General features: G+C 41.5%; 1 protein-coding gene across 1 annotated transcript; it reads right to left on the bottom strand.

Moving 5' to 3' along the window:
• Positions 1-9,544: 9,544 nt before the first annotated feature.
• On the bottom strand, positions 9,545-98,468 carry MGAM (maltase-glucoamylase). The gene is made up of 48 exons (XM_082632820.1): positions 98,416-98,468; positions 98,155-98,281; positions 95,943-96,085; positions 88,194-88,314; positions 87,025-87,134; positions 86,081-86,232; positions 85,300-85,471; positions 83,179-83,278; positions 80,900-81,012; positions 80,480-80,605; positions 79,548-79,679; positions 79,282-79,398; positions 77,955-78,068; positions 76,810-76,894; positions 75,346-75,463; positions 68,625-68,796; positions 67,249-67,365; positions 66,528-66,682; positions 64,218-64,302; positions 62,895-62,951; positions 62,235-62,359; positions 59,288-59,376; positions 58,582-58,631; positions 57,983-58,150; positions 55,093-55,245; positions 53,835-54,032; positions 51,662-51,816; positions 50,175-50,343; positions 49,802-49,898; positions 48,606-48,718; positions 47,294-47,419; positions 45,783-45,911; positions 45,429-45,539; positions 45,068-45,130; positions 40,376-40,510; positions 39,820-39,907; positions 38,854-38,992; positions 37,873-38,006; positions 37,720-37,754; positions 37,510-37,626; positions 34,346-34,494; positions 33,651-33,735; positions 32,696-32,752; positions 23,482-23,606; positions 22,036-22,124; positions 20,676-20,725; positions 19,910-20,080; positions 9,545-10,008 (listed from the first exon to the last, which is right to left on the bottom strand). Exons 2-48 carry the CDS (start codon positions 98,279-98,281, stop codon positions 9,853-9,855), a joined length of 5,592 nt encoding a protein of 1,863 aa, XP_082488946.1. The 5' UTR covers positions 98,416-98,468; the 3' UTR covers positions 9,545-9,852.
• Positions 98,469-108,426: the final 9,958 nt, after the last annotated feature.

Raw genomic sequence — 108,426 nt, 5'->3', positions numbered from 1 at the left:
AGTGACTGAGACAAAGGAGAACAAGTAGACAGCTGTCGTTGGTGACTGTATTCACGTGCCAGTCCTTCAATTCCACAATCTTCAGGCTAATCCAAACCGTGAAGGTAACTATGGGGCAGAAGCTGGTTTACACAATCAGGAAATACACTGCTTTTCCCTCCAAGTGATTAGATTTAATCAGTACAATTCTGTCTATTCCCGTCTGATTCTGCATCCAGTGTGACTAGCTTGGCCCTTTCCTCACTCTTCCTCTCGGGCCACTCACCTGACCTACTCCATGTGGCATGTAGACTTCCCTGCGTTCTCTGACCATGTTCGCCAAACGGCCTCTCCTGATGGCATCACCAGCAATGTTTTTTTATTTCCCCCAACCAGGGTTTGAACCCTGGGCCCCAGCAGTGACAGCACCGAGTCCTAACCACTGGACCACCAGGGAATTCCCACATCACTAGCAATGTTATGTGCGTCGGTTTTCTGGAGGGGGGCAAAGGTGCCGGCCAGGTAACACCTCCCCCATCCCAGTAGTAATGTATTCACTATGCAGAGAGGGGTGTTGAGAGTCCTAGACGTAGAATCAGAATTCCTGTTTGTTGAGACCTGGTTCTACTACTATTAGCTATGTGACATCAGGTAAGTCATCCAAACTCTTGAGCATCCATTTCTCTATTTTTAAAAAAATGGTGGTATATACTTGCCTAATAGAGCATTTGAAAGTATTGAAGGAGAAAATGAAATTAAATATACTTTGCAAAGACACGGACAAATCACTCTTATCAACCTGAAGACGGGAGACTCACAGGACATTGATCAATATTTCCTATCTGGGTAACCAGGGAATAACATTATCCATTCAGTCAAAAAGCATCGTTTGAACCCCTACCATCTGCCATTCTGCGAGGGCTAGTTTCATCACCATGGAATCAAGGATACAGGCAATAGTATTAAGGCATAGTTCAGGGTCTGAGAGAGCAGAATTGCATCCAGGAAGTCGCCAGAGAGCTCTCAGGATTGAGACGTTGAAGGGAACCCATCAGAGCAATGGTCCTTTCCATCACTCCAGCCAGATGCTTGGTTGTAGTTGTTTTAAGAACTGCCAGCAGAGGGCCCCAGCTTTCCTTTAAGAGTCAGTGGCCCAGGGCCTCCCTGCCCTACCATCTCCTCTGTATTAAACCGCCTCTCGATGGCCTCTGACTGCGGACCTCCCAGTGATATTCTCAAACAGAGGTACCCTTCCTCGAGAAATGAGAGAACACAGGTCTCCAAATGCCCCCAGGGCTCTGGGCCAGGCTCTCGACCTCCTCTTCATCCCTGTCCTTGTCCTCTAGAGCCAGGCAGGTGTTCACCACCACACCTGAAAGGGGCTGAGAGAAGACCAACACCTATGGCTGCTGTCATGCCCTTGGTGCAGGTCGTGGAGATCCGTGGGCAGATGGCGCTCCCTGATGGAAAAAACTTCTCACCGCCCACAAGCACTGAGGAAAGAGCAAGTGCCTGCAGCTCTGCGCCGCAAACCACATGCCCACCCACCCGGCCATCAGAGACGGAGCTGCCTTTGAAATGCCTCCTTATTCACTCACTCCCACCCTGCACCCCAGTTACCTGCTCACGTGGTCCACACCGTCTGGGATGGAGAAGCTCCGAGCTGGAAGCAGTGGATTAGCGGCGGTCCGGTCTCCCATCTCTGCAGGGGTCTCAGGATGGGGGTCTCTCTCATAGCGCCTCTCCCGCTGGCTCCCGGCCATTTGTCTGGGGCTGAGTCTCCTTGTTCTGCCCTCACTCCATGTGTGCCCTTCCTCAGGCTGCAGACCCAGTTCTGAGCCACGGCTTTTAGGTCAATATTTGGTACCTCCTCCACCACGGAACTCAGACGCTGGTCCTTTCTAGGTCAGGCCCTCTCTGTGGATCTTAATTTTAGAAAGATCAACTTGAGATTGAGGTGTGAGAAATTTAGGCAGTGCTGAGTGCCGAGAATGTGGATCTAATTGGAAAAAACGTGTGCTTATTTATTCCAGGGGTGTGAGTGGGGGGTCATACGTTGAGATATTCACTCTACCCCTTTTCTGAGCTCCCAGAATTTCTCTGGGTTTCTTTTCAGCACCCCTCTGGGCACTGATACTGGTGTTGAAATGCAATATGCTTTTTATACACGATACTGTGGAGAAAATAGCTAACAGTGGTTAAGTGCTTCCTACGTGCCTCTGTATTTTCCTAAAGGCTTCACCTGAATTGTGTTGTTTAATCCTAGCAGCAACCTTCTGAGTTGGGTAGAGTTACTGTCTGTACTTTGCAGACACAGAAACTAAGTTTCAGTGAGATGAGGTCTTCCCCAAAGTCCCAAGTGGCAGAGCCAAGGCTGCCCCCAGCCCTGCAGAGCCCACGGGTCGACTGCTGTGCTCATTTGGCTGAGTGTCTCTGAAGCGCAGTGGGGAAGTGGCAGGGGAGGTCTGCTTGTAGTAAAGAGGCCAGAAGGGCGTCTCTGGGTGGGGAGGAAGCAGGCTGCGGAGGGCCATCAGGGCAGAGGAGGAGGACATTGGGTCTGTGGTCGGGAACCAGAGGTGGTTTTTATTCATTTGCCCAAGAAGGATGTCTCACTGTGTCTTTACTGCAGGTGCAGAATAGGGTTCTGCCCTGGGTCACATTGGCCACGTGTAGGCTCAGCTCTCTGTCACTGACCCGCGTGGCCCGGTAATCTGCTCCAGGAAGGGATATGACCTCTTCATCCCCGGAACTCCGCAGACTGGCCAGCACCTGTAGCTGCCCCTGGAGATCCTGTTGGTACCAGCTCATCCAGGGGTACTGGGAATCCCTCAGGATGCAGCGTAGGGTTTCAGCCTGTCCGCGAGGTACCAGGACCCACCTGGGGCTTTGCTCCACCAAGCTTGTGTCGGCATCTGAAACACACAAGCAGGCCAGGCTAAAGGTCCTGGAGGTAGTGGTCACTGCCAGAAATAACTAGTTACAGCCGAATCCTGAAGAGAGGGTCCTATGAGTAAGGCCGAGAGGAGGCTGCTGGGAACAGGACGGGCACTCTCACAGGGCGAGGAGATACGTAGAGCTGGGATCAGGGAGCAAAACCTTCTGTACCTACAGGGGTCCCAGTGACCCAGTCCCTTTTTCCCTCCCTCAAGCCACCGAGTGGCTGTCTCTGCCTGGCCTCTGACCTGTACTCACTGCAGCCATGAGAACCCAGCCCCACAGGATGGGAAACGGGGCCATTCCCGGGCCTCTCCAGCAGGGCAGTGGGACGGGGGACCGTGGGACAGGGACAGCCTAGGCAGGAGAGCTGATCTTGGCCTGTAAGGTGGCGATTAGTGTCTGAGACTCTCTGGGCCCGACACTCAAAAGGGAGCGGCTTTTCCAGGAAACTCAATATCTTATCTTCTCACTGAGGCTCAAACCTCAAACTGGAGTTTCCTGTTTTGGCACGCCAACGCGCACTCACACTCGTACACACTCCCCAGGCTCACTGGGGGCCTTAGTGAAGGTACCTGGCCCTGCACCCTCTCAACTGCTTCGCAGAGATTCCATGCTGAATCCGTGCCTCAAATTTTTGCAAGGAATGAAAATAACTCATTGCAACGAAGCCACACTTGCAGATTGAACAAAGACATCTTCTCACAGGCATAGAGGCTGCTGCAGGTCAGTGTTGGGCGGTCGGCAATGGACACTCGTCTCCAATGACCTGTGTTTTCCTCTGTAAAAGCAAATACAAACCAAATGGAAGAGGCTCAATTCTCTTGTTGAAAATAAGGGGAGAGACTTCCTTCCCCTTCCATTTTCTTAGAGCATTTACTGTAGAAAACGTGTAGTTCTTTCTCTGTCTCTTTGAAATGCATACACTCTTAAAAGCTAAATCACCTCTTACCAGCATTAAGACCCAGGAATGTCTTTCTCAAGGACCTGCAACCATCTCTTCGGAATATAAACATCAAGGAAGATGAGCTTAACTTGGTCTAGAGCAGATGGCTGGCACCGAGTTGCAAAATGATTCCATCATAAAGATATAACATGTTTATTTCTCCTTTGGTAAAGCCAATTTGCAAACACAGATAGACAGCCCAATTACCAAGTGACTTCAGCATGAACTGTGGGTTAACAAAAGGTCCTGTCGAGTCCTCTCATTTGGGGACTAGTTATTGCTTATCTTGAGAACACGTGTGTAGTGGGTTTGATTTGCTGGCCTGTATGATAGGCCGCAATTTCTTTTTGTCTCTGCAATCTCTTAACAAAATGCTTGTGATGTGTATCACATTCTGACTTAACGATTATTCAATAATAAAACTGTTTTCTTTCTCTTCTACCTTTGTGGAGAGATTCTCTGAGTTGGGAGGGGGTTTTGTTTTTAATTGTATTTTCCCAGCAACTCACAGTGCTGCCACTTTACTGGCAGTGTGAACTTGGACTTCAGTTTCTTCCTCTGTAAGATGAAGATAAGAATGAAAGCCATTTCATAGGAGTAAGTGGATTCAGACATGAACATTTCTGAGAATAAAACTTGGCAGAGACTAATCCCTTAACGAGTTGACCACTATTATTGCAATTGTAAATTTTGGATAAAAACATAATTATAGTGGCTTTTATTGGTCTTTAATCTCCTCTCACTTAGTAATCAACTGAGATTCAAATCACAAGTTCTCATAACTTTGTAACATTGATAAGAGGCCTCGTGTTTTGGTAACCAATGATCTGGGAAATGAGATTTAAAAGACCCACACCTACCGTGGCTACAACCTCAGCATTTTATAGACAGAACTATGGAGACACAGAGGGGTCTAGCAGCAGAACTTTACCCTTTCAGGACCTGGGGCTGCACAATATTCACGTTGGTGTCAGGACACTCCATAAATGGAGAAGGGAATTAGAGCAGGGTGAGACTGCAGACCCATCTTCCGAGAGAGTCTGTGTGTCGCGGCCCAGCAGCGGCCTGGCGTCCTGGGGGTCTGTGCCTCCCAGAGTCCCTATTTTTTCTAATCTGCTGGAGTTTTAATACATGCAACAATACGGTTCACATGAGTCTGGCAAAAGATAACAGTCACTGATGGCATTGGGTGATGGCATAATACAGTTTACAATTCACTTGGCTTGAGAGTTTTGAAACCGTGTGGTTCCTGATTTTTTAAAAATACAGATTTTCATTATGTACAATTCCATGTGTAACTTCATTAATATTTTCTATATCACACTTTCAAATTTGCATAATCTAAATGTGCACAAAATGTCAATTGCACTACATTCTAAGTAACATGTGCTGATTCCCTTTTTTGGGGGGGAGGCGGGAATCTGATTTTTTTGTACGTAAGTTTCAGGTGTACAGCATTATAATTCAACACCTGTACACACTGCAAAGTGATCTCCACCACAAGTATGGTTACCATCCATCACCATGCAGTTGACCGCATGTCCCCTTCCCCTTGGGTAACCTCTGCTCTGATCTCATGTGCTGAGTCACTCTTGTCTTTGGCCCCCTTACCTATTCCCAGCCACATCCGTCACTCCAGAGAGGGAGAGAGATGAGCTCTGTGAAGCATTGCCCAAATCACACCTCCTGAATACCAGACCAAAGGACACGCCGAGATGGTGTGTCCTCACAAGCCTCGTGCACTTAATCCTGAGGTTTGCTGCCGAGAGAGTCAACTCTGGGATTTGGATGATGAAAGGAAAGGGGGCTGGGAGAGGGGAGAAAACCATACCTGGGGAAGAAAAGGAGAAGACGTCGAGAAAAGCCCCATGGAAAGCCAGACAGACAGGACCCAGGAGAAGAGATTCCCTGCGTTGTGGTGGTCAGCACTCTGGCCGGTGAGCAGATTGCAGGATAACGGATCCTGGACCCATCTTGGTTTACAGGGCTGGCAGTCCTATCTCCCGGCCCCCTTCTCCATTTGTCTTAATCCCCAAGTGCGATTGGGATCAGAGTGTCTCTGACACCCCTGTTATCTCCTCCCTGGGCTCCGGTTCCTCAAGGTCGGTGCCTCCCCAGGCTCCATCCTCTGGCCTTGGCCAGGCTCCCGTCCTGGGCCAAAGTAAGCCTCTTTCTTCCAGGTGGCTGCTTAGCTCCCCACCTTCTCTGCCTGCTCAGAGGTGGGCGGTATGCTTGTCCTCTTGGGAATGGTGTTTTCTCCCCACTGCGCCCCAGTTACTACTCAGGTGCTCACAGCAGCTGCAAACAACCTCAGCTGGATCCTTACCAGCTTCGATGGGCTCCATAGGTAATGAGAAGAATATGCGTGGCCTGAATGGAGGCATAAACAGAGGTGCCAGCTTCTTCCCACCCTCACTTCAGCTGGATCCCTGTGTGGAGATGTGTGGCCCGGATTCTGTGATGGACGAGGCCCTCGAGGCATGTATCCTTGTTAAGTTTTCAGATCCTCTCCTTGTCTGATGGAGGAAGAACACTGAGGGTCAAATGATTATCAGCTCTGTCACTCACACTGGAAGAAAGAACTCTAGGATTAGAGACTTTGGTCCCCTCCCTAAGGAGCAGCCAGCAAATGACACCAGCTCCCTCCACCAGGACAAGCCATGGCAGAGATGCCTCCAGGGGGCTGCGTGTCTTATGGGTGTCTGTGACCTAAGGAAATAATGGGAAGAGCACCATGCTGGGGGCAGGTCCCTGTGGTCTCGCAGTTAGCTCTGCACCGACGGGAAGGGGGTTCAGGCAGTATGCATGTTGCTCCCTGACGTTTCCACTTCCTCATCACAAAATTAAGTGGACTGGAATTTTTGGAAAATCAAGTGGATCTAAAGTTCCTTTTCACTCTGGTGTTCTGATATTTTAATATTCCTCTGCATTTCTACTGTTTGCCTCGTACCAAAGAGCTTGCCAGCGGGGAAGCTGGCCAAGACTCCAGTGGAGGGTCCCCGAATGTGACTTCTCCAAATGGCCATTTGTGGGAGGAAGGGCAACGTGCAGAGCATCCCAAAGGCAAATTCACATTTATTCCCCATTTTCTCCCTCCTTCCCCTCCTCCTCCTCCTCTTAGCTCCTCCCCAGCGATGTGCAGAAACTTGAAGCTGCCCCAGACGTGCCCATCTGGAAAGCTGATTATGGCTCCTTCACCTCTACATGTCCTTCCAGGGATTAGTAGTACAGACTCCTCCAGGAGATGGAGACCATAGCCTTCGCCTCCCCATCTCCCAACACCTCCTCTCCTCCTGCACCGTAGGGAGGCTGGAAGGCGGGGCCACTTGGAGTGCCACCCCCACTCCCTGTCTGTGCATCACTTCTATATAGAGACAAAACAGAAAATGCCCATAAGAAGTTGGGGTGAGGGACATGTGCCAGAGGCCAGAGCGCTCAGTAAGAACATCCAAGGATACAGGGATGGTGGGGGCAGAAAGGGAGAGACTGGAAGGAGGAAGAGAGAGAAATAGAGGGAGAGGCAGGGAGAAACAAAACCTCCTTGATTCTGCAGGGTCCCCATGGGTAGGACACTGGTATTGGGTCAGGATGGAGGAGACTGAGTGATTCATTCCCAAGAATTTCATGCCAGGTCTCTACTCCAGGGCAAGGGCAACCTTCTCTGGCACCTTACACCTCCAAGTTATGTAAGTGGCACCACTCTGAACCCAGAGATAATCAGATCAGAAGAGCCCCAGTCTGTCCCTCCCCCGTGGCACAGTGCTTGGCACAGGCAGAGGTGCATATAAGTCCGTACTTCTTGAGTGTCCATCTAAGGAGAGATGCTTCAGACCCCAGGAGCCATGGCCTGTGCCCTTCTCTTTTTGGCTTCTCCTACTTACGGCCCTGCTGACCTCCTCTCAAGACAACCACCTGGGCCTCACATCACGTCTGCGTTATTCCACGTTCCTAGATCCTTCTAATGTCATTTTCCTGCACTGGGACTTTGACCTTGAGGCTGAGATCATCACTGTTGAGCTCCGGGTCCAGACAGCTGGCTGGGTGGGCTTGGGTATCACAAGTCGCTACACCAGAGTGGGAAGCAATCTGGTTGTTGGAGGAGTCTCGCCGGACGGCAATGTCTATTTCTCAGTGAGTGTGAGGGTGACTCCCTCCCAAGCGTGAGGGTCTCTTGCTGGGTGGAGGGTGGCTCTGAGTCCAGGAAGGATCCGCATTTTCCAAACAAATCCAGGCACAGGCCCAGAGCACCAACTGATGGCTGACCTCTCCCTACAGAAATGGTCCGTTGGAGAGTTTGAATCTAGGTCTTCCAGACTGCATGTCTCTAAGTTGCCAAGGGAATGGAGCCATTGGACTGAAAGAGAGAGAGTCCTGGACCACAGTCTCGGTGCAGGTCACTGCGGGGAGAGTCAAAGCTGTTTGGTACACAGTCCTCACCTTCAGTTACCTTTGGGATCAGTCAAATAGACCACAACATAAAATGATCTAACAACAACATCGGCACCTGCAACAATTATAGCTTAAAATTGTTACTCATTTTTGGTTAAGCAGGCATTGGTCCAAATTCCTTGCACATTAAACCTCACAGCATCACCATGAGGTTTCGTACCCCATTTTACAGATGAAGACACAGCTCACCCATCTCCCAGTCTCACTCAATCTGAACTTCATTTATATGGTGAAGTGCCCATGTTAAGAGCCCCGTGAGAAGAGGAATAGCATAGACAGTTCAGAGACTAAGTGAGCTTTTAAGACTTAGGGATATAGGAATATTAGGATTTATGGAGATGAGATTTGAAATGGGAGAAGTAAAGCAAGGTCAAGTGGTTAAACTCCATCAGACACCGTCCATCCCTCTTCCCCACGAATCCCCCCTCGATGCCATACTCTGTCCTAGGAGCAAATTATAATACATAATACAGACCTGGGTTCTGCTAATTTGGTACTTTAGTGGGGCTAAATGGACTCAGACTACTCTGAATCCGTGACCACTTAGGGCTCCTGGTTCTTACGCCTTCACCTTTCCTGGACCCCAGAATCAGCACTTGGTGGATGAAGACGCTCTGGAGGAGGATGGGAGCCAGGACGCAGAGCTGCAGGCACTGACAGAAGACGTCGTCTATACCACCATGCGCTTCTCCAGGCCCTTACGCTCCTGTGACCCTCAAGACCAAGACGTCACTGTAAAAGAGGGAGGAGAGAGGAGCACTTGCTCACAAGCAGCCTTCCTTCTAGGAGGTGAAGTCACCCCCAACCTGGAATGGCCGTGCCTGTCAGGCAGCCAGTCTTGGTTCCAGGGCCCTCGTCTCTCTCAGCCTTCCCAGGCACGGCCCCAATCCTGCTGCCTCTGATTCCACCAGCCCTCTACAGGTGGCCTCCCACTGACTCAGCCCCATGCCACCCTCCCTAGTGTCCCCTCCTGAAGAACCTTGTCTGATCTCCTTGAACTTCAGTGTCATGAACCAGATGTGGACACAGGCTCAGAGAAGGGACATGAGCGGGGGTGTGACTTACTCAACATCTCCAGCAAGTCAGCCTCTAAACAGAACTGGGACCTGACTAGTTCTGACCCCCAGTCTGAAGCGTTCTCCTTTCTGATACTGCTAGGTGGCGTTTGGTGGGGCTCCAAGGAACTCTGGTTCTTTATGTCTCAGTGCAGAAAGAATTCAAGGAGAGGCAAAGTGATAGATAAGAAGTGATTTATTAGAAAAGGAAACTTGGGGCTTCCCTGGTGGCACAGTGGTTGGGAGTCTGCCTGCCGACGCAGGGGACACGGGTTCGTGCCCCGGTCCAGGAAGATCCCACATGCCGTGGAGCAGCTGGGCCCGTGAGCCATGGCCGCTGAGCCTGCGCGTCCGGAGCCTGCGCTCCACAACGGGAGAGGCCACAACAGTGAGAGGCCCACGTACCGCAAAAAAAAAAAAAAAGAAAAGGAAACTTGTGAGGCTTATATCAGGTGAGTGAGAGGGTGCCGCCCCAGAGAACTTAGTGGTCTACAGTTTTACAATCAAAGGAAAAGTGGGGAGGGGGAGAAGACCAACTTCTTCCTCATTCTTGAGTAGACACAAGCTTCCATCATCAGCTCCGCCTCCAGGTTGGGCAGGGGAGTTTTCTTGTCCCAACATGATCAAGCCAGGACTGTCGTGGCACTATGGAAAAATTATTTCAGGTCTCAGTACAGTGAGGGTCTTTCACTTTGACATGTCACCTTTTCCATAAATTATTGTTTCTTATGGGTGCAGAGAGCATGTCCTAGGGGTCATTAACTTACTGAGCTCACTGGGCAGGATGTGGGTCTCATGTCACCATTGTTTGATTGTTTGGGGGCATGTCTCATGCTTCTGTTGCATGGTTTTGTTGCTAAGCAAGCCTGCTTAGTTTTGTGGTTAAGTAAACCTGCTTTCTTGAGTAAGAATTAGCTTACAGGGGTCCGCCATACTTTTTTCTCTACTTACAATCCCCTTGTGGGATTAACTATTTAATCACCTACTTTGTCCCTTTACTCTGTCCCTATAAGTTCCACTGTGTCGATGTGAGCAAGTGGCTTGTGTTGGTGGTTGGGTGTGGGTGTGTGCAAAGTGCTGCTCATGGGCTGCAGCACCTCGATGCCCTTGACACCCCCAGAGTGACACTGTGAGGGTGCTTGCCGCCTACGGCCCAGATGACACTCTGAAGCTGGATTGGGAGTGTACTTTTGTGAAGTCCATCTTCCTGCTCCAAATTGTCCACCCCGATGTCCCCGAGGACACCATCATCCATGACTTGGAGATCACTGATGTAAGACCCCTCCTCCCCACCCAGCCGCCTCCAGCCACTGCCCACCTTCCTCTCAATCCAGGCCTTCCTCTTGCACCCAATATTCAGTACGTTCCTGGAACTGAGGTTCCTCTGACTCCCCTCGGTCCCCCGAGGATGGTCAAACTGGCCCTCAAGTGGCCGCCCTTCCCCGACCTGTCCCTTCCCCTGCTTCTCCAGGAGCCTCCCTACCACCTGCTCAGCATCTGTGTGTCCTGCTCCAGTTCCTCATCCCAGAGGATGACACCACGTATGCCTGCACCTTCTTCCCTCTCTCCATCGTTAGCAAGAAGCACCATATCTACAAGGTACCATGAAACAGACTTCAGGACATTGTCAAGGTGGTTGAGATAGGCAGTGGGCATGGTTGACTCTGAAGAGATGGTGTTCAGAAAACTGCTGGGAGGATGCAGGAGGGAGGTGGTCAGGAGAACATGGGGGCCAGGCCAGGTTTGGTGGAGGTGGCAGTTTCATGATTTCCTGAGCCCAGAACTATAGCTCCCAGCACTGTTTTATTCATGCCCCACAGTGCAGCAGCAATTTTGATGATGGTCATTGGTTAATAAGTGTTTGCAAAGAACAAAGTATAAGTCCTGCCCTGGGCCCAGAATTGTGTTCTCTTAGCCCAGGAGGAGGTGCAGGCTGGGGAAACACGACCAAAGGCTGTCAAGTTGGGAAAGTCTGGCTAGAGGAAACTCAAATCGGTCATCTGACTTCACATTTGAGTGATTTCAATATTGATCAAATAAATAAAAGTATGACCTTACAATGAGTGGCAAATGTGTGGGAGCCATTGTTTCCTTTAGAGAGTGAATCCAACAAGGCATGATCACATGCTCAAATATAGAGAACTGACAAGATTCTTAAGGGAAAGTAGAAAGTCTTGGGATGTTCCTGGCTGGATCAAGTGCGTTGTGCTTTCAGGAAGGGACTTTAAAAGGGTGAGGGCTGAGAGAGGAGTCAGACTGAGTGCAGGGGAAATGATAGGTTGGGGAAGGAAAAAAAACAGAGGAAACGGAAGAGAAAGAGAAAGAGAGAGAAGTGGGGACTGGGCATAGTTTTATTTGGGGAAAAGGAATAGGGGGGATAAGGACATGGCCCAGAAGATCTTGACCACACTCTGTCCTGCGTCCCCCGCCCCGTTTGAGCCCAAGTTGATCCATCACAAGGAGACGATGGTGCACCACATCCTGGTGTACGCCTGCGGCAATGCCAGTGCTCTCCCCAAGGGCATCAGCGACTGCTACGGGGCTGACCCCGCCTCCTCCCTCTGCTCGCAGATCATCGTGGGCTGGGCTGTCGGGGGCACAGTGAGTCGTGTGATGAGTGAAATCAGCCACTAAGGGGACACGTGTGGTTGGGCAACTGGGATTGTTGGATTGATGGAAGGTGGGGAAATGGGAGGTCTGGGACGAGGGCCAAAAGACAAGGGCAGGCCCGGGTCCCTGCACCTACTTCCCAGCCATTCTTGCCGGCAAATCACCCTCCATCCAACAGAGTTACCAGTTTCCAGGTGACGGGGGTATCTCTACTGGGATGCCTTTGGACCCCCAGTGGGTCCGACTGGAGATTCACTACAGCAATTTGCACAGTCTTCCTGGTGAGCACCTAGAGCATTTACGGGAGAGCGGCGGTGAGGCTGGCTGAGCCCTCTAGGTGTTGGGAAGGGATGCAGGATGCACACCTACTTCTTCTGCTGGCAGCGCCCCCGCCCCTGCCCCCCCACCCACCCCCACTCCACTAAGAGTTAGCAGATGAAGGAGCAAGGTAAAAACCCACCAGACCTAACAAATGAAGAGGAAATAGGCAGTCTACCTGAAAAAGAATTCAGAATAATGATAGTAAAGAGGATCCAAAATCTTGGAAATAGAATAGAGAAAATGCAAGAAACATTTAACAAGGACCTAGAAGAACTAAAGATGAAACAAGCAATGATGAACAACACCATAAATGAAATTAAAAATACTCTAGAAGGGATCAATAGCAGAATAACTGAGGCAGAAGAATGGATAAGTGACCTGGAAGATAAAATAGTGGAAATAACTACTGCAGAGCAGAATAAAGAAAAAAGAATGAAAAGAACTGAGGGCAATCTCAGAGACCTCTGGGACATTAAATGCACCCACATTCAAATTATAGGGGTTCCAGAAGAAGAAGAGAAAAAGAAAGGGACTGAGAAAATATTTGAAGAGATTATAGTTGAAAACTTCCCTAATATGGGAAAGGAAATAGTTAATCAAGTCAAGGAAGCACAGAGAGTCCCATACAGGATAAATCCAAGGAGAAACACGCCAAGACACATATTAATCAAACTGTCAAAAATTAAATACAAAGAAAACATATTAAAAGCAGCAAGGGAAAAACAACAAATAACAGACAAGGGAATCCCCATAAGGTTAACAGCTGATCTTTCAGCAGAAACTCTGCAAGCCAGAAGGGACTGGCAGGACATATTTAAAGTGATGAAGGAGAAAAACCTACAACCAAGATTACTCTACCCAGCAAGGATCTCATTCAGATTTGATGGAGAAATTAAAACCTTTACAGACAAGCAAAAGCTGAGAGAGTTCAGCACCACCAAACCAGCTTTAAAACAAATGCTAAAGGATCCTCTCTAGGCAAGAAACACAAGAGAAGGAAAAGACCTACAATAACAAACCCAAAACAATTAAGAAAATGGTAATAGGAACATACATATCGATAATTACCTACATGTAAATGGATTAAATGCTCCCAGCAAAGACACACACTGGCTGAATGGTTACAAAAACAAGACCCATATATATGCTGTCTACAAGAGACCCACTTCAGACCTAGAGACACATACAGACTGAAAGTGAGGGGATGGAAAAAGATATTCCATGCAAATGGAAATCAAAAGAAAGCTGGAGTAGCAATTCTCATATCAGACAAAAGAGACTTTAAAATAAAGACTATTACAAGAGACAAAGAAGGACACTACATAATGGTCAAGGGATCAATCCAATAAGAAGATATAACAATTGTAAATATTTATGCACCCAACATAGGAGCACCTCAATACATAAGGTAAATGCTAATAGCCATAAGAGGGGAAATCGACAATAATAGTAGGGGACTTAAACACCCCACTTTCACCAATGGACAGATCATCCAAAATGAAAATAAATAAGGAAACACAAGCTTTAAATGATACATTAAACAAGATGGACTTAATTGATATTTATAGACATTCCATCCAAAAACAACAGAATACACATTTTTCACAAGTGCTCATGGAACATTCTCCAGGATAGACCATATCTTGGGTCACAAATCAAGCCTTGGTAAATTTAAGAAAGTTGAAATCCTATCAAGTATCTTTTCCGACCACAACGCTATGAGACTACGTATCAATTACAGGAAAAGATCTGTAAAAAATACAAACACATGGAGGCTAAACAATACACTACTTAATAATGAAGTGATCACTGAAGAAATCAAAGAGGAAATCAAAAAATTCCTAGAAACAAATGAAAATGGAGACACGACAACCCAAAACCTATGGGATGCAGCAAAAGCAGTTCTAAGAGGGGAGTTTATAACAATACAATCCCACCTTAAGAAACAGTAAACATCTCAAATAAACAACCTAACCTTACACCTAAAGCAATTAGAGAAAGAACAAAAAAACCCAAAGTTAGCAGAAGGAAAGAAATCATAAAGATCAGATCAGAAATAAATGAAAAAGAAATGAAGGAAACAATAGCAAAGATCAATAAAACTAAAAGCTGGTTCTTTGAGAAGATAAACGAAATTGATAAACCATTAGCCAGACTCATCAAGAAAAAAAGGGAGAAGGCTCACATCAATAGAATTAGAAATGAAAAAGGAGAAGTAACAACTGACACTGCAGAAATACAAAAGATCATGAGAGATTACTACAATCAACTCCATGCCAATAAAATGGACAACCTGGAAGAAATGGACAAATTCTTAGAAATGCGCAACCTGCCAAGACTGAATCAGGAAGAAATAGAAAATATGAACAGACAAATCACAAGCACTGAAATTGAAACTGTGATAAAAAATCTTCCAACAAACAAAAGCCCAGGACCAGATGGCTTCACAGGCAAATTCTATCAAACATTTAGAGAAGAGCTAACACCTATCCTTCTCAAACTCTTCCAAAATATAGCAGAGGGAGGAACACTCCCAAACTCATTCTATGAGGCCACCATCACCCTGATACCAAAACCAGACAAACATCTCACAAAGAAAGAAAACTACAGGCCAATATCACTGATGAACACAGATGCAAAAATCCTCAACAAAATACTAGCAAACAGAATCCAACAACACATTAAAAGGATCATACACCATGATCAAATGGGGTTTATCCCAGGAATGCAAGGATTCTTCAATATACGCAAATCAATCAATGTGATACACCATAGTGTATCTAACCACCTAGTGTTTTAAACAACAGTGTTGCAAATTCTGTTTTTGCCAGTTATGTTACCAAGTATAGTAACTTCTATGATGATTAAAAAAACAACAAACATCCAAGCACACCCTCCCACAAACCTAAATCTAAGGAAAACGCATGCCAGAGGTATAAGGAAAAGGGTGAATAACCATAAATCTGATCATTTCTTTGGTGGATTAGCCTACAGGAACTCTGATGCCGAAGAGAACAAGACAAATTCAAAAGGGTTTGCTGAATAAAAAGAAGTTTTAATGCCGAAGTGAGATTACCCACGGTCAAATTACCACAAAATTCAAAATCTTTCGTAAATCTGCTTGCCTATTTTTAGTTGGCACATGAGTTGCATGCATTTGTGTGAACTGTGGTTATATACATTACGCACAGAGTAGAGAAATAAGGTTTACATATTTCAAAGCACACCACAGCAAAAATAAGTTATTTTTTACATTCAAATTCCTTCCTTCAACTTTGCCTGCTTAAATCTCACCCAGCCCTATTCCCATAGGCTAAGGATTTCCCCTAGCCCCTCCTCTTGTTTTCAAATGAGCTAGCTCTTCCTTTCTCCTTCCCATGAGGCTACTATTCCTAATATTTGTATGTTATCTTCTTACTTGTCATGGTCACTTTTATCCTCATCATCTGTTCTCTCTCATCTTTCCTGCTTACCTTCCCTGCGTTTGCCTTTTCTTCCCCTTATATCATGCTCTCAGCAAATTATCCCATCTCCCTGTAACTACCTGGCAGATGTTATTTCTGGATACTTTTTTGAGGAGTTAGTTAGCTCTAGGATCCGGACTATCCTGGAAAGCTGTAGCTTGTATATTTAGCAAGAGTGGGCCCATCCCCTAATCACACACACACATATACATGCACACATGCTTCATCATGGACCCAGTGCGTCTTCAGTATATGTATGCTTAGCCATCAGTACAATACTAATCACAGAGAGACATCAAGGTAACCCCCAATTTTCCACACCTCCCTACTGCCTATAGCACAGGGCTAAAACACAGACAGAACATAAAACAAAACCAAGAAAATATTTTAGCTGTACTGGGCATGAACTGATTGGCAGCACACAATAATTTTATGAGCATGACGTATAAGTAGTATCAAAGCCATTCGTAGTTAGGATCTTGCTCTAAAAATTCAGAGTGCTCTCCATGTCAATGAAGTGAAATTATGTAAGCTGAGGTTTCTGCTGGTCACATCAATGTTTAACACCTGTTGGGAACCAAAGAAAAAGCATTGGGCACCTGGTGATTGAAGTTTCCTGCAGTCAAACAAATCAGATACAAGCCAGTGGTCCATATACACTTCCACAAGTCGTTGCCTAGCTTCCAGACTGCCCTAAGATTTTCAGGTGAGAAGGGTATTTCTTAATCCCTTAGAGTACAAAAACCATTCGGTATGTAGGGAAAAGACGACAAGACCCTACATAATGAAATAAACAACCACTGCAGAGAAACAACTGGGTAAGTTGGAGAAAATGTCCTCGGAACCCTCCTTTTATTTCCTGCTTCTCCTCTTCCCTTATGGCGCCTTGATGATTGCCCAGTAAGAGTCCGGTATTTCAGTGTTTTTTTCTAGGCAAATACTTCCCATAAAGTTTCACCGCATGTGCAGCAGTTAGCTTGTTTGTCAGCAACAAAATTGGGCAAAGTCCTTTATAAGCTCTTGGTCGAGTTGGGGAAGTTGGTTGACAAGAAAACCACAAAAATGAGGAAACAAATAAAAAATACTAACTGGGGCTTCCCTGGTGGCGCAGTGGTTGAGAGTCCGCCTGCCGATGCAGGGGACACGGGTTCGTGCCCCGGTCTAGGAGGATCCCACATGCCGCGGAGTGGCTGGGCCCGTGAGCCATGGCTGCTAAGCCTGTGCGTCCGGAGCCTGTGCTCCACAACGGGAGAGGCCACAACAGTGAGAGGCCCGCGTACAGCAAAAAAAAAAAAAAAAAAAAAAAAAACTGAAGGAAAACTTTCATTTCAGGCTTTGTAAACAGGAAGGATTATGAAAAAAGAAAGTTCTGAAAAAAGCAAGAAGTAAGCACACAAGGAAAGAGCCCATTTACCATGAGGCTAGGGGTTGGAACCACAATACTGCATTAAATCCAAGGTGCACATTTTTCACATATTTAACGTTCATGAAATCAGAATGTGTCTTACAATCAACAGGCTTGGAAATACTGTGAACAAGTAGCCCTCCTGACAACTGTTTGTACACGTGTGAGCTTCATTGCTACCACTGGTGTTACAAATGGATGGACTGTAAACCACTGAAGAATTATTTTAGAAAGGAATATGAATCGTGGCTGACAGTAAAATTAAAAAAATGCTACGATGAAAACTTGTATAAAGGATCTTAGTGGCTTTGGAGTAAATTGCATAGACAGCAGGGAAAGAATTTTTATGAAATGATGTATCACCAACACCTTTGATAGTTCAGAGGAAATATCTTAACCAATTTGGGCCGCATATTTTTCTTCTAAATAATAATAAATCAAATAAAATAATTTAAAATATTTACCTATTGTAAATAGAGCTGCAGTGAACATTGTGGTACATGACTCTTTGAATTCTGGTTTTCTCAGGGCCTATGCCCAGTAGTGGGATTGCTGGGTCATATGGCAGTTCTATTTGTAGTTTTTTAAGGAACCTCCATACTGTTCTCCATAGTGGCTGTACCAATTCACATTCCCACCAGCAGTGCAAGAGGGCTCCCTTTTCTCCATACCCTCTCCAGCATTTATTGTTTGTAGATTTTTTGATGATGGCCATTCTGACTGGTGTGAGGTGATAACTCACTGCAGTTTTGATTCGCATTTCTCTAATGATTAGTGGTGTTGAGCATCCTTTCATGTGTTTTTTGGCAATCTGTATATCTTCTTTGGAGAAATGTCTACTTAGGTCTTCTGCCCATTTTTGGACTGAGATGTTTCTTTTTTGATATTGAGCTCCATGAGCTGCTTGTATACTTTGGAGATTAATCCTTTGTCTGTTGCTTCATTTGCAAATATTTTCTCCCATTCTGAGGGCTGTCTTTTGGTCTTGTTTATGGTTTCCTTTGCTGTGCAAAAGCTTTTAAGTTTAATTAGGTCCCATTTGTTTATTTTTGTTTTAATTTCCATTTCTCTAGGAGGTGGGTCAAAAAGGATCTTGCTGTGATTTATGTCATAGAGTGTTCTGCCTATGTTTTCCTCAAAGAGTTTGATAGTTTCTGGCCTTACATTTAGGTTTCAAATCCATTTTGAGCTTATTTTTGTGTATGGTGTTAGGGAGTGATCTAATCTCACACTTTTACATGTACCTGTCCAGTTTTCCCAGCACCACTTATTGAAGAGGCTGTCCTTTCTCCACTGTACATTCCTGCCTCCTTTATCAAAGATAAGGTGACCATATGTGCGTGGGGTTATCTCTGGGCTTTCTATCCTGTTCCATTGATCTATCTTTCTGTTTTTGTGCCAGTACCATACTGTCTTGATGACTGTAGCTTTGTAGTATAGTCTGAAGTCAGGGAGCCTGATTCATCCAGCTCCGTTTTTCGTTCTCAAGATTGCTTTGGCTGTTCGAGGTCTTTTATGTTTCCATACAAATTGTGAAATTTTTTGTTCTAGGTATCCATCATTGGATGAATGGATAAAGAAGATGTGGCACATATATACAATGGAATATTACTCAGCCATAAAAAGAAATGAAATTGAGCTATTTGTAATGAGGTGGATAGACCTAGAGTCTGTCATACAGAGTAAAGTAAGTCAGAAAGAGAAAGACAAATACCGTATGCTAACACATATATATGGAATATAAGAAAAAAAAATGTCATGAAGAACCTAGGGGTAAGACAGGAATAAAGACACAGACCTACTAGAGAATGGAATTGAGGATATGGGGAGTGGGAAGGGTAAGCTGTGACAAAGCGAGAGAGAGGCATGGACATATATACGCTACCAAACGTAAGGTAGATAGCTAGTGGGAAGCAGCCGCATAGCACAGGGAGATCAGCTCGGTGCTTTGTGACGGCCTGGAGGGGTGGGATAGGGAGGGTGGGAGGGAGGGAGACGCAAGAGCGAAGAGATATGGGAACATATGTATATGTTTAACTGATTCACTTTGTTACAAAGCAGAAATTAACACACCATTGTAATGCAATTATACTCCAATAATGATGTAAAAAAAACAATAAAATATTTACCTAGAAATTTAAATAATAAAACTTAAATGATATAAAACGGTTAAGATATTTCTAATATTTCTTCACATTTAGATTTTCCCTCTCCTAAATTACCTTGATGCAGATTTATCAATGTCTATGTATCTCCACCCAACATTTTCCTCTGTAGTATCATAGTAAAATGATAAAAATCTTTGGTTAAAGAAATTTTGTAAAGCTTTCTGTATTTTTAAAATAGAAGTTTTAAGTGATAGAATCATACTTTTGTAAAACTTTTTCTTTCTTTGTGGCACGGGAAATAAAGGAGCAAATTTTAACTGATGGTGTCTTATAATTGATGAAATATGGTAGTTCAAGCTGTTTGAGAAGTAGATCTCTGAGGCAAAGACAAAGTTTTACATAGGTTTGCAGACAAGAAGACACACATGACAAGTAAGGATCCAGACCATCAATTCCAAATGATGTAAACCCTGAATTTTCCCTTCATCTCTGTGCTGTCCTCTCTGACACATGGAACACAGAGGGATTCGGGAAGGGCTTTGCAGGAGAGGGTATCATCTGGAAGGGAAGCAGGAAGGAACTGCCCTAGGTAGCTCAGGGTTGGGAAATACCATTTGGACTTTTCACTGGTCACAAACCTGTGTTGTAGAGTTGTAGGAGAAGGTGGGTGTTATAACCACGCCGCTCACAGAGATGCTGACACTGGAAACGGAGACACTGCCCACTCCCCAGATCTCAATGTAGCCCAGTTTCAAAGGGTTTGTATCGCTGATGTATTTGTTGAAAATTACATGACTGTGCATTGTATTCTGTCAATTGGAGATAAAAGAAACCAGAGGGGGGAAAAATAGCAAAATTTGTTCAAATTGTTCACAACCTCTTTTTAGGCACAAATGTAGACCATGAAGTAAGATAACTTAAGAGCCCCCCCCCCTTTGTGACCTTGGATAGTGAGACCATGATTTTAGCATTCTATCTCCTATTGTCAACTACCATCCAAATTTGCATTGGTTAAGCACTGGCAGGGTCTCTAGAATCATCCCAACTCTAAGAAGACAAAGAATCTCAGCTATCAGGAACCTTATATTCCACATGTGGGGAAGTCACAAAATATGCTGACCATTCCAAGGTGACATAGGAACAAGGGCTAGAAAACATCGAAACAGCCTGTCCATCCGTGCTTGGTGAATTGGAATAAGCTACTGATGAAATATGAATGGGCTTAATCACAGAAAACTTCTGGGGAGCATATTATATCCCTATCTGAAGTCTAGAGGATGGGGAAGTTGCAAATTCGTAAGATGAACAGTGAAGGAATTCTAGGTGGATTTATGTCATGATTCCCAGCATCTTATAAGCTAGTAGAACTCTACATTCTCCCTTCACAGTCCCAGTCACACTCACCTGGCTGACAGAAAAGTGGGCCAGGTAGTAGAGTCCTTTCCCATAGGTATCTGCAAACAAAGAACAATGTAAGCATGATCTGGAACATGCTCTAGAATTCTAATTGCTTACCTGGTTACCTTGGTTGAGAAAGTAGGGATGATTTTTGTTTGGGTTTTTTATCTTATTTTTCTTCTTTACAGAGTTCCGTTTTGGGAGATTTAGTCAGACTCTGGCTCCAACCTCAGTTTACACAAAATGTTTGAAATGAGTGTATATAGATGCCTCTGTCCGCCTCATATAGTATAGTTTTCTAACACCACACTTAGTCCACTTCTCTTTCTTGTGGTCTGTGATTCCCAATGTCTTGGTAGTCACCTCAGAATCTCCAGACTGCTGCTAGAGATGCACATATCTGTACACACGTGCATGCACACCACATCACAAACACCAAGACTGGTGTGTAATTGGTCAGTTTACCTTGAGAGGTCTCAGGCAATTTTTTAAATGCCATCTCCAGAGAATAGACTTCTTTGTCCTTTATCCTTAATTTATGCCGCAGGTCCAGGGAGAATATCCTTAAAGGTGGACTAGCCAGAGCTTTGTTACAGGTACTCCCGCCCCACACCCTACCTCGGTGGCTTTCTCACTCTTCCCCATACACTTGCCTCTTTCTAAGTTGCCGGTCACTCGGTCAGAAGGCATTGGCTATCCTCTAGAGCTGTGCTGTCTGAGATAGTAGCCACTAGCCAAATGTAGCTATTTAAATTTAAATTAATTATAATTAAATACAATTTAAACTCCAGTTGCTCAGATGCACTTGTCATGTTTCAAGTGCTCAATAGCCACATATGCCTGCTTGCTAGCATACTGGACAACACGGATATAGAACATTTCCATAACTACAGAAAGTTCTTTTGGATATCACTGGGACTAGAAATTACTAATGGTACTTGAGACATCCTCCTGAGAGGTTACTAATTCCTGTAAACTCCTAATGGAAAATTCCCCCCAATAAATAGCACAGCTGATAGAGGCATTGCCTCTCTTACTGGGACATGTAATTAGGGAATGTGCCCTTGAACATAAACCAGATATGGGAGCATAGCTCAGTTGGCTACAAAGAAACTCCCCCTATGGCTCCTATACTGCTGTTTTCCACAGTGGATTAGGACAGCTGGATAACGGTGAGAGATTCAGAGTTAAGCTTCATATGCATGAGGCACAAGGATCATGTATTATAAACTTAAAAGTAACAAATGGCTATATTTAAAAGTGCACGATTGTCTTAACACAGAAAAGGAAATAGCAGCCCTATAAGATATCCAGGAACCTAGCCAATGGTATTGACATGAATGAATCCGAGGTGGCCCTTACTCACCAATGCTTTGCCCATCATCCCAGAAGAGCCAACCTTCAGCAGTCCCCTCATCATCCAAGGCAACCTTGAAGCCTGTGAATTTCTGACGGCTGCAGTGACGGAGGAAAGAGACATTGGATAAAAACAAAGCCACAGCCACAAACCAAGCGTTTTCATAAAAACATAAAGGAAGTGCTTCATGATATAAAGACTGGGTACTGGGATTCTGGAGACTTGGGATCTAGTTCTAGTTCTGTCTCCATAATCTCTATGACTTCATGTCAGGAATGAATGAATGAATGAATCAAAGGGAATTTTCTTTTAAGGCTGTATAAGCTCATAGGAGCTCTACAATCTCTACAAAAAGCTACAAGCAAACTCACTGGCTTCCTTCCTTTCTCCACTGTGAGGAAAAGCCTAGTGCTTCAATCTTTCTTCTTTCATGACCTAATGTCCACATGTACAGTGAGTTCTGTTTACAGATGTCCTAAGTTCTTCAGTTTTCAACTGAATTTTTGCAATAAAATGAGTAGGGTTTCAAGAATTTTAGTCTGGGGCCTCCCTGGTGGCGCAGTGGTTGGGAGTCCGCCTGCCGATGCAGGGGATACGGGTTCGTGCCCCGGTCTGGGAGGATCCCATGTGCCGCGGAGCGGCTGGGCCCGTGAGCCATGGCCGCTGGGCCTGCGCATCCGGAGCCTGTGCTCCGCAGCGGGAGAGGCCACAATAGTGAGAGGCCCGCATACCGCAAAAAGAAAGAAAAAAAAAAAAAAAAGAATTTTAGTCTGACATCAGACGTACATGGATTTTAGTCCCTGCTCAGCTCCTTACTAACTGTGTGACTCTGAGTTAATCACTTAGCCTCCTGAAGCCTCTCTTTGCTAATCTGAAAAATGGGGATGATAACAGTACTTACACCATAGGGCTTATCTTTCCTTTTGTTAGGAAAAATAGATAATCTCCAAATGGAAATCTCCATATTAGTACAGTTCTAGGCACAGAGCAAGCATTCACCTGCTGTCAGCTATTATCAATTATTATATAGGTCTAGAATACATAGGCTATATATTAGGTCTAGAATTTTTAAATCTTGCATGTAAGGGATCTCAGCCTCAGTTGCCATATGGCTTACACAATTTTTCAGCAGTAATTTTCTTAGCAAAGAGTCAATTATGATCCAGTCTTTTAAAACTAGCATGAACCACGGTTGCTCCGGTTTGACTTCCACCTCAAATGTCACTAATGAGACCTAATATCACACCCACTTAGGTCTAAAATAGCTGTTAATTAAGAATTGTTCAGAGTACAGAATCCAAAAAAGGCTAAAATACAAACAAGTAAGCAAGCAAGCAAACAAAACTGTTTAGTAAAAGTGCTCTGGGGCCTGAGGGTGCAGTTTACAGATTGGTGGGCTTCACCAGGATCTGAGCTGCCTGGCGTGGAAGGGAGAAATGTGGTGCCCTCACTCACCTTAAGTGGGTGTTCTGTGCAGGCTCTTGCCAGGGCAGGATGTAGCCCCCACGGACATGAAGATTAATGTGGTCAAGAGGCGCTGGCAAGGACTTCCACTCTCCCTGGGCTTGAATGTCCACACCCTGTGGGCCAGAAGAAGGTGATGGAGAGAACACATCAGCCCGAATGATGCATTTACCAGACATCTTGTCCACGCTCGGAAACTGCTGCCTGTTCAGGACCTGTTATCACACTTTTCCACGCTCGCCCAGCTGCTCTACGGGATCGTGAGTTGCTGCCAGGGCATCATGTCAGGATCTCTTGTCTCTGGGGGCTTCTGCTGTACACACCCCATGAAATCACAGCTGCCTCTCACCCTACCCTTACCCCACATCCTGTTTCTGTGTAGGAAGTACTGCTAGAGGAGGCTGAGCGAGCCTTCTTTCTTTCTGTTTGGCTCCTGATTCACTCCCCCAAAGACACGTCCAGACCTTCCCTTTGTTTGTCCCCACTCCACCTCCGTCTCCCTCCGCTGCCCCCCACCCCACCCTCACCAACTTCACTAACACCTTTGACTCCTACTTGGCAGAAATAATTAAAGTGAACTGCCTTACTTCACAAATCCTTATCTTTAACTCATTATATCCTCCTTTACGTTTCACATCTTGATCTTGCCTGTGACAGGGAGAAGCATCTCTCACCCCAGGCCATAAATCTCGATTCCTAAGAAACCGTCCTCCCACACGTTCTCAGCCTAGAGCAAGGCTTCTCGAATTCAGCACTGTGGACGTTCTGGGCCAGAACACCCTGTGCTGTGGGCACTGTTCTGTGCTTTCTAGATGTTGACCAGTGTCCATCCACTAGATGCATCTCCCCCACTTCCCACCACATTGTGACAACGAAAAATGTCTCCAGACATGGCCAATGTCCCCTGATAGGCAGGTCCCTCCTTTTGAGAATCACCACTTTAGAGGTAAGGAGCACAGCTACCATCACATTTCTTCACTTTTGGTCCCCGATGCTCATTTTATGCAGATTCGATCTATATCACATTCGCCGGGGTGGACTCTGCTTCGTGGGCCTGCCTCAGGACCCCAGAGTCCATAGGACTTAATACAAATTCCAGCCCACATCTCTGGGCTTCTTCGGTTTTCTTACTGATATCATGAGAAAACTGAATTATATGCTTTCTAATGACACTTTATTCTAGTATCTTATGAATGCTGGACTTTTCCTCCATTGATTGTCCTACCTTCAAGTAAAATCTGATACATGTAAAACCGTCAACTATATTTCTACCAAATTCTTTATTTCTCTCAATGTTTCTTTTTCATTCTACTACACATTGTGGCTAAATATGATATGCTACCTTCTCATGATTTCCTTTCCAGTACCTAATGAGTCACAGGCTTGTTTCCTTTCCTTTAAATAGTTTCTGACCAGGCTAGCCTAAAAAATTCCTGTTAAAATATTGATAAAGACATGACTATAAGATCAAATCTAAAAGCAGCATTATTAAAATAAGAAATGACAACCTAATGTGACTTTGTAAAGGGGAATTTTCATCAACTGCATAGTCACTGAATATGATTGAGAAGCACTGTTTTAAAAATCCAATATATATTCTACCCTGTAAACAAATAAACAAAATGGCCGTGAGTGAAGTAGATAAAAACTTTAATTCACACACACTGTCTGCTCTTAATCTTCACTAAAATAGGTATCAATAAGACAAGTCAGAGTAATTCAATGCCTCTCCCTCTCCCAAACAATCTACAAGCTATAGTGCCCGATATGACAGAAAGGAGAGAGGGATGGATAGAAAACAACTTCATGGCGTGTTCAGTTGCATAGGCATGACAGAGACAGACGAAAGCTCGTCAAAGAGCTATCAACTGCTGATTTTGCAGCTTGAGAGCCTGAGCAGATGAAGATCCAGCCTTGCCAGAAGCACATCAGCCTGTCCTGCCTCAAGGCACCTGCCCCTTCATCAAACAAGCGCAGTCTAAAAGCCAAGCAGTTAGGACGGCTTGTTGCTTCTGCAGTCGGATGAGCACAGGAGGGACAGGGTGGGATGGGAGTCCACAGCTACTAAGGTGGCAATGGTAGGAGAAGTCATGATCCCTGGGAAGTGGGAACCACAGAGACAGGGGGATAGGAGTCTTACCTTCTTCACCCCACCCTTCACTCAGGCATTTGCTCATTTCCAGCTCCACTGGACAAGCAGCAGAGAAACTGGGCAAAAGTGGTAGCTCTCAAGACAAGTAGGACTTTCTTATTTTTCCCTCTCCTGCTTTCTATCTCTTTGCCTTTCTGTTCTGCTTTCTGGGTAATTTCCTAGATTGCACCTTACAATTTCTTTTTAAACAAAATTTTTTAATTCTTGCATCATGCGTTTAATTTTCAAGATTGCTTTGTGAGGATGCTTTGTTTAAAGCATGTTTTCTTATTCTAAGCACATCTTCTTATCTTCCTGAGGAGATAAAAATTTTCTAGTTAACTTCTTAATAACATATGTGCAGAAAATTATACAAATAAAAAATGCAGGGCCTCCCTGGTGGCGCAGTGGTTGAGAGTCCGCCTGCCGATGCAGGGGATACGGGTTCGTGCCCCGGTCTGGGAGGATCCCATGTGCCGCGGAGCGGCTGGGCCCGTGAGCCATGGCCGCTGGGCCCGCGCGTCCGGAGCCTGTGCTCCGCAACGGGAGAGGCCACAACAGTGAGAGGCCCGCATACCGCAAAAAAAAAAAAAAAAAAAAAAAAAAAAAATGCACAGTTCAATAAAGTTTTACCAAGTGATCACACCCATGAAACCACCACCTAAATCAAGAAGTGACTATCACCAGCATCCCAGAAGGCTCTCTCATCCCCTCTCATAATAATCACCACACCAGAGGCGGCAACTATTCTGATTTCTATCACTTTTGCCTGTTTTCGAATTTGTATTTCATAAATGGAATCCTACATTTTTTACTGTCTTGAATCTGGCTATTTGTGCTCGAGATTACATTTGTGATGTTCATTATCTTTGTTTGTGTAGCAACAGTTCATTATTCTCATTGCCCTATAGTATTCAGTTTTAAAAACAGAACATGATCTATTTATCGAGTTCACCATTTATGGACATTTGTCTTATTTCCAGGTTTTTTTTGCTATTTTACAAATAGTGCTGCTATGAAACATTCTTGGACTTTTTTGGTGAAAATATATACACTTTAGGAATAAATCTATAACACTATCATTTCTTCCCAGATGTACATTGACATAATATATATATAATATATAGTGATAAAATATGATATACAATATATATTAAACACAATGAAAATTCTAGTACAAGCTTGTTTTTATTTTCTGGATTGACAATATTTTTTAATGTAATCTGGGAGAATATATAAAAATAACAATCATATTTCTGAAAAAAGATGATGACACATTGGTCTATCATACATTAAACTGTATTATAAATAAGTAATCACTAAAATGTTCAGAACTGACAGAATACATAATTCATAGATTAACAAATCAAAAACAGAAAGGAAAAAAGAGACCTTTCTGACAAATTCTACCATGTGTAAAAAACAGTACATAATAACAGAAGTTTAGCAAAGCAAAAATATTGGGAAATTTGACCAAAAGAAGGCTGTATCCTGACATTTCGCTATTCACCAAATGCATTCCAGTGACTGAAAAAACATTAATTTGACTACATAAAAGTTAAAATATCTATCTAAAATTATAAAAAATTTAAAAGCAAATGACAACGTGGAAAAATACTTCCAGTAAACATGGCAAAGTGTTACCAACTTAAGTGTGTAAATATCCTTTAAAAATCAGTACAATTAATTTATCTTAATAGGAAACTGGCAAAAGAATAGAAAGGTCACAGAAGTATAAATGGGCTGTCAAAGATGATCACAAATCAAATCAATGATGAGCATTAGGAACCATAATGCCTTTAAGAGTGATACAAAGATGAATATAAATATTTTTTAAAACGAAGATTCAAAGCTGACAATGACTAGGGAAATGAACACTCTTATCAAGTGCTGATGGGAATGTAAGTTGTTTCTGAAATTTTGCCAACTTTTATTAAGGATTCTTGTGTTAAGCATCTTCTCTGGCTAGAAATTCAGAAAACCACTGGGTGATGGGTGCGAGTGGAGCACATGAAAGACATGCTCTCTTGAACAGACAAGATGGAAATTTAGGTTAACAATGTTCTGTTGAATGGAAGAGGTGAAAATTTAGGTACTGTAGAAACAGGAATTATATGAACTATACATAAATTCCTACCTCACTTAAGCATATAATAACCTGTGTGACAACAAAGAAACCCAGTTCAGAAACAGGATCTGACTGAATCATCTGCTCCAAGTGGAGAGCCTAAGTTTCCATTCTATTTACCAGGTGCAAATTTTTCCATGCTTTTGCTAACATCTGAAATACATCCTTCCTCTTCATCTTTTAAAGTATTGAGTATATTTTACTGACACTTCTATAAACTGTCAGTGGGACTGGGTGCTGATAAAACCTTTTGGAAAGCAATCTGCCAGCATCTGTCAAAATGTCAAATACTTTACCCCAGCAAATTCACTGACCAAAACTTACACCAAGATATATGTACCGTGATATTTCCTACAGAACTGCACCATTACTTATAAAAAGAAAACAAACTAAAACCCTAACTGTCCATCCACAGAGGTGCTTTGCTAAATGATTCCATACAATGGAACATAACACAGCTCCTAAAAAGAATGGGGAAGAGCTTCCAGTGCTGACATACAAAGATCTTCAAGATATGTTATTAGGTGAATTAATCAAGGGGTCTAAGAGTATGCACAGTAAGATACTATTTGTGTCAATAAAAAAGGATACACATATGCTAATCTATGCACAAATTTTTATCAGCAAAGATATATAACAGATTGTTAATGGGGGTTAGCTTTAGAAGGGGGACCAAAGATTGGGAGACAGGGAGAATGGTGAATTTTACTTTCCGTTTTCCCTTTTCCAATGTTTGAATTTTTACCAGTGGAGGGATTTTTACTTTCCTAATTTTTTGGCACCCCATCTGTCTTCCAGGGTACCTTTCCAGTCCATATTCCTCTGATATCTTCCATCCTTTAGCCAGTATACTTGCATTTCTTCTTCCTCTAAATTTCTACACTATATTTTAATATTCCACAGTGTTCCTTATATCGAATGATTTTTTAATTTTTATTTTATATTGGAGTATAGTTAATTAACAATGTTTTGTTAGTTTCAGGTATACAGCAAAGAGACTCAGTTATACATATACATGTATCTATTCCTTTTCCAATTCTTTTCCCATTTAGGTTATTACAGAGTATTAAGCAGAGTTCCCTGTGCTATACAGTAGGTTCCTTAACGTGTTCCTTTTCACATGACCAGATGGTGAAATAGGTCTCATACACTTTGTGTATCCTCTAGAATAGGGATTAACAAATTTCACCTTTAAAGGGTCAGATAGGATATATTTTACACTTTGTGGGCCAGATAGCCTCTGATGAAACTACTCAAAACTACTTGATTCTAACTAAACATCAAAATTTTATTTTTTTCTAAATGGCTTGTTCCATCAACATTTGGCTTCCTATGTTTTGTTTTGTCTCAAAAAGAAACAAAAAAAGTTGAAAGACTAAATCAAAGCTATTTTCTATTTAAAGGGAACACTCTTGCACTGTTGGTGGGAATTTAAATTGACACAGCCACTATGGAGAACAGTATGGAGGTTCTTTAAAAAACTAAAAATAGAACTACCATATGACCCAGCAATCCCACTACTGGGCATATACCCTGTGAAAACCATAATTCAAAAAGAGTCATGTACCACAATGTTCATTGCAGCTCTATTTACAATAGCCAGGACATGGAAGCAACCTAAGTGTCCATCGACAGATGAATGGATAAAGAAGATGTGGCACATATATACAATGGAATATTACTCAGCCATAAAAAGAAACGAAATTGAGTTATTTGTAGTTAGGTGGATGGACCCAGAGTCTGTCATACAGAGTGAAGTAAGTCAGAAAGAGAAAAACAAATACCGTATGCTAACACATATATATGGAATCTAAAAAACAAACAAACAAAAATGGTCATGAAGAACCTAGGGGCAAGATGGGAATAAAGACGCAGACCTACTAGAGAATGGACTTGAGGATATGGGGAGGGGGAAGGGTAAGCTGGGACAAAGTGAGAGAGAGGCATGGACATATATACACTACCAAATGTAAGGTAGATAGCTAGTGGGAAGCAGCCACATAGCACAGGGAGATCAGCTCAGTGCTTTGTGACCACCTAGAGGGGTGGGATAGGGAGGGTGGGACGGAGGGAGACACAAGAGGGAAGTGATATGGGGATATATGTATATGTATAACTGATTCACTTTGTTATAAAGCAGAAACTAACACACCACTGTAAAGCAATTATACTCCAATACAGATGTTAAAAAAAAAAAAAGCTATTTTCTATTTAAAAGCCATGTATAAAACCAGCAATTCCAGGAAAGTTTTCTCTTCTTTGATAGCCCTCACACTTCACTTTCTTTCATATGGTATATATAATTATGTACATATGTATTAGTGTTTATAACATGCAAATATTAACTCCAGATTAGATGGTGAACTCTATAGGGAAACTTTTCCAGTATATACCACACCCAGAGTTCAGTAAGGTGGTTTGCACCTGGGAAAGGTTGGGACTAGAGTGAGATGTGTAAGGTGCCCAGGATGAACCATTTAAGAAGGCACTTACTCTCAGGGTCCTGCAAACACAGGGGCTGCCTTAAAAAGGAGTGCCTCCTTAAACCGTGTGCCCTAGGCACCTTACTTGCTTCACCCTGGCACTGGCCCCGCACCCAGGAGCCTCAGTGTACTCAGAATGACTGCCTGTTAGTGAATAAGCCAGTCAACATGTAAACTCAGGACAAAGGCTACACTCACATAAAGGAAGTTGGCTGCTCCCTCCCAGAAAGCCCTCGCTGGGAAGCACAGCGCAGTCTTAACCTACTGCCAACCAGAGGACAGATCTAGCTCAGGAAAAAAGAGCGTGTCAGTGAGGACTCAGGGCTCCATAAGACAGAGAAGAAAAGGAACAAAATCCATTGTCCTTGCAGGGTTTTCACCCAGTCCCACTACAAATGGCTTGGCTGAAAGGGCCCAGAGCACGCTCTGCCTCTTGTCCTCCTCCTGTTATCCTTTTGCTGTATTTCTAGTTTGCTGCTTTGCTCTGCTCAGAAAAGTCAGGAGAAGAGGACACTATCTTTGATTCTTCCTCAAGAATCAAACTCTGGACTTCCCTGGTGGTGCAGTGGTTAAGAATCCACCTGCCAATGCAGGGGACACAGGTTCAATCCCTGGCCTGGGAAGATCCCACATGCCATGGAGCAACTAAGCCTGTAAGCCACAACTACTGAGCCTGTGCTCTAGAGCCCACGAGCCACAACTACTGAGCCTGCGTGCCACAACTACTGAAGCCCGTGTGCCTAGAGCCTGTGCTCCACAACAAGAGAAGCCACCGCAATACAACGAAGAGTAGCCCCCGCTCGCCACAACTAGAGAAAGCCTGTGCGCAGCAATGAAGACCCAACGCAATCAAAAATGAATTAAATAAACTTATTTAAAAAAATCAAACTCTGACTTGTCTGTGTCCCTGCAGAAGAACACTGCTTGTACCAATTTACATTCCCACCAACAGTGTAGGAGGGTTCCCTTTTCTCCACATCCTCTCCAGCATTTATTGTTTGTAGATTTTTTGATGATGGCCATTCTGACCGGTGTGAGGTGATACCTCATTGTAGTTTTGATTTGCATTTCTCTAGTAATTGGTACAGCCACTACAGAAAACAGTATGGGGGGTTCTTAAAAAACTAAAAATAGAACTATCATATGACCAGGAATCCCACTCCTAGGCATACACCAGAGAAAACCATAATTCGGAAGGATAGATGAACCCCAATGTTCACTGCAGCACTATTCACAATAGCCAGGACATAGAAGCAACCTAAATGTCCATCAACAGAGGAATGGATAAAGAAGATGTGGTACATATATATAATGGAATATTACTCAATCATAAAAAAGAACAAAATAATGCCATTTGCAGCAACATGGATGGACCTAGAGACTGTCATACTGAGTGAAGTAAGTCAGACAGAGAAAGACAAATATATGATATCGCTTATATGTGGAGTCTAAAAAAAGGTTACAAATTAACTTATCTACAAAACAGAAATAGAGTTACAGATGTAGAAAATAAACTTTTGGTTATCAGGGGTTAAGGGAGGGGAGCGATAAATTGGAAGATTGGAATTGACATAAATACACTACTATATATACAATAGATAACTAATAAGGACCTACTGTATAGCACAGGGAACTCTACTCAATACTCTGTAATGGCCTATATGGGAAAAGAATCTAAAAAAGAGTGGATGTATGTATATGTATAACTGACTCACTTTGCTGTACACATGAAACTAACACAACATTATAAATCAACTGTACTCCAATAAAAATTAAAAAAAAAAAAGAACACTGCTTGAAGCTTCTGTGAAACAGTGTTTTCCCAACTGAGTCTCTGGGGTTCAGACTAGCCCAGAAAAGTCATATGACAGAGAAGGCTGTGTTCCTTCCCCATTTCTAAATGCATTTGCATTACACCAGCTCACAAAAGTCGGGCCTTATACCTCTGTGTACATTTTACATACTGCCTAGGACCTTGCTTACCTTAGGAAAGTATATTTAACACTCCTCTTTGGGCATCTATGCTATAAAAGAAGGTATTATGTAAAAAGACAGAGCGGAAAAGCCTCCTAACACTTATGAACCTCCAGTCTAGCAGGGAGAATATAAACAAAAACCATAGTTTCCAGCACGACTTCAAGCATTTACCAGTGTCTGCCATTTTACACCACTGTGAATAGTGGTGGTATAAGGAAAGATAAAAACTAACACATAAAGAACACCTACAAAAAGCCAGGCACTACAGGAGATGCTTTTACACATTTCAGAACAAGTCTGTGAGGGAAGCCGTCTTTCCCCATGTGGAGGTGAGAAAAATGAGGCTACAAGGTTAAAAGTGACATGTCCAAGAACACACAACAAGTGGGTTACGGAGACAGAATTTGACCTGAGGTCTGTCAGATTCTAAAGCCTGTGCATGCTATCATTTCCCCAGGTTGTATAGAAACAATCAGAAAAACTTACCGTGTAGTAATCATACCAACGGGCTCTAGGGAAATATGCAGTGACATTTCTGGCGTTCTAAAATTAAACAAAAAAAAAAAAAACAAGGCATGAGAAGTAGGCTCAGCTCTCTAGGGCAGAGTAACCATTTGCACAGTAAAGGGGTCAAAACAATGTAATGGCCTTGGACCCACAGGGCTCTTCTCTCTAGAGGTCACCAGTGTTGGGAAAGGCTCCCTTCTCTGATCCCTTCTCAAACTGGGGAGATCTGCGTAACCAAAAATGGTGGCTTCTGTAAAACCCTTTGGGATCCGGGACTTAAGGGGGAAAAAAAAATCATCATTTACTTATAGACTTATCCCATACCCTCTCTAAAGAGACAAACTGAGGTTGGGAGCGTCTAGAGCAGAAAAAAAATTTGTAGGTTTACGGCACCAATACTTCAGAAATTATGATTAGTGCAGTAAGTTTTGGAGAAGATCCGGTTAACTGTTATTTTAATTAGAAGCCTAATCATTGATAAATGAAGTAAAGAAATGGCTGCCTGAGGACCTCTTTTGGAGGAAGGGAAGAGCTAGCCAGCAACAAAATTATACACGTTGCTACAAACAATCTTTCTGAAAAGTTTTGTTTTAATGGTGATAGAGGATAGCAAGGATTTTCTTATAGTTCTGCCCCACCTGACTCATACTCCTTCTTTCAGTTAAAGAAGAAATGATTATATCTTCAAATATATCAAAGGGTTTTTTCCTTCTTGATTATCCAATGAATCAGAATTCGTTATACTGATTTTAAAGACGAGGGAGCTGAGGACCAGAACATCTAAGTGACGAACTTCAGCTCAGAGGGAGAGGAAGAGACAGAGGTAGAATAAGAAACCACATCTCAGGACCCCATCAGATGAGGCCTCTTCTTTTCGACTAGTCACCGGCCTCATAGCTGCGATCCTCTATTCATCAGAGGCCTCCATACTCACAGGTTCCAGGACGGGGCTGACCAGGAAGGCTGGGCCCAGAAGGAACTGACTGTCTACATCCCAGGTCACCTGGTCTGACACAAACCTGGAGAGGGAAACCAAGGTATCACAATTAGGACCCCTACAGGACTCCAGATTGAGGCCTTGAAGAAACTCTTCAAGTTCAGACCCAAGTTGGAAATCCAGCCGCATCCTATACCATCTTTTATTCTTTCCCTAGGTCGACCTTAATTAGATACATGCTCACTTTCTACATGTCATGTTCTTCAAACCCCAGAAATGGCTGGATTTAGACACATTCTCACCTATCAATATCTCCACACATTTCTTAACCACAACACATTTTAACACAAGAATGGCCTCCATTCCTCAGATATCCCCCTGGAATGCCTTCTTTCGTGACCTGAGCTACTATAAAGGATAGGTAGGTCTTTACAGGTCCAAATTAGAAAGAAATTATTCTGTGTTGTATTGTATATCATTCTGAAATTTTTCAAAAAAAATCAATAGTCTTTTACCAAAGAGCTAAGGTGTGACTGACACCATGCTAAAAGGAGTCATAACGTACGGTCTGTGCCTAGAGAGCTTTTGGCAAAGGCAGTCATGCCTTTAGTTTGGAAGAATTGTTTTCTTCAACCGCCACCATATAGAATAAAATTATCACTTAGTCTTTGGTATCCTCGCTAGACACTCACTCATGGAGAAGAGGCCGCACGACAGTGCTGCCCTCCGTGTTGGCCCTGTGCATCAGGGTGTACAGATATGGCAACAGGGCGTATCTGGTCTGCAGGACACTTCTGGCGATAGTCACAAAGGTAGAATCCCAGGACACAGGGTCTTGCCTCTAAGGAGAAAAAAAAGTGTTCAGGGCTCAACTTAGGGGACCTGGGGGACGTAAGGAGATCACTGAACATTATTCCAAATGAAGATCAAACAAAGCTAAACCAACGATGACTATAGATGAGACTCAAAGAATATTTTTAATAGACCAAGAGAGGTCACTGAAGCTTTCCCAGGACAGTTGAAAAAATTCCCCATAAGAAATGGGGGGTGGGGTATATATTTGGTACAATGCCCAAACTGAAAGAATACTGATTCATTGAAACATGAGGATTTTTTCATGTACTTGTTGGCTATTTGTGTATCTTCTTTGAAAAAATGTCTATTCAGTTCCTCTGCCCATTTTTAAATCATATTTTTTTAATTTTTTTTTTTGCTATTGAGTTGTATGAGTGCCTTATATATTTTGGATATTAACCCTTTATCAGATACATAGTTTGCAAGTATTTTCTCCCATTCTGTGGGTTGTCTTTTCATTTTGTTGATTCCATGCAGAAGCTTTTTGGTGTGATGTAGTCCCAGTTCTTTAATTTTGCTTCTGTTCTTTGTGCTTTTGGTGTCATATCAAAAAAAAAAAAGTGCCAATAACAATGTCAAGTAGATTTTTCCCTATGTTTTCTTCTAGGAGTTTTATGGTTTCAGGTCTTAATCCATTTTGAGTTAATTTTTTGTGAGTGTGCCTGTGATTATCTAGTTTTACCAACATCATGCATTAAAGAGACTATGCTTTCTCCACAGAGTATTTTTGGCTCTCTTGTCAAATATTAGTTGACAGTACATGCAAAGGTTTATTTCTGGGCTCCGATTCTGTTCCATTGGTCTATTATTTTTTATGCCAATACCATACTGTTTTGATTACTAGACCATGTAGTTTTGATTATTATAGCTTTGTAATATAGTTTGAAATCAGGAGGCCTGATGCCTTTAGTTTTGTTCTTTCTCAGGACTGCTTTAGCTGTCTGTGGTCTTTTGTAATTCCATACAACTTTTAGGATATTTTTTTCTATTTCCGTGAAAAATCCCATTAGAATTTTGATTGGAATTACATTGACTTCATAGATGGTTTTAGTATGGACATTTAAAAAATGTTAATTCTTCTGATCCATGAACACAGAATATTTTTCTACTTGTCTCTTTCATCAGTGTCTTACAGTTTTCAGTGTACAGATCTTTCACCTTGGTTAAGTTTATTGCTAAGTACTTTATTGTGTTCTGATGTTATTGTGAATGGGATTGTTTTCTTTATTCCTTTTTCAGATATTTCACTGTTAGTGTATAGAAAGGCAATCGATTTCTGTATGTTGATTTGATATTGTGCAACTTCACTGAATTCATTGATTAGTTTCTAATAGTTTTTTGGTGACATCTTTAGGATTTTCTGTATATAAGATCATATAAACTGTAAACAGAGACCATTTTACTTCTTCCCTTCTGATTTGAATGCTTTTTTTTTTCTCATCTGATGGCTCTGACTAGGACTTCCAGTACTATGTTGACTAGGAGTAGTGAGAGTGGGAACCCTTGTCTTTGTCCTGATCTTAGAGAAAAAGCTTTCAACTTTTCACTGTTGAGTATAATATTAGCTGTGAGCTTGTCATATACAGCCTTTATTATGTTGAGGCACATTCCTTCTATAATCAATTTGTTGAGAGTTTTTAATCATGAAAGGATGTTGTATTTGTCAAGTCTTTTTTTTCCTGCACCTATTAAGATGATCATATGATTTTTACCTTTTATTCTATTAATGTGGTATATCACATGACTTGCATATATTGAACCATCCTTGCATCCCAAGGTTAAATCCCACTTGATCATGATGCATCATTCTTTCAGTGTGCTGTCAAATTCATTGTACTAATATTTTGTTAAAACTTTTTAGAACTATATTCATCAGGGATATTGGCCTGTTTTTCTTTTCTTGTAGTATATTGGCCTCTTCTTCTTTTCTTGTAGTGTCCTTACCTGCTTAAGTATCAGGGTAATGCTGTTCTTGTAAAATTAGTTTGGCAGTGTTCCCAAACCTTTAATATTTTGGAGGTGAGAAGTACTGGCATTAATTCTTTTTTAAATGTTTTACAGACTTCACCAGGGAAGCCATCTGGTCCTGGGATATTCTTTGTTGGGAGATTTTTGATTACTGATCTCCTTACTCATTACTGGTCTGTTCAGATTTTCTATCTCTTCATGATTCAGTCTTGGTAGGTTCATGTTTCTAGAAATTTATCCATTTCAACCAGGTTGTCCAATTTGTCAGTATATAATTGTTCATAGTAGTCTCTTATGATCTTTTATATTTCTGTGGTATCAGTTATAATGTCTCCATTTTCATTTACAATTTTATTTATATTTGAGCTTCCTCTGTTTTTGTCTTAAGAAATCTAGCTAAAGGGTTGCCAATTTTGTTTATCTTTTCAAAGAACCAGCTCTTAGTTTCATTGATCTGTTCTATTTTCTGGTCTCTATTTTATTTCTGCTCTGACCTTTGTTATTTCCATTCTTCTGCTAACTTTGGGCTTAGTTTGTTCTTCTTTTGCTAGCTCCTTGAGGTGTAAAGTTAGGTTGCTTATTTGATATCTTTCCTTTTTCTATAAACTTCCCTCTTAGGACTTGGAATGGTAGTTATCAGGGGCTGGGAGGTGAGAGAAATGGGGAGATGTTGGTCAAAGAGTAAAAACTTCTTGTTATAAATTAAATATTTCTGGTGATATAATGTACAGCATGGTGTCCATAGTTAACAATACTGTATTATATACTTGAAAGTTGCTAAGAGCGTAGATATTAAATGTTCTCACAACAAAAAAGAAATGGTAATTATGTGACATGATAGAGGTGTTAACTGACCCTACTGTGATAATCATTTCACAATATATAAGTATATCAAATTTTAAAAAAGAAACATGAGGGTTTAATGGTTTTGAAGATGTCCTTGGGGAATATAGACTACATTCCTTGTAGTTCAAAAAGGGAGTCTGTGTTCCTGGTGACACAGAACTTTTGAGCTCTGAGCTCAATGTCCTACCCTGGCCCCAATGGTGTTGTGGTTCCTCGAGAAGGGGTAAAAGGCCCCCAGCTGCATCCAGCGAGCACACATTTCATATTCAGCATCTTGAAAGAATCCACAAATATCTGCTCCTGTCTGAAACAGGGTAGAATAAAATGTGGCCGTTAATGATTTCCGAAAGATATCACCATCTGCTTGATGATTAGGAGTAATCCAAAGGACACTTACAAAGGATATGCCGAAGAGGCTAAACTCCATCATGCCTGCAACGAGAACCACAGCTGTGTCAGACAAGGCACTCATGACCTGCCTCCTCTTCCCTCCTTGGAGAAGCCTTGATCGAAGACCCCAACTCCTCTCCTCTCCCAACAGCCCACACACCAATGATAGATTTCCTCAGCTGGTCCCAGGCGGCCGTGTTGTCACCTAGCCAGTGTCCTCCCCAGCGGCCAGAAGAGGGAAAAGTGGAGCGAGTGATGACGATCCCTCGCTGTCCCGTCACCTCCTGCACAGCTCTGCTCGGAGGGGAACAAGGGGGTGATTTAAGGCACAGCAGGTGAGGAAAGGCCACAAACCTTCTCCTCCCAGAGCTCCTGAGCCTAGGGCATGGTGACAAAATATCTCCTGTGTCACAGAAGGGAATATGGAAATCTAAGCCATGAGGTTCCTTACTGACTGACTCCATATGATGGTGATATTAAAAGTTGTGTCTTTACATTGTGTTTTATAGTGTTTCATATAAAAAAAAGCTTCACAACGTAATAAACTCACAGGATCACCTAAAAATAATAGGTAATCATTAAATTTTGCTATTTATTTACTCAATACTTAGTTTTATATATTTGGGAAAGAAGAAGATGAATTCCTTTATAAGGCTTTCCTTAGGATACTTCTTCTTAAGCATGGAATGAGCACACAAAATGGTACAGTGATAATTAAGTAGAACACCAGTTGGCTACCCAAGAAGAGTGACAAAATATAAATTCTAATAGAGATGAGTCACTTTTGAAGAAAAGGAAAGAGGTAGCCAGTCCTCTGTGTTCCCTTACAATAACTAAAGTTATTATAGCATCATCCACGCTGCGTGATAAACTTATGTCTCCACGTGTATTTCCTCCACTAGGACTATTCGTCTCTTACTTAAATAAGGACCACGCCTTATTTAAATCGGTCCTGCTAACTAGGATCACAGGGTCTGGCTCCGTGCTCATGAATATTTAATAAATGAGAATTGCAACAGAGCTATAATTAAAGTCTTCTTAACTCTTGGAAGAGGGAATGAAAGGACAAGCAGTGTAGCTTCATCAGTCCCTGGCTGTCCCTGCAGGCTGTCCCGACTGGAGAAGGCAGTTGATGACTCACTTGTACGTGGGTCTGGTCTGGGACCACCCGTACAGGCTGTGCACGTCGTAGTGCCGCAGCGGGGAGCCGTCAGGCAGGAGATGCTGGCTCTCCATGCACAGGGTCTTGCTGCTCAGGCCCCTGTCCCTGGACTCCAAATCTGAGGAGAAAGATCTAGTGATGTGAAATCCACCCCTGCCTGATCCTGTTTGTCCTTGACCTCTCCTCATGGGATTGGACTCTGGATCATAAGACTAACTTGACCCCTGCATGGGTCCCTCTCCTCCCCAGGGGCATGGAAACATGCCCGGCTCTGAGCTACAATGGAACTCACAGGTGTTTTCAACATCCAGGGCCCCGGAGGGTTCCCCAGGAGAAAGCAGGGGCATGGGGAAGAACGCAGTTGTCAAACACTTACTGAGTGACAGGCTCCAACCTAGGCTTTTAACATGTACATTATTTTATGTAATTCTTATCATAGTTCTATGGAGAAGATATCATTAGCTTCCTTTTACAGTTTAAAAAACTGAGATTAGAAAATAGCAAGTAATCTGCTAAAGGTCACACAACTCACAGAGAGTATAATTTCCGGAGCCAAGATATGAACACAAGTACAACACCAAAGTCATTGACTCCATGATAAGGTGAGGCCATTACTTTCCACCCACTGGTGACACAATAAATTCCTGTGGAGGGATTAACATGAGCCTGAAGAAGTAAGACACTATAGCTGTGGGATCCTTTGGAGACATCACCACAGTTAAGTGTTTTTTGAAAAAAATTTGAGAAACTTACCCAAAGGGGCCAATAACTTGCCCACACCCAACTGGGTAAAGTTCTTGGAGTGTGTTTGTCTTTGGTCCCCCCAAAACCAGAGTGTCAGTCAGGATGTCCCTGAACATCAGGATAAATGTCTGGCTGCTGGACTCTTGCAGCTCACTCCCTGAAGCCATGGCACTGCCAGTAGAGGAGGCCAAGGGTCCTTACATGGCATGTAGGGAGGGTGGTTCAGACAGGCATCCTTGCAGCCTGGAGGGACTGCCCCACTCACGAAGCTTGCCGGTTCATTCATATCCTAGAAATGTCAAACACAGGAATACTTTACTTTTAAAAAGAATTATATACTGTCAACTCAGAGACAAGGAAGTAGAGAATAATTGTTCACCATCCAGTAATTCCATAGATACCAGCCCAGGGAGATTTATCAAATCCAGCTTGAAAAAGATCAATTAAGCCCTACAGAATGACTGGCTGGGGGATTTGAAAAATAATTCTCACTCAGGGTGTGAGGCAGGCTCAGTTCCAAGGAATTCCTGGTAATCAGCTTGGAATTCTACAGCAAGAACTTCAGACAAGGTACAAGGTATGAGGAGTATCAGAATGGTCCACTCCAGATTGGAGGAACTGCAGTCTGATACATCCAAAGTCTTTCTTGGATGATTATTACCCCTTTTGATTAAAGGTCAGTAATACATATGCTTAGGCACACAGAGATAGAAACACACCTATCCCCATGTACACAGACACAAACACACACACTTACAATCCACATGCCATCAAACTTCAAGCTCTTCTCTGGATCCCGTGGATTGGTGTACATTTCTCTCAACTCCCTTTTCCACCATGTGATGGTTGAATTACGGAAAAAGTCTGGGAAGGCCACATAAGCTCGGTATTGCTGTAAAAAGTAAATACAATTTATTTGTCCCAAACAAATATATCAGACAGAAAACAGGCATTTCCTAAAAGCTTAACTCATGCAAAGCCTATACTGTGTGGTGATAGTTAATCCAGAGTTATGAGCTTTAGTAATGTTCTTGGCTTATTTGAAATACAATGAGCTCAAAGAACAGAAATGAGCACAAATGAGACACCGTCTTATCATTTGGAAAGCATCCATGGACTGTTTTCCTCTTTGTATCAACATGAATGGTAGCCATCAACACCCTGAACTCACTTTTTCCGTCGTTAGATACCCACCCCTCAACTTCTGTCCTGCGATGTCCTAAGCACTCCTCAAAGACAAAGCATGAGCCAGGGAGACTGCAGCTTGAAAGGGGCAGACAGCAGATGCATTGTCAACAGGTTGAAAAGAAACATCCAGCTGATCCTCTCCTATCTCATTCCCAGTAGGAAAAAAGGGTGAGAAGTAAGACTGCATTTTATTACATAAGACTATCTAACTGATATGTATCTGGGTTTTCTATGGTTTCAGAATCACTTGAAAAGTGCAGTTGTGTGTCAACTAAATTGGGAGGACTTAAAGAGGAAGCTTCAACTTCCCTTTCTCTTATCTTCTTCAAATAATAAAAAACTGTCTTTATTTTAACCTGGAAAATGGACCCAAGGTATAACTCCTGAACTATAGCCCTTTTGAGAGCAAGGCCCTTGTTGACCTTTGTATTCCCCAACCATGCTTAGCTTAGTAGCTGACATAAGATAAATGTTCAGAGCATAATTGTAAATTCACACCACTTAGCAATATCAAATATTCTTAAATTTCTATATAGCTATGATGCTTGTTATGGAGCTTTATGGTCTTTTGTATGTCTCAGTAAATTGGTTCCTCTGTGTTCATCAGTGCATTTCAAGAGTTAAAAAGCTAAATAATGCTGGTGCCAAGAGTGTGGGTGGGGAGGAAACAACAGAAAAAGGACTTGGTCTAGGGAACCTCCAGTACCTATACATGATAGGCAAAAGGCAAGTGGAATCCAAATGTCTAGAAAAAAGGCCAAAAAGAACACAAAGAAAAAACCAGAAATGGATCAGTGTACAGGGATCCAGCTCACAGAGAACTTCTGAGGTAGTGAGCCACACCACTGAGCATCTCGTGAAAGGGAGGCATGCCAAGGTTGCCTTTTTGTTAGAAAATGGAGGTAGAAACATGGACCCAACAAAATAGAACCTTTCACCAGAAACAGAGAGCTCCAGCTCAGGCAGGGTTAGAAACATGGGGTAGAGGAGGGAAGTGGAGAATTGGAATAAACAGTGTCAATACCAGCTGTGTCCAAGTGATAACTGAATCCCAAATGAGATACAAGTGAGAAACTTGACTACGATTTATTAACCCCACTAAAAGGTGCTCTGACCCTTACCCATGAAATTAAAACTGTTCTGCTGTTCTCCAAGGTACTGGCTCTGCCCCAGTCCTGTCTGTATTCCACGCTCGCCTCATTGCTTCTGTCCTCGCTTTCCCTAGTCCTCAATTCATGATGTACCCACTTGCATGTCTGGTCCCAGGATTACTTATCACAATCCATTGTGTGCTACCAAGATGCAATTCCTAGGCTCCATGCCAGGCTTACTGTATTAAACATCTAAGCTTCAGATCCAGTAGCCTCAGGCCTACTAATCTCATCAAGTGGGTCTTATTAATATAAATAGTTAAAATCATTCTATCTATTGAGAATATCTTATGTGCTACCTAACAAACACTGCAACCCCCTAATGAAGTATTTCTCATCAGGGGCACAATTGGCATTTAGGGCAGGAGAATTCTTGGTGGAAAATCCCCTGCAATTGGGCATCCCTGGTCACTGCCTACAAAATGTCACTTGGTGCTCCCCTTGCAATAATCAAAACTGTCCCACAGATTTCCAAATGCCCTCAAGGTGGCAGTATTGCCTCTAATGGCCGATGCACTGTAGGGCTCACACAGTGGTAGCCAACTTCTTGATTGCTGAAGTGGCCCTCTCCCCAGCATACTGATTTAAAAGTCATGGTACTGCCATAAAAACAGACACATAGACCAGTGGAACAGAACAGAAAGCCCAGAAATAAACCTACACATGTGCAGTCAATTAATCTTTGACAAGGGTGCCAAGAACACAAATGGGGAGAGGACAGTCTTCTGTTAACAGTGTTAGAAAAACGTGGATATGTAGAGAACTAACGTATGGACACCAAGCGGGGGAAAGCAGCGGGGGGCAGGGGTGGGATGAATCTAAGTAAAAAGAAAAACATGGATATCCACATGCAAAAGAATGAAACTGGACTACTATCTTACACTGCTCACAAAAATTAATTCAAAATGAATTAAAGACATAAATGGAAAACCTGAAACCATAAAACTCCTAGAAAAAAACACAGGAAAAAGCTCCTTGACATTGGTCTTGGCAATGATTTTTTTGGATTTGACACCAAAAGCACAAGCAACAAAAGCAAAAATAAACAAGTGGGATTACATCAAACTGAAAAGCTTCTCCACAGTTAAGGAAACAATCAACAAAATGAAAACGCAACTTACAGAATGGGAGAAAATGTTTGTAAATCAAATATCTGATGAGTTAATATCGGAAGTGTATAAGGAGCTTATACAACTCTATAGCAAAAAAAACAAAAAACAAAAAAAACCCCCACAAATATATTGATTTAAAAATGGACAAAGGACCTGAACAGACATATTTCCAAAGAAGGCATACAAATGGCCAACAGGTACATGAAAAGGTTCTCAGCAACACTAATCATCAAGGAAATGCAAATCAAAACCACAATCATAATCTGTTAGGACAGCTTTTATGAAAAAGATGAGAGATAACAAGTGTTGGCAAGGATGTGAAGAAAAGGGAACCCTTGTGCACTGCTGGGGGGAATATAAATTGGTACAGCCACTACAGAAAATACTGGGTTAGCAAAAACTTCGTTAGGGTTTTTCCATAAGATGTTATGGAAAAACCAGAACAAACTTTTTGGCCAACCCAATAGTATGGCATTCCCTCAAAAAATTAAAAATAGAACTACTGTATTATCCAGCAATTCTACTTCTGGGTATATATCCTGAAGGAAGCAAAATCAGCATCTTGAAGAGATATCTGTACTCCCATGTTCACTGCAGCATTTATTCACAATAGCCAAGATGTTGAAGTAACCTAAGTGTCTGTCCACAGATGAATGGATAAAGAACGTGTGGTGTCTATACATACAATGGAATATTATTCAGCTATGAGAAAGAAGGAAAACCTGCCATTTGCAACAAAATGGATAAACCTAGAAGGCATTATTCTGAGTGAAATAAGCCAGACAGAGAAAGACAAATTCTGCATGATTTCACTTATATGTGGAATCGGAAAAAAAAAAAAAAAGTTGAACTCATAGAAACAGAGAGTAGAGTGGTGATTACCGGGTGTCAGGGGGTGGGGGAAATGAGGAGATGCTGGTCAAAGGTTGCAAGCCTTCATTTATAAGATGAATACGTTTCTGAGCCTAATGTACAACATGATGATTGTCATTAATAATACTGTATCGTATACTTAAATGTTGCTGAGAGTAGATCTTAAACATTCTCACCACACAGTACACAAATGGCAACTACGTGAAATGATGGATGCGTTACTTAACCCGATTCTCATAATCATTTCATGATATATATGTATATCAAATTATCACATTGTACTCTTTACATATATACAATTTTGTCAATTATATGCCGTTAAGTTGGCGGAAAATGCTAAAAACTAAATAAATAAAGTCAAGGAGCCCATGACCCTGAATTTCTCTGGCGGATTCCTATGTCCATGTGGGCTGCCTGGACCATGAAACTTAAAGTGATCTTCTGTGAGAAGCAACAGAGATTACAGCAAGCTAGGTTCTCTCCCTTGGATCCTCATCTGAGATCCACTGCAAGTAAGAACCTGTTCCCAGGAGAGTGCAAGTTTTAACGTATGGCTGGAAACTGGGAGATAAGATCAAAGTTGGGAAACCCAAGGAAAGATGGGGGGATTTATAAGAGAGAAGATGGAAAAGGCTGTCCATGAAAAAAAAGAGGTACAGAGAAAATTACCCAATCACTAAAGACAGGGGTGGGAGACTGTTTAAAAGGCATACGCAAGGCAAAAACAACTGCAAATACAACAATAATGAAAACAACAATAAATACACTAATTCAGGCAAAAGGCACTGTTTCTTCGAGGTATCATTCAGCAGAAATTTCATGGATGTTTGCAATCTGACAGCCTTGGATTGGAAATCACCACTCTGTCACCTAAAAGCATGGACAGAAGTAATTTAAGCTCTCTGAGTCTTAGTTATGCAAAGTATAATAATATCTACCTCCCAACTGGGGTAAAATATTGCATGTAAAGTGACTGGCACACAGAGAGACACACAGGACATGTTCCCCACGTAAGTTTCCTCATCTCGCGCCCATGCCAATGCCATGGGGATGTCCAGTATCCTAAGTATGGCTGCACCTTCCTGGCAACCCTGATTTCACCCAACATCCATACAGGCCCTTTACCTCCACTTGACTTTCCCAATCTAGAGAACTGTTGATAACAATATCAGGAAAATCAGGCCAGACCTGTGAAGAGAAAAATGTTTAAAAGCAATGCACTAGATAATCTCTCTTACATAGCATTTCCTAAGAAACTATAAACCATGTCCTAGAGGTGATTAATTTGATTTTCTTGTAGGGTTGATCTAAAGAAAAGTGGATCTCACAAGGCACAAACATTCCTTTAAAATTCCTTAACAGTGGTGACAAATACTGATGGAGAAAATGACAACTTCTGACCTCAGAGTCCAAACAGAAAAGAAAAAAAAAAATGTACAAACACACTAACAGTGTGGGGATTAGTGGATCACTGCTCAGAGCATACCTTTCCCCAAACAATGCTTCCATCATTCGGATCTTTGATGAAGACATCATCCTCCACACCCCGCGTGAAAGGAGGATAGGGCTTTGTCTCGTTGCCAGAAATGGCTGGGTCCTGAAATCAAAGCACAGGTCAGGTGAGAAAATCAAAGCCAGGGTAGAAAAATGGAGAACTCTTCAAAAGCGGAGGCATCAGCTTCCACCTGAGCTGTAGAGCTTCTGTGAATCCAGGGAAATACACTTATTGAAGCTCAACTTCTCTACTCATAGCATGGAAGAAAACACAAGTATAAAGCTTTCTGCACCAAATCCCATTCACTCTTCCAAACAGACTCCACCCATTCACACAGGGACTCACCAGAATGAGGATGACCCGCATCCCATCGGCCTTCATTCGAGTAATCAGAGCTGGAAGCCCCTGAAACTCGGGGCTGAGGGTGAAGACCAGCTGCCGTTCCATGTAGTCGATGTCCGCGTACTGCACGTCCTGGAAGAGGACAAAGGAAACTTGCAAAAGTCCAGGTTCCACGTGAGAACAGCGCTCCACTAACCAATGGTGAATTTCAGTCAGCATCTTTTTGATTCTTTCAAATCCCACCTCTGTTATTTGTTAGGTATTAGGTTCTGGAAAATTCACCTAATTTTCAAATTTTGAGTCGTAAAATAGAAAAAAACTAAATTTGCAAAGAATACGATGATAATGCCGAACTGGCAAGGCTGTGGAGATAAATGAAAGCAGCAGGTGAAAGTGCTTTGTGAAGGGCCCATATAAGGAGCGACTGTGGTTACCACCCCCATCCCCAGAGGCTGCCCCTGGTATCAGTGGCTCATACTCAGAAAAAATAACATAATGTAAACTACCCAGTACTAATACAACATGGATAGTAAGCCCATTAAAACAAAACAAACAAAAGCAACTGTAATTGCTTTGGAATCACTAATCCTGGGGGTTATCAGACACAGCTTTCTTATTAAGAATAAAATATTGCATGCTATACTTTCCATTAGTAGGAACAATCATAAACAATAGAAAAATCAATAGAATAAAATTAAGTATGTAAATGGTTTATGGGACCAGTTCTCTGATTAGTGGACCCCTCTCATCTTCAAGTGAAGGTGGAGTTTGTTTCCATAATTATTTCCTTTGGAAACCAGTCCCAAGATCCCTACATTCAACCAGGAATTAGCTCAAAGCTGTGGGAACACTGGGCTGCAGTGCCAGCAAAGCGTTGGAACTGAGGTTATATCTACACACACGGTGGTCTGACTGAATTTGGGTCAATTTCTTTTTTTTTTTTTTTTCTTTTTTAGGTACGCGGGCCTCTCACTGTTGTGGCCTCTCCCGTTGTGGAGCACAGACTCCGGACGCGCAGGCTCAGCGGCCATGGCTCACGGGCCCAGCCACTCCACGGCATGTGGGTTCTTCCCGGACTGGGGCACAAACCCATGTCCCCTGCATTGGCAGGCAGACTCTCAACCACTGCGCCACCAGGGAAGCCCAGTCAATTTCTTTTAATTAAGCAAAACTACTCTCTGGGCAACATTTTTACAGTAGCAAGAATGTTTTTGACTAGATGTTGTGAAGTCATGTGAAAGAAACGGAAGCATGATCTAGCAGAAAGAGCCCTCAGGGCTGACCCAATGCCTTCCTCCTTTGGCAAATCACTGTGACTCTTCAAGTTGGGGAAAATGACATCCCCCCCCCCTTATATTACTACTGGGTAGGGGTGAGGCTAAGTGTGATACTGTATGAGAAAGTACTTTGTAATTTTATAGAACCTGATAAAAATCAGACAAACTAATCCAGATACAGAGACAAGGGTTGGCCATGCGGTCCCAGAGCCAGTAACCCACAGACTGACAACGTACATAGGGGATCTGGGCAGCCACCATCTCATCATACAAGCTACCAATCTCAGCGTCGTTCTTGTATCCATAGCGACACAGCTGAAACCCCAAGGACCAGTAAGGAACCATCACTGGCCGACCAATCAACTAGAAAATAAACAGAAAATTTAGTCCTTAAAAAGAAGAATCTGGGTTAAAGTTGTACACGAAGTAATAAGAATATTTTTACAGTGTCCCCAGTTAGATAATCAACAAATTCAAATCCAGAGAGAAACTAAGAGGATGCAGAGCCACTGAGATAACTTGGAGAAAGCTTCCTGCCAGACTTGACCTCTCTCCCTAGGAGGTTTGGAAAACCTGATTGTACTCTGATTCCTAGTGGCAGACCAGCTTACTGGTTAAGAACACGAAATTCAGAAGCAAAATACCAAAATGTCTGGGTAACCATATGGGATCCAGTCTCTGCTGGCTATGTGACTCTGGGCAAAAGTGAAATAACCTCTTCTTATCTGTTTCTTCACTTGTAAATTGAGGATAGTAATATATTTGTGTCATAGTGTTTTTGTGAAGACTGAATGAGTTAACGTATGTAAAGTGCTCTGACATGCAACAAGTAACGTATCAGTGACATATAGTAAGTTTTATGTCTGTGTTTGTTGCTGCTGCCAAAGCAACTGTTGGGACCCCTATGACCACAACCACTACCACAACCCTCACCACCACAATCACCACCCTCACCGCCACCACTCTCACTGCCACCACCATCATCACTGCCATCATCACCACCATCACCACTATTATCACTGTCACTGCCACCACCACCATTACTACCATTGCCATCATCACCACCACAACCCTCACCACAATCACCACCCTCACTGCCACCACTGCCACCACCATCATCACCACCACCACCACCATCACCACCATCGCCGCAATCACCACCCTCACTGCCACCACCATCATCCCCACCACCACCACCATCACCACCACCATCACCACCACCATCACCACCACCACCACCATCACCACCATCACCACCATCACCACCACCATCACCACCACCCTCACCACCACCACCATCACCACCACCACCATCACCACCGCCACTACTACCACTGTCACTGCCAACTACCACCAGTGGCACCACTACTATTGATACTTCTGCTAGTCTGCAATGCTCTGAGAGGCCATAACGGTTATCAGGATGTATTTATTGTTCCTTATTCTACAGCCTACCTGTCTCCCAGAAAGACCAACAATTCTAGTTATCATCTAAGAACTACAGAATGTGCTGTATTAATACTTGGTAACCAGTTGAACTCCCTCCTACCTCAGTGTACTGCTGAGTGACAAGCTCTGGAGTTGGCCCCAAGAAGACATAGAAGTCCAGAATTCCTCCTGTGGTACGGTATGTCAAGGCAGGCAAGGGCTGGAATGTCACATCTGGAAATGTAGGAAAATACCAATCAATATGGAAACCTTCAAGTGAGAAATTACCTCTGAAATTCATACATTCTCCCTCTTCCTATGCCTCCTTATTGTAGAGTACTGAGAGAAGGTATTTTGTACTATACCTACTCAGAATTTAAAAAGTTAAGTGAAGGTCTGCAGGGTAATCTGTGCCTGGATTTTCTTCCCTTTCATGCACTTATTACCTTATTATATGTTTTGTCCTTCTGCTCTTTTAAAATTGTTATTATCATTTTTATTTCAGAATAGTTTAAAACTTACAAGAAGTTGCAAAAATAGTACTAAGAGTTCTCTTGGACAATTCACCCAGCTTCCCCCAATGATAACTTCTTTTTTTTTTTTTTGCGGTACGCGGGCCTCTCACTGTCGTGGCCTCTCCTGTTGCAGAACACAGGCTCCGGACGTACAGGCTCAGCGGCCATGGCTCACGGCCCCAGCCGCTCCGCGGCATGTGGGATCTTCCCGGACTGGGGCACGAACCCGTGTCCCCTGCATCGGCAGGCGGACTCTCAACCACTGCGCCACCAGGGAAGCCCTAATGATAACTTCTTACATAACCATTGTACATTGTCAAAACCAGGAAACTGATGTTGATATAATACTATTAACTCAGGTAGAGGCCATATTCAGATTTCACCAATTTTCACAAGCATGATTTTTAACCCCACTTCCTGATTTTCCACCCCCTTTTCAATATACCATGCAGATTTTCTTTACACCCTCGCACCCCCAGAGCGAGTGCTCTGACCCCCAGCTTCATCACTAATTCAAATTATATTAGTGGCTCCCACTGGCTGACCTCCAGGATACTTGGGACTTGCTTGGTTTTGCTACCCCTTCTTACGTTGTTTATGCCAAATAAGAGTTAATTCTTATTACTACATGTTACTGAATTGAAATAAACAGAACTGCTAAAGAGAATGAAGAAAAAAAATAAAAAGCACTCTCCACAAGATAATAATTTTGACTTCAGGGGCAACATGATCAAACACATTCTGAAGTTCCTCAAGGATGACTGTCTCACAAAAGTAAGGGGAGATGCCAGCATCATCTTACCCATGGCGTTGCTGTTCAGCAGCAGGACCCCATGGGCATTGCCATCCTCCTCCAGTGCCATGTAGTAGGGGTGGACACCATAGGAATTCTTCTTGTACTGGGAGAGTCATGGGGAGAAGTGGCAGGAGGTTAGAAGACAAAGGGGGAAAAAAGACAGAGATTGAGAAAGAAACTCAACAAATTGATTGATAAGGTGTGCCTAGTCTTCTCTGTGAAATAAACACATAAGAAACAAAGAAACCCGAGAATTGGCCCACTGGCCTAAAAGCAGAATGTGACCATCCAAGTTGAGTGCTGGAAAGATGAAACAGGAAGCATACACAGTGTGGGTGGACAGAGGCAAAGACACAGATCCCAAATGCTCTGCCCTTACCCCCGGGGGTTGGTCTCGGGAAAACATTCCCCACGTGTTCCAGTTCAAGTCTCTTCGAAAGGCTGTGTGCTCAGTTTCCCCAAAGCCATAGAGGTACTGGGAGGGGAGGCGCGTGGAGATGCGGATGAACATGTCGTTGAAGGTGAAGCCAAGGAGCTGAGAGTCCCAACTGCAACACAAAAGGGTATGTTTGCAAAAGAAACGGGCTGTTCTAATAGCTTCAAGCAACTGACTTCTCAGGGAAATTGAACTCTTGATTTCCTCCTCCCACCCAGAACCCCCCTGTTGACCTCCCACACAAAACATAAAGTCTATACGATTAAAATAATCATAGACTCCCTTGCTATACAAGCCCAGGAGCCAGTTCTTTCTTCTATTTTCCTCTATCACTACCTCCTTCTACTGGTCCCTCCAGAATGCCAAATCCAATCAGTCTCACCATCTCAGCGGCCACCACTTCACAGCAGGCCTAGTTTCCACCCTTGCCCCACTGTAGGCCACTTTCTACACAGCATCCAGAATGATTATTTTTTAAGCATCTCACATCATGTCAACCCGTTTGCAATTCTTCAGTGATTCTCATTGAAACATCTTGTGACGTCTTCAAGGCTATTCCTGATCTGAAGCCACCTGGACCCCTGGCTCATCTCCCCCCACTCACCTCCTTACTTACGATACTACTGCCACCACATTGGACTTTTGTCCCCTTAATAAGGCAAGTTGGCTCCTGTTTCTTGGTCTGTGCACTGACTACTCAATCTGCTTGAAGTGTTCTCACTCCTCCCCCATCTCCACGGGGGAGGCTGCTTCTGCTCATCCAGGTCCTATTTCAAATGTCACCTCCTTGGAGAGAACACCTCTGACCACAGTATTAAAAGCAGTAATCTCCCCATAATTATCAGTTACCCTGTTCTTTTTCCTGCATAGCAGTTGTCACCATCTAAACCTCTACATAATTTTTTTTTTTTTTTTTGCGGTACGCGGGCCTCTCACTGTCGTGGCCTCTCCCATTGTGGAGCACAGGCTCCGGATGCGCAGGCTCAGCGGCCATGGCTCACGGGCCTAGCCGCTCCGCGGCATGTGGGATCTTCCCGGACCGGGGCACAAACCCGTGTCCCCTGCATCGGCAGGCGGACTCTCAACCACTGCGCCACCAGGGAAGCCCCCTCTACATATTTTAACTTAAATTATTTTTGTTATTTCCTTATTATTTTTTGTCATAAAAAGAAAGACCTCATCTTCTATAACCACGTACTATGGAGAAGGCACCCCATAAACATTTGTTGAATGAATCTGTAGGTACATGTAGCTGCCTCAGGAATTATTCCCAGGGCATGAAAGGTTTCTCATAAGAACAGAAGGAAATAACTTGTTCATGAATCTGGAAATGGACAGTGTGTTGCTTTGAGCAAGATATCTCCAAGGACAATGGACCTGGCAATGATACAGGTAATCATCAATTCAAAGTCAGACTAAGAGCCATTTACATTACAGTGCCTGTACTCTTCCGGCGAATTTCAATCCCAAAAGGATTCTTCTTAATGAGGACATCATAGAGTCGGCTCTCAGAGGTGCTGGATGGAACCCTGGGTATGTTGAGAGGGACTGGAACTTCATACCGGTTGTTGCTGGGATCATAAATCTAGGACCAGAGGAAACAGATTTTAGGCAAGTATAGTTGTCTTGAAACCTATACTCTTAGCAGAAACTTGATGTCTTTGACAAAGAGTCTGGACGCTACATTTGTCTTCTTTAAGCTCTTGATACTGGAAATTTAATTAACAAATCAAAGAACAATGTCACATTTACTATTTTGATCTGAGTCTGTCATATCTCATTTTTAAAGCCTGTATTACATAAACACATTCCTTTGATATTGGTTCTACCTTGGGAAATCAGTCTGGAATTTATGAATATATTCTTTATTACTTTGTGTGTGGTGTGTGGGTGTGTGACTGTATGTGAATACCTGAAAACACTTCTGAACTGAAAAAAAAATCCCCCCCAAAAAACATGAACCCTACTTGATTAAAATAATCATAGATGTCCTTGTTAAAAATGGGGTCTAAATTGATTCACTGAGTACCTACTATATTCTTACCTGATACTGTACTAGACACAAGGATTACTAAACTGAGTAAGACACAGTTATTGCTTTTAAGAAGTCCACATACTAATGGAAAGTGAAAGAGAGGTGCCCACACTACCTGAGTGATATGTGTTAATGTAGAGCTATACAGAAGTATTGTGAGGTTATAGGAAAGGAAATGCCTAACAATGTTTCTGGAAGACTGAGACAGTTTCATGAGGGAAAAGGCTGAGTCTTAAAAAGCTTTTCAGTCATTAAACAAGCACAGAATGAAAATCAAGTGCTTCCTGGCAGAGATATAAATGCAAAGGCACAGAGAATTAAAAGAAAGAGGCAAATATTTTGGAGAGGCTACTATATAATCAGGAGGTAGAATAGGAAAGAATTAAACCTGGAAACTTGATCAAGTTCATTTATTTCAAACCCATTAGGCGGGGCTTCCCTGGTGGCGCAGTGGTTGAGAGTCCGCCTGCCAGTGCAGGGGACACGGGTTCGTGCCCCGGTCCGGGAAGATCCCACATGCTGCGGAGCGGCTGGGCCCGTGAGCCATGGCCGCTGAGCCTGCGCGTCCAGAGCCTGTGCTCCGCAATGGGAGAGGCCACAACAGTGAGAGGCCCGCGTATCGCAAAAACAAAAAACAAAAAACAACTCATTAGGCGCTTACCACATGCCAGTGTTACAGTAAGGATAGAAAGATAAAAGAGTATCATCCCTACATTAGAAGACGTGAAAGAGCTCACTGTCCAGGTTGATATCAGATTGTCAAGAACATTTCAAGCAATGCCACGCTGGCCTGAGTCTTTCATTTATTCTCTCAATAAACTTTTGAGAACTTACTATCTCCTAAGCTTTGTGTTACATTTCAGGAGCACAGAGATGAAGGGACAAATTCCTGTCCTTGAGAAACTTACAATTCAGTAGTGAAAAAGATATCAAAAACAGCCCAACGCTTGTCCTGAGATGTAATTACATCATGGGAGAGAAAGAGATCAGTACACTCTTGTAGGTATTTCATATATCCCAAAATCAGTGTTCAGAACTGAACTCATCATTTTACTTTGCCGAAGCTCAAACCTTTTCAGTTTTCCCATCCCAGTTAATGTCACCACCATCCATATAAAGACACAAGCTAGAAATATGGTAATCGTCTTGATGCTTCTCTCTCCCTCCATAGACTACTTGTAATTAATCATCAGATCCCATAATGCTACTTCTCATTCTCTCAAAGATGTCCACTTCTCCATCTCCTTTCTGTTCCTGGTTTAAGCTCAGTCCCTCATCTGGATTTCCTAACTAGTAGCCTCCTAACTTGTCTCTCCTTTTTCAATCTTGTCCTCCCAACCACTTTCCTTACAGTAGACACAGTAATCGTTTCAAAGTGCAATTTAGAACAGGTGTCACTGTTCCATCAATGGTCTCCAATTACTCTTAGGATAATGGTCTAGTATATTGTAGCATGGCTAACTTAGAAGAGCAGACTGATTTCAGGGTTCTGTAACCTTGACTAGCAAAGAATAATGGAAATGAAAAGTGCCAAGTAGGTACTTGACACGTATACTGTAAACACATACCTTAAACTGCAGCATGTTATCCTTATGGTAGGTCACATTCAGACGGAGGGAGTTCACGGGTACGGAGGGCAAAAAGTAGGCATACGAAGACTTTAAGGAGAGGACAGCTGTGGCCCCATGTAAGTCATACTGAACATCACTGACAGAGTATAGATCATTGACAAAATAGCAAAAAGGGACTCGAAAAGAACCAGATACCTGAAAAGTAAAGCCAAATCCAGCTCAGCATGAGTTCTAAGATTATCAAATATAAAGGGGCTAGAAAAGGCAATTTGCAGGGAGATAAAGATAAAACCAGTCATTTTCTTATATACTCTTTGGTAGTGACATAAGTTTTCATTCCTGGTCTCCATGTAAAATATTTGTAAAAAAAAAGTCCCACTCCCATCCTTACCTATTCTTCACATCCAGATAAAAACTCAGGTTACTTTGGAAGTCTGTCCTTTCTGTGGATTTTAAGTAGTAATATAGGCACTGGTGCTATGCTTGTGAAATTGTAGATTAAGTGTAGAGGATTTTACAAAATTACAATGAGGTACCACCTCGCACTGTTAGGAATGGCCATCATTAAAAAGTCTACAAATAAATGCTAGAGAGGGTATGAAGAAAAGGGAATCCTCCTACACTGTTGGTGGGAATGTAAATTGGTGTGGCCACTGTGGAAAACAGTATGGAGGTCCCTCAAAAAACTAAAAATAGAGTTGACATATGATTCAGCAATCCCACTCCTGGGCATATACCCAGAAAAAACTACAATTCAAAAAGATACATGCACCCCTATGTTCATAGCTGTACTATTCACAATAGCCAGGACATAGAAACAGCCTAAATGTCCATCAACAGATGAATGGATAAAGAAGATGTGGTACATATATACAATGGACTACTACACAGCCATAAAAAAGACTGAAATAATGCCATTTGCAGCAACATGGATGGACCCAGGGATTATCGTACTGAGTGAAGTAAGTTAGATAGAGAAAGACAAATACCATATATATCACTTATATGTGGAATCTAAACTGTGACACAAACGAACCTATCTACAAAACAGAAACAGACTCACAGACATAAAGAACAGACTTGAGGTTGCCAAGGGGGAGGGGGGTGGGGGAGGGATGGATTGTGAGTTTGGGGCTAGCAGATGCAAGCTGTTATATAGAAGATGGATACACAACAAGGTCCTACTCTATAGCACAGGGAACTATATTCAATATCCTGGGACGTTAATGTACATTAACACCATCACTACGGTTACCTCCCAGACACAGCCGCGGGCAGTACAGTTTTCTGCAGAGGCACCATTCTCATCAGGATAACAGTCTATTTTTTCTGCATCCCTTATCTTCACATCCCACTCCACTGTGTATATTCCTCCCAGGACAAGATCAATTTCTGTGATAAGGGCCACCTGTAAGAATGGGAAAGTATCAAGCAAATGTACCCTCAAGACAAAGACCTTGTAAGGTCTGAAACTTCTTTTAGGAAAGAAAATAGAAATCAGACCAGACTCTCAACAATCTAAGCAATATAGCACTGGAGCTTACACAAAGAGAGAGAGGGCAGAGATCTAACCAGTAACCACAGGGCAAATGGCACAATTCTATCAGAATTTGTACATAACATTTTGAAAAGAATCAGGTCAACTACAACCTTCTGTAATCACCCCTTTCTTTCCTCCCCTGACTCCTCTTCTGATCCTTATTTTGTCAGGAAGGCTCTCTTCTGCAGCCCCCTTGTAGCACAGCACACACAAGCACGTGGTGTCACCCCATACCGAGCTCATCATTTTGTTCTCCATTCCCCAAACAGCATTCCCCACTGGTCTGGAGTAGGGGCAAAAACACAGAAATAAGAATCCTGTGTGGCCTGGGTTCTCCCCTCCATTCCACTGTGGAAACGTAGACAAACTATTTCAATTCCTTGGGTCTCAGTTTCACCAACTGCAAAACTGGTGAGTTGGCAAAATCATTACATTTTCTTCCATTTCTAACATCCCAGCCTCTTCACTTCCCCAAGCCCAGAGCCTCAAGACTTGACATTTTCTTTGAGTCCCATTCACTAATTCAAACATTTAATATTCTTCTATGTGTTTTTCTTATGGTCATCTCCTCTTTAATTAGTAATTTCCATAGTGAAAGTTCTCATTTGTCTAGAGGCATGAAATCTCATGCTAAGGATTATCATCCTTCTTCCAGTCTCTCCCCAGTCTACGTTCATCTTGCACTTCCCTGTACCTCAAACCCCACCCCAGAACAACGCTCTCACAATGGCACATATTGATTCAAGGATCAATATGAGACCCTTTGAGAATCAGATCAGATCCTTCTTATTTTGGCACCTAAAACCCTCCAAAATCTGACCACAAGTTAATCTGTCCAAACTGATCCCCTTCCAAAATTGGATCCTACCTATTCTAGTTATTCAGTACTCACAGACTAACAAAAGGCTATTCTCAGTCCCGAGACTGGCTTATTCTGATAACTCAACCTTGACTGCTTTATCTAAGCAAATGCCCTTTCTAGGAAAATGGTGCTTATCTGTGGAATTTACTGCTAGCTGCCTGCCCTCTGTAAAGTTCCCTTCTTACTATTTCAGTTTAGAGCACTAAAGTTCTCCATTAAGAACTATTTTTTTGAAGCCATGTAACACAGCTGTGGCCATTAATAGGTAAGTGCAAGTCCATTGGCCAAGTATTTCTTTCTTGATCTAAGGGCCCGCCCCTCCCTTCCCTTCACCTTCACCTTTCCCTTTTCCTTCCAGCTTCTTTGTCTTTGTTTATTATTATTTGTTCTCTAACAAGGCTAGAGTGACTGGAATTAAGCCACCATTTCCAATCACAAGAGAAGAAAAGACCTCAACCCTGACAACCTTGAGCCACTAAACCAATGCCAGCAACTGACCACTGCCTAAACTTCCAATCCCAGAAGGGAAAAAAATCCCAATTTGTTTAAACTACCATTTTGCTGAGTCTCCTGTCACTTGCAGCTGAACAAATCTCTACCAGATGTACCATCTTTCAAGGTCCAGCTCTAGCTAGCCCTGATGTCTCCAAAGGTTTGCTCAATGACTCTGTTAAGCTTTGAATATGAAATTGGGCAGAATATACATTAACATTTCCTAGAGGTAGGGTTGGGTTGCCTGTCCCCTTCCCAATAGTTTCATGTGTTTCTCCACCACCTAAATTCGAACAATAAAACAGTTCCTTTGGTTGTATATTTATTAATATATTTATCAAACATTTAATTAGTTTATTTTTATATGTGCATCTTTCAAATGGCTTGCACTTTGCTGTACACACAACTAGCCATATAATACTTTATTTCTAACTTTATAATGTATGCACCCTCAATGTATGTTGTCAAGACAAAATGTCAAATGCAACCAATATATCATTATAGTAGAAGATTAAATTTACTTATTTTCTCCAAATTTGGACGGTCCCTCACAAACCACACTGACCCAGTAGTTCCCAATCCCAGATCATTTGGAGCACCTGTAGCAGGGAGTGTGGGGGGGAAAGGATTCCTCATAACACTAAGATTTCAGAGGAGCTGATTACACCCTAACCAGGAACTTCAGGCCTCATTAAAAGTGAGGAAAAATTATTTTATTATTATCACCTAACCAAGTGAGTAGCCATTAGCTAAGCTTATCCAATTCTTTGACTTAAAATATCTCCTAAAAATGTATGTGTTGGAGTGAGACTCTATATAGCTCAATACAGTAAAAGAAAAAAAAAAAAAAAGCACCTCGAAATTTTAATTAATGGGACTCCCACCTCCCACCTCAACCCTTCTAGCATCAATCAATCAGCAGCTTTCAGACCCAGTTTTCCTCCAATCCTGTTCCCGACACTCCTGACTTCACTCTTCTTCTGTTCCAGTCAGAGAGGACAGAAGACTGAGGGGCAGATAAGGGAATAAAGATGAAAAGACCAGTTTACCTCCTCCTATGTGTCAGCAGCTCCTTTGTTAATCCCAGCTCTGGCCGACTCTTTATTTTTTTCTGTCCTAACCCTCTGACTCCCCTCCCCAGTCTTCAGAGTGTGCTCTGGTCCTTCAGAAACCCATGCAACCTTGGCAAGAAGGAACATCATAAGCAATGAAGAATTCTTTACAAACTATCTCAACAAAATGGGGTTTTACCTGGAGGTTAGAATCATAAGTGACATTAGGAGAAACTTGAATTTCAACACCGTTGTGTTTCACTGTAACATTGGTAGGTTCCTGGGTCCCAAGGATTTTAATCTCTTTAAATGCTAAATTATTGGGGTCTGTGTAGGTTGATTGCAAAATCTTCACATCCAAGTGGTTCTGCAAAACAGTTAAGTACAAAGATCTGCCTTAAATACACATATTCTCAAATCACTCCAATACTTCATCCTAGACCAGATACTCAAAACCGCTCCGAATGGCTCTTAGCTGTCTCTACTAATGTGTGCTCAAGTACAAACTTATTTTTCCCCTGAGGGGGGCGGAAAAAGGAGAGAGAGAGAGAAACACACATACAGAGAGAGAAATTTTTTAAAACTTCATTTAAAAAGACTGCTTTGATTTATCCATATCATTGCCTCTTTTTACTAACATGAATGATTCAATTATTAGGTGTTAAGTCATAAACTGAAATGTGGTCATCTATTGTTATAAATGAAGCTACAAATATAATTACACACATTCACAAACACATATGAGCTAATGGTCAGATAAAAGCCCACACTTAAGATTCATAAAAATATACTACTCACTTGGGTGACGGAGAACTCACATAAGAGGTAAACTTTATTGGCCACAGTATCTGAAAGTGAGATTAAAACAAGTCAGACTCTGGCCTGCCCACTACAGAAGGACAGATTTCATCCCGGCACTCCTTGAAGCTACATGTTGAGAATGACAAGATTAGAGAGAGAGTTTCCAAGGCCAAGACACTGTTTTCCCTTTTCCTTCCTACCTTAACCTTGAAAAGGTTCGCTTCCATGGCATATGCCTCAAGTGAAGCTGTTTCCTAAGCTTGAGCCACAAGAATCATTAATGTATTGGAGACAGATTAAGAAGCATGGCTAGATTCGGGTTCACTAGAAAGGTGTCTTCTCACTGCCTGACTAGCACAGGTAGGTTTTACACATCATCCACGTTTGTTCCTAAGTATTTGCAGGGAAGATGTGTGCACTGAATGGCAGAAACAGTCTAGAAAACAATTCTTTCAGGTGCCATTTGATAATACAATGAGAGCCTATATATGCAGCTGGCCAGTGGGAGAATTCTAAGAGGTAGAGATGTGTTTTCCTTCCACCTGTGGTCCAACTACCACTATTCCTGAACAGCACAACTGAAATCAAAATTCTTCTCTCAAGTGATTAATGTTACTGGGCCTGGTGAGATTTCTCCCACCACTGAATGACCAGCAGGAGTAACTCGAAGATGCAGGTTTGGAAACGGCAACATTGTGCTCACCTTTCGTTTCCCCATCATCCCAGAAAAGTTCGCCTTTTGCTTCTTTGTTGTCATCCAGGGCAATGATAAGACCAAGAGGGTTCCTTCGACTGTGAGAAACAAGATTTATGTGAGAGGCAAAGACTTGGGACTCAAAGAATTTTGCTAAATGAGCTGTGAAGGATTCTATCAGATTTCAAATTGGACAGGTTACTAGCAGCAGATGGTTCTGCTTTTCTTCAGGCACAAAGGCAAAATCAACAGGGGTATCACTTTCTAGAATGGGTAATGTCACAGGCGAGAGCACCACTCTAAACATTAGCAATAAACATCTATGAAGGAGGCAAGAATTTAATCACCAGAATCACTGCAATAGCTACAATAAAACCTGCTGATGCTATTATTATTTTGAATACAGGCTATTAGAAGAGAAAGAAATCTGAGACAATAACTGGTTCAGCCTAATCATTTTACAGCTGATACATGGAGGAAAAGTATTAACTGCAGTCAGGGGGATATATTTGTTCCCTGCCTAAGAACGATGTTGACTCAGAAAGCAAGAAAATACAATAAGGTCCATCTATATAATGGCAATTTTCCTAATTTGATTATTTATTATTAGTTCATTTCGAGAGAGAAAAAGAAAACATTCTAATTATCTGCTTTATAACTCAGAATGTAAAACACAAAACACTACTCAAAAGATGCTGAAATAGATGCACATAGAGAAAGAGGGAGAAAGAAGGAGCAACTGCATTTAAATCTCTCCTTATTTCACCCCTCCTCTAGACCACCTCCCGATTTCCTACTCCTGTTGCATCCCTCACACCCCCTACTATATTCTTTCATAGGTCAGCCTTCCACTGTGCCCTGTGCAAGCCAGGTTCCAGTGTCAACAAAATCACCTGCTTTCACTTAACACGTACTGAATAGCTTTCATTGCTAGGAAGTCTAAGAGATACAAAAACAAATAAACCAGAACTACATTGATGACCTTAAATATTGTAAGAAAGATTAAACATATTCACCAAATAGTCAAAACAGAAAGTAAAGAGTGACACAAAAGTTAAAATCCTTACAGGAGTCCACAGTGACACTTGGAGCAGTATGGTGGCCTAGATATTCTGGAGGACACTGTATACTCTTAAGGACTCACCCACTAAAATACTACTTGGCCCTAGATAAATTAAACACATGGTCCTTGAAGGGTGCTAATGTGAAACCCAAGTTGACAACAGTCCTGGCTTGCAACCAAAGAGCAGGCTAAGCATCTCTGGGGGAATGAGACCTATTTGGATCCTTGAGATCACCACATTTGAAAAACCAAAACATTACTAAATACACAAGGTAACAAGCCAACATGAAAGAAAGTTGGCAAAAACAACTAACAATAGATTTAGATTCCACTAAGGATTTTAGATAATAGACTTTTCAGTTACAAAGTATAGAATAACTATGACTGAAATACTTAACAATATTAAGGGAAAAAAAGTATTAAAAAATGACCAGAAGGGCTTCCCTGGTGGCGCAGTGGTTGGGAGTCCACCTGCCGATGCAGGGGACACGGGTCCGTGCCCCGGTCTGGGAAGATCCCACATGCCGCAGAGCGGCTGGGCCCATGAGCCATGGCCACTGAGCCTGCGCATCCGGAGCCTGTGCTCCGCAACGGGAGAGGCCACAACAGTGAGAGGCCCGCGTACCGCAAAAAAAAAAAAAAAAAAAAAAAAGACCAGAAAATTGGAAGTGGCAGCACACCCTCTGCTGGAATTGTTGGGGAAGATTTCTCGCAGATGAAATCAGAGTGTAATTTGGAAGATGATTAAGAATGTATCAGGCAAAGAATGCTGAAAAGGGTAATAAGTGCTGAAGCCCAAATGCAGGGAAATAGATGAGTATGTTTGGAGAATAACAAGATTTTTGGCATGGCTGTTCTATAGGTGTGTGGTAAGGTGTGTCAGGAGACACAGATTAACTTGAAACCAGATTATGGTTGGCCTTGAGCAACCTACTAATGATAGAATTTAGACTTTAATCTGGGAAGCAACAAATTGAGATCTTCACTTTGGAAAGACAATTTTGGTATCAGTGTGCAGAACAGCATGAAGCTGAATAGTTAGAGAAAAAGAAACCAGGTAGTATTTGGATATATATGTATTTTCCATCAGTATCACAAAAGTTTAAATCTGAAAAATTATGGCAGTAAGGAAGGTTCAAAAGAAAAAGACTTCTAACCTCCAAAAAACCACATCTATTAAAAGCAAATTAGCTAATACGTTTAGAGACACAGATGTGAATGTGTGCCTCTTTAGTACAGATGGAGTCTATAATTTGAGCATCAAAGAATCATCAAGGAGAAATGAGTGACATGAAGGAGATATGAAGTGCACAGGACGTAATTTTTGAACCACGTTTTGCATCACAAGAAAGAAATGGCTCAGTGGGAAGAAAGAAACAGGAAATTGAGATTATAGGGGAGTGGAAAGTGGACCCCACTCCCTAGAAATGAGAATGAAGAGTCGAGTGCCTAGCAAGGTAGAACGATGGTCTGATAAAGGAAGGTGGAGTGATCAACAGACCCCATTTGCCCGGAATTGAGAAGTTTCCCAAAACATGAGACTTTCAGGGCTAAAACTGACATGTTCCTAGGAAAACTAGGAAGGTTCACCATCCTAGCAGTCAGTATGTTTCGAGGGGAAAGTCGGGGGGTTAAGGAAGGACAGGATTAGGTCTTTCAAAATCCATTTGGATGCAGCTCTAAATCACAGCTTCCCCAGAAGAGGCCCACAGAAATCCAGGGAACAGTTTGATGACCACACACACACACACACACACACACACACACACACGTACCCTTCCTCCCCACATTCCACGTAATGCTTCAGCATCTTCTACATGGGCAACAGATGGGAACAGAAACAACTAGGTTTGTCAGCCTCCCCCTTAAAGGAAACTCCCAGCCATGCTATACCTGGCTACAGTGGTTGTGGCTGGCTGCTGTGTGGGGAAGATGTAGCCTCCTCGAAGGTGAAGTCCAATTTTGTCTCCAGGAAGTTCCATCTCCACTTTTTGCTTCCTCCATTTCACTCGGCCCCCCTGATACACGTAGACAAATCAAACACATTGGCATGAGCACATCACCGCTACCTCTTAACCACACGCAGAGTTATCTCCAGCTCTTTCCTTCTCCCACCTAGTTGAATTGCTATCTAGTCAGGCATCAAGCAAGAAAAGGGAAAGAATTTAAGAACAACGGGTTTTGTGATCAGCTGGGGGCTTGGGGAACATATATCACGCTGAGGCTATTTGACATACGTTATACAAACTGATAGTTTTCTGAACAAGAATCTCACTTATAACCAGGCTCAAATTGTCCATCGGCCCCAATATTTGCCCACGAGACATTCTACTTCCATCTTTATCTTGCTGCTGAATAAAGTATATGAAAGTATCTTTTACAGATTTCATCATGACTGATGTCGAGTGACTTCGTCTCACTTTACTGACTCTGCTATGAAATCACTGCAAACACGATAGAAACATTCCTCAGTGCATGGATAGATGTTTCTGTCTACCCAGACGTATCTTGTCTATGCAGCTTGAAGAGTTTAAGAAAGTCAAAGCTACTTACAGTCTCATAGTCATACCAGATGGCATCAGGCACATACGCTGTCACTTTCTCTGCACCCTGAAATTAAAACAAACTATTGTCCTTTATGGCCCAGCCTCTGAAGGGGATAAAACTTCTTAATCACAAACTGAGAATGCATAAATGGCCTTTCTTTTCTCTACCAACTTGTGCTTTTCTTCTAACAGAGGCAATAACTTGCCACTCAAAGAAAAATTCCAGATGGGACCATATTAGGAATAATCATAATATTGAAATAGGTGTTGTGGTAAAAATTTCAGCTTTAGAGTCACAGAAGCAGATGTGATGACAGTGAGGCAAAGAGACAGAACAAGGAATGCGGGCAGCCTCTAGAAGGTGGAAGAGGCACGGAAATGGATTTCTCCCTTAGAGCCTCTAGAAGCAACCGGCCCCACCAACATGGTGATTTTAGCCCAGTGAGACCCATTTTGGGCTTCCGACCTCCAGAAATGTAAGATAATAGATTTTTGTTGTTATGAGCCACTGCATTTGTGGTAATTTGTTACAGCAGCGATAGGAAACTAATACAGCCTTCTCTAGCACAAACCAGACCAGTTAGCAGAGTCAATTGCAGCCAGGTGGAAAACAGGAACAAGGACATGACGGTGTATAGAAGTGATGAAACAAGAACCAGGAAAATCTGGGACTCCCTTCACTGGTTGAGAGGCAAGTTCTGCTTGGAGGAAAGGATGTAAGAGAAGTGCCGTGAGACATCAGTGCTGTGAAGCTGGGCTTGGCAGAGAGGGCAGGGCTGGAGGGTGGGATTTTGAATAATTTTTTTAAAATTCCAGCTTTACACTGCGTACCTCATTTAATCTTCCCACTAGTCTCCAGTGATACATACTATTATTATCTCATCTTACAGCTGAGGAAGCAGCACATAATTTCCCCCAGATGGCACTGGTACCAAGTGGCAGAGACAACAAACACACCCAGATCACCCTGACCTTAGAGTGAGTGCTGGGTCACTGCTCCCTCCTGCCTCTGCATCCTGGGACAAGTCATCATCTGCTATGAGAATCTGACAACACATAGGACAATTCTTAAACCCAGAGGCACCCGTAGATGCTTCTATACTGATTGGAAGCTTGGTCAAGGACAAAAGACTTCTAGAGACAAAAATGTGTACCCATCAGATACCCATCTTCCCCAAACTCCAACACACCATCTTCAAGGCTGCCCCAGCCACAGATGTTGGAAATGGGTTTGGAAGAGAAAGAGGACAAATGGCTCCAAGAAGAGAGGAGTCTGGAGTTAGCAGGAGCAGAACAGAGACCACCAGTGTGTCTCGGCGGGAACACTTGCCTCAGCCAGAACCGGAGTGATGAGGAGGCCGGGCCCCCATAAAAACTGTTGCTGCACATCCCAAGTGTTGCTGTCCTCGTAGAACCTAGAGACCAGAGAAATTTTCAATGACATTTGGGCCAGTGCTTTCTGGCAGCTCTCCCCCAAGCCTGTCTAAAACTTGCAGGCTCCCTGCCTGGGGCAAATTCCCAAAATTATTCCGTGACACCTATTCAATCCTTGTCTCCCCACTCCTGCAGGCAGATCCACCTTCCCTAGCCCCTGCACCCTCCTATTCTTTCCCCAATTTGGACAGAAGTTCCTATATCAGTATCTCTATGCTAGGCAGGTTCCAGGCTACAATTCTATTTGTCATATCCCCCTTAAAAAAATAAGTAAAACAAGCAAGACATTTTAAAACTTCAGCTATCCAAAAGGAACTAGATCTGACCACCCAAAAAAAGCAGACAAAAACTTGACTCTTTTCTCTTTTAGGATACCTACCTTTTAATAGAGGATTCTGGGAGATAGCTAGAACTTACCCACAATAATGAATATATAATATATATTATAATAATATATGCCTGAGGGCCTAAAATGTCAGACACAGAAGGGAATTAACTGTATTTTGATTTTGACAAGAAAAAGTCTTTTATTTCATAGACTATAAAATTATTGTGTTAATTTTTAATAAGCGAGACCTGGGTTACTTTTTTCTTTTTCTATGATATGACCAATATAGACCTCAAAGATGCCCCCATTGATGACAAGCAAGTATATCCTCCAATATCCAGGCACTCTGGCTTTCAGAATATCTGTGCTCAAAACTGTTAGAATGAATTCACTTAAAAGCCAACCAATAAAACTGGTTGAGGCTTTTCTCTACATAGCATCAAACATAGTTCAACGTAATATCTCTATTTTCATGTTTTTTTTTTTTTTTTTTTTTGCATCATGTACACGGAGCATTACTGTTCCCACTGTTCAAGCCCTGAGAAATGCTACCAAAGGCATGAGCGACTGGGGCAGGGTCCCCGCCTAAATCACAGCTTCCGTCTCAAGCCAGTTCCGTACACTTCCCAGCACCATCTTCAATCCTCAGGTTTCTAAACAAGGCTTCCGGCTCCTAATTCTGCCAGGGCCAGTCATGAGAAAGCAAACCCCACTGCAGAGCTACTCACTCTGCAGCCACCAGAGGGTCCCACAGCATTAGCTAGGAAGCGAGGACACACCCTCTCCTACTACAAATCACCAAGCTTAAATTTCCCCGGTGCCTCACAGCAGCTTCCCCGAGATTCCAGCCCCAAAACAGGATTGCCTGGAAACCCCAGAGCTATTTGCCGGCTAATATTATAGAGGCATCAGTTCATACTAAGTGGCCAGCTTTAAGGAAAGTCTCTTAAGTGTTCTGTTTTTAGAGTCAAATTAGAGATACTCATTGGCTGACAATAAAAAGTCTGAATTCAGGAAATCCTCCATACTATTCTTATTAGTATGTAAATGACAGGCTCATTCCTAGAGCCTGAACATGGTGCATTACAAAAGCGACCATCAGGTTCAAGCTATCAAATCCTTTAAATTAAGGCTAAAGAAACTAAGGATGAAAGAACTTAAATGATTTGTCTAAGGTATAGAGTTAGTTGGTGGAACAAAGACCCCAAATTCCACAACTTTTAGTCTAGTTCTCTCCCCAGAAGGGAACAGGCTATAATACTTAATTATAACTAAAATAGTACATAGGCAATAGCCTTGCAAATACCAACTCATTATTCAAGTTAAAAAAATATATCTGAGTAACTGTTTGGATTGTTTTAATTTTCACTTTTTTTTTTTTTTTTTTTTTTGCGGTACGCGGGCCTCTCACTGTTGTGGCCTCTCCCATTGCGGAGCACAGGCTCCGGACGTGCAGGCTCAGCGGCCATGGCTCACGGGCTTAGCCGCTCCGCAGCATATGGGATCCTCCCGGACCTGGGCACGAACCCATGGTCCCCTGCATCGGCAGGCGGACTCTTAACCACTGCACCACCAGGGAAGCCCCACTCATTTTTTTTTAAATATTTGTTTATTCATTTAGGATGCTGCCGGTCTTAGTTGCAGCTCGTGGGATCTTCGTTGTGGCATGCAGACTCTTAGTTGAGTGAGAACTCTTGGTTTTGACTTGTATGCAGGATCTAGTTTCCCGACCAGGGATTGAACCCAGGCCCCCTTCATTGGGAGCACAGAGTCTTACCTGCTAGACCACCAGGGAAGTCCCTTCACTCTTATATTTGATGATACAGTCAATGTCACCCAGTTACATTAACAAAATTCCTTTGGGCTAGGTGAACTTACTCATGCAGAAGGGGCCTGGCCACCGTGTCCCCCTGGCTGTGAGCACGGTAGAAGAGGGTGTAGAGATAGGGCAATAGAGCATAGCGGATGGTAAGGTAGTGCCTGGAGGAATTCAACAGCAGAGAGTCAGCTCCAAAGGAGGCAGGATCCTGGGCCTGGGAAGAAACAAGAGGTTGCAATTGACACCTGGTTACAAATAAGAAAAGCCTCTGGAGATATCAGACCCCATTCATCACAACCAAGAGTTTTGTTCCTGCAAGACCTGAGGCCTACCTTGCAAATTTTGCCTCTGAGCAGTAGGGTTGGGCAAAGGGAGATCATTCCACCAAGTTAAGTGGCCATTCTTCACCCTGCACTGCATCCCCCCTCATTCATTCTATGGGTGCTCTTGGTAGACTGCCATTTAAATAACTTTGAAGTATTTCCTCATTTGATTCTCACTACAAAATGAGCAATGTAAATAAAGTATATAGAGGTTTGATTAAAAACCTTCACACTCGCCATTTCCTTGACTGCCGCGGTAGAAATAGCAGGGGTTGCGTCGGCAGGGCATTTTAATGGTGCATCATGAGTCCTGGTTAATTGCAAACGGTGGTCCCAATTAGCCTAAGTGAAGCACCAGGTAGGAAGTTGGCTCAACAGATTTCTTGGACAGGATACAGGTAGATCCAGTCCTAATGTATGCCAAGTCTATTTTGCTCATATCTCCTGGGAGACTTACCTTGTAGCCTTGGCCATTGTGATTCCTGGAAAAGGGATAGAACGCTCCCAGCTGCATCCACCTCCTGCAGAGCTCTTCAGGAGCATCCAATGTAAAGCCACATATGTCAGAACCCACCTGGAAGGACACACAGACAGCGACGGCATGTGTACCTCACTTCCATTACCGCCCCTGCTCCTGGGCTTTGCTTTCCACCAGGGACCTACCAGCTGTACTTGGCTAACCTCTTCCTGAGAAGGCTACTTCGGTGTGATGGAACTGGGCTAAATCCTATGTCCACTTTACTGCCAGGTGAATGCAAATGAATTACTTAACCTTTCTGTGCCTCAGTTTCCTCATTTTGTTAAAGTGGGCACTCTAGGGTTTTAGTAAATGAGAAAATGGAAGTAAAACACTTGATGCACGATAGTTTTTTGGTGAATACCAACTAGAAATACCGTTGATATTATTACCTTGACCACAGCACTAGGAGAATTAATTTTCCAAAGCCTAATTCTGATCAGGTCATTCATCTATTCAAAAATCCCCAGGGTCTCCTGCTGCCTGCCCTACTAGCACCTCAAAACCTGGTTCCAACCCGCCTTTCCAGCATCATTTCTCATTCCAGTCCTACACTCCAATCCTTAGGGACACTCAAATTCTGCCCCTTGCTGGTCTCAGTCTTAAAATTTCTCAGTCTTAAAATGACCTCCCCCCATCAGTCTGATAAAACATACCCACTTTCAAGGTTAAACTCAAGTGCTATCTTTTGCATGAAGTTACTATTTACTCCCTCCCGGGACTCCCATTGTTCCTTGTAATCTTGTTAGAGTTGTTAAGTCCCTTTCTCAGGATTTCTTTTAACATTTAAATGATATGTTCCTGTTTGCACTTTCACTCTAGCTTGTCATAATTATGTGTGTGTGTGTGTGTGTATATATATAGAGAGAGAGATAGAGAGAGAGAGACAGAGACAGAGACAGAGAAAGAGAGACTTTGGGGGTGTGCGGAAGGAAGGTGTTTCTGTTACTATATTTATGTTTCTCTCCCCCCTCACCATGCATACTTAGCTCAATGCCTTGCTCGAAGTAAGAGCTCAATAAACAGATATGCTGAATTTAACTAAAAGATGCCAACTGTAACCTTAAGGACATGTGCACTTTTTTGTGTGTATGTTGTACTTTAAAAAAAAATATTCCAACGATACCACTTCAAGCTTGCACCTTCTATCCTTATAAGGCAGTACAGGAAAGAATGTCGTGGCATCAGTGTCATACTGATGTGGATGAAGCACATAACCCTCCAGACTGTAAATCCCTGGGCCATGGAGGGCAGTAGAGGGGAGCTTTATCATTTGAAAAACATGAGGCATTCTGGGGACTGGGATGTGGACTCACCATTGGGATACCAAAAAGGTTGAACTCGAGCATGCCAGTGATGGACCATCGAAGGTCATTCCAGGTGGCTGCATTGTCTCCTAACCAGTGGGCTGCAAACTTGCCAGACCCCGCAAAGGTAGAACGGGTTAAAATGAAGCTTCTTCTGTTAGGGAACACAGTCTTGACAGCTCTAGAAAGGGAGAGAGACTTAGGGAGTCATTGTTGACCTTAGTGTGTCTTAGCCCAGAGGACAGAGTGATAATATCCAGGATCTCAAGTTAATACCTCACTCTTCTCTTCTAGTTCTCTCCTGTAGAGTTAGAGTTGCTGTTGGGAGCAGACTGTACCACTGAGTATGTTTATATTTCGTTTTGTTTTAGGCATTTTATGTACATCATTAACTCCATAATTTCAAAGTTCAGTAGAAGGATACTAAGCCAGTACCTAAAACCCCAAAGCACATGAAGTCTATAAGTTACTTAACCCTCCATACACCAGTCTATAACAGTATGGCAGAGAGGAAAATACATGGGCCTTGGACTCACGCAGAAATGAGTCCAAATTTTGCTCTTACATTTTATTAGCTGTTTGACCTTGGTCAAATTACTTCTCTTTCTTTCTACCAACCTTCCATTCATTCATTTATTCATTTTTTCTTTCATTATACACAGTACACAAATACTTATTGGATTACTTCCTCCCTATGTGACCAGGATTTTCTTCATTCATTCAATAATAACAACCATACTTATCTTGCCAAATTTTTTTTTACATTCTTTTTTCTGTATTGCTGGTTTATTTTTTTTTAATATAGCAAGTTCTTATTAGTTATCTATTTTATACACATCAGTGTATACATGTCCATCCCAACCTCCCAATTCATCCCACCACCCCCACCCCGCCTTCTCCTCTTGGTGTCCATACGTTTGTTCTCTATATCTGTGTCTTCATTTGTACCATTTTTCTAGATTCAACATATATGCATTAATATATGATATTTGTTTTTCTATTTCTGACTTACTTCACTCTGTATGACAGTCTCTAGGTCCATCCACGTCTCAACAAATGACACAATTTCATTCTTTTTTATGGCTGAGTAATATTCCATTGTATATATGCACCACATCTTCTCTATCCATTCGTCTGTTGATGGGCATTTAGGTTGCTTCCATGACCTGGCTATCATAAATAGTGCTGCAATGAACACTGGGGTGCATGTGTCTTTCTGAATTATGGTTTTCTCTGGGTAAAGGCTCACTAGTGGGATTGCTGAGTCATATGATAATTCTATTTTTAGTTGTTTAAGGAATCTCCATACTGTTCTCCATAGTGGCTCTATCAATTTACATTCCCACCAACAGTGTAAGAGGGTTCCCTTTTCTCCACACCCTCTCTAGCATTTGTTTGTAAACTTTCTGATGATGCCCATTCTAACTGGTGTGAGGTGATACCTCATTGTAGTTTTGATTTGCATTTCTCTATAATTAGTGATGTTGAGCAGCTTTTCATGTGCCTCGTGGCCACCTGTACATCTTCTTTGGAGAAATGTCTATTTAGGTTTTCTGCCCATTTTTTGATTGGGTTGTTTGTTTTTTTAATATTGAGCTGCATGAGCTGTTTATGTATTTTGGAGATTAATCCTTTGTCCATTGATTCGTTTGCAAATATTTTCTCCCATTCTGAGGGCTGTCTTATCATCTTGTTTATAGTTTCCTTTGCTGTGCAAAAGCTTTTAAGTTTCATTAGGTCCTATTTGTTTATTTTTATTTCCATTACTCTGGGAGATGGGTCAAAAAAAATCTTGCAGTGATTTGTGTCAAAGAGTGTTCTTCCTATGTTTCCCTCTAAGATTTTTACAGTGTCCGGTCTTACATTTAAGTCTTTAATCCATTGTGAGTTTATCTTTGTGTATGGTGTTAGGGAGTGTTCTAATTTCATTCTTTTACATGTAGCTGTCCAGTTTTCCCAGCACCACTTATTGAAGAGGCTGTCTTTTCTCCATTGTATATCCTTGCCTCCTTTGTCATAAATTAGTTGACCATAGGTGTGTGGGTTTATCTCTGGGCTTTCTATCCTGTTCCATTGATCTATATTTCTGTTTTGTGCCAGTACCATACTGTCTTCATCACTGTAGCTTTGTAGCATAGCCTGAAGGCAGGGAGCCTGATTCCTCCCACTCTGTTTTTCTTTCTCAATATTGCATTGACTATTCGAGGTCTTTTGTGTTTCCATACAAATTGTGAAATTTTTTGTTGTAGTTTTGTGAAGAATGCCATTGGTAGTTTGATAGGGATTGCACTGAATCTGCAGATTGCTTTGGGTAGTATAGTCATTTTCACAATGTTGAGTCTTCCGATCCAAATACATGGTATATCTCTCCATCTGTTTGTATTGTCTTTAATTTCTTTCATCAGTGTCTTATAGTTTTCTGCATACAGGTCTTTTGTCTCCATAGGTAGGTTTATTCCTAGATATTTTATTCTTTTTGTTGCAATGGTAAGTGGTAAACGTTTCCTTAATTTCTCTTTCAGATTTTTTGTTGTTAGTGTATAGGAATGCAAGAGATTTCTGTGCATTAATTTTGTATCCTGCTACTTTATCAAATTCATTGATTAGCTCTAGTAGTTTTCTGGTAGCATCTTTAGGATACTGTATGTATAGTATCATATCATCTGCAAACAATGACAGTTTTACTTCTTCTTTTCCAATTTGTATTTCTTTTACTTCTTTTTCTTCTCTGATTGCTGTGGCTAAAACTTCCAAAACTATGTTGAATAATAGTGGTGAGAGTGGGCAACCTTGTCTTGTTCCTAATCTTAGAGAAAATGGTTTCAGTTTTTCACCACTGAGAATGATGTTGGCTGTGGGTTTGTCATATATGGCCTTTATTGTGTTGAAGTAGGTTCCCTCTATGCCCATTTTCTGGACAGTTTTTATCAAAAATGTGTGTTGAATTTTGTCAAAAGCTTTTTCTGCATCTATCGAGATGATCATATGGTTTTCATCCTTCAATTTGTTAATATGGTGCATCACATTGATTGATTTGCATATATTGAAGAATCCTTGCATTCCTGGGATAAATCCTACTTGATCATGGTGTATGATCTTTTAAATGTGTTGTTGGATTCTGTTTGCTAGTATTTTGTTCAGGATTTTTGTATCTATATTCATCAGTGATATTGGTCTGTAATTTTCTTTTTTTGTAATATCTTTGTCTGGTTTTGGTATCAGGATTATGGTGGCCTCGTAGAATGAGTTTGGGAGTGTTCATTCGTCTGCAATTTTTTGCAAGAGTCTCAGAAGGATGGGTGTTAGGCTCTTCTCTAAATGTTTGATAGGATTCACCTGTGAAGCCATCTGGTCCCAGACTTTTGTTTGTTGGAAGATTTTTAATCACAGTTTCAATTTCATTACTTGTGCTAGGTCTGTTCATATTTTCTATTTCTTCCTGGTTCAGTCTTGGAAGGTTATACCTTTCTAAGAATTTGTCTATTTCTTCCAGGTTGTCCATTTTATTGGCATAGAGTTGCTTGCAGTAGTCTCTTAGAATGCTTTGTATTTCTGCAGTGTCTGTTGTAACTTCTCCTTTTTCATTTCTAATTTTATTGATTTGAGTCCTCTCCCTCTTTTTCTTGTTGAGTCTGGCTAGTGGTTTATCAATTTTCTTTATCTTCTCAAAGAACCAGCTTTTAGTTTTATTGATCTTTGCTATTGTTTTGTTTCTATTTCATTTATTTCTGCTCTGATCTGTATGATTTCTTTCCTTCTACTAACTTTGGGTTTTGTTTGCTCTTCTTTCTCTAGTTCCTTTATGTGTAAGGTTAGATTGTTTATTTGAGATTTTTCTTGTTTCTTTAGGTAGGATTGTATTGTTATAAACTTCTCTCTTAGAACTGCTTTTGCTGCATCCCATAGGTTTTGGATTGTCATGTTTTCATTGTTATTTGTCTCTAGGCATTTTTTGGTTTCCTCTTTGATTTCTTCAGTGATCTCTTGGTTATTTAGCAACGTATTGTTTAGCCTCCATGTGTTTGTGTTTTTTACATTTTTTCCCCTGTAATTTATTTCTAATCTCATAGCGTTGTGGTTGGAAAAGATGCTTGATATGTTTTCAATTTTCTTAAATTTACTGAGGCTTGATTTATGACCCCAGACGTGATCTATCCTGGAGAATGTTCTGTGTGCACTTGAGAAGAAAGTGTAATCTGCTGTTTTGGGATGGACTGTCCTATAAATATCAATTAAACCTATCTGGTCTGTTGTGTCATTTAAAGCTTGTGTTTCCTTATTAATTTTCTATCTGGATGATCTGTCCGTTGTTGTAAGTGAGTTGTCAAATTCCCCCACTATTATTGTGTTACTGTCAATTTCCTCTTTTATAGCTGTTAGCATTTGCCTTTTATATTGAGGTGCTCCTATGTTGGGTGTATATATTTTTACAATTGTTATATCTTCTTCTTGGACTGATCCCTTGATCATTATGTAGTGTCCTTCCTTGTCTCTTGTAACATTCTTATTTTAAAGTCTATTTTATCTGATATGAGTATTACTACTCCAGTTTTCTTTTGATTTCCATTTGCATGGAATATCTTTTTCTATCCTTTCAGTTTTAGTCTGTATGTATCCCTAGGTCTGAAGTGGGTCTCTTGTAGACAGCATATATATGGGTCTTGTTTTTGTATCCATTCAGGGAGCCTGTGTCTTTTGGTTGGAGCACTTAATCCATTTACATTTAAGGTAATTATCGATATGTATTTGCCTATTACCATTTTCTTAATTGTTTTGAGTTTGTTTTTGTAGGTCCTTTCCTTCTCTTGTGTTTCCCACTTAGAGAAGTTCCTTTAGCATTTGTTGTAGAGCTGGTTTTGTGGTGCTGAATTCTCTTAGCTTTTGCTTGTCTGTAAAGCTTTTGATTTCTCCATCAAATCTGAATGAGAGCCTTGCCGGGTAGAGTAATCCTGGTTGTAGGTTCTTCCCTTTCATCACTTTAAATATATGGTGCCACTCCCTTCTGGCTTGTAGAGTTTCTGCTGAGAAATCAGCTGTTAACCTTAAAGGGAGTTCCCTTGTATGTTGTTTTTCCCCTGTTGCTTTTAATAATTTTTCTTTTTGTCAGTTTGATTACTATGTGTCTCGGTGTGTTTCTCCTTGGGTTTATCCTGCCTGGGACTCTCTGCACTTCCTGGACTTGGGTGGCTATTTCCTTTCCCATGGTAGGGAAGTTTTCGACTCTAATCTCTTCAAATATTTTCTTGGGTCCTTTCTCTCACTCTTCTCCTTCTGGGACCCCTATAATGTGAATGTCAGTGCGTTTAATGTTGTCCCAGAGGTCTCTTAGGCTGTCTTCATTTCTTTTCATTCTTTTTTCTTTTATCTGTTCTGCAGCAGTGATTTCCACCATTCTTCCTTCCAGGTCACTTATCCGTTCTTCTGCCTCAGTTATTCTGCTATTCATTCCTTCTAGTGTATTTTTCATTTCAGTTATTGTATTGTTCATCTCTGTTTATTTGTTCTTTAATTTTTTTAGGTCTTTTTTAAACATTTCTTGCATCTTCTCGATCTTTGCCTCCATTCTTTTTCCAAGGTCCTGGATCATCTTATCATTATTCTGAATTCTTTTTCTGGAAGGTTGCCTATCTCCACTTCATTTAGTTGTTTTTCTGGGGTTTTATCTTGTTCCTTCATCTGGTACATGGTCCTCTGCCTTTTCATTTTGTCTATATTTCTGTGAATGTGGTTTTTGTTCCACAGACTGCAGGATTGTAGTTCTTCTTGCTTCTGCTGTATGCCCTCTGGTGGATGAGGCTATCTAAGAGGCTTGTGCAAGCTTCCTGATGGGAGGGACTGGTGGTGGGCAGAGCTGGGTTTTGCTCTGGTGGACCGAGCTCAGTAAAACTTTAATCTGCTCGTCTGCTGATGGGTGGGGCTGAGTTCCCTCCTTGTTGGTTGTTTGGCCTGAGGTGACCCTGCACTGGAGACTACAGGCTTTTTGGTGGGGCTAATGGTGGACTCTGGGAGTGCTCAAGCCAATGAGTACTTCCCAGAACTTCTGCTGCCAGTGTCCTTGTCCCTGTGGTGAGCAACAGCTGGCCCCGCCTCTGCAGGAAACCCTCCAACACTAGCAGGTAGGTCTGGTTCAGTCTCCTATGGAGTCACTGCTCCTTCCTTCTGGGTCCTGATACGCACACTACTTTGCATGTGCCCTCCAAGACTGGAGTCTCTGTTCCCCCTAGTCCTGTCGAAGTCCTGCAGTCAAATCCCACTAGCCTTCAAAGTCTGATTCTCTGGGAATTCATCCTCCCATTGCCAGACCCCCAGCTTCAGAAGCCTGACGTGGGGCTCAGAACCTTCACTCCAGTGGGTGTACTTCTGTGGTATAAATGTTCTCCAGTTTGTGAGTCACCCACCCAGCTGTTATGGGATTTGATTTTATTGTGATTGCGCCCCTCCTACTATCTCATTGAGGCTTCTCCTTTGTCTTTGGATGTGGGGTATCTTTGTTGGTGAGTTCCAGTGTCTTCCTGTCAATGATTCAGCAGTTCAGCAGTTAGTTGTGATTCTGGTGCTCTTGCAAGAGGAAGTGAGCGCGTGTCCTTCTACTCCACCATCTTGAACCAATCTCCCTTGCTGAGTTCTTAAAAATAACACACTGGCAACTGGCATCTAGTGAGACTAAGAATTTGATCATGTATTAAGTAAATCTGATCATATATTAAGTCCATAGCAATAATGGCCTTACTCTGCTGTGGCAATTGCCATGGAGTAGCCATACAGATTGTGGACATCGTATTGCTTGCCCCAGTGCTGTACTGCATCCATGCAGAGACTCTTGCAGAACAGGTACCCATCCAGGATTCCTGCGACAAAAGAGGGATCAGTCAATGAGAGCCTGAGATGCATATTCCCTGTTTCTCGACTATCACCTGAAATTGTGGCTCCCTAGGCATTTTTTGTGGCCATCCTGGAAATGATCATACAGCTTCCTCACTATCAGAAGGATATATACTTTCAGTAGTTTCTCTGATATATAAAAAAATTGTGCTGACCCATACACATTCTCCCACCTGGGTGCACATGTGACCAGAGGCAAGTATTTGGAAGTAAGTGGATCTAGTTAGACTTGAAGTTAGATCTGAAGTCTTCAAACTGAGCTAAATTAAGTGGTCTAAGAATAAAAATATTAGATGAAAGTGTAAATTAATTCCTCACCCTTTCTCTAAGCTGTTATAAGGGATGATTGACCAATCTCTCTTTCATTCATCCAATCTTTTCTGCTCCCCTTGCACCACTATGGTTCAGATCCAAATTACCTTTGTCTTAACCATTGCAATCATTTTCTTAATGGCTTATTTAACTCTGATCTACTGATCTTCTAATTCATATTAGAAGCACACATTAATGCCAGATCAATATTTCCAAAACCATTTGACCGTCATGTTTCCCTCTAAAACTTAAATAATTTCTATCACCAAAAGAATGAAGCCTCCCATCTGAGTCTCTCAGCATTTGATCCTGACCCATCTGCCCTAATTTCCTATTTTTCCATCAGACTGGAAGTTTTCATAAGATGCTATAATTCTAGCAGCTCATTCCTTTCTTAATCAAGATACAATTTATCTGTGAGCCTCTAGATTTCTTCAAACTACAATAAATGCTGTGATTCCAGGGCCACACCCTGGGATACAGTGTTGTTCAAAGTTCAATCAGAACTCACTAGCATCATATTCACTGACTCTGACGTTGACCCGCCCCCCTTCCCCCCCCACCAACCAAGCCATGGGTTCTGGCTTCCTTTCATTTTATGGTCCAAATCTGTTCTTCACTGTCTTGACATTACCAGACTGACCTTCATATGAAGACCTAACCTGGTTACCTAGTCTCTCTCTGGTTAGCCCTAACCTATCTGGGTACACACTTGAGAGGAAAATGAACTAACCACTAACCTCTTGCTTCTGCACCATATCTTCTCTGGAACAGAAACAGATCAGATGTAGGTAGAAGGACTAGATTGATTGCTCCTTTTGAATTTATGCCTCATTTAGGAAAGCATAGAGTGTTTTGATTTTCTTTGCACAGTACCCACATTTTCCTTCCCCTATGCAATTTATGTAAAAAATCCCTTGCCAGGTTATTCATATATATCCTTATGAATTTAAAATACCAGATATTCATTGCCACTTTAATCAAACTAATCAGCACTTACTGGGAGTGAATGGGGGATAATTTAGATTGCTTGTGGAACATCCTGAAACTGAACCATCCACGAAGTTGGAGACTTCATTCATATCCTAGAAGACAAAGAACAAAGACTATTAAGAAAAAGTAACATGTCCTCGTATGTTGTACTGATGGTGTCTTTCTTTTTTTTTAGGATTCAGAGAAATGATTCTAGATATTTCTTTTTTTAACGAGGTTCTTATGTTAAGGAGAGAAATAGATGTTCCTGTCCTGTCTTCTCTACCCATTGAAGGCTTTGTGGAGAAGGTTCTTAAAATCCCTTCAAAATGATATATGTATATAATCATTGAAAATGAAAAATTTCCAAAAATATTAGGTGAGAAATATTTCAATTTATATGGTCCCATGTATATCAACTTATACATTCTCTAAATATTCAAATATAGCATGAATACACACACATATAAATGCATATACATATATAATACAAACATATGCAGAGAGAGTGAGAGAACAAGCATGTACCCACAGCTGTGCAAGTGAGGGCTCTGTAAAGATGCATACTGAAATATTGATGGTAGATGTCTTTGGTTGATATCACTTTAGCTCTCCTCATCTGTTTAGCTCTTTGTATTGTTTGCATTTTCTACCTTTCTCTTATAAATAGAAAAAAGTTCAACTCTAGAGCTCTGTAAATTGTGCCGGACACCTGCTGCTTTGCATTTGTTTTCATTTGACATCATGTGAGACATTTATCCTTTCTGCAGCCACAGTTCTGTCGCTCACTTGAGTACTTTGGCTCTGATCAGTTTATCCAACACGTCCAAGTGAAAGAGCCCTGAAGTGGCAATTGAACAATTTGTGTACTTTGTGACAACGTAAGGAGTATATGACCTATTTTTACTTCAGCTCATTCATTTGTAAAAGGAGAGCTAGACTCGGAAAAAACAGATATCTCGGTTTACTTCCTTCCACTTCTAACAATCTGATTTTGAAGTCTAAGCTACATGTTTTGGTAAGATTATTTGAATAGTAAGAGAGAGAATACCTAGAATTATTGTCATACTTGCTTTCCTCTCCTCCTCTTCCCCCTGTGCTCCATGACTCGATGATATAGAGATACACAGCCTGAATGTTAGCCACTTAGTAATCAAAATGTTAAGAACTCACAATCCAGATTCCATCGAATTCTACTTGATTGTGGAAAAGCTCACATTCATTTGCCCACCAAGCAGTACACTTGGGGTTGGTGTAATCAGGAAACACAGTTTTTCCAGGCCAGACCTGCAGGAGGAAAAGAAAAACATTGATCAAAGGAAGTTAAATGAATACAGAGTAAAACAGAGTACAAAGAAATTCCTAATACGATCATGGCAAAAGAGGTGCCCAGGCACAGGTCCTTTTCAATTAGGAATGTAAAGTGCTTTAAATATTTAGACTAAATAGGAGGAGTCAAATAGTCACTTGAGAAAAAACTTATTTCAAAAAAATGGTTAAGTCTTGGCTAATCTTCAACTCTGCCTCACCCTTTCCTCACACTTTCTCTACTCCTAATCCTAGGAATGGTAAATGAGGGAGAGTACTGTATAATTTCAACTAACCCATGACAAGTTATGGGTTCTAACCATCAATTACTCTTCTCTATTCTCTTCCTATCCACTTCTTCTCAGACACTAGGCACTCGGGTCAGCAGAGGTGTTAGAAGTGAACCAGCAGATAATACCTTCATGGAAAACAAGGACAGATAAGTTTGAGAAAGAACTAGTCAAACTTGCCAAATAACAGAAAAACTGAGTAAGAAGAGGAATGAAATAGTTTCATTGGATTTGCCAGTTAGGAGGTAACTGGTGCCAAAGCAGCATCAGTGGAGTGATGGGGGAGGAAAGTAGACTGCAGTCAGCTGAAGAGTGAATGGGGGGTACTTCCCTTGTGGCGCAGCGGTTAAGAATCCTCCTGCCAATGCAGGGGGCATGGGTTAGAGCCCTGGTCCGGGAAGATCCCACATGCTGTGGAGCAACTAAGCCTGTGCGCCACAACTACTGAGCCTGCGTGCCACAACTACTGAAGCCCGTGCGCTTAGAGCCCATGCTCTGCAACAAGAGAAGCCACCGCAATAAGAAGCCCACGCACCGCAACAAAGAGTAGCCCCTGTTCGCCACAACTAGAGAAAGCCCGCACATAGCAATGAAGACCCAACGCAGCCAAACATAAATAAATAAAATGAATAAATTTTAAAAAAGTGAATGGGGGGTGAGGTGAGGAGGTGGACATTCAGTATCTAAGTCTATTTTTTAAAGGGACTTTGCTGTGAAGGGAATGTAAGAACTGGGATGACTGGTAGGTATTTGAGGATGAAAAGGACAAGGGCAAGTTGATCCCCAGCATGTATAAGGCACCTGGAAATGTAAAACAAAACAATTACAGACACACACACACACACACACACACACACACTGCCACAGCCCCTCCACCAGCCCCCACTTCCCCATTAAGATACCTCCCCAATGAGTGGAGTCATTCCATCTGAAGCATTCACCCATATCTTCATATCTGAACCCCTGTCATACGGGCCATAGGGATTACTTGGGGAAGAGTTGTTGGAGATGGCTGGATCCTAAGAAGGGGAAAAATACAATGAGGGACCTAGCTTTGAGCTAGAAGCACTGAAAGGAAACTGGGGATTGAGGGATGAGGGAGGGGGAGGGGTGTAATGACAAGGAAGAGCAAGGACCTGATGTGGGGGAATAAGAGGACAGCACATACCACAATGATGACCAATTTTTGTCCATTATTGTGTAACTCTTTAACAAACTCAGGGAAACCCTTAAAATTTACTGGATCAAAAGTGAAGTCCTTCTTCTCATGCATATAATCAATATCAGCATGCTGAACGTCCTGAAAGAATACACAACGTCCACAATTTATGAGCCCACCCCTGGAATCAGATTAGCTGTGTCACCCTACCTTGTTGCCTGGCGCACTGGCATTGAAAACCAATCTAACAAACAAACCACAACAGTTACAAAAAATATCACTAAGGCTATCAAAACATATCCATTACCTAAATGCTATGTCATCCACAAGATAAAGGAGAGAAGGGACTCTCTCCCACTTCTCCCGCATTTGACTACACTACATTTTGTATTGTTGCTTCTCTTCCACTTCAAGCCTTCTTTGGTATTTGCTCTTTCCTAATTTTACTTGTATGAAAATAGTGGAGCCCAGAATGAAATTGACTCTTGCTCCAAGACCTAAGCATCTGCCTCCAAGGGAATGGGGTAAGGGAGAGAAGAGGATTATTCCAGAGACTACTGGGTGTTTCTCTTTGCATCTCTTGTAAGACCTCGTTACTCATTATATAATAGACACATTCAAATTTAGCCACTTAAATCATAAAAATATTTTATTACATGTATAAACTGTATTCTTTTGTTCCCTTAAACTAGGGAAAGAAATGCCTTGAGAATACAAATAAGAATGCATTGTGTAGAATGTCATCAATACAGTAAGTATAAGAAAATCAGTTCCTTCAAGGAATGGTTGGCCCAACAAAAAAGTCCAGCATTCTGAATATATAAAAATATTTTTGTTGTATATTAAAAAAAAAAAACTCAGGAGGAGACAGTATAAACAGTTGTTCTTATTCCCCAAGAAAATTCTTTTATTTTTGGAGGATTTTTTGCTGCCTTACTTACGTAAGGCAGCTGTGCGGCACGGTTTCTCTCCATGACTTCTTTCATGTTACCCAGGGTTCCATAGTCATAACGACCGAGATGAAACCCAAGTGCCCAGTATGAGGGTAGGGCTGGCCGTCCAATGAGCTGAAAGAATGATGTGAAATGAAAGTTAGCAAATACTCTATTTTTAACAAAACTTTTTCTATGCATTAGTTTGGGGGCACAAAACATACCCCACTTTCCAACACACTATTTCCTTAATATTAGAACGCTAGCCCCTTTAATAAACCATTGAGGTTCGGATCAATTTTTAACAGCACATTTACAATAGCTGCTTATAATAGCATATGTTTGTGAGTCACACTTGCATATTAAATTTCCATTTCTTTGCTCTTATTTACAATTTCCTCAGTCATAACCATAACATTATAAGTTTACCTCTTGATACTCTTGAACCACTTGCTCTGGAGTGTTTCCCAAGAACACGTAGAAGTCGAGAATGCCCCCAGTGGTGCGGTAAGTGACAGCTGGGGTGGGCTGGAGGGAAACCTCTTGAAAGATTAAAAATGAAGCAAATAAACATTAGAATTTATTCTAGAGTAATAATTACAAAGCTTTAGACCAGAGGATCACCAGTCATCTGAACACTAATGAAGTGATCCTAATGCCTCAGTTTTTGTATAAAAAGGGACAAACTCTGACCAAGTCCACCCTCACAGCACAAGAGGCCAAAGCATTTGTTCTGTGACAGATTTCCATAACTGGTGACTGCAGTGTCTTAACTGCTGTGTCAAGATTTCATTAAAAAGCAACCAGTTTCAGGAAGGGGTCCAGAATAAGCCATTGTGGCATAAAAATGATTGTAAGCTGAAAACGTTTGAGTTTCTGAAATCCCTTATCCACCTAAACGCAGAGCCTCCCAAATGAACTCAGTTGTCATAAACCCCCTGCCCTGGAGCAAAACTAATCTCCTCTGAGACAATAAATTGGCAGCACACAATACCCAGCCCCCACTATTCTCCTAAGGGCTCACTGATCTTTCCAAAACGTCATTTGTTGTTCCATTAAATGCCCTTTATCCCTCTCACCCCTTCTAAGAAGCCATTTGTTTCATCCTAAGTACATTTCTTCCCCTATTAGGATGGTTTCTAAGTCTCAAATTCTAACCACCCCCTTGAGTTACTCACTGAGCACTCTTGTGTATATGCAGGTTGCACATGTAAATAAACCTAGTTTTTTCTCTTGCTAACCTGTCTTTTGTCAGATTGATTCACAGGCCCCCAAATACCAAACCTAAGAGGACAGAGAAAAAAATTTTCTTCTCTGACATTCACAACTAGAGAATATGCTGTTCCCACCCCATATCCCATCATTATTGCAGGAACATAACCTGGCTAGACACATGGAGGTACTAGCCTCAGCAGATCTCACATCAAGCAAGAGCCACACTAAAAAGATGTCAGAGATGATACTATACATTCAAAATCCCTCTAAGCCCCAAATGCAATTTTCAGAGATGAAGTCTCCCCACAGCTTTGATTTGCATTAGGGATAAAAGGTCTCAAGATCGACTAAAATGTACTCTTCAGGCATAAGAACAACTCACACGGAGTATCTAGGATTCTGTGACTTTTCCCTCTAAGTCTGACACAGATTATTTTCTGGTTCCTTTCAGCCACCTGAAACTGTACAATCCTTGTATTATCTCAGTCTATTCTTTGACTATCAGGTATCTTAGAATCATCTTAGATCCCTTAGAGTGATTCTCAAACAATCTGTGGTAAAGGATCAGATCTTTATTTTTTAAATTTCCAGTTCTTTGCAAACTGCTACTTTTATAAAATAACATGAAAATGAATTATTAGAAAAAGTTTCATACATGCACTTGGATGCTACAGCAATGTTTACTCTTAATTTTATACTCATCTTACTGTAGACCTGAAACAGTCTTTGAACACTCCATGGGTCACACTTTAAGGAGTACTGATCTAGTCCATCAAGTCCCAGTTGAGAAGAGGGTGGGGATCAATATCCTGTGCTGACCATCAACCCTGGGAGATTCTGACAACTCCTCTTTCCCTGTAGGGATTGATTCATTGCCCTGGGATTGGTTGTTACTGGTACAAGCAGAAAAACAGTTGAGAATCATTGATCTGATCTAAAACCTTCAAAGATAAGGAAGCAAGCTACTTCCTGGAATCCTATGATATTATACCATTTGGTCTTAAACAATCTGATTGTATTCTGCCTGACCCTCACACTCCACTTTACCTTGCTACCCTTGGATGTCTCGATGTAACATTCACAGCTCAGTTGTAGTTCCTTGGTTACACCCTGCTATTACAGCTATTACCTGTTTCTTACCAGAGCTTTTATTAAGCCCTGTACTGGATGAAAGTCTGAGGAAGGAGAAGAACAAATTGGTAGAAACTGCCTTAGAATAGATTATAGGAAAGGGTTAGCTGTTTTAACACTATAATAGTAAATATTCTCACAGAGGCAGCCAGATTCAAGAAAATCGTAAGCTAAGAGAGAAAACTCTACTCATGGCTTCCATGGGTCAACAGGTAATGAAGTATGAATGGCACAAGCAGAGAACATACAAGGTCCCAAGCTACAGCTCAGCCATTCCTAAAGGGCGCCATTCCTTTATCATAATGCTGTAAGAAAGGGACTGAAAATCATGCTTGTATGTGAATATTCCTTTAGTCTTTTACCCATGGCATTGCTGTTCATCAGAAACACTCCAAAGGACAATCCACTAGCATCTTCAAGGCATAGGAAGAATGTCTGTGCACCATACAAGTTAGTTCCATCCTGCAGAAAGAGAATTTAAAACCAAAAATTTACAAATAAACCCCACATGGCCAGAAATAGCTTAGGAAATCAATGTTAATCATGTGAGGAATTGACAAGGAATTCATGTCAAAGAAGACACAAATTTTTAATATAAGGTCTATACTTGGTTGATGTTAATCAAGTGAATTAGCACTTTCATATAGAATGAGCCAGCTATGACCACTTATCTAATAGAAATGTGAGAACTTGTGATATGTTAGGATGTGGGAGAACAGGAGGTTTGAAACTGTAGTTCAAAAAAGCTCTTCTCTACAGATATCAAAAACAAACTTATGGTTACCAAAGGGGACACGTTGGGGGTAGGGATAAATCAGGAGCTTGGGGTGAACTATATAAGATAGATAACTAAAAAGGACCTGCTGTATAGCACAGAGAACTCTACTCAATATTCTGTGATAATCTACATGAGAAAAGAATGAATGTATTTATATGTATAACTGAATCACTTTGCCGTACACCTGAAACTAACACAACAATGTAAAGCAACTATACTCCAATAAAAAAAATTTTTTTTTTAAAAAGAGCTCTTCTCTCAAGGAGGCTTGACCTTGACTCAAAGAGTCTTGACCTAACCTCATCTGCAAAAACTCCATCAAGCCCTAATATAAATCAGGCACCTTTCTAATTTGCAACTAGATATCTGGTCTTCTAGTCTTTACAACAGCATACATTAGAACTTGAGCTGGTCTTCTAGACTTTAGAACGGTAGTTCTCAACCTGGGCTGCATCCCACCCCAATTAAAACAGAATCTCTGGGAATAGAAGCAAACATTGATAGTTTGTTCAATTTCCCTGGGTGATTCCAATGTGTAATCATGTTTGAGAATCACTGCTCTGGGACAGCATATCTCAAAACTTGGTGTGCATACAAATTACAAAGGAACCTCATTTCAGTGTGGGGTCTAATTTAGTAGATGGAAGAGGGAGCCGAGAGCCCAAATTTGTCACGTGGTGGTGCACATACTGCACACTTCAAGCAGCGAGGATCTAAGGCTCCTTATTAAACAAGCATCACCAGCCATATCCCAGATGAGCTGCTCGGACCCAACACCTTTCCTGTTTTTCTGATAGGCCTATGGTATGGTGAGGAGCATGGGCCAGGGATTAGATCCTATCTCTGCTCCTTACGAACTATTTTTTTTTTACATTGGGCTATTCATTTGGCTTTTCTAAACCTCAGTTTCCTTGTCTGTTAAATGGAGTAAATTAGACTTATTTTTCTCAGAGTCCTTTTGGTAAATAGAGATAATATATTTAAAAATTCACTTAATAAATTATTCCTCTAATTTCCTTTCATCCAGACACTAGTTCTGCTTAATTGGGAAAGTTGCTAAACAAGACCTGAATGTAGTATTGCTGAGTCTAGAAAATACCTCTGCTTTGAGTTTTAGCAGTCAAAACAAAACCAAGAGAGAAAAAACAAAATGAAATAATAACAACAAAACTCTACTCCTTCTATTCTTTCACTGCCCCAAACATTCTTCACACAAAGAATGATTAATACAGAATTTTAGTTGATATTTTATCCTATTTTGCTGACAAACCTGGTAAGTTGGTGACTTGTAAAGGTCAACCTAAAATATGGTAATCATAACCAGCATATTGTGCCGAATCAATATTAGTTTTCTCCATAACTAGTTAGTTCAAAACGAAAATGTGATGAAAAAAACTTGGTATTTATTGAGAATTTTCTATGTGGCAGACACTCTTCTAGAGACTCTACATGTATCAATTCATTTAATTCCCATCACAACCCTATGAAGTAAGTCTATTACCCCCATTTCATAGATGGGGAACTAAAGACACAGAGAGGAAACCTGCCCAGAACCACAAAACTGGTGAGTAGCAGTGCCAGAATTCAGACCCAGATAGCCTCACCCGAGCACCTGACTCTTAACTGTTATACTGTACTGCTAGGAGTGACCTTCATGAAAGAGGCTATGATATTCAGTGGAAAGGGTCCCATACTGAAAGGTTACCCCTTTGGGGATTGTGTGCCTGGCAAATATGGGCCAGGTCTTCCAATTCATATCGTGCCGGTACTGCTGGTGCACGTGTTCTCCCAGACCATGCACGTTAGCACTAGGCAGTCGGATGGAGAGCTGCAGGAACTGATCAGCAAACAGCAGGGGCCCGATGCTGGAGTCAAACCTAGACATGGGTGGGAAACACAGGGACGGGTGGGCAAGTGGAGAGGAGGGAATGCAACTGCTTAGAAAATTGTTCTTGTATCTCAGAGACTCAATACTCCCTGTTTAATCGGCCCCATTTGCCCTCCTGTGACATTTTTCCATGGACATCAAGAGATCAGGATTTCCTGAGGGCAGGTACCATTCAGCACATTTCTTAGATTTGTCCCCTTGACTCTCTATCACATGACCAGAATATTAGTCATACATTATAGTAGATGCTCCATAGAGAGTTACTGCTGGATAGGTGTTAGATGGATGGAGGGACAAAAGGGAAAATAAGGAGGAAAAATGACCAAATGGAAGGAAGAAAGAGAAAAAGGACACAGCCCAGTGCCTGGCCTACAATAAATGCTTAGTAATAAAAGAGGAGGAGGACGAGGAAGAGGAAGAAGGAAGGAAGAGGAAGGAAGGCAGAAAAAAAGTATACATTTGGAGGTAGAGAATCTGGTCACCAACAGTGGGCTCACAACCTTCAGGAATATTGTAGAAATGCATCCTTTTTCAGGCTTCAAACCTCCCTCCCCCATAACCTTCATACTGAATCTCCAGATAGGTTTGCAAAACTTACAGAATGTGATTGTTGCTCGTTCTGATCACTTTGATGCTAAATGGCTGTTTGGAGACCTCAACTTTATAGGTCAAGGAAGAAGCAGCATTTCCTTTGAAGGGTTGCACATGTTCATGGGGCACTTCGTATCTGTCCTGGTTTTGGTCAGTTAACTGTCCAGAGAGATTAGGGAAAGACAGTCAAAATGAAAATGTCTCTGTTTTTCTAAAATAGAAGCATGCCCACCAACACCAGCGCTTCCCAACATCTGTGCTCCTGGTACAGGAACCTGTGCAGCAAATGACATTATGTCTGAAATTATGTCACCAAATTCAGATGTTTAACACTTGGACATAAGTTAGTCTTTAGGTAGAAATATATACTACAAGTCTGCAGACATAAACTATCTCTAGAATTTTCAAAGTTGTGATCATTCTTTTTTTCCGTCCCTATATCATTTCACATGGTATAAAGGGGGAAAAAAATGAAAGCCAGAGCTCACCAGTGAACTCCATAATATATATTTAGAAAGTTATCACACTGAAGGAAGGCTATAAATGCTCTCAACATACACATGCTGAGAATAACGACAGTAGAGAAAAATACCTCCATTAGCAAATTTTTCTCTTTTGTAGTAACTGCAGTCATCAGGTAGGGAACAAGAACTTCTCAAAAAAATGTTAAATAAACAAATATCATATGCTATCACTTACATGTGGAATCTAAACTATGATACAAATGAACTTATTCACAAAACTGAAACACACAGACACAGAAAACAAACTTAGGGTTACCAAAGGCAGGTAGGGAGGGATGGATTGGGAGTTTGGGATTAGCAGATAAAAACCACCATATATAAAATAGATAAACAACAAGGGCCTACCGTAGAGCACAGGAAATTATATTCAGTATCTTGTAATAAACTATAATGGAAAAGAATATGAAAAAAAGAAACAAACTACAACCTTAAAGTGGAAACGGTTAGACGTCTGGTATTCCGCTGTGAGAAGGACGTTGTTGACATCATTTCCAAAAAGAGATGGAGAAGGCAACCTTTTCAACTGGGCTGTGAATCCTAATGTGAAGGGGGTAAAGAGTTTTCATAGCTGGCTGTGTAAATTCACAAACAGCCACATACTATTAAGCTTTATGTCAAAGGGGCTGGCGAAAAGCCTTTACTTCCCATAAGAAGAGGAGACACGGATGTGTACCTCATCATACACACGTACTGTCTTGGGCCAGATTCTGAAGCTAGGTATTGTCATTATCTTCTTCAAAAACCATGCCTCTCTTCTCCAAAATCTGAATGGAAACATCCCTCAAAGGCCTAACTGTCATTACACCAGCCCATCCATCACTCATATACCCTTTATATTCTGAGCCCTCAAGGTGTTCACATCCGTTATTCCTTCTCAGTTATCTTCATGTTACGCCACAGGTGATCGTATGCATTGATGCCATCTCCCCAGTTATGTGACAAGCCAGGTGAGAGTCGAGACCTTATTAGAAAAGCCCATCAGGCCAAGAGGCCCTGGAAGAGGAGCACGCCTCTTCCTTTATGCTAAGAGCCTCCCCAAGTATCCCCAGCATGTTCATTATTATGTCTGCATTTTGAGGTGGGAGAAAGAAGGGGGGATGTTTAGTCCATGAACACTGACACTGGCTAGCTAACTTTCATAAAACATTGATAAAATTGGAATTGTTTCCATATCATTAAAATTACATTATATATTAGAGTTGTTAGTAGTCTCAGAGGTTACTGAGTTCAAATCCCTCTCTTTAAAAGTTAGAAACTTGGGGAACAAAGAAGTTACAATGTTTGGACAAGGTTACAAAGGTACATAAAGACAGAGTCAGGAATAGAACATGTCTCCTGACTCCCAAGACAGAGAGTGATATTTTTCCTTGATGCCAAAATAGACTCTAGTCCTTGCTCAAGGGCAGTGGCCACCTCCTGTCACACGCTGTGGTAGCCGTACAGAGTAACACCCTGCCTGCTGCTACAGCTCTCTTCTGCAGTGTACAGAGTCAACCTGCAGAGGACACAGCCCAGTGCCTGGCCTACAATAAATGCTTGCAAACCTCCCTCCCCAGAGGATCTGGAGCTCCTTCCTCAAGGCTGAGTCTGGCTTACCTGCATTTGTGTTCACAAGGTTGCCCTCCATTTGATAGCCATGACTCTTAGAATAGTAGCACCAGGGCACACTTATGGTTCCCTGAGGTTTCCAGCAGCACCCACGCTGGTCACACATGGCCTGAAATAAGAGATTAGTTAGAGTAACTCCACTATGTACAGAACACTATCATTGATAAATATAATTTGAGCTTGCAGTCTCATGAGCCTTGTTTTACAAATAAGGGACCTGATATTTAAAGAAATTGTGCTGTATCCCAGCCAATGCAGTGCTTGCACTCAAAACTCACTTTTCTGGTCAATATCCTTCCTTGTTGTTGTTATCATATAACAATATATGATCACAATGCATTCTCTACCTGTCATCACAATAAACCTGGTAAATTTATTTAAATATTCTAAACTACTATATAGTTATACCACCAGTAACCCAAAATGACAAATGGAGCTTCATTGATATTGGCTTTGGGCTCTAAAAAAACTTTGCAATTAACTTTAATCAGAAGCTTTGAAATCAAGGCAATTTTGCTTTGACTTTTAAATGTGTATATTACAAATGGGTATATTTAGTATATGTGACATATATACATATATATTATACATATATGCACAGTATAAGTATGTATGTGTGTGTGTGTGTATATATGTGTGTGTATATATAGTCTCTTAACTCCTCCCAAGGCAGTAAGTAATTGTTCCTTGAAACCCAAATAGATTCTGATTCTTATTTAAGAAAGGTACCTGCCTTTTACTACAATTAATGACTGAATCACATGGAGACTAAAATGGATACAATCTCTTTCTCATATAACTAATTTGGAAGAAGCAATCAGGTTAAATACAAAAAAAGTACAAGGAAACCACTCCTCTTTAGAGTAACTAATAAAATACATAGCAAAAATTATGGGTTGTGGCTTCCACGATTAGATTACAGAGTGTCTCCTGTCTTGCTTGCTCCCTTTCACTTGCTCTGTTGGAGCTCTCACTCTGCGAGAAGTGAGGTGCTGGACTGCAGAATGACCCACATGGTGAGGAACTGAGGGAGGTCTCCAGCAAGGAACTGAGGTCCTCAGCCCAACAATCCTTGAGCAGCTAAATTCTGCTAATAATCACAATACACAAGCTTGAAAAGGATCATCCCTCAGTCTCAGAAGACACCTTGATTGCAGTCTTCTGGAAGCCTATGAGCCAAAAGCACCCAGATACACCAAGGCCAGATTTCTGACCACAGAAACTGTGAGAAAATAATGTTTGTTGTGTTAAGCCATTAAGTTTTGGGATAATTTGTTACACAGCAATAGATAACTAACATACCCTGCTATATTATTTTACAGATGAAGAACCTCAGGCCACAGAGGTAAAAGTTCACAGTGGTGAAGTGATGTGCCAAAGGTCACTTAGCTATTGAGAAGACAAGGACCAAAACTTAGTTCTCTTGTTATCTATTTCCTTTTTTCTATAGTCTGGGTTGAGTATCTGCTGAGCATATTTTCAGGAGGATATGGCAATGCTTTACAAATGTAAGACAAAAAAATTGCTTAGATATATGAACAATTAGATTTAATCAAATGCTACTTTTTTTGCTAATAACCAATATTAAGGATCGAAAAACAGTGTCCATCTGTGGTTTCTATTGCTATGGAATCAGGCTTCACTGTGAACTCAACTAGTCAGCAGTTTTTGTTTTTTCTTTTCAAAACCCACTCAGATGAAACTTCAGTATAACCTGAAAAGAGAAAGATGTTGAAAAGAGTGTTAAGCAGAACGGTTTCTGCATGCTCCCCAGAGCTTAATAACTTCTTCACTGAACTGGAAAGGGCAAAGATCAAAGAGTGGCCAAAGCAGCATGAAAAGTGAACAGCCTCTTGGCCACCTGGAAATCCCAGGCCCTGCAGCGGAGCCAAGCAGTTATGAGGAGCAATGTGGGGAGAAGCAGAGAGCAGGGCAAATAGACAAGAGAGTAAAGAGTAGGTGAAACCTCAGAAAAGAGTTGTAGAGAGAAGCTATAAAAAAATGACAACCTGAATAGGACTGAAGGCACCCAAAAAGAATTAAACCCAAACTTGAGACACAAAATGTCCTTTTAAGTTGAACATGAGAAATAAAATTTAAGAGAAACTGCCAAAATAATATAGAGTGTATAATTTCTAATACAGTATTGAGGGGAAAAGTAAGGGGAAAAATTCTCAATGCAAAAAATAAGGAAAGAAAACATGTATACGGGGGGTAGGCGTGAATGGGGAGCAGTACATAAAAAACAGACCAAATGGAAAACACAAAATGAGACCCTAGAAAAAAGTTTTTCATGTCAATTATCATATGGCTTAAATACTTAATTTAAAAAACAAGGATAATCAGATTACATGTACAGAAATAAATTCAACTGAAGCTGTTTACAGGCAGCACACCCAAAATTTAAGCTCACAAAAGCACTAAAACGGGGGAAAACAGCTATGTGAGAAGAATTCTTACCAAGGGTTAGTACAGCTATAGTGATAGCTGACAAACAGACTTTAAGTAAATATTAATTATTAGAGAAACATAGAGTCACTACATGATGACAAAAGCTTCAGTTCACCAGGAAGATATGACATCTCAAACCTGATACACACCTGATAATAAAGACTCGAAATATTTACAGAAAAACCTTAAAGAGTCACAAGATAAAACTGAAAAAGATAGTAAGTACATAATGCAATATTTTTAAAGAACTCCCTCAGTAATTGATAGATAAAGTAGACAAAAAAGTAAAGATATTTTGCTTTTTACATAATAGATACATACAGGCTCCTGCACCAACACAAAGAGAAGGACTGGACTGAACTCAGAGACAGTGAGACATCAGACGCTGAAGACACCGCTTATGACCTAGTCAAGCTCTGCTCCACTGGAGTCCTGTTCTCCTCCAACCCCCAATGCTTCTTAACATTTAGAGAGAGAGGAGAAGAAACAAAAAAGGAAGTATTTTACATCAAAATCAGACATGAGAGGAAAAGGAAAACTAGAATCCAGTTTTATCCACGAAGACAAATGCAAAAACCTAAAAGAAAAGAGCACGCTATTTTAACAACAGAAATCAGCAACATATTAAATAAATAATAAGCGAGTGGTGTGTCTTCCAGAAACACAGGGATTCTTTACTATTAGAAAATCCACTGTATAATTTTTCATAACTTATTAAAGGAAGTACACAATACAATCATTTAAATTAATCACCTATTCATGATAAAATGCTCAGCAAACTGGGAAAAAAAAGTAAGTTCCTTAGTTGGATAATGGGTAGATACCTAAAGCCTATAATATCCATCTCACTAACTGTGAAATACTAGAAACATTCCTTTTAAAATCAGAAAAAAGAGTAGGTGACCATGTCTATGATGTTTTATAATTAAATAGATATTGGAGGTCCTAACACTACAAGACTAATAAGACAGTAAAGAAAATTTGTAAAACTAAAAAGGATGAAGCCAAGTTATCATTATTTTCTGACATAATATTGTGTAAGTAGAAATCCAAGAAAATTTATAGAAATAAATTTAAACTAAATAAGTTAATTATTATTATATTAGATCTTCTATTTTCTTCTTAAAGTCATAACTTTTTCATTTTTGCCTTTAGGCTTTTAATCTTCCTGGCATTGTTCCTTGATATATGATGTAATATAGGAATATATAAGCTTGACTCCATTAAAATATAAAATATCTGTTCATCAAGACAGCATAAAATAGGTGAACACAGCCTCATAACAGCAGAAGATACTTGCAGCGTGTATAATAAAAATAAGAAGTAGAATCTAGAATAACACAAACAAGAAATGTGTACAAATCAGAGTGAGTTGAAAATAATTTACTGATAAGACTACATATGCCTTGGAATATGTGCATCATTAGGTCATTAGGAAGCAGCATATCTAAGATTAAAAAAAAAAATTCAGAGGGCTTCCCTGGTGGCGCAGTGGTTGAGAGTCCGCCTGCCGATGCGGGGGAGACGGTTCGTGCCCTGGTCCGGAAAGATCCCACATGCTGCGGAGCGGCTGGGCCCATGAGCCATGGCCGCTGAGCCTGCGTGTCCGGAGCCTGTGCTCCACAACGGGAGAGGCCACAACAGTGAGAGGCCCGCGTACCGCAAAAACAAACAAACAAACAAAAAAATCAGGACCTCAGCAACTGTAGCATTTATAAAAGACAGAAAGCAAAGTTGCAAGGACAAATGCAAACAGGTGAAAAGGAAGTGTCCCAGGTGCAGTGAGAGTCGGCCTGAGTGAATCAGAATTAGCCATCTCCTGCCACTGGAGGGAATGGGACCACAGTGGACCTTGCTCATTCAGCCCTGCCAACCATCCTGTCCTGGGTGCTGGCTCCTCTAACCCTGTATCCCTCCATCCTGTTCTTTCTGTACTGTCCAGTATCTCTCCACAGCCTTTATGTGTCCTGTCTTAGACACAGAATTCCCTCCCTTTACTGGGATAAGAAACAATAGAATTTACAACAAAGAATCATCTGAAGGGAAATTTATACTCTTAGTTCTTTAATCCCAGAGGAGAGAACTAGAGAGGAATGATAAAATGATACAGCAATGGCCTCAGCAGTAAAACATTTTGCCTAGGCAGGTGTCATATTCATAATTCCTTCCCACTCCCCTCCTCCACATAGCCATATACTTTCCTTCAACAAACACATTATATATATATATATATATATATATATATATATATATATATATACATATACACAACATTATCCATTGAATCAGCCTCTCAACAACACTTTAGATTAGCATATGGCACCCAGGATACTTAAAACACACAACAAAATACCTAAGAAATACCTTCTATGAAAAACGAGGTCACTGAAAGTGCTCCCAGAGTATTTCTCTCTGGCTGAGCTAAAGAGGAGCAGGCCAGTGAATGAATGCAAAGGTCACAGATTAATTCACTTGGGTATAACATTTAGAAAAAAGGCAAAGGTTGTTTATTGAACTACAATCTTGATACCACAGTATTAAACAGTCTTATTATAAAACCAAAGAAGCATTACTGAGGCAATAATGACATTTGAAGTTCACGTAGCCAATAACAAGATGGGCTGTTGCAGGAAAGTGTACAGACTGAGGATGCATTAGTCTTCCAGGTGGGCTTCTGAGCAAGTAGTTTCCTAGCACACTATGACAGGGGCAAGTAAATGGGTGTGGACCAACTTTCTGGAAACGTCCTGTTTAGGTACAGCAATATCTAGACCACGACATCCCATTCCTATTGGCAAAGCAGCACATTAATTAATGGTCCTCTATCATCAAGCTCCAAACTACCTTATAGTCTTAAACATTATATGCCATCTGGCACTCATCCTGTATCTTGGCCATATGGGACCATTCAATATGTCATGTATGTGCCCCACAATATCCTCTTCTGTCACTTTGTGTGCATTGTCTCCTCTATTCTGAATTCACTTTCCATTCCTCTCATCTCTGTCAAAATCCTGCTTATCATTAATTCCAGACTGTCACCTTCTCCTTGATAATAATCTCTTCTGCTTTGTGATCCACACAGTATTTCGTTTATATCTTATAAAGGTTTGCTTTATATTCTAGTTATTCATTTACTTAGCTTATCTCCTCTACCTATTGAACCTATCATCTAAAACACCAAACTTTATGACATTTGGCCCCATATGAAGCGCTTTTTTTTCTTTTTCTCTTCTATCTTCTTTTTCCTTTATTTCTGTCTTTTATTCTCTCTCTTCTTGGTTTCCCATTTCGTGATTTCGTTCAGCCCTAAGTGGCTGCTGCTAGCTGTTATGTATCACATAAAAAGCCAACCTCCTCTACCAGAAATCCAAGGTCTTCCAAAATCTGAATCTACCTTTTCTGTTCAGACACATTTCTCCCTACTCCAAGCAGGCATGTCTCTTCATTAATCCAAGAGAAAGTTACATTCATTCAGTCAGGGTAAGACGCCAGATGAAGGGGACTGAATACTGCAATAGTCTTGGTAAGATGAACTGCTCTAACTGGGGTTCATTCCCACGTTGGCAGCCTTGCTGTCCAGGCTGATGCCCTTCTGTGCTCTCACTGCTTTGTCCTGTCCTGGGGATTTCCTGATCCTCGACTATTTACCATATTGGTGCTCTCTCTTGCCTTCAACATAGCCTCTGAACTTCCTGACTAGTTTTGTCCAATCACTCTGCTCCTAACTACAGTTCCCAGGCATTTTCTCTACTCCAAGCTATTTATCTGGCTCTGGTTCTTTTTTTCTGCCTTAATGTCCAGCTTCCCCAAAACCCCAGTCTATCACTACGGTTGATTTCTCATCTGTTATTTCTTTGCCATCTTGGTTCTCTATGACTCAGCATCTATGCTATTTCAATCAATACCAAAGGCTCAAATTGTGTAACCATTCTCACTTTCCACAGTTCACATTCTGTGACTCTGTCCAAGTTACGGGCTGAATTGTGTCCCCAGAAAAGATATGTTGAAGTCCTAATACTCAGTACCTCAGAACTTGATCTTATTTGGAAATAGGATTGTTGCAAATGTGATTAGTTAAGGTGTGATCATACTAGAGTTGGGTGGGCCCTTAATCCAATGTGATCTGTGACTTTATAAAAATGGGAAATTTGAACACAGACACACACAGAGAATGCTTTGTGAAGATGGAAGCAGAGAATGGAGTAATGTAGCTACAAGCCAAGAAACGCCAAGGATTGTGGCCATCACCAGAAGCTAGGACAAAGGCATGGAACAGATTCTTCCTCAGAGCCCTCAAAAGGAACCAACCCTAATGACACCTTGATTTTGGACTTCTAGCCTTCAGAAGTATGAAAGAAAACAAAATGCAGAAATAAAATGTCTTTTGGTATTAGGACCTTTAGACAAACCAAAATAGTAACTCTCAAGAACATCACAGATTATTCCAGCCCGTGAACAACAGGATGGCTACAGAGATAAATGTGAGAGTGCCACATGCCCAAGAATCACATGCAGCAAGCATCCTTTCTGTGTCTGATACAAATCTGCCATTTCAGGTCAGTGGACTTCACTCAGAAGGCTGCATTTTGTTTTTATTCACTCTCAACATGAAACATGACTGATATGGTGTGTGCAATGCATTTTATAATCAAATATTCAACTGGACTTCAGGTGATGATCAGGAAACACTGCCCAAAAGTAAATGCCCAGATGCCTGCACTATCTTTAATCTGGTATTTATTACTTTTTCCTTCAAAACTTGGCTCTTGAAACTTTATCCTTATTTGAAATACTGTTTTATGCCTATGGATGACTTTTTATTGTAGAGCCTAGATAACCTTTTAGAATTGTATAAGGAAAAAAGACAGACAGAGACAGGCCAAGAAACAGAGTCAGAAACAGAGTCAGAGACAACTAGTAACCAAGTAGTGTTGCCAGATAAAAGACAAATATACTTTTAGTATAAGTAAGTCCCAAGTCTTACACGGGACATAATTATACTAAAAATTTATTCATTGTTTATCTGAAATTCAAACCTAAATGGACAGCATGTACTTTTATTTGCTGAATCTGTTGACACAAGGAAATTTTCTAGTTCTTCCTCTCCCAAGGCTGAGCTGTCATATAAACATGAATACAGGATTTCTTTTCCTGAGCCACCAATAATTGCAATGCAAACAATAAACAACTCTGGGGGCTACAAACAGAAAAAAAAAAAAAAGAAAACAAACCCTTATCCAATGGCACAAACTCTTAAATGAAAACAAGATCTGAAAGTCAAACCTTTGTTGGTGACTGGTCAGGGATGCAGTTTATCCGTTCCAATTCATTTACCACTGGGCACTCAGCAGAACCAGGAGTGGTACTTTTCCCAGGATCTGGAGTAACTGTCATTCCAGGACCTGAGGTAACTGTTGTCCCAGGACCTGGGATAACCCCAAAAGCAAACATAAGGTGACAGAATTAATATCATAGGCATTCAATACCCCCATAGTTCTCAACACCTCCAATTATATGGTCTCCACTACTGATTGGGCCTCACTCTATGACCTTGAAATGTACACATTCACTTTATAAAGTCTCATTTTGTTCTTGCTGACGGTATTTAACTCTACATATACCTGCACCATCTCCTTCTACCAGCAAGGCCCTCCCCTATGAGACAGTGCATACAAGAGCAAGGAGTTGGACTCCAACATTAGATTGGAAGCTCACCAAAATCAAAATGGGAACCAAATCTACCTTCTCTACTCCAGGGGGTGGTAAACTATGTCCTGTGGACCAAATCAGGTCACAGCCTGATTTGTAAATAAAATATTGCTGTCACACAGCCACACCCAGATTTTTTATGTATTGTCTATAGCTGCTTTTGTTATTATAGGCAGAATTAGGTAGTTAGGACAGAGACCGTTTGCCCCACAAAATCTGAAGTATTAAGTATGTGGCCCTTTACAGAGAAGTCTGTACACTCTGCTTTGGTCCTGTACTTCCACCCAGGCAGCTGGTTCACGAAATGTTTGCAAACAGATCACATGCAGTATATATTGTTCTCTTGAATGTTACCCTAATCATAGTAACCTCAATTCTCCTTGCTCAGTCAACAGGCAATCCCTTGACAAGGAACATTTCTGAGTGATGGCATTCTTATACAAATGTAAAATCTCATAGGACAAAAAATGTAAAGGGAGGTCACCAAACTAGAAACTGGCATCTAGAATCTATGCCAATTGATTGATGGATTCAGACTTAAAAATCAGTTAAATAGGACTTCCCTGGTGGCGCAGTGATTAAGAATCCGCCTGCCAATGCAGGGACACAGGTTCGAGCCCTGGTCTGGGAAGATCCCATATGCCACGGAGCAACTAAGCCCGTGCACCACAACTATTGAGCCTGTGCTCTAGAGCCCGCAAGCCACAACTACTGAGCTCTTGTGCCACAACTACTGAAGCCCACACACCTAGAGGCCATGCTCCACAACAAGAGAAGCCACTGCAATGAGAAGCCCACGCACCACAACGAAGAGTAGCCCCCACTCGCCACAATTAGAGAAAGCCCGCACACAGCAACAAAGACCCAACACAGCCAAAAATAATAAATTAATTAATTTTTTAAAAAGTCAGTAAAATAAAGAAGGCACGTTTATTGCATTCTAACATAAGGAAGTTAGATTTCTTTAGGGCACTCTACAATAAGCTGGTAACGATATTAAGACAAAACAATGAGGCTCCTAATAAGTTTTCTTTTCACTAAGGTTTCCAATTCAAAAGTGGTGGAGTAATAGAACTTTATATTTGTGCCAGTTTCCACATAAGGGTTTTAGTTTCATCTTCAGGATCATAGAATTTTAAGAACTGAACAAGCTTTGAGATTATTTAATCTAACTTCCCACAGAAGTAGAAATGGCATGACTGAGAATGAGGTAGGGGGAGGGGGCAAAGGTTTTCCTCTGGCAACACACTGGCCCCTCATCACCTGCCCCACCTAGGAAGCTGCTCCTAGCTGAAGCCCAGATAAGAAATCATGGATAACTCAGCACAATCCAGCCCTTCTGTTAAAATAAAACAGTTCAATAAACTTTTAATACAAAAACTCTGGTAGCTGTTATTTTTTTAAAGAACCAAACTTGGGCCGAAGGTACTTTAATTCATTATATACTTATTTGACTACATTTCATATAAGGGTATTGTTGATTACTATTGTTAACAAAATTACAATTATTCAATGAAATTCAGCAAATATATTTCAAGTGCCAGTTGCAGAATCCTGCGCTGTGCTAAATTGGGAAATGAAAGTGTCAGAGTTAGGCCTACAATGAATACCTACTGTGCTGTCACAGTTTGAGTCAGGTGGTCCCCAACACACACATATAATACACACACACACCCACACACGTTCACACCAGTGAATATGAAAGCATCACTTCCCTGCCATTTCTGAGGTGTTTGCTCTGATAACAGCAATATATGGAGGGGGGAACACCAGAGTTCCTTGTTACCTTCTGATTCCAAACAATCTCTGGCTGAAAGCACAAAGAGAGGAATAGTGATGAGAAACACCACAAGCAGAAGAACACTGAGCATAAGCTCCAAAGTAGTGAACTTTTTCAACTGCTTTCTTGCCATCTACAAAGAAAGAGAAAACAATTTTAGATTTGAGTTTTATTTAACATGTGATTAGCAAACTTTTTTTAACAGAAAAGCTCAAAGGTATACATAAGAGAAATGAAAAACATAATAAACGCCCAGGTATCCATCACCTAGATTAAACAATTATCAAGTGGGGCTTCCCTGGTGGCGCAGTGGTTGAGAGTCCGCCTGCCGATGCAGGGGGCGTTGGTACGTGTCCCTGTCCGGGAATATCCCACATGCCGCGGAGCCTGCGCGTCCGGAGCCTGGGCTCCGCAACGGGAGAGACCACAACAGTGAGAGGCCCGCGTACTGCAAAAAAAAACAATTATCAAGTGGCCAATCTCATTCTATTCTTTTTTTTTTAAAGGTAATATAAAAACTTTTATTTTTCTTATGTCTATTCTTATTCATGTCTCTCCTTAACCTTGGGTTATTCTGAAGCAAATCTCAGATTTCATATCTTTTATTCTGAAAATATTTAAGCATATTTTTAAAAAATAAGAAATTTCACAAAAGCCAAGCAAAATACTGTTATCACACTTAAAATATTTTTTAAATAATTCTTTAATCATCAAATTAAAGAATTATTTTTAAAAAATTTCCCTCATTGTCTGATAAGCATTTTATAGTTTGTTTGTTCTACTCTCATAAGGATCCAATAAGATTTATATATGACTAATTGATTTATGTCTGTTACGTCTTTTTTAACCAGTAAGGTTTGTTCTGTAGATCTGCCCACAATCTGGATTTTGTTGATTGCATCTCCATGCATGCCAACGTGTTTCTCTATCCTTGTATGTCCTATAAATTATTATATCTACAGTTTTGACAGATACAGTTTGGTTTCTTTTTAACATGAATGGTGCATAGATGGTACAACATCTTCCAGCAAGAGACACATAAAATCCAGCAGTCTCCTTTTTTTAAAAAAATGTTCACAGCCATTGGTGAGCATTTCTTCGATCCATTATTTCATTAGGAGTTGTGATGCAGTGACACTGTAATTTTATCATTCTTTGTTCACTTATTAAATGAAATATTCCTATAGAAAGAAATTTCCCCTCATCTATCATTTGTTTCATAAAGGTACAGTTTGTATAGGAAAGGCAGGATAAATGTTTGACTCTTTATTTACTGGTTTTCAAAATAAGGAGTAGTTTCCCTAGCATCCTCCAAAGGGGATCAATGAGATTTTTTGGTCCAATATCTTTATGAACTCATAGATTTAAATACACTTCATCTGTATTAATCCATTGATGTTATTATTATTATTAATGCTCATATTGCCCCATCTCTGCCCACTGACAGTCTCTGCAAGTTGGCTCTTGGTACCCTTTGGCACTTTCCCTGCTTGCTGATTTAACATGATAACCTAGGCTCCTTTCCTACATTTCCTGCCCCTCGTCTCAAATCAAACATTTCTAAGGAGTCCTGCTTCCTTTTAGTGGCAACAGTATTTAGAAACTATAATCTGGATAGAGTCTGTGAAATTTAACCTAGAATTCCAGAACTGAAGGGACCTTTATGGATCATCTTGACCAGTGCTGCCTTTGGAGCCCCAAGGGGTCCTTGAGGATTTTTAATTTCAAAAAAAATACAGAAATTGCACATTTATCTATGTTAGACTCATTATGAACCCTAGCTAGGGATTACAATATTTTGTCAAGAAGTTGAAATCAGACACTCGGCACTTGCCCCTGCCCCACTCCTACTGAATCAGAATCTCTGGGGTTAAGGCCTGGGTATCTAATTTTTTAAAAACCTCCACAGATGATTCTGATATGCAATCATGTTTCAAAAGCAGTGAACCCGTCTATTATAGGTTCGCTGTTGGCTCCCTGCCGAACAAACTATAGTATCTCTGCAATGCGCTAGGAATCCTGTGTGCTCTTCAAGTGTATAGAACACTGAGATCGAACACATGAAGCTCATCTTGTTGGGATACTAAATTTAGAGTACTTTAAGCCAAAATTTGGCTTTGAAGTAAAGATTCATGAAGTTCAAAACCTAAAAACATTATCCTTTATATTCAAAGATCCACCATAACTTGGGCTTTGAAGTATCTTCTTATTAGTGAGGAAGGATTCAGCAAAGTCATCCACATTTACTCTTTCCATGCTATGGGAGGTCACAGGGAAACCCAGAGAGCCCAGAGATCAACTCATCTGCTCAGAGGGATGAATATTGATATCATTTGTCCAGATACGGAGCGTAGCAACATAGCACGTGTCTGAACGAAGAAATAAAATACCACGTTCCTAAGGGTGAGTATTGTGATCGACACAGAAACAGGACTTGAGGAGAGAAAAACCTGACAGCTATTAAAGCAGGGACCACTGGGACCATCAGTGTCACCCGGGCCTCTGTGCAGACTCCCTTAGTCTTTGACCAGGAAGGCACAGACCACCATGCACAAACTCAAATGGGGATTATGCCTCACATGCAGTCCTTTCTAGAAATCTTCCTCAGTGCTTCCATCCTTGGACTTGGTCCTTTGTTTGGATCAATTCTGATTCTGGACTGAGTTGTGGCTCTACCCTCCATGGGCAGCAAGTAAATAAACCCCCCATCACTCCCTTCACGTCCTTCCCCTGGATGGCCCAGATATGACTGCATGTACCTCTTTCCTCTGACCCCACTACTGTCCTTCTTTAGAAGGACTTCACTGTCTCTTAGGGGAGGGCACACCATCTTTTACGTTTTGTACAAGAATGTGGACACAGATATAGCACTTCTCCAAAAGCATGAGACACTATGTAGAGCCATACTTTAATGCAGAAATGCACTGCTCAATAGGGAGTGAAACCTAGAGCTAGTCACAATCAATACACAAACCAGAGGAAGGGAGAAATATCTTGTCTAAAGAAGAAGTAAACAAATCCATTATCAAGTTGAGTGGTGTGATTGGAATGATTCCTAAAATGAGTTTCATTGACCTAACTAGCTTCTTCTATTTCCACAAGTTATGAAAAATTGTACATTAGCCATATCTAGAATCAGACATACTGAAAAGTGTAAAGAGAAAGAAGAGGAGAGAAGAGAGTGGAAGGAGCAGAATTATCTATACTAATGGGCCACTGGTTTTGAGGTCTCACAAGTTTAAAATGGTTTCCATTGCTTATGAGACTAAATACTGTGTCATCTATTACCATCTGACTCTTAAAAATCATTATCACTAAGTTTCTGGTCTTCTATGTGCCAGGTATTTTCCAAGCTTGATTAGATATCTGTATAACCCTGAAAGGCAGTTACTTTATAAACGAGAAAACAGAGGTCAAAACGGTATAAAACTTGTCAGCAACCACAGACAAATGGTGGAGCTGAAATTCACTACCAGTCTGCGCTCCAGGGACTGGCTTCTCGGAACACACACTCCCCGACAGCACCTTCTCCACTTATCAGGTCAAACAATATCTCCTCCAGGACTTCAAATTAATAACCCTCCCTCTCTCACTCCCAAGCACTCTATCTAGACTTATAACCCTGATGAGAATCTGTCTTCCCTACTAACTTTGAAGCTACTAGAGGAAAGTGAGTATGAGTTTCTTGCCCCTCCCCAAGTCATCTCTCTCGGCCTGAGAGTCTCAGATACCGATTCCCTTGGCTCTGGGGCAGCTGAGTGGAGCCAGGGCAGAGTCCAGGGCCATTCTTCTGCTGGCAGTTGCCGCCCCTGGAAATCCAGATCGCTTTCAATTAGCTGAGTGATGCCACCTTCCTTTTTTTTTAATCACTGTATCATTTTTAAATTTTTTATTTTATATTGGAGTATAGCTGATTGACAATGTTGTTAGTTTCAGGTATACAGCATAGTGATTCAGTTATACATGTACCTATATCTTTTCTTTTTTTCAAATTCTTTTCCCATTTAGGTTATTACAGACCTGTGCTATAGAGTATGTCCTTATTGCTTATCTATTTTAAATATAGCAGTGTGTTGGGATGTGTCCATCCCAATCTCCCAATCTATCCCACCCCACCCCCTGCCCCAGTAATAACCATAAGTTCATTCTCTAAGTCTGTTATCACTGTATCTTTTTCTTAATAATTGTTTTTTTTTTCCTTCTCCTTGTGCTCTCTGATGTGGACAGTGCTGGCAAGAACTCCACCATGCCTCAGTGCACGCTACCTGGCAGGTGCTCTAAGTGAGTATTTGCTGATTGGGGAGCAAGACTGAGTGGAAACACCACCACAGGATCCTCTGGCCATGCATGTACTGCAGGGTCCTCGTTCCTGTTTCCCAAGAGGAAAGGTGGGGAAGGAATGGGAACCAGTGTGCCTTCATCCCAGGAACCTCACCAGTAATCACAGGGGCACTAGAGAAAAGGAAAGAAAAAATAAAATTTGGATTTAAAAAATAATATAAGATAGAGGGCAGTTATTTATTTTACAAAAGGATCCAAGTCAAGCTTTCTTTAAATCAATCTTTGAAGTATGAAGGAGTGGTACATCAATATCTCCAGGGAGATTTTTTTAAAGAATATACAGCTACTTCCCTCTCCATTTGACCTGTGTAACGATTGCTCATAACCAGTAATAGCCTTCATGTGAGTTGTAACATACAAAGAAATGGCTGAAAACCAACTCTTTATAAATGAATAGTTTATATTCTTTACCAGAATATATCCTAGTAAATGCACTTTCTGGAAAACAACACTCTTCACAGCCCCTTCTTAAGCCCAACCACAGCTGAACACAGCCCCACATCCCTCTCCTGCTCTCTGTACCCTCCTACTCCCAGCTCAGAACTGCCCCCAACTCCACTGCAGACCCCCTTTCCCAGGCTGATTATGAGCTGAGCTGTTCTCTGCTCTGAATCCCCAGCACAATGGTTCTGTCTGCTTTTCTTCATCCATATTGTTACAGACTCACTTCATTTAGTATATCTTTATTAGAATGTCAAGGGAAGTCTGGAAAGGAAAAAAGGTAAAATCCTGTGATCAGTCTACCATCTGGAACCCTTCTATGTAGGTTTTAAAAGTTCCCTAGATCACTTTGATGTTCACCTCCCCTCCACTCCTGTTTGAGAATCACTTGGGAAACCTTGAGTTCAGTGGATTTAATAACATTGAATGACATTACCCTATGAGGGGGAGGGGGAACAGCAGGTGTAAATTAAGGACAGTGCAATAAGGGACAAAAATGAAGTAGGAGACAGTAATAAAGAAAAATGAAATACATTTGGAGGGAGTAGTGGGGGATGGGTGGCTCCTTGAAAGTTTTCAGCCCCATCAAAGCACCCCTCCCAACTCTTCCAGTATCTCCAGTATATCAATGCACCCTCTCTAACCTCAGCTCATTTGTGACCAAGGATAAGTTTTCCTAAGGCTTTTCCCCCAAAGGTATGTCTACTTTCTTAGGTTTACAACACCCCTTTTCTTTTTCAAATTGTAAGCTCTTAGGGTGTGAGAATTATGCCTGCTTCTTCTTATTTCCTTCCTAAATACCTACAAGCAGAATCTACATAATCAGTACTTACTGACCAATAACATTTTATTCCTTGACTGAATATTTATAAAATAACCTGAATACTTCCTAATTATAGTACACCATGAAGGTACTTTAGAGGATACAATGATGGTACCTGCCTTAAGTGGACTTAAATTCCAATACCGCTATTTCCTTCTACCCAATAAAGGCAATGTATGGTAGAAAGAAGAAGAGAAGGGATGTGCTCTTTCTTGAAAATCAGAAGACCTTAATTTTATTCCTCATTCTGAAAATAACTAGCCAGATGACCTTAAGAAATTTACTTAAGCTTTCTGGTTCTCTGTTTCCTCGCTTACAAATTAAAGAGGTTGAACGAGAAGATCTACAAAATTCATACCAGCTTTTGTATGTCATGTTTGAGTGAGTCACCCAAATTGCTTGCTACTTTACTCTTCTCTTCCACAGAAGATCCCTGTGCTAAATACACCATTGGCATTTTCCTTCTTCATTATATGCCCAAGTTCTCTTTCTCAGTGTGAGAGTATGCTAAGCACAGCTTGAGAAGACCTGAGCTTGCTTTTTAGCCCTACCATTTCTTGCTGTGGCCAAAGAATTTATTAAACACTCCTGAATCTCAGTTTTCTGATGTGTAAAAATAGAACTAAGAATATCTATTACTATCTATCATCATCTTCTTATTGTGAGAATCAAATAAAAACATCTTAAATAATAAAGCATTACATATCCTTATTTATTACTTACCATAGGGAAAATACTCTTGGGTACGAAACAGCATGTTCCTAAGAACTGTGTCAATCCCTCTCTCCATGAGGGTGGCACCCCACCTTACTCAGTGCTTTGTAAAGTGGAAGATGCACGTTCCTGGCAGCTGTCCTTATGAACTTGTTCTGATATGAACTCCTATCTGTTAAGTGCTTTTACGGCCCCATGGTTCAGGTGACTCACGTGGTACCTGAGACACAGGTGCAGAAATCTAGGAAGAAGCAGCAGGAGCTATGAGCAGCAATCTTGCTCATTCAAAGTCCGATTCTCCACCAGCCCACTCATGGCTCCTCTCCCGGGCTGCCTTGTAAATCACACTATTTTTACTCAAAAAGCACATCCCTTCTCTTCTTCCCTGAAGTCTTCATTCAAAACTCCCCAGCTTGCAAATCTTAAATCCTCAGCTCAACTTAGTTGCTTGATATTTTCTTGCAGCCTCACTGTCCACCCAATCAATGTGTCCTCACACAACCTCCAGATGGTCCTCAGGCAGAAGAAACCTTTTTCATACACTGATGAGAAATCTCTATTTGTCACCGTAATACCCTCTTAACATGCAAAAGGAAATCGGGCTGTACCCTTCTCTACAACAAGGATTGCCTTGGTTTTTCTAAAGTAAATGACCCAGCTCTAATCTTTCATACCTGTCCTGTCCCCAATACATCACATCCCCAAAGGCTTTATAAGATATTCCATAATACTAATCTTGCATGTAAAACTCCATAAATATTAATAGCCTTCCATGCCTGCTATAATTAAATTAACTAATGAGATCAAGAGCGATCTCATGTTCACTGGCAAGGAACAGTGTTATCAGAATGCCTATGGAAGTGACCACGTCTCCTTCTCTTTGGTGGTTTCTGACAGCTGTGAAATAGGAGACTGTTCTTCATATTAATATTTAAATTTTTCCCAAATGGTTATTAACATACTGTGTTACACTCTATGAAGAAAAAGCCACCCATCATTTACTAATCAAACTGTAAACACTATATGCTCAACAAAGATTTGGCAAAAGCTACTCAAGTTATTTACATCCGTAATCTGGATGTCCATTTATAGAAATTTAGCCCATAAATACACTTGCGGCTTCAGAGGTCAGATCCCAGGGAGAGGACTGGGGTTGGCTGCATGAACACAGCCTGAAGGGGGCTAGTGCACCACAGCTAGCTGGGAGGGAGTCCGGGAAAAAGTCTGGACCTGCCGAAGAGGCAAGAGACCATTGTTTCGGGGTGTGCGAGGAGAGGAGATTCAGAGCACCACCTAAACGAGCTCCAGAGACAGGCCCAAGCCGTGGCCATCAGCGCGGACACCAGAGATGGGCATGAAACGCTAAGGCTACTGCTGCATCCACCAAGAAGCCTGTGTGCAAGCACAGGTCACTATCCACACCTCCCCTCCCAGGAGCCTGTGCAGCCCACCTCTGCCAGAGTCCCGTGCTCCAGGGACAACGTCCCCGGGAGAACACACGGTGCGCCTCAGGCTGGTGCAACGTCACACCGGCCTCCGCCAACACAAGCTCATTTAGCATTCCGTACCCCTCCCCACCCCCAGCCTGAGTGAGCCAGAGCCCCCTAATCAGCTGCTCCTTTAACCCCCTCCTGTCTGGGCGAAGAACAGTTGCCCTCAGGTGACCTACACACAGAGGCGCGTCCAAATCCAAAGCTGAACCCCAGGAGCTGTGCGAACAAAGAAGAGAAAGGGAAATCTCTCCCAGCAGCCTCAGCAGCAGCGGATAAAATGTCCACAATCAACTTGATGTATCCTGCATCTGTGGAATACCTGAATAGACAATGAAACATCCCAAAATCGAGGTGGTGGACTTTGGGAGTAACTGCAGACTTGGGGTTTGCTTTCTGCATGCAATTTCTCTCTGGTTTTATGTCTATCTTAGTTTAGTATTTACAGCTTATTATCATTGGTAGATTTGTCTATTAATTTGGTTGCTCTCTTCCTTTTTTTTTGATATATATATATATATTTTCCTTTTTCTCTTTCTGTGAGTGTGTATGTGTAGGCTTCTTTGTGTGATTTTGTCTGAATAGCTTTGCTTTTACTGCTTGTCCTAGGGTTCCGTCTGTCCATTTTTGCTTTTTTTAAAATAGGTTTTAGCACTTGTTACCATCGGTGGAATTTTTTATTGGTTTGGTTGCTCTGTTCTTTCTTTTTTTTAATTACTTTTTTATTTTAATAATACATATTTTTATTTTAATAACTTTATTTTATTTATTTAATTTTTCTTTCTTTCTGTTTTTTTTTCTTCTGAGCCATGTGGCTGACAAGGCCTTGGTGCTCCGGCCAGGTGTCAGGCCTGAGCCTCTTAGGTGGGAGAACCAAGTTCAAGACATTGTTCCACCACAGACCTCCCAGACCCATGTAATATCAATCAGCGAGAGATCTCCGTCTCAACACTAAGACCCAGATCCACTCAACAACTAGCGAGCTCCAGTGCTGGATACCCCATGCCAAAAAACTAGCAACACAGGAATAAAACACCACCCATTAGCAGAGAGGCTGCCTAAAATCATAAGTTCACAAACACCCCAAAACACACCACTGGACATGGTTCTGCCCACCAAAAAGACAACATCCAGCCTCATCCACCAGAACACAGGGACCAGTCCCCTCCACCAGGAAGCCTACACAACTCATGGAACCAACCTTACCACTGGGGGCAGATACCAAAAACAACGGGAACTACAAACCTGCAGCCTGCAAAAAGGAGATGCCAAACACAGTATGTTAAGCAAAATGAGAAGACAGAGAGATACAAAGCAGATGAAGGAGCAAGGTAAAAACCCATCAGACCAAACAAATGAAGAGGAAATAGGCAGTCTACCTGAAAAAGAATTCAGAGTAATGATAGTAAAGATGATCCAAAATCTTGAAAACAGAATGGAGACAATACAAGAAACGTTTAACAAGGACCTAGAAGAACTAAAGAGCCAACAAACAATGACGAACAACACAATAAATGAAACTTAAAATTCTCTAGAAGGAATCAATAGCAGAATAACTGAGGCAGAAGAATGGATAAATGACCTGGAAGATAAAATACCACAGAGCAGAATAAAGAAAACAGAATGAAAAGAATTGAGGACAGTCTCAGAGACCTCTGGGACAACATTAAATGCACTAACATTCGAATTATAGGGGTCTCAGAAGAAGAAGAGAAAAAGAAAGGGACTGAGAAAATATTTGAAGAGATTATAGTTGAAAACTTCCCTAATATGGGAAAGGGAATAGTCAATTAAGTCCAGGAACTGCAAAAAGTCCCATATAAGATAAATCCAAGAAGAAACACACAAAGACACATATTAATCAAACTACCAAAAATTAAATACAAAGAAAAAATATTAAAAGCAGCAAGGAAAAAGCAACAAATAACATATAAGGGAATTCCCATAAGGTTAACAGCTGATCATTCAGCAGAAACTCCGCAAGCCAGAAGGGTGGGGCAGGACATATTTAAAGTGATGAAAGGGAAAAAACTGCAATCAAGATTATTCTATCCAGCAAGGATCTCATTCAGATTTGATGGACAAATTAAAAACTTTACAGACAAGCAAAAGCTAAGAGAATTCAGCACCACCAAACCAGCTTTACAACAAATGCTAAAGGAACTTCTCTAGGCAGGAAACACAAGAGAAAGAAAAGACCTACAATAACAAACCCAAAGCAATTAAGAAAATGGTAATAGTAACATACATATCAGTAACTACTTTAAATGTAAACAGATTAAATGCTCCAACGAAAAGACATAGACTGGCTGAAAGGATACAAAAACAAGACCCTACATATGCTGTCTACAAGAGACCCACTTCAGACCGAGGGACACATACAGACTGAAAGTGAGGGGATGGAAAAAAATATTCCATGCAAATGGAAATCAAAAGAAAGCTGGAGTAGCAATTTGCATATCAGACAAA

The sequence above is a fragment of the Mesoplodon mirus genome, assembly GCF_964341445.2.
Source record: "Mesoplodon mirus genome assembly, chromosome: 9".
NCBI lineage: Eukaryota > Metazoa > Chordata > Mammalia > Artiodactyla > Ziphiidae > Mesoplodon > Mesoplodon mirus.
This window is presented reverse-complemented; position numbering and strand designations above follow the sequence as displayed.

Coding starts and splice junctions, on each gene's coding strand:
- MGAM (XM_082632820.1), bottom strand. CDS start 98,281: ATGGCAAGAAAGCAGTTGAAAAAGTTCACTACTTTGGAGCTTATGCTC. Junction 96,086..98,154: donor AGATTGTTTGGAATCAGAAG/GTAACAAGGAAC, acceptor GGGTTATCCCAG/GTCCTGGGACAACAGTTACC. Junction 64,303..66,527: donor GCCAGGCCCCTTCTGCATGA/GTAAGTTCACCT, acceptor TCTGGTCTCTAG/GTTCTACGAGGACAGCAACA.